General features: G+C 42.7%; 1 protein-coding gene across 3 annotated transcripts; it reads right to left on the bottom strand.

The window, feature by feature from the left end:
* Positions 1-64,107: 64,107 nt before the first annotated feature.
* SMAD2 (SMAD family member 2) lies at positions 64,108-143,167 on the bottom strand. Of its 3 annotated transcripts, none has more exons than XM_059140815.1 (11): positions 142,996-143,164; positions 124,130-124,418; positions 95,871-95,960; positions 94,628-94,821; positions 93,656-93,790; positions 90,760-90,834; positions 80,845-80,898; positions 79,319-79,483; positions 76,523-76,660; positions 76,198-76,342; positions 64,108-72,550 (listed from the first exon to the last, which is right to left on the bottom strand). In XM_059140815.1, exons 1-11 carry the CDS (start codon positions 143,024-143,026, stop codon positions 72,427-72,429), a joined length of 1,440 nt encoding a protein of 479 aa, XP_058996798.1. In that variant the 5' UTR covers positions 143,027-143,164; the 3' UTR covers positions 64,108-72,426. The 3 variants fall into 3 exon arrangements, with proteins under 3 accessions (XP_058996798.1, XP_058996796.1, XP_058996799.1); XM_059140813.1 differs by having other exon boundaries at positions 79,319-79,531; positions 142,996-143,020; XM_059140816.1 differs by lacking the exon at positions 95,871-95,960 and having other exon boundaries at positions 79,319-79,531; positions 142,996-143,167.
* Between the last annotated feature and the right edge of the window lie 1,012 nt (positions 143,168-144,179).

Here is a 144,179-nt window from a genome sequence, read left to right as displayed (position 1 = left end):
TTGTCTCCTGGCACCTAGAACACTGCCTGGCACGTAGTAGGTGCCCATCTAATGGAATGGAATCCAGTGGGTGGAATGGAATGGAATGGAATGGAATGGAATGGAATGGAATGGGTCAGCAGAGCTGGGACTAGGATTTGGCATACAGGCAAAAGAGAACCCCAAATGCCTCTCTCTTGTCCTTCCACCTTTGGGAAGCTCCATGTTTGTCTCCACTTCCCATGTCTCCAGCCAACTAATCTCGCACCCCAGCAAGCGAGGAAAGGGTCTCCAGCATGGGCTGCAGTGCTGGGAACCAGGAGCCAGCCCTTTGTCTTGGGGATGGCGGACAGAGAGCTCAAGTCCACATCCTTTGTGAGAGGAGCTTTGGAAAGTGATTAGTTTATCAGTTGGTTAGCCACAGGTGGAGAGGCAGAAACCATGAGAGACAGAAGGAAGACTCAGGAAGTAGGACTGAGGGCCACTAGGGCCACTCGTGAGCCTGTGTTTCAAAGACTCTGCCACCTCTCCTGTCTGCTAACTTCTCTTCCAAGGTGCACAGCAGGGTCATGGCCAATTTACCAACCCCACAGTATTTACTAGATAGCCTCGAAGAAACTGGATCCTTGGACTTTGAAGGAGTTTGGGTGAGGAGTGGCGACTTTTTCCAGAAATCTTAGTGATAACTCCTAATTCCTTGACTGTGTTAGGGTGGCAAGACACATGTTTCCAGCACTCACATGTTGATCTCCATTCTCCCCGACCCTGGGGTGCTGGCTCTCTGTCCATTTCCGTTTCCTCCTCCATGATGACCAGCCCCTCCTGTGAGTCCCCACTCACAAGCCGTTGACTCTGGCTCCCACCACAGGGCCCAGGCTAACCATGTCCTCAAATTCTCCTTGCTGGCGACAGAATTCAGACAGAGTTTTGGGCACTGAGCAGGACAAGAGCCCATTGTCTAGTCCGCCTGTCAGTGCTATCTCAGCACCTAAATAGCATTTCTGGGACTGCCTGGCTGGTGCTGGAGCCACGTCCTAACTTCAGGAATCTGTACGCCTCCTGGCTTTTTAAGCATGGGCTTCACGTTGTCCTTAAATCTCTGCTCTCTCCATCTCTCCCTGATACTCACTTCCACCAGCACCCACCACAGCCACACCACCCACGAGGAAACCTGTGACCTCCCACTGCTGTATGTTCAGTGACCCTGTCAGCCCCTCTGGGCTTCAGAGTAGCTGCTGGGGTTATGACTGCTTTTCCCAGGTCCTTGTCCCTCTGGGGTTGCTCGCAGCCTTGCCTCGGCTCCACCAGCCCTGACTCTCCATCTGCCCACAAAAGCTTGCCATCCAATATGCCGACCCTCGACCCCCCCAACTCCTCTCCTAACCTGAAAACCGGTGATGGCCATCCACCACTGCCCAGCGAGGGTGGTGGCGTGGAAGGAAAGCGAGTCAGCAGAACAATGGGCTATTGACTATGAATTCCATTCCTCTTCCCACCCCTGGCTGCTTTAAACAGTTGGAAGACGGGCTTTGATCACTATGTGTGTGTACACATAGTAGCCACACCACGGCCTGTCCTACTTATCCTCGGGAATTTGTTGCAAAGCCGCCTTTTGGAAACTCCTAAGTAGGCTGTAATTCGGTGGATTTTATGTTCCGCTCACTGGCTGGCAAAGTCGTTTATTCCACAAACCCCTGGCATATCCGAGAGAAAGAAGATGTATGAGACGCGGGGCTGCCGGAGGCCCGCACACCCGCCATGTCAGGGCTGAGGGGGCCGCCGCCCTGCCTGGACGGAGTCTGAGGGAAGTTTCTTCACGGCGAAACTTCTACATTCTCAACTTCCATAACTTGGGTCGTTGGTAGGAAAGAGAAACAGTCTGTAAATGGCATTTAAAAGCAAATTGGATTGGCTTCCCCCAGCTGACACAGCCCCCGGTGCCGCCTGCCGGAGGACGCCACGCTCACCTCATCTGAAGCCGCCATTTGTCATGTGTCAGAGGATCTGAAATAAGATTCCTTTGTGTGCGACTGGCTAATAAAGAGGTTCTTAGCGTTAATAATTTACTCTAAATGCCATTCCCACATGGCTTCTCTCATACCTTCAATCTCAGGTATCGCGGCCGAGAGGTGGACAAGGATTTCTGGAGATCCTCAGTGTGTGTTCCCGAATAACATTCACATCAGACATCCACCTGCTTGATATGCGAGGCCAGCGGCTCGGCGGGCGGGTGTGAGCCCGCATCGGGAAAGCCACCCGCTTGGCAGGGAGGAAGCTAAGCCCATGGGCCGCCGGAGGGGGAGGATGGGCTTGTGACGCCAAAGGAAGAGAACGGGCCAGCGCGTCTGGATGCCGTTTGACCATATCTGTTGAGGGACTCAGTGCGCCAGGCTCTCTGCTTGGCAGCGGGACCACAGGCGCCAAAGCAAGGGCTTCCTCACCTTCCAGACCTTTCGAGAATGGGGACAGGAGGGGGCCACAAGTCAACAAAATCAACAAATGTAGACAAACCTATTCACCCTTGTAGACAAGGCTTATGTGTTGCCTGCCCTGGCCCTCCCCACCCCAATGATGGCGTGTCCTTCCTGTGGCCTCCTCTCCCTTAGAGCCCTCAGCACGGTCATCGATGTGGGTATCCTAGCCGATCTGGGTGGTTACAACAGAGTAGCCTGGACAGGGTAGGCAGCTTAGACAACAGACACTTAATCCTCCTAGGTATAGAGGCTGGGAAGTCCAAGATCAATGAGCCAGCAGACCTGGAGTCTGGTGAAGGCCAGCTTCCTGGTTCGTGGACGGCTGTCTTCACACTGTGTCTTCCCAGGGCGAGAGCAGAGAGATAAAGAGCAAGCTCCGAGGTCTCTCCTCAGAAGATCGGCAATCCCATTCCTGAGGGCTCCTCCCTCATGACCCGATCACCTACCCACGTCCTTACCTCCTGACACCATCACTCTCGGGGTGAGATTGGATTTCAACATGCACATGTGGAGATGGGGTGGAGGGGGACACCGCATTCAGTCCATAACAAAATGGACAATGCCAGCTCAAGGACTAATCTTTCTGTCTCTGCATCCCCAGGGGTCTAGCACGGAGCCTGTCACACAGAGAGCACTGAATGACTGGCTGCTGGACAAAAGAAAGGCCCATCCCTGCCCCGACGTCTGGTGCAGGAGGCAGAGCCTCACCGAGGCTGCAGCGTGGAGGTCGCGGGCCACGGTCACCTCAGGCTAACAATGCTGCAGGGTCCATGAGCCCAGACCGCAGTGGCTTCCAACAGCAATTTACTTCTTACCCATGTCCACGAGTATCACAGGCGGCCCTCCTCCTGCCCTCTCCCCTCCTGTGACCCTCTGCTCCACACCCTCTTCATTGTAGCACCAAAGTGGGAGGGGCAGCCACCGTTGCAAGCCTGCAAGTCCTGAGGCGGCAGGGGGGGGGGGGGGGGGGGTAGAGAAAGAATAGAGAAACATGAAGGTTCTGGGACCATCTGCCCCGAAGAGGCACATGTCACTTCCACCCACATTTCATCGTCCAAAGCGCGCTGCATGGCCCGGTGCTGTCAGAGCGCCCGGAAATGTTCTCCTCCCACCGGATGGCTTGGTCGGGAGGCGCAGCAAACATGGAACCGCAGTACAGACGACTCCAAAGACCGTGCTCGCCGGCCCCCGTAGGCCTCAGTGATCAGTCAGGGACACGGCACTCGGCTCAGTGTGTCTCGGGGCTGGACTGATTCCAGAGAAGCGAGGTCCTCGGTGACAGCTGCCTGTCCCGGGTCCTCACCACAGGGAGGTGTCCCCGGCAGCCGTGTGGAAGCCTGCACATTTTTCACATTTCCAAGGATGGAAGAACCAGCAGCTATATCCAGAGCTCCTGGCAATTCTCCCCGAAGGCCAGGGAGATGCTGAGGGGTCGTCGGCTTCAGGCCAACCCAAGGATGTGCGGTCTCAGGGGACATGGCAGGATTTGGGGCACCCCCACTGCCCCCTGACATGGTACTCCCATTCTGAGAGGGTCAGAGCTCACCCTCACACTCGCAGGGGTCAGTAGGGGACAGTCATGGCTGGGAGCATGAGTTGCAGAAGCTCTGAATGGCCCCTTGGTCACACTCGGAGGCAAGTGCCTCACCGTGTCCTAGAGAGGTCAAGTCCTGTCCAGACGCGCCCACGCCCCCTCTGAGGGGAAACGGCCTACACCGGCTGCCCACTCTGTGTGTCTGGACCAGATGTGGGCACCCAGTCCAAGGGCAGCCACACCATGGGAGGGACAGGGACCTGTAAAGTCCTGGTGTAAAGAGATGAGCAGATCCCTCGCTCATGACTGTCAACCAGAGGCTAGTGAGAGAGCCTGTGGAAGGAAAGTAGAACTTGTTAGCGCCACCCTAACCGGCATGATAGGGGCCACCTAGGACGAGGAAGGCCGCCGGCAGAGGGAGAAGACTAGAGAGGGCCTGCAGAGAGAAGCAGATGTTGGGAGAGAGGGAATTGCTTCTGTCGCCATGCAAATACCATTCCCAATCGTGTCCAAAAGAGGCTGGACAAAGGTCTTCTGCTCCAGAGTCAGCTCTCGGTCCTTGGTAAAGACCAACAGATCAGCCTGAATCCACTACCAAATGAACAGCCACGGTATGAGGCCCTTGAGCGGTGACCCAGAGCAGGAGAGGCCCAACCTGACAGGTCCAAGGTGACATGGGACATTTCCAGGAAGGATGGAAGCTTTTTTTAGAAAAAGAATGAAAACTTTGAAATAAGTACAAAATAAATGGTGTCCTTTAGAAACCTAAAGATGCACAAGGGTAGGAACATTAAAGTGGACAATTCAATGTTACTGATGAAGTAACTACTTTATTCGTGTGTTTACAGCATGCTTGTTGACACAGAAAACTGAAGTATAAGTGAAAATTTTGAGATGAATATTTTCTCCAAAGTCAACACTTGTTCTTCCATTTCCCTCTTGTTGTAGCTGGGGTGCATTTTTAGTTCCTGCCTTTGTTTATTTATATCCACCTTTGCTGGTTTTCATCAACGTTGGCAAAGGATTTTCTATTATAGTGGCCTTTAAAAAAGAAAAGAAAAGGCTTTTGGCTTTATGAATTTATTCTGTTTTTTTGTTTTCTGTTAAATTCATTTGAACTTTTAACTTTGTTAATTCTGCTTATTGCCTTTGGTTTTGTATTGTTGCTCTTTATCTAATTTCTTGAGTTGAAATCTTAGGGCATTTATTTTCAGACTTGGTGTCTTGGCAATAATGGACTTAAGGCTTTAAATTATCTTCTGAATACCCATACTCCATATGTTTTAATATGCTCCCTTCTTGGATTTATTCTAATAATGTAATTTCCTTTGTGATTGACTCTTTACTCCAATAATTATTTAGAGGACTAAGTTATTTAAATGACAGGTGCACAGATTTTATTCTTGCCATCATTCTGTTGATGATTTCTCATTTTGCTGCATTATGGTTACCAAATGTGACATTTAGGTATGATAGTGATCCTTAGAAAGGTACTGATAGTTTATCTGTGACCTAACACATAGGTAAGTATATGAACGTTCCAGATACATTTGACAGGGATTTGGGTTCTCTATTTGCTTAACATGTAGCGCACATTCTGATGTCATTACCCTTGTGAATCATGTTGTTTCCTTTATAGCCTTACCGGGTTGTCTTGTTGCTCTGTTGAGATCTAAGTTAAAGCCTCTGATCTGATGCTGTCTTTATCTGTTTCTCCCAAGAATGCTATCAATTTTTGCTTTATGTATTTTCAAGTTTTTTTAGCATGTGCATAACGGTTTATGATTGTTATATATCATTTTAACAGGAAGTTCCTTTCATCAACATAAACTATTCCTCTTTATTTTATTTGCTATGAATATTGCTATTCCTGTGTTTTGTTTTATTAGTTTTCCCTGATATATTATCTTTTCACTTTTCCTTGGGTTTTCAGCTTCTCTATTACCTGTATATATGTATCTTGCTAGAAACTTAGGATTTTTTAAAAATACAGTTTGAGAAGAACTTAACTCATTCACAAGAATTGTAATTGCTGATATGCTTAATTATTCTAACAATGCCATGCATATGTATCTCTGTGTATCCTATTTGCCATGATTACTGGTTTGGTTTTTACCCATTTTTTTTGCCTTTCACTAGTTTGCTTGAGCTGTTTTCATTTGATTCTGTTTTTCTGCTATATAGAGACTATACCATAGATTCCTACTTTTCTAGTGTTTACCCTTAAAATTTTGTGAGTAATCCCTTTTATTTCTTATTTTTTCTTTAATTTATTTAGTCAGAGAGAGAGAGCGAGAGCGAGCACAGGCAGACAGAGTGGCAGGCAGAGTCAGAGGGAGAAACAGGCTCCCCGTGGAGCAAGGAGCCCGATGTGGGACTCGATCCCAGGACGCCGGGATCATGACCTGAGCCGAAGGCAGCTGCTCAACCAACTGAGCCACCCAGGCGTCCCAATCCCTTGTATTTCTATAACAATATCTACACTAGTCAGTATTGAGAGTCACCCCAGCTCAAAATGAAAACAAACTGCCTGCCTATCATGCCTTCCCTCACCACTTCCACCTGTTATCTCTCATGCTAATCATACCTAAAATGTTTATCTAGCTTTTGCTTTTAAAATATTTTTACAACAAATAACAGGTTTTACTAATTTCTCTTCACTTCATTGTGTCTTCCTTATAGATTCATTATTTGGTATATTGTTACATGTGAGACACTCAGTTGTATAAAACCCATCTCAACTTTATTCAGATATATTTGGGGGGGTAAGAATTACATGGCTTTATCCTATAAGCTTTGGAAGTTATTTGGAAGTGTTTTAACGTTTTTTTGTGAAGGGAATATAGTATTTTGTTCATATTAATTTTAGGAAGTCCACAGAATAACAGCTTAAAAACCCTGAAGTGCATTTTTCTCTCAAGTAAAAGAAAGTCCAGAGGGAATCAGTGCAGGTCTAGTGTAGTCACTGCATGATGTCAAGCACTTGGGTTTCACTCTTGTTGTTCCATAGAACATGGCCCAAAGCCACCTCATGGTTCAATACGGCTGCTGGGCCTCCAGCCATTACATCAAAAATAGCAGGAAGGAAGAAGGCAGAAAAAGAAGGGCACCCTATCCTTTTAAGGAGACTTCCCAGAACACAATAATTCTACTTATATTTATATGCTATACCTAGCTATCACAGAGGCTAAGAAATGAGTTTTTTTTTTTTTTTAATTGGACAGAGGTGTGCCTACATTAGGGCACATTACCGTGAAATTTAAGAATAGCAGGAATCAATAGAAGATCCTAAAAGCTTCTGAAGAATAGAAAAAAAAAAAAGTCACATTAAAAATAAAAGTTCACAGGGTGCCTGGGTGGCTCAGTTGAGGGTCTGACTTTGGCTCAGGTCATGATCTTAGGGTTCTGGGATCAAGCCACGCATCAGGATCCCTGGTCAGTGGGAAGTCTGCTTCTCTCTTTCCCCCTGCGATTCCCCTTATTCATGCTCTCTCTCTCAAATAAATAAATAAAATCTTTTTAAAAAGGGGGGTCCCGTTCCCATGTTTTAGAATCAGAACATCCATAGCAAGAATGGAAGCTAAAAAGCGAGAGACCAATACCTTCAAAAGTCCGTGGGAAAAGCATCTCCAAATTGAAACTCTATCTCCAACCAAACCCTCCAGTGGGAGAGTTTTCATCTTTCACAGGGAGGCCCTGAATGCGCTTCATCAAAATGAGGAAGTGAACCAAGAAAAAGGAAAACAACAGATCCAGAAAACAAGAGCCCAACCAAGAGAAGAGGTAAGGGAAAAACCCAGGAAAACAGCCAACAGAATAGTCAACACATCTGAACACGAGAAGAGATCTTCAGGTCTGTGGGAGACTTGGGGAACACACTCACAATCATGTGCTAACAAATAATATAAACTAAGCAAATAAAAATGAAAACAAGTCTTAATCCAGAGGGGAGGGGGGAAAAAAGACATAATCCTAACACACTGCACAGCCAAGCCTGGATAGGATCTCTACGTTCACACGAACAGGTGATTTCCCCCAAAAGTCTGGCTGGGGCTCAACGGGTTGCAGGCAGGACAGATAAGTGTATTTGGTGGGGAGGAAATGGACATGTGAGCACATACGCAAAGGAAAATCTGATTTTCCACAGTTGCGAGTCAACTGATAGTTCTTAAGACGGAGAAATCAAGAAATGGCTACATCTACCAGAAATGGAGAAACGCAGAAGTAAACGGCAGGAGAACTAGCTCAAAGAATGGACAGTGCTTGCTCTGGGGAATCTGGATTTACGATGCAGAGAGAGGGCAGCCCGCTGCTCTTTCCCATTTGAGCCCTGGCAATACTTTTTATTCTGTATAAATGGCACAAGTTGCTGAACAACAGAAATCACATATACTTAAGGAAAGAGATGAATGCCGGGCAATCTGGGGGTGGCAGGGGAGGTGATGGGGAAAGAAGGCATCTTTCACACTAGCCAAATACATTAATTCTTCCAGAGGCGAATGGGAAGGCTGGTAAATGTTCTGAGTCCGTACTCGTCTGATAGGGCTTCATTTTGCCCTCACACTTGACTGATAATTTATGTTCAAAGCCATTTCCCCTCGGAGCTTTGAAAATATGCTTCATTATTTTTTGGTATCTAGTTTTGCTGATGAGGAGCATGACGTCAATCCAGTCCTGGTTCCCATGCACAGAGGGCTGAATCGTGCCCCCGCCCCCCAAAAGATGTCTCCAAGTCCGAACTCCAGCAATGGTTTCGAGTGTGACCTTCTTTGGAAAGATGATAGGTGCAGATATAATTAAGTGAAGCATCTCCAGACGAGACCCTGTAGGGTGGTCCCTAACTCTGACAGTTGGTGTCCTTATACCAAGAGAGGACACAGGGAGACCTAGAGAAAGGCATGGGAAGGCGGAGACAGAGGTGGTAAGCCAATGAGGGGACAGGACTGGCGGGAGCCGCCAGAGCCAGGGGACAGGAACCCAAGCGACACTCCCTCTGAGCCTCCAAAAGGGACCAGTGCTGACAACATTTTGTCCAAACAGTGTTAATTACATTTCTGTTGTTTGAAGCCACCCAGTGTGTGATCCTTTGTTATAGGAAACTGATAGACATGCATATAATTATTTTCCTCTTTGAAGGTTTTTAGGAGTCTCCCTGAATCTTTGATGTTTTAGAATCTCACTGCGACACATTTATGTTGGTGGGTTTTTAAAATTTTGCTGGCCATCCTGGGACCCTTTAAGTTTGAGGATTTTTATCTTTCTTCAGTTCTGGAAAATTCCCTTCTATGAATTTGTTAAGTATTGCCTCTCCTCCATCATTTTTATTTTCTTCTTTTGGTACTCTTCATTCACCTATGTTTGGTGTTGATTCATCTTTCTCTCCTATTTTCTATTTCCTTCTCTTTGGCATTGTATTTCTGAAGAAAGTCTTGTCTTGATTTTTCAGGAATCAAGGGTCATTTCCTTCATCCACACTCATTTTCTAACTCAGTACATCAATTCTGAAATTTTGTTTTAATGTCAACTAACAAAATTTTCATTTCCATCATCTCTAGTTGATTGGGATTATAGGAATCTAAAAGCCTCCCTATCTTTTAGGAGACGCCTTGTGACTGGAAAAAATTGTAGTGTGTCCTCAGAACGCCATCATCTAGTACCTTCTTCGGACCTACCAATTTTCCATTAGTACTTGTCTCTGATTCTGACATTCAGTGCTGTTAACTGCACCCTTGTGAGGCACCAATTTGCTGAGCACTTAATGTGCACCACCTTATTTAGTGCTTTTTATTTAAGGATGGTAATATTCATATTCCCATTAATAGATGGGCAAGCTAAGGCAGAGTAGAGTTTCCTCACCACTGATCACAGTAGAGCAAGTCAGCAGTAGAGATGAAATACGATCGTTAGTATGGCTGATTCTAGAACCTGAGCATGTGGCCATTCCATTATTTCGCCCTGAAGGATGTTTGCTTATGATGCCGCCCATCTCTAGATAGCGGTCAGTGCAGTTTTTAATTGTTAAAGAATAGCGTAGAGCAGCGGTTCTCGATTGGGACTGACTTTGTTCCCTAGCGGACAGTCAACAATGTCTGGAGACATTACTGTCTCCACACAATGGGGGAGAGAGGAAGGTCCTCCCAGCCAGGACAGCTGTTAACCTCCTGACAGTGTGCAGGATGGCCCCACAACAAGGATGGCTTCAATGTCAGTAGTGCCGAGGTGGGGACACTGTGCTGTAGAGCATCTAGAACCTCTTCCAGCCCTGCGAGCCCACAGTGACTAGTCCAGAATGTCAGGGCTAAGTGCAGGAGAGCACCCCAGAAAGGCCTGAGTGAGGCCAGGCAGGCCACCGTCATGAGAGAACAGACTGTAAGAGTGAGGGACCGTCCCAGGCCAGGGAGTGGCAGCGTCACAGAAGTCATCGGCCCCTCGAGCCCCAGACTCCACACAAGCCTCTTTGGACCAAGGTAACAGTCACTGTGGAAAGCCCTTGGAGACAGGGCACGTAGCCTATCGGTGTGGAAGTTCCCTCTTTGTTCCTTCTTCTTCTCCATCTCAGAGAGGCAGCCATGCCCTTTTGACCTTCTCAGCCCCAAGGAGTCCTGCAGGGTGGAGAGCAGGAAAAGACCCAGGGACAGACAGGTGGCCATGGCGGCAGCCAGATGTTGGGGGCAGCCGGCTGTGTGGTGCAGCTGCAGAGGCTGTCCCCAGCCTGGGAACCCAGCCTCGCCAAAGCAAAGCACGCTTCAAAGGAAGGGGAGTGTGGCGGAGCAGGGAGGGGGTGCTGGGCTGGGTTCAGGTAAGAGGCAGAGATCAAGGGCATTCTACTGGTCTAAACTCTCATGTGAGGCAGTGCCTTGCTTGGGAAAGAGAGCAGGCAAGGGAGGGAACCTGCAAACAGAGTGGGGAGGGGGTCTCTGAACCTGGCTCCCCGGCACCCCGTTGTCAGAGCCCATGTTGGCCAGCATGATTCCGGAGCCACCCCGCACATGGGGCCAGCCCGGGCCAGAGCTGGCTCCCAGCCATGCTGGACCCTCCGGCACGCACGGATTTCTCTAAAACAACCTGCCTGCCTCCCCTGCCAACCCCACCCAAATGACAGAAACACAGAGGGGTGAATAACAGGGAGGCCCCCCACCTTGGAACATATCCTTGGAACATATCCTTGGAACACATCAGGCACAGAGCAGGAGTGAGGCAAACCAAGCCTCCCACTTGCTCCTCCTTCTCCACTTGCAGGTGAGGAACCAAGGCCAGGAGGAGGAGACCAGCCAGGACTAACACAGTCCCCATCCCGGAACCCCGGGGAGCCCGCCACACCTCCCCACAGCCAGTCACTCTGTGCCGGGACAAATGGAGGAATGAAATCTCGGTTCTCAGTCCCTGTTTTTCAAACTCAAATCCCATTTCCCTATTGACCCACCGGAACATTTTGGAGATCGTTAATCTTCATTTCTGATTGATTTTCTGTCAATATTTCCCTGCCTCCCCCCCCACTCCAGCCTTTCCATCAAGCAGTTAATGAGCCGTAAACAAACACTTGGGTGCAGAGCGGGGTGGTTTTCCAGAAGCCCTGGAACACTGAATCAACATTGGGCAGCACAAACGGCCCCTCTGGTTCTGGTGTGGGGGTGTGTGCGCAAGTTTTTCTCACTTGGGGTCCCCACCACTGATGAGGTGAGGATAACCTCTCCCCTCTCCAAGAAATAACTAGCAACTTCCCAACACGAAGGCAGGGCATTGAGTAAACCCCAGATCTCTTTCCTCCCACCACCCTTTCACTGCTACTCCGGGTCAAGGGCTCCACCAGAGGCGGTGAACTCAGGAGCACGGTGCCGGAATCAGCTCGCCTCCTGGCAAGTGCTGGGGATCTAGCTGGGTGGGATCCAGCCTGGAAAAAATGAGGGGAGGCCTGGGTGGGGCCCCTAAGGAATGTCCCAGAGCGCCAGAGGGACGGAGAGTTTGGAAGCTCCCAAGAATGACAGTGGGCTGGAGAAGCCGCCCAGGACCCCTCACCCTGGAGGAGGGGGAGGGGGTCTCAGTTTTCTCATCCATCAGATGGGGTCAAGAATTCCTTTCTTATCTAGCACCCAGGATTCCTCAAAGGACGTGGGGACATGGAGCTTGGGAAAAGCCTAGAGGAATTATAGATGTCAGCGAGGTGACCATCCCCCCCTCCCCAGGCCCTCCGGCCCCAATGCTGGCCCCCCCCGGGAGGGGGGGCCCATCTGTCCTCCCCACCCGCCAAGGCCCTGGGAGTTTTTCTGCAACCCGCCTGAATGTTAACACGCAGGGAAAACTTCAAGGAAAACATACAGCTGATAAAAATTTAATGCTATATGTAACAAAGCAGAATGAATATTTAATCCGTGCTTTTATGCGAAACCACATAACCAACCGGCCCCACGCGGCGGGGAGGACCGCGCGCACCTCCCCGCTCGCGGCGCCCCGCGCCCGGCAGCGAAGCAGTTAAGCTGCTGGCAACAAGCAGCTCCTAATAAACACTCGGCTAATTCTGTAGGAAAAGCACTAATTAGAAAAGCAATAATAATCGGTGTAATTGCTCTAAATTACCCTCCTAACAGAGAACGGCGCTAGGAGCCGGGAACGCAGCTGCCGCCGCCCAGCCCCGCGCCCCGCGCCCCGCGCCAGCGGCCCCGCGCTCTGCTGCCCCCTGGCGGCCCCCGCGCGCCGCGCCCGCCTGGCCACCAAAGCTGCCGCGCGAACCCCGGCGCTCGCGCGCCCCCTGGTGGCCACACCGGCGCACCGACCTGCCGACGGGCTGGCACTCCGGAGCAGGAGAGGACAGATACTTGGACTTTCTCCCCTGCCCTCAGCCTTTCCCCCAGGGGACTACTGACAAGGAACCAATGTCACACTGGCTGGACTCAAGGAAGAGAGAACGAGGTCAAAATCATAATGGAGTGAATGGACCTCTAAAGAGTCCTCGGCATTCAGGATGGTGTGGATTGGGGGGACTGCTTTAGGAATGGGGTTGAAACAGACAATCTCAAAGAATCGGAGCCTTCCTCAAACGTGGGAGCTCAGTATTACAAGACAGATGGAAGGTCCTGGGAAGACCTTCTCAGAGCCCTACCTGGCATGAGCACTGGAATCCCCTGGGGGGGGGGGGGGACTGCTTTTGATCTGACCTGCAGTGCACGAGGGGGCAAGGGGCGGTGTCACTCTGGCAGGTAGAGAGCACTCACTATGTCTCAGCACACCATGCCCACCCCTGCCTCCTAGGGTCAGAGTGAGCTGGGCCCCTCAGCCTACGTGCCTCCCCAGGCGAAGCCCCAGGCACTATCCTGGACAACTGTCTTTCTGCTTTGCTTTGATCCCTGCTTCACACCCACTGGCAGCTGCTTAAGTGCAGGGGTACAAGGTCCTGTGAGCCTGGAGTCACCCCCCAGCACATGCTGGGTGCCAACACGGAGGGGAAGGGTGCACCCTCTGGGTGGGAAAGGAGAGCTGAAACCAAAGGTGCTGGCAAGAAGCAGAGGAGTGTCCTCTTATGTGCATGGACACAGACCCTACTGGCTGGGTAGTCAGGGAAGCCCTCTGGAGGAGGCGTGGTCTCAGCTAGCCCCAGGAAGCTAACGCTAGTTGTTTAGAATAAGGACCTGGGGAGTCTGGATGGATTCTGGTACAGCTTACCCCTCGGCAAAGGGAACAGGGAAGGATGTGCACCAAAGAAAACCCAAATACTGCCCCCCTGTCCCCCACCCTCCCATGACCATACCCGCTTCCTGACACCAGCGCCAGCCACCCTCCTCTTCACCCCCAAGCCAAGGCAGTAGGGAGTGTGCATAGTTAGGGGACCAGACTGCCTGGGTTGAATCTTGCTTGACTTCTCCATTGACTCGCTGTGTGACCATGGACAAGTTTCTTAACTTCTCTGTGCCTCATCTTACTCCTCTGTACAATGAGGATACTAATCATAGGAGCCTAGCTCATGGAATTATTGGGAAAACTAACTGAATCACCCCGGGTCAAGAGGAGTACAGCACACACTCAGTGCAGAAGAACCATTCATAGTGTCTGATCTGTGTAACAGAACAGGACACACCATGATGAAATAAAGCCATGTCTGAAAACCTCTGAAGTTAACAATCTCCAAGGTCTCTTCCAGCTTTAAAATTCTATGATTTTAAAATGATTTCTTTTCTTTTACTCACTTCCCCACCTCTGAGCCTTTGCTGCTGCTGTTCTCTGCCCACCACCGCCCCACCCCCACACCTCCTACCTGCCTAGTGTCTCCTTGTAGGGGCCTTCCCTGAGCAGCTTCTCTCCCCGCCAGGCAGAGGTGGTCTGCCCCTCCTCCCCCAGGCTCCTGGCGTTCCCCCTCCTCATCATTGTTTGTCCCCCTCCTCTGTTTCCTCATCTCTCCTACAGGAGCCCCGGGAACCTGGAGAGCTCAGGGCGTCCCTCACCTCCTGCACACCTGGCCTAGACTAGATTGTTCCATGGATGCTACATTAATGCTACAGATGAGGAAACTGAGGCACAGAGGCACAGAGCAAATTGCTGGAAACACCCAATCAGTCATAGTCGGGGGAGAAACCAGGGCCCTGCCTCTCGGGCTGGCTCTGCGGCTTCTCTTGGGGGGGTGGGGGGATGTGGCTCACCAGCTCAATTCCCCGGGCAAGCTTGGGCACAGCCGGGCAGCAGACTTCTCCCCTCTGGGAATGCAGACAGGGGCCAAGATGAGGGACCCGTGCACGCTCACACACGCATGCACACGCACGCGCACGCACACACCCACGCACGCACGCCCACACACGCACACAGAGGCAGTATCATTTCCAATAGGGTCTGTGGAGATCATCTCACATTGGGACCATTGCAGAAGCTTCCAGTCAGTCTCCCTGCTTCAGCGGGTGTACCCCCCCCTCCAGCCCATCCTCCGCAGAGCAGCCAGTGACCTGTTAAAATCAAGTCACTCCCTGTGCAAGAAGTCAGTTCACTCAGAGTTAAAGCCAAGTCCTTCCAGCTCCCAGGGTCCTGCATGCTCAGACCCCAAGCCCATCCTCCCCCTGCACAATCCCTCTTTGTTCCAGCCGTATTGTCCCATTTGATATTCTCAGACACCAAGCACAGCCCTACCCAGGCTCTTCCATCTGCCTGCAATGCCTTTCCCCAGACGGCCACATGGCTAACTCCTTCCCACCCTTCTGATTGCTGTTCAGATCCCCCTCCTCAGAGAAGCCTGTCCTGGCCACCATATTTGAAAGAACATCCAATCATGCTTTATCCCCCACCTATCTTGGTTTCACAGAACTTCTTCATTTGGCATAAAATATGTGTGTGTGTGTGTATACATGTATATACACATATATATATATACACAAAGCATCTCTGCATATATATATATATATATATATATATATATATCATTATCTTTTTCTACCCCACTAGACTGAAAGCCTATAAAAGCAGGCATTTTGCCTTTTGTTCACTCACATATCCCCATACCTGAAATAATATTTGCCGCACAGTGTGAGTTCAGTAAATGTTTGATAAATGTTAAGTTAATCGCACAGTTGTGAAGTCACGAAGAAATGAATTTCTAATGGTGGGATCCTACGCACTGCTACTGAATGGGGCAGAGCAGGTCCCAGGAAAGATCTGTAGAATCAAGTGACTTCTTGATGTCTCTGTACACATTCTTTGTCTCCCATTGTAAGGCAAGTGGTTGATGTGCTCCTTCATTTGAAAAGCTGTCAAAATACAATCGCCATTTTGTTAGCGTTGGGCGGTCGGTTTGGTTGTCTGTTTGACTGGTTTTATGGGGCTGAGTACCGGTAGGGCACTCCCGGTCTTCTCCATGAGGTGAAGTTTACCGAAGCACACAGAGTAGACACCATCTCTCCCCCAGTGGTCTCTCCTGACTCTAGGTCCCCACCCCCAATTGTTTCCTGCCCAGCCAAATGGAAAATTTAATTTCCAACTAATTAGCCCTGAATTTGGTGGCACCTTATCAAGTTACAGGACTACCCCTTTTCCAAGGGAGGCGGGCTCTCCACCCACATGTGGCCAACATTTGACACTGCTTCTGTAGGGAGGGAGACAAAGGCCACCAGCCCTGCCATTGTCCCTGCTCAGGAGGTCATGGGCAGGCAGACACAAAAGCCTGATGAATTCTTCATTACCCTCTGAAAGGGTGGCTCCGCCAGGCCCCTCTATCATTGGTCACAGGTGGGCCCTTGAATAGAGGAGAAGGACTTTATCTTCTCAACCAACCTGTTTCCTTTCTTGAGTCTTTGAACAGGGCTCCCTCCACCTCCTTCCCACAGCCTCCTCCCCTTGGAGGTGCCAACCATGCAGTTCAGCTGAAACCAGAATCCCCACCGCCAGGTCAAGGCTAGGTCGGTCAAGGCAAGGTTGCCCCAGCATCCAGAGAAACTCCCATTCCTTCCACACCATAGTACTTGCAACCGAGCAAGGCCTCAGGGATCAGTGGGTGAGACCCTGGTTCTTGGGGGAGTTGTCCCCTTCCCTGCTCCAAAAAGGGTCTCCAGGGAGAGATCTGCCCCTCCTTCCACATGGACAGGTTTTAGGAGGAAACGCCCTCCCCCAGCTGCTTCCCCATCCCCCAGGAGTCAGGGGCAGGCCTGAGCCGGAGTCTGGAAGGGAAGGGGCCACAGTGCCACAGCGCCCTCTGCTGGTGGATCCCAGGCCGTGTGAGGACTGGGAAAGATGAGGCCTGGGGGGAGGGGCTGGTTTGAGTTAATGAGCTATGTGCTTTCCTTGCCCTATAATCCTCGGTATTTGATGTAGCAGCCAATTTAACTTAGCTGTGGGATAATTTGTCATGGGGTCGTTAGGATGGGGGAAGCTAGAGTGGTATGAGGAAGGGTGGGCAAGACAGGGCCAGAGAGAACAGGGGACTCTGCCAGCACTTCCTAGAAATCCTCCTAGGGGAGGCACCAGGAGCCCAGAAAGAGAAGCGTGGACAGGCTGAGGACTCCTCGAGGCAGAGCTAGGATGCGATCAGGAAGGGAGGGATGGGCCCAATGACCGCAGGACCGAGCCCCGGGCCAGGCAGAAGGACCTGGCTTCTCCACTGAGGACAGGGCTGTGTCTGTGTGACTCTCCAGGGCCTGGGACCCTTCATACCTATTTACTGGATCCATGTAATCGGGGGACCAGGAGAAGGATTGATTGATTGGGTCCAAGGACCAATGAGTGAGCTCCACACAAAGCATCTCTGCATCCCAGAATGTGTCAGAACCAGGACATTCTGGCCTCGTTTCTGTGTCCCTGCCTCGGGCTTCCCCTAGAGTCAAAAATCAGAGGATGTCAGAGTTAGATGGTCCTTAGAAGGTAACTCATTTTACAGAGAACCTGGGTGGCCAAAGGTCCCGGCTTGCCAAGATAGCTGCCCCAGGTTCCACCTATGTCCCAGGGTAATTATTAGCAACCCTCCCTTCCACTCACAAGAGCATCCTTGCAATGTGGACAGTTAACCCTATGTTCCCCTGCAGAAGAAGAGACGGGTGGTCATGCTCCGGCCCCCTGATGGCCTGTGCTCTTTTGGCTCTGCTGACCCACTGCCAAGAGCCAAGGCCCCAGCACTTAAGTCCACAAAGCTGGAGGCCCCCTGCCCACTGGAACCCGTGTCCTGCAGGCAGCCCCGCCCCCCACACGACACCCCCCCACCCTGTGACTGCAGCCTGGGATCAATCACTACACATTTCTCTCCTGGGGCCTGAAACTCAACCATGGCTAAAGGCCCGACCAGAGATGAAGAAGTCACCCATCTAGAAAGGACTAGAATTACAAGACGGATTTGACCATTTTCATCCTATGGTCCTGAGCAGAGGGGGTCGGACAGCCTCTCTCTAGTAAGACCCTAATGCTGCCTTTCTGAAAGCCCATGGCCCTGATGTGTGTCCATTGCGCCACGGCACCCTGCAGACCTCACTCACTGGTCCACCCAATTTTCAGCTGGCCTGCTTTCTGGGAGGCAGCGCCAGCCAGGCATCAACTAGAGGGCTGGATTCTCACTCCTCCCTTCTCTTTTCAGGAGGTGTGCAGTCCTCCTCCTCCAGGCATTCCAGCCTTCCTACTTCTGGATACACCAGGCTCCTTTCCCAGGATCAGGGCTGCCTGAAGCCTGCCTCTAGCGCTCCGTGCCTTCCACTCTCTGGAATGTAGCACCACCTAGTGGCAGCCTGCAGCCTAACAGTGAGACTGGTGAGTGAGTCAACAGATTTTTTAAACATCAGCCAACTACCAGGCATTATGCCAGCCTGTGAGGGATGGGCAGGAGACCAAGAAGAAAAACCAAGGCAAGCAACAAACAAAAAGCCTAAGATGTGGTCCCGGCATCGGAAGTCAGCTACTTTTGAGCATAAGCATGAGTCAGACCGTCAAGGGTTTAAATCCTGCCTACAGCGCTTACGAGCTGTGTTATCCTGGGCATGCTATTTAACCTCTCTGTGCCTCTTTTGTAACATGGTAATAATAAAAGTATCTCTCTCAAAAAAGATGTTGTAAAGATGAACTGAGTTGAAGGATTAAAACCCTTAGCATAGGGCTCAGCAGCAGTAAAGGAGTTTTTAAATGGATGTTATACTTACTGAGATGATAAAATGCTTAATTCAGGCTAAATGTTGTAAGAATTCCAAGAAAGGTCCACCCAGTTATTAATTGGAATCATGACAGAGAGCTTAACAGAATCATGACAAAGAGATTAACAGAACTGAGTAGGGCCCTGCAGAAAATGTAGGGCCTGGAAGCAGGTCAGTAAACCTCTTTAGGCCTTGTCTTTAAAGGAAGACAAGACAAAATACTTGAAGGTAGGGAACTCAAGCAGATCATCCTTAAAGTAGCACCTTTCAGTGATTAAGGGGTAACACACCTACCATGTGCCAGGCTTTGAGGCTTCAGAGAGAAGGAGATATGGTCACAGACCTCAAAATCACAATTTACATCACAGAGAGAAGAAATGGTGGGCCTTCCCCACACCAATCCCTACACCAAATGCTGAAGATAAAAGTCTGTATCCACAGCAGGTAGAATCTCCAGGATGGCACCCCCTCTGGAAAGGGCCATCAGGGCTCGGTGGGGCTGTGGTCTCATCAGATACTTAACTGGGGAAACATCCCCTTCTGGGCTCCCTTGGATCAGCCACAGAATTCATCTTCTCTCAACTTATGGCTGAGGGCCCAGTGTTTCTGTGGTCTCTCAGCATTCAGAAATTTCTTTTAAAAATATATATTTTTTATATATTTTATTTTATATACATATATATACATATATACATATATGTATTTATATATATATAAATATATATATATGTGTATATATATATATATATATATATATATATATATATATTTCTTTGAGACAGAGAGAGCAAGTAGAGAAGCAGGAGGAGGGGAAGAGGAAGAGAGAGATCCTGAAATGGACTCCCCACTGAGTGTGGAGCCCAACACAGGGCTTGATCCCACAACCCTGAGATCATGATCTGAGCCAAAACCAAGAGGCAGCCTCTCACCCTCCTGCAGCACCCAGACACCCTGCTATTTAGACATTTCTCCCACCTCCCTGCCACGTGGCCCTCTCCATGGAATGCTCACACATATGCTTTTGCATCTTCCAGACTAGCAGAGAAGTCTTTCTCTTATGGTAGCACAGAGTCCTCTATAAAGAAACATTATCATGGCAGTGACTTCCCATCACCTCGGCCATATTGGAATTCTGGATGAGAAGCCAGTCACGGGTCCCACCCACACTCCACGAGAGAGGACTGTGCCGGAGTATGGATCCGTGCGTGTGTCTGCCACCATAAGCCAGATCAATGACTGCACTTAAATCAATGAGCTTTGAACAGGAGAGTCAAGATACCAATTAGCTTTTGATTTGATTAGATTAAACATGCTTATTAAAGCTAACTACTTAGAGGATGAGCCAAGATATATAACTCCAAACTAATGGAGAGGGGAGTGGATGAGAGTCCTCAGTACAAAAGACAACAAAGAGGGCAGGGGAGGAAAAAGAAATGAAGAAAACTGAGCAAGTAGAAAATGCATCTGAATAGAAATAAATATGCATTTTATCAGTAGTCACAAGTGTAAGTGGATTAATTAACTCACCAGTGAAAAGCTAAAGTTCGTATTACTCAATTTTTAAATCATTTAGCTACAAGCTATCTGCAAGAGACATTCTGAAAACACAAAGATGCTGAAAGTAAGAGGATGGAAAAAGTCAATATAGTGTCCGAAAGAATAAACACACTGGATAAACACACTGAGATTTGGTCGAGTGGAATATCGTCCAGCAATGAAAATGAGTAACTCACAGCAATACTGACCCATGTGGACAAAAACTACAAGAATGCTGATTATTTTTCAAAAGCAAATAAATAAATAACTACAAATTGGTTAATTAATTAAATAAAAAAGCAAGTCATAAAAGAATGCATGCCATATGATTCCACTCAAATTTCAAAAGCATTCAAAACTAAAGAATATATTGTTTGTAATATACGCTTATGTGGTAAATTATAAAGAAAAAAGAAATACACAAAATTTTCTCCAGACATGGGGAAGACATTTGGAAAGGTTACAAGGAGGTTGAGAAGTGACTGCAATGGAAACTTGGTAATATTTTGAACTGAATAATAATACAACAGTACATGAAAACAATGTAAGCTTAATGCACAATAGATGCATATTCCTCTTATTTGTATTTTAATATCTTTCATAAGTTCATGTGTGTAATATCCTTTCTGATGTGTTTGTAATTCAATAACTAATGACACCCCGGTGGCTCAGTTGGTTAAGTGTCTGCCTTTGGCTCTGGTCATGATCCCAGGGTCCTGGGATCAAGCCCCACATAGGGCTCTCTGCTCAGTGGGGAGCCTGCTTCTCCCACTCCCTCTGCAACCCCTGCTCGTGCTCTCTCTCGCTCACTCACTCTTGCTCTATCTCAAATAAACAAATAAAATCTTTTTGAAAAATTCAAAAACTATTTAAGATTTTTTTGAAATCCTGATACTTTATTGTATTCTTGATCCAGACGAAAAGTACAGCAATGGCACCTCAAGGAGAGAGGCGTTCCCCTGGGATTGTGGCAGATGTCACAAACACCTACTTGGAGCATACTCCAAGGTAAAGTCTCCACCCACATAGCCCAATAAAGACTCAGCACTGCTCATGGCCCTGGCAGCCAAAAGACCCTCTCATGCCAGGGATTTGAGGCTGGACCAAGGGATCCTTTTTCCTTTTTGTTTTTCGAGTGAACCTGATCGATGTCCACTCCATTCTCGGCATCTCAGAATTCCTGTCCGGGTGAGAAACTTCCCCACCATGCTACATGATACTATGTGCTTGGGTCCCTTTCTCATTTCATACCATTTTTGGTAACAGCTGCCACAGGCCAGACCACGGGCTGACTGCCAGGGGAACCAAAATGAAATATGGCAAACGCTTTCCCACTCCCAGATGCTCAGAGCCCGGGAGTGCTGCAGACAAGCAAACGGGCCAATGCAATAGGGAATGTTCAATGGAGTAAGGACCTGAGCTGTGTGCACAAGGGGAAAAGACAGGGAAGGTTTCCAAACTCAGAGCGGAGATAGGGAACCTAGCTGGACAAAGTGGCATCCCATCTGAGAAGGCAGAGGGCCGACAGTGCCATCTTCCCAGCATCAACCAGACTTAGACCTGGAAACAACGGTTCATGGATCTATGCCCCAGGGGCCAAAACTTTCCTGGCTCCTACTGTATAGTCCTCCAATGACCCACTGGGGCGATGAGCCCCACTGTTTGACTCTATGATTCTCACACTGGGGCCCTCCTTTAGGTTGTCCTGCAGTGTGGGGGAGCGTCCTGCTGAGATGGTGGCCGCAGGTGCCCAGTCTGTCCTACCCCAAGCCCCTGACAGGGGGTTTGGCCTGTTGGCCCGCCGCATGATGAGCAGAACTGGAGAAACTGGAACACAAGACTCCTGCCTTCCCCCACTGAAGTCCCTCCACCAGGAGCATGCAAAACCAGTCCAAACTTTTGAGCCCGGGGAAGCTCAACTTGGGGGCACCCCGAGAGGAGGCAAGGAGGCTGGGAAAGCTGGAGGTGTTCATCTGTAGTGGGGAGACCCGTTCCACAACTGTCTAGCCGTGTGGCTTGGGCAAGTCACATCGCATCTCTGGCCTCAGTTTCCTCCTCTGTGAATTGGACATAAACTATGCCACCCTCTTGGGATGGAAATGGGGGAAGGAGCTGACCCAAGGAAGCCCACCGAGAGACACAAAGCTCAGTTTTCGTTCTCAAGTCTGGCCAGAGATGTGAGACTCCATAGGTCAGAGACGCCTCCCTCTCCACCCAAGGATACTCTTGGCACAACCTCCACCCAGATCAGGCCCAGGCTCACTGGGTTCCCTCCTCTGGACTCCCATGTGGGTTCCCAGGGGGGCTTAGACAAAGCCCAGTGCAGAGTGATGGAGAGGAGGAAATCAGACCTTTTCCTACAACTTGTCCAGACAGGAAGTTGGCTGGGGGGTGGGGGTGGGAGAGTTCTTCTATTGCCCAAAGGATGCTATGCACCCCAGCACCACCAGGTGGCCCCAAGGAGTCAGCCACTGCTTGGATCTCCACTCCAGGGGCTCCCAAGACAACACATGATTTTAAAAGAAGAAGAAGAAGCCTGAAGCAGAGGGACCTCCACAGAGAAAATCCAGGCCAGCTTCCTTACCTTTTTGGAGGCCACAGACTTCTTGAAGAATCAGATGAAAACTACTGATCCTCTCCCTCGAAAAATGCCCCAGCCCATATACTCAGCGTAGGACATAGGAAAAGTTTTCCCCCTTGTTGGTACCCTGGGGGCCACTCTGTCTTCTAAAGGGAGGGCACTGACAGAGATAAGACTTTTCTCCATATTACTGGGTCACATTACTGGGTCACGGCCATGTATATGTCAGGCACTGTTTTAGGCACTGGGGATACAATAGTGACTATCAAGATGGGCAGGGTCCCTGTCTTACAGCCTAGTGAGAAAGACACTCTAGGAAATAACTGCTTTCATAATTAATCACAATTGGGACACAGGGATCAAAAAATACCATGCTATGAGAATATAAAAGGCGGGGGGGGGGGATCCAAAGGAGAGGAAGGAAGAAAAGCTTCTCTGAGGAAGTGGTGTGCAAGCTGAGATGGGAGTTGGATAGGAGGGAGTCAGGTGGAGAAAAGGAGGAACAGCATTCAGTCAGAGGGAACAGCAAGGGTGAAGTAGTGTAGCTGGTGGAAACCAGTGTGGCTGGAGCAGCACTGATCTGCTCTCAGAAGAGATGAACGGATCTCCCCTGTCGAACCACAGAGAAACACCAGCTACTTGGGGGCTGATGTCTTTTGTGGGTATTTGTGACTAAACTCTATTGGGTCCTGCTGGTCAGAACTCTATTGGGTCCTGCTGCTGAAACCATAGATTCATAGACCTGGAAACCCCCAAAGAGGGTTTCCAGCAGCCTTATGATCCTGATGCACGAGGAAATCACCCGAGACACTTGGAAAAATATTTATGATCAGACCCTACCTATTCCAGGCCAACTAAATCAGAGTACCTGGGCACAAGACTCTGTCGTGGGTACTTTGTAAAACTCCTAGATGATCCCATTGAGCATCCAGGGAAGAGAATCACTATCTTTTTTTTTTTCTTTTAGTAGCTGGGATGACTGAGGCTCAATTAATTAAATAACAATTTAATTAATGAATGAATAATATAAATAATAATAAATGAATTGCTAATTAATAAATTAATAAAATAACATTTCTAAGTTATCTTAGAAATGTACCCATATTCACCTTATACAAGAATTATGAAAGTGAAGAAAGAGAAAGTTATAGAAATCTCAGTGTTTAAAATACAGTTGAGGGTACCTGAGTGGCTCAGTCAGTTAAATGCCTGCCTTCGGCTCAGGTCATGATTCCAGGGTCATGGGATCAAGTACCGCATCAGGCTCCCAGCTCAGTTGGGAGCCTGGTTCTCCCTCCGCCTCTCTTTCTCTCTCTTATGAATAAATAAATAAAAGCTTTAAAATATATATAATGTGGTTGAACTTTGGGAAAAGTGGATCTCACTTTCTCTTGCTTCATCCAGAAAAGCAGTATTAATAAGGTGGGTGTCTAAGTGTAACGGAGAGCTGCACGCAAAAGAATGAAGTTGGACCCCTTCCTCACCCAAGCACGAAAATTGATTCAAAATGGATCAGATTCCTAAATGCAAGAGCTAAAATAATAAAAATCGTAAAGGAAAACATGTCCTTCATGCCCCTGGGTTAAGCAGAATTTTCTTAGGTAGGAAACCAGAAGCAGAAGTAACCAAAGGAAAAAATAAAACAAATGGACTTCATCACAGTTACAAGCTTCTGTGAAACAGAACATCATCAGCCAACAGGGAAATGCAAATCAAAACCACAATGAAATGCCTCTTCACACCCCCTAGAAGGGCTGTCTCCCAAAAGACAGAGGATGTGGCAAAGATGTGGAGATGGTGGAACTTTTATACTGTGCTGCTGTCACTTTGGAAAACAAATAATCATCTCCTCAAAATGTCAAGCGTAGAGTTATCGTGTGTTGTAACAGTTCTGCTCCAAGGTGTATAGCCAGGAGAGATGAAGACACGTGTCCACCCCCTGTGCGTGAAATATTCGCATCACCACTGGTCAGAATGGCCAGACAAGGGGAACAGCCCCAATGCCCATCAGTCGATGAATGGGTAAATAAAATGTGGCGTCTGAACACAATGCAACACTCGTCAGTGATAGAAAGGAAGGAAGTATTGATATACGCTACAACGTGAATGAATCTTGGTATCATTCTTCTAATTGGAAGAAGCCAGTCACAGAAGACCACATATTGTATCATTTTATTTGTATGAAATGTCGACAACAGACAAATCTACAGAAAGTAGATTAGTGGTTGCCTGGGGCTGGGAGGATGGATGGAGATAGAGAGGGAGTGCCAGGGGTACGCGATTTCTTTGGGGGTGATAAAATGTTCTGAAATTGATTGTGATGATACTTGCACAACTCTGTGAATGTATTAAAGCCACTGAATTGCACAATTTAAGTGAGTGAATTGTGCAGTATGTGAGTTATATTTCAATAAAGCTGTTTCTAAAAAACAGTGTCATACCCACTTCCTTATTCTGCGTAGGATTGGGCCATTGCTTTCTTACATTTCACGCTTTCCATGCTTTTTTCCTCTCTCCATATTTGTAATCCCACTCATCTACCTGGATTTGTTTTTTATGTCTGATCTGGTGATCTCTGTCTCTGTCTCTGTCTCTGTCTCTCTTTCTCTTTTCCTTTCTCTCTTTGATCTCTGAGCTCTCCCTTCATTTCTTTCTCTCACCAAGAAGTGCTGCCTTTGCAGATTTGTTCACATAGAGAGCTGGTAAGTCATCAAGCAAGTGGATTTTCAGTGAGTCAGTGACCTTCCGAGTTTCCTCTTGTCACAGGTACAGGTTACCCAAGTATATCTGGCACATCACATCGATTGTGTCTTCAAAGAAGAACAAAGTGGGGATACTCCTAAGACTGATAGAGCATATGGCCAAGTTGATTCCTTGGCAGATGGAGCCACTTAGGAAAAAGACTTTTCTGACATCTTCTCTTACTTGGGTACCCTACCCTCTAAAGGGGGCCAACCCAAGCAAGCAGTGATGACTGAGAGGACCCTGGATGAAAGCAGGAACACTGAGTGACCCAAATGTGGCACATAGCATTTCCCAAAGGGGGGACACTAATATTTCTGATCCCACATGCTCTTCCAAATTCTTGGACAATCTTCTTTAAAAAGTAGAATCTAATGTCCCTCCCTTTGAGGACAGCTCAACCTTGGGGTCTTTCTTCTAATGAAGAGAATGAAGCAGAAGGGATGTTGTACCTCCTGATGCTAGATAGAAAAGGTGCTATGGCTTCCATTTGGTGCTCTTGCTCTCTCTCCCACTCTCTCTCTTTCGCTCTCTATCTTTCCTTCTCTCTCTCCCTCTCTCTATCCCTGTCTCTTCCTCTCTCTCTCCCTCTCTTCCTTTCTTATATATGATCTTGTGATCTCTCTCCCTCCCTCTCTCCCTAGAGATCCAGCCTCCTTGTTATGAGGAAACCCAAGACCCAAGGAGAAACCACACTCGTGCATTCCGGCCAACAATGACCTAAGGTCTCAGCCCACAGCCAGAATTAACCTCCAGACAAGTGCAGGAGGGAAAGAGGGCAGGAAAGAAGGAAGGAAGGAGGGAGCTTTCACATGATCTCGGTTTCCAGCTTCCCCATGCACCCAGCTGACAAGTAAAAGAGACACCCTGTCCCTGCTGAGTCCTCTCCATATTGCAGATTCCCAAGATATTAGTTACCTATTACTACATAACAAATCACCCCATAACTTTGTGGCTTGAAACAACATTTATGTTCCCACAGCTTCTGTAGACCCAGCAACTGGACATGGCTTTGCTGGGTCCTCTGCATCAGGGTCTTTCAAGGGCTGCAATCAGGGTGTTGGCTGGGGCTTTAATCATCTCCAGAAGCCACTGGGGAAGGCTCCGCTCACTCCTGTGGTTGCTGGCAGGATCATCTTCGGTTCTGTCATCTGGGCCTCAAATCACACGGCAGATTACTTCCTGCAAGCCACACAATTAGAGCAAAAACGGTTGCAAGATGGAAGCCCTCATGGAAGTGACACCCCCATCATTTTGCCATATCCACTCATTGGGAGAAAGTTGCTATGTCCAGCCACACATAAGGGCAGAGGATCAGACAAGAGTGAGAATACCAAGAGCCATAATCCGAAGCTTCTTTAGCACTTTGCAAAAGCAATGTCTCGTCCATTTAATCAACTAGGGTTGGGGACAGTTTGTCATTAAGTAACTAGAAAACACCAAAACACAGGGAGATGGATGACCTGAGCAGGAAAATTGTATAAGTTGGATAGTTACTAGGTGCTGGGATCATTTTACAGATGGGAAAACTGAGGCTTAGAGTTTAGTAACTTGCCACTGTTATTCATGGCAGAATGGGGGGGGGGCAGTTCTACTGGATGCCATAGCCCATGACCTTTTCACTTTTTCTCTTTCCTATCTTCTGAAGAGAAACAATTCCAAGCCATCTGAATATCAAATAGTATTTTACCAATGATTTTTCTAATCCCTGAATGTAACCAGCTGAGATTATTTCAAACTTCACTCCCATCCATACTTGTTCAACCTCAGTTATGAAGGACTTTCCTCTTAATGCAAATTCTATATTTTATAAAGCTGGCAGAACCAGCCCACTATGCTTAGCTGGATTTTCCTCCATAAAAACAAGCTTTCTGGAATACTATTACTGGTTACCCATGGTGAGGACATAGATTACAGGAAGCTGGTTTCAAAAGCTAAAAAAAGAACATGAGGCAGACATCTGCTTGAGTAGAGAAGAATGTAAAACTCAGCTGCTCCTGTTGCTGGTGTGACCAGCCCCTCCCCACCCCCTGCCAGTAGTCCCTCAGGAGGGGGTTCAGGCTGAACCCATAACAAACTCTGTGTTTGGTGATTTATAGTTTCAGAATAGGAGGGAGGCTGACTTTTAACTGCAAAACTTGTTGCACTGCTTTTAAACCTATAATGTGCATGTTGATTACCTTTAAAAAAATCTGTTCAAAAACTAATCTCAGATGAGAGATTTCTATAAAGGGAAACTGAGACATTTGCCAGGTTGGATTCCATAATTGTTGTATCCTCATGGATGCTGATTCTGGGATGCCCTGCATGAGATCAGGACCAGTTCCTTCCTCAGGCCTGGGAACTCAGCAGGGCCTTACAGAGCAGAGAGATGGTCCGTTCAGGAGCACCCTGCCTGGTGTGAAGACAAGAAGGTTTTTCCAGAAGCAGCAGATAACCCAAATCCAAACCTCGATGCTCAAGATTGTATGATATTCCAAAAGATTAACCAGATCAAAAGGATGACCTCACTCTTCTGCAATCCACATTGATAAATTGTAATCCTAATGTGAATTAATTATGTATTAATTAGAGTGCTTAGTCCATTAATATTTAGTTATTGACATTATTGGAATTAAGTCTGACATTTTATTATTTGCTATCTCTTTGTCTCCTCTGTTTTTGTTTGTTTATTCCCCCTTTCCTTCCCATGTTGGGCCATGGAAATATATTTTAGAATTCCATTTTAATATATCTAGTGGCCTTTTAAATATAAATATTTACATTTTTTAAAGACCACACTAGGGATTACAGCATACACCCTTGGTTTTTCAGTGACTATTACACTATTTCACATAAGATGTAGAAACTTTACAACTGCATTGTTCCATCATTTATCCCTTAAACTAGCCACCCCCAGCATTATTTATGCTGTACTTGTCATGTGTATTACATCTATGTATACACTATTCTAATTTCTTTTTTAAATAATCCTACGTATCTTAAAGAAGTAGAAAGGAAAAAATAATTTTATACATTTACCCAGATATTTACCTTTACTGATATTCTTTATCCCTTCCTGGAGGTCCCAAGCCTCCCTCTGGTATAATTTCCCTTCATCTTGAAGGGCTTGCTTTGCCTTTCTTCCAGTGAGGATCTGCTGGCATTGTAAAAGAATGTCTGCTTCGCTTTCTTTTTCGAGGGATATACTTGCTGAGTATAGAATTCTAGGTTGACAATTTTTCCCTTTGGCACTTTGAAGATGTTGTTCCACTATTTTCTGACTTTCATGTGATTTCATAAGAAGTCAGTGGATATCTAAATTACTGCTGCCCACTATCTTAGGGTGTTATTTTTCCCTAGCTGTTTTCAAATATTCTCTTTCTCTCTAGTTTTCAGTATTCTGACTATAATGCATCCAAATATGGTTTTCTTTACATTTATCCTTCTTGGGGTTCCCTGGAATTCTTGAATCTATAAATTTATATCTTTCACCAGATTTGGGCAATTTTCAGTCATTATTTCTTCAAATATCTTTTCTGCCCCATTCTTTTTCTCCTCTCCTTCTGAGACTTCAGTTTTGTGTATATGAGACCTGTGATAGTGTCCTACAGATCCTGGAGGCTTTGTTCATTTTTTCCCATATTTCTCTTTCTTCTTCAGATTGGATGATTTCTATTGATGTACCTTTACAGTCACTGATTCTTTTTTCTGTCATCTCTTTTCTGCTATTAGTCCTGAGAGTAAGGTTTTTCACTACTGGAGAAAGAAGTTACAAATATGTGAGAGAGAGAAGGGAAGGCTAGAATAAACTCAGTTGTGTTAGATTAGTGTCGGAGATATCAGTAGAAACTCATTTGTGATGATGATGATGAGAGAGAGAGAGATGGGTTCTCATCAGTTAGTATATATACATACATTCCTAAATCTACTCACTGAAAGGATTTAGAAACAATAATGCCCCAATGCCCCAATGAGAACACCTAGTGCTCAGATCTTGCTTTCTAAATACCTTTCTCCAAGGAAAAGAACCAGTATTCCTTGGAGAAATGTTTGGTTTTAGGGCTGGGGCAGGGACAGTCAAGATGAACTCTGAGCATCCTGCAGTACCTGAATGTAAGAAAGTCCTCAAAAAATTATGGGAACATGTCAAAGGACACAGGTCATTCTGAAAAGGCTCCCAGTACATTAGTATTTAATTATAGCCCCCCAAAATAAAATAAATATCTCTTGGTCCACACTTATATAAACAAATAATTGAACAAATAAATGAATGGGGGCATGAATGAGACACCTTCTCCTTCTTAAAAATTCCAACTAATAAATGGAGAATGAAATGGAGAAATAGAAAATACCATTAGAACATCCAAGTAACAATGGCTACAGGCAAGAGCCACCAATGAATGCTCAAATTAGAGGGTGAAAATTTAAGGAAAAACCAGGAAATAGCTTCAAAATATCTTCTCCAAAATATTTCTTAATTACAGTGGTGGACAATATTCACAAATTCTTTGATACTCCTCCCTTCAGGAGGTGGACCTTAATTTCTCTCCCCATGAGTTTAGGTTCTCCTTTAACAAATAGAATAAATACTAATTCTGTAGTAGAGAAACCTGGCAGACACCACCTTAACCAAGGACTCAAGATTAATGTCACCAGGGGGCACCTGGGTGGCTCAGTAGGTTAAAGCCTCTACCTTCAGCTCAGGTCATAATCCCAGGGTCCTGGGATCAAGCCCTGCATCGGGCTCTCTGCTCAGCAGGGAGCCTGCTTCCCCCTCTCTCTGTCTCTGCCTGCCTCTCTGCCCATTTGTGATCTGTCTGTCAAATAAATAAATAAAATCTTTTTTAAAAAAAAAGATTAGGGGCGCCTGGGTGGCTCAGTGGGTTAAAGCCTCTGCCTTCGGCTCAGGTCATGATCCCGGGGTCATGGGATCGAGCCCCGCATCGGGCTCTCTGCTCAGCGGGTAGCCTGCTTCCTCATCTCTCTCTGCCTGCTTCTCTGCCTACTTGTGATCTCTGTCTGTCAAATAAATAAATAAAATCTTAAAAAATAAATAAATAAATAAATAAATAAATAAAAGATTAATGTCACCAGTAATAAGACCTACTTATGATATGATGTCACAGTAATAAGATGCAGTGAGAAAGATATGTCACCTGTGATTATTCTTCTCCCAAATCTATAGTAGCAGCCTGCTTATGTGAAGACATTTTACTAAACCAACTTCAGGAAATTCTATAAAATACCAGACCAATAGTCCTAAAAGTGGCAAAGTCTTTAAAGAGAAGGACAGACTTGGGAAACTGTCACAGATTAAAGGTAACTAAGGTAAATGTGAAGATTAATGCAATGTGGCATCCTGGATTAGAACTGGAACAGAAAAGGAAATTTGGTAGAAAAACTGAGAACAATCTGCCTTTAAGATGTAAAACTTCTTGGGCGCCTGGGTGGCTCAGTGGGTTGAGCCGCTGGCTTCGGCTCGGGTCATGATCTCAGGGTCCTGGAATCGAGTCCCACATCGAGGTCTCTGCTCAGCAGGGAGCCTGCTTCCTCCTCTCTCTCTCTGCCTGCCTCTCTGCCTACTTGTGGTCTCTGTCTGTCAAATAAAATAAATAAAATCTTAAAAAAAAAAAAAGATGTAAAACTTCTTGAGAATCGAGCAGATTTATTTTACATGCAAGGGCTTAGTATAAAGCTTTCAACCCTAGCTTCTGGATGCGTTCAAGCCAGACATCACCATAGTAATAACATCAGCCATTTATTGCATATTTTTAGTGTATGTCAGATACTCTGTTCAGTGTCTTACAAACAATTGGCCATTTAATCCTCTCCACAACATCATCAACTCCACCATAGCAAGATGTGGAGCACAGAGACAGTCATTTCCCAAAGTCACACAGCTAGTCATTTCAGGAGCCAAGAATTGAACACAGAAAGTTCGGCTTCAGTTCTCAGGCTTCTTAACTACCATGCCTGGTCTTGGGGGAGAGTTTATCAAATTATTGCCTTCGGGAATTAGGGAGCTTAGCTCTGCCACTAGAATACTTTGAATCATCAAATACAAGAACCACAAAATACTGAAGGAAGAAATAGTTAGATAATTCTTTCCAAAGTGGCATAGTCTATATCCTAATTTCCCGGCTGTAATCAGTCTCCCGCCACCTCCTTGATTCCGTCCTCACTGCCATAACCTGTGCTCTTAGTCACTTAATATCTTTTAAATCAATTCAATTGTTTTGCTTAAGTAAATTATTTTAAAAGGAAAGTAACCTCATGTCACTATTGTAAATGGAAAAGAGTATCATTTACCTTAAGTAAATGGTAACCTAAAAATAAAGACCATAGAAACAAAACAATGTCGATAAAATACAGTTAGATGCTAGCACCTGCCAAAGGCTCTGAGCCTCAATGAGCGATGTTCTCTTGGCTGAAACAGGGGAGATTTAAGTGTTAGAGAGGTGGTCAGGACAGACCAGCATCAGAAGTAATCAGAAGAATTACCAAAAAACTGGAAAAAAAAAAAAAGTATAGTTTCCTCTGTAATTTGGGATAAGGTGACAGAAACCCCAAAGGAGGAGAGCCTGGGTAGCTCAGGGGTTTAAGCCTCTACCTTCAGCTCAGGTCCTGATCTCAGGGTTCTGGGATCGAGCCCCGCATCAGGCTCTCCACTCAGCAAAGAGCTTGCTTCCCTCTCTCTCTCTGCCTGCCTCTCTGCCTACTTGTGATCTCTCTGTCAAATAAATAAATAAAATCGTTAAAAAAAAAAAAAAAAGAGAGAGAGAGAGAGAAAGAAACCCCAAAGGAACAGTGGCTTAAGCAAAATGGAAATGTATTTCTGTCTCACAGAGAAGTCCAGAGGTAGTAGGACTGGGACTGGTGTGACACCCTACAGTGTTGTAAAGAGATGCTTCTATTTTGTGGTCCCATCAGGTGTGGCTTACAAGGTCACTTCAAGGCCAAGGTTGTTGCTCCAACACCAGGCATCGCATCTGCCTTCCAGAGAGCAGCAAGAAGTAAAGAGGAAGAAAAAGGAATACTTCTTCTCTTTAAGAAAACCTCCTCACGGCTGCGTGTATCCCGTTGGCTAGGACTCAGTCATATAGGCAGGGAGCCAGGGAAAAGTAGGTTTTGTGAGGGGCAGTTAAGAGCTAATTAGAAAAAAAAGCGGGGGAGGGAATTCTATCATTAGAGAAAAAGAGGAAAATGGATGGACAATAGCAACATCTGTAATGTCATGGCCTTCCATGCTGTACCGGTCAGCCTAGCCCAAGCCCCACCCAAGCTTGGGAAAGCACTTCTCTCTCCCCACAAAGTTTGTATTTTCTTACCAGGCCCCTTCAAGCCAGCCCTGAACTCTGAGTCCACCTCCTCCAGGTGTGGCCTGGTGCCCTCCCAGAGAAGGGAGCACTGCTTACAACATCAGTCAGACACAGGTCTGCTTTCCGACTGTGCCCCTCACTAGCTGTGCCGGGCGTCACCGACTCTCACAGACTCGCCCTCACTGCCGGTGACGCTGCAGTGCCAAAGGCAGAGGTCCTGGCCACGGGCCGTAAGAATCCACGGCCCCAGGTCTAGTAGCAGACTGTCAATAATTCTGCCCCCATGCTCAAGGAGTCACCCTTCTCACGCAGAAGGTGTGCCACGTGTGACACAAAGACCTATTCAATAGTCATTCTCCACATGAAGATATAAACAGAAGTTGCCAAGGATGATCTTAGCACTTGGCAACAAACAGGAGATGGAAACCCTCTCATAGCAGATGACCTTCAATTACAACCAGAAGAGGGAGGACCAGGGTAGGGAGGGAGGTTATGGGACACAGCAGTTGACAAAGATGGGTCACCGATGCTGGGCACAAATCCAGGGTAGGGCTGGGATCATGGGCTTGTAGATCAGGCAGCCATGGTGGGGCAGGGGGAGGTGGGAGGGGCTCAACTCAGTCGTTCTCCACCTTTTTAGAATCAAATGTGCCTTTTAGTAAGGCCACCCCAAAAGACTTCTATTTGAAGAGATGCTTGCCAATTAAATAGTATAAATCCGAATTAATTCAGTTTCCTGGCTTTTTCACCAAAGACAGTCCGGTGGTCAGGGGCCAAATTGCAAGACCAAGCCGGGCTGAGGGATGCCTGACAGGCGGGTGTCCTACTGGGGCTCAGGTTGGAGGAAATCTCACCATTTTATGAGGAAGTTTTCAACACTGAAACGAGCTTCTCACCCAGCCCCACTGTCGGCCTCTTTCACCTTCTTCGTGGATCTCCCACCTCCTCCCAGTTTGGAAAGAGCTAATCTTCCCATCCAAGCCCCTCAAGTTACTGGTGGGAAAATGAGGACCCGGAAGGGGAAATGGCTTGGCCAAGGCCACACAGCTCTGGATGGACAGCTGGCCTTGGAACATGCGTTGCAGACCTGCCGGCGGCTCTGTCCTTCCCACCTCGACACGCTCCAGAGCTCAGCAGCACAGCGTGGGAACCAGCTCGGCAGAGTCGCGGGAGGAGGGGGCTTGCTCCCAAGGCAAGAGGTTGAGACTCATCCACACCCAAGGATATAAAGCAGAGAGGACGCCTGGATCAGAAGGCCAAGGCTGCACCAAAATGCCAAAGGTGCCATAAATTAAGCCGCCAAACGTGCCAGACTCGTTCTAATTACCCAGCACGCTGACAGCGTGTCTGAAGGCTGCCGTCTTTATGACGAGTCCCATGACATTAATCTGGCTTGTTATATGATCTTGTACAGGTGATAAGGGAAAGTATTGTTTTCCCCAAAAACCATCTAGATCAAGCTCAGACCAGACCACCCAGAAGGCAGTTGTCACCGGTCATGGTTAATGGAAGAATAAATTGCAGTATGCTGTTCCTCCCAGCTCCCGAAGAGCTCCCTGACTTCCTCATGTAAAGCGTCAAACATCCTATGACAGTGTCAGGAAAACCAAGCGTTCGTTGGGTTTTCTGAGCCCCTGTGTGACCTTGAGCAGGTCACGGTTCTCAAGGGTCCGCAGGTCCTCCATCATAAAGGGGGAGTACTAGCCCCCGGATTAGTTTGCTGCGGCTGCCAGAAAGAAGACCCAGAGCAGGGACAGCATCAGCAGCAGACGTGTGCTGCCTCCCAGTGTGGAAGCCCGAGATCCAGGGGTCCGAGGGCAGGTTCCTCCCCAGAGGTGGTGGGGGCATCTGTTCCACAACCCTGCGGTAGCTTCCAGCACAGTCCTGGGTCTTCCTTGGCTTGCCAACCCATCGCTCCCACCTGTGACTTCATCTTCACATGGCGCTCTCTGCGTGTGCACCTGTCTCCATGTCTTCACTTTTCATAAGGACTCCGGTCACCTCGGAGAAGGTCCCACCCATCTTAACCCGTTCCATCCACAAGGATTCCATTCCCAAATTGGGTCATATTCAGAGGTTCTGGGGGTTAGGACTTTAACATATGAATGGGGACTCCCACTCCAACCCATAACTGTCCTCTTTCCCATCTCAGCAAGGCCCACGAGCATCACAGAAGGCCGTGCATGTGACAGCATGTAGGGGTAGATAAAGCAGGCAGGACGGAAGAATTCATGGGGTCTCTTCAAACCATGGGTGCCACTGGGAAGTGGCCATGGCACCCCCAAGAGGCAGGAGCCTGGAGATGCCAGAGATTCGTGGTCATTCTGGAACCTTCCACAGAGGGCCCGGGGAAGGGGAGGTGGGGGGCAGGGTATCCTTGCTTACCTGAAACTCTTGGTGTAAAAAGGGAAACCCGTGAAAGTGTTTTCAGAGGCAAGGCCTGTCCGGTGGTCTCCAAATGACTGGGGAGACTTTGCTTTCTCTCCTGTCCCAGCCCAGGGTCTGCTGCAAGCTCCAGCAAATTCACTTTACCTAGACGTTGTTGGTGTCCCCAGAGAGTGTGACACACACACTAGGACTGAAACGGAAGGGACTGCCGCTTAAATAACTTACCCACCATGTGGAGAGAGGGATGCCCTTTCCTGTCACCATAGAGAAATACGATCTGGTCGGCCTGTACCGCATAGCCCAGTTCGGGGGTGATAAGGGTCACCTGCCCCCTGAGCTGCCCCTGCTCCCCTGTCCTGCCGCCTGGACCACCCTCTCGGCCTGTGCTCCACTCCCTCCTGGGACACAGAGAGTCAAAGGAACTTGTCCCAGGCCCCGCAGACAAGAGGCGGAGCCCGCATTCGGACCCAGCCAGTGTGGTGCCTAAACAGCCTACTTCCATCAGGCTGACAGGGCGACCCTCTGCAGACCAAAGAGCTTGGTGGACGATTAAAAGGTCCCCACAGAGGGGCTTAGCCTGGGAGAAGTGTGGAGGTTCTTACTCTGCGCTTTGGATTTTTCCAACGAAGCTCCTCGAAGAAGTCAGGGCAAGTCCCATGGAGCAAGGACTGACCTTGGGACAGGTGAGTCGTTTGGAGTGGAGTGGAGTTCATTAATCGATTGATTTTTTTTGGAATCATCAAGCATACGGACAAGGACAGACAATAAAATCCCTCCCACCACCTGGCTTTATCAAATTCAGCACTAAACTGTATTTACATCATATTCTTGCTTCTAAGAAATGGCGCAAGAGCGGAGCGCAGGGGCCCTATGGACCCCTCCGGCCATCCTTCCCTCCCAGAGGAAGCCACCATCATGCTGTGTTCACCATTCCCAGGAATGTTTGTGCACGCTTATGCATCCATATGCATTTCATAGTTCTGACCTGTGGGTCCTCAAGCCTCGCCCCCATGGCCATACCGGACATTCCGTGTGTGACTTGTTTTTCCTCTCTGCCTTAGGTCTCTGTTTGTAACCATGTTGATACGGAGGGCTGGGGTTCATTCATTGTCACTGTCATATAAATAGGCCACAATGTCCAAATTTTATTTTCTGGTTGTTTCCCTTTTTTCTTTTTTTTTTCTGTTACACATGATCTTAGAAGAAGATTGTCCTCCTGACACAGCTCCCCTGCTCCCCTGTGGCAGAGACCGGGAAGCGGGGACGCCCAGGGCAACGAGGCAGGGGCACCTTCAGTTCTACTGACGATTGCCAAGTGCTCGGAAAAGTGTTTCTTCAATGTAGCCTCCCACTTGCAAACGTGTGAACTCACCACATCCTTGTCTACACTTAGGATTATCAGACTCGAACGTCTTCACCAAGCTCAGGGGCATGAAACAGCCACTCACTGGGATTTCCATTTGTATTTCCCCTTATTAGCAGTGAGATTGGGTAGCTTTTCATGGTTTTACTTTAAGGGCCTGAATCTTTAGGTATCTCCCTCTGTGAGGTTCAAGGGGAAGTGCAGAAGAGCCTGAACCTAAATCTTTGTCTGGGCCCTAAGTAACCCCAGAAACTCTCCCAGCCCCCAGGTAAGATATTCCCCATTGCCTGGATAGCCTGGAGTCCCTGGTCTTGCAGAGGCTGAGCTGGGGGAGTGAGAGAGGAGAGGCCTGTTCCAGCCCATCCCTCCACGGAGGCTGGGGCTCCAGTACGGCACCTGTGGTGTTGTCCCACGGGTGTTGGGAGGACAGACCACAGCAAGGCTTCTCAGTGATGGCCCAGGAACACCATGACAGCACAGGAAACTTCTGGAGAGAATGTAAACAAGGGAAGCAGTCAGATCAAGAGACTGCTCCCCCCTTGAGCAGAAACCACAGGGAAATTCTGGGTGATATGTTCTAAATAAACTCTAAGGAAATATAACAGATGATAGAAAAGTACACAATTGTAGGTACTCGGCCCTATCGATTTGCATGAAGTGAATGTATTTGTGAAATCACCACTGTGATCTAGAAGAGAATGTCATCAGCACCCCAAAAGTTCTTCTCGTCTCCCCTCCCATCACAACTCCCTCTCCCTCCAAGGTAGGGAGATATAGATAGATAGATAGATAGATAGATAGATAGTTGGATGATATAAAATTCTGGCCACTGTAGGGTAAGAGAATACAAGTTTTCTGGATCTTCCCTTGAATTGCACTAGGGAAGGTACTGAAAGTCTAAGGTCATCATAAAACATATGAATTTTAAAGTATTTGAGCACATAGCCTCCAAGGACAGCCAGGTGTCTGGGGTCCCTTGCTGGGGCCTACGGGAGGGAGGGCGGGAGGTTGGTTGTTAGGGTGGGGATGGAGTCCTGGGCTGCGAGGTGGCTCGGGGCAGCGATAATTTACTAACTGGCAGGACAGTGCATTCTTCTGATGCGTTAGTACCCAGCATGGACGCGCTGTGTGTGTAGCAGAGGCTCCACAGAGGGTACAAGTGAGAGAAACGAAGCCATTTAGAGCCTCCGCAGTGCAGGTGAGGGAGAGCAGTGGCTTGGCGTGACTGTGGAGAGGGAGAGAGAGATGAACAGCTCGTCAGGATATATGTTGGTGGAAGCATTCACAGGACCTGCTGATGGACTGGAGGCGGGGGTGAAGGTGAAGGAAGGTGTGTGAAAGATGGCACCCAGGGTTCTGGTACATTTGCCAAGACAGGGTTGGGGCCCAGAGGAGGAGCAGAGTGACGGTGAAAGTCGTGGGCGCTGTCTGGGACACATTACATCTGAGATGCCTCCAAGCCCAGCCTGGGGAAATGTCGGATAGAGAATGCAAAATAGGGTTGGGGAGCCGAAAGAAAGATCCAGATTGAAGATTTAAGCCTGGGAGTTACTGGCTCATGAAGGCTGCTTAAAACCATGAATGGCTATGAGATTCCTAAGGAAAGAAGCCAAGGACCTAACCGGTTACTGTTAAATAGCCTTGAAGTGTGTTAATGATATGAAGGCTATGTTTTTAAGAGTCCTTATCTTTTAGAAACATACCAAACGTTTGCATGTAAAATAGTAGGTATTATGGGATTTACCGCAAAGTAAACCAGGGAGAGAAGGACTATTATGAATATGTAGGCCTTCAGTTGGTGATTGTTGGAGATGGGTGATGAGTCCATGAGGGTTCGTTATGCTATTCTTTCTGTTTTTATCTATGTTCGAAGTTTTCTATACAGAAAGGATTGGAGGAAAAACAAGGGTACAACATAGAGTCCTGACGTCCTCCAGCATTTGGCAGCCCGTTGAGGGAACGTGGGAAAGGCTTTTTTCCAACCAGTAGAACGGGGTCCCTGAAGTTAGTAAGAGGGAGGCACCAAAGAAGGAACAAGATGGCAACTGGCCTAGGAGGGACTGAGGACAAGTCGGGCAGATGTTTGGTTGTGCCTGCTAGGTTCAACAACGTGAAAGCCACTGGTGAGCCCCGTGCCAAGAAAGCAGGTTCAGGGCCAGGACTCCACCCGCAGTGAACTGAGGTCCAGGAGGCGTGAGACAGGGCAGGAAGATGTGTGGAAAGCTCTGACTGGGAAGCCTGATTGGGAATGAGAGCAGAAGGCAGGCAGCTGGGAGTAAGGTTACTTCTGCAACGGAAGAGACAGAGCGTTTTGATCCAAGAGAAAAGGGGAAATCAAGACACAGGGCAGGGTCAGTGAACCCATGGAGTGAGCCTCCAAGGGTCCCCTCGTCTCTTGCTGCAAGAGGGCAGGGGAGAAGCCGGTGTGGACAAGCCTGGCTGGAAGGTTCGCGGGCCAGTGTCCAGCTGGCGGTTGCTCTTCCCTTTTCCGGGAGCAGGACACGTGGTCCTCGGATGCCTGGGATGGGAGGGCATAGGACAGCTGGGGAGAGTGAGGTGTGCTTGAAACGGTCGTGCAGGATGGGGGGTGGTCCTGTTAAAAGAATCCTGCCAGACCGTCCCCCCCGCCCAGTCACCACTTTGGGAATGCAGCTTTTAATTCTTGTTTCAAACTCGGAGGCATGCCTGCTCACCGATGCTGCCGGAGGACCAGGACGCGGGAGCATCATCGCACTCGGGTGGGAAGTCACGGCGACGCCGAAGAGAGGGGACCCATGCCCTGAGAGCTGGAGGCCACCTCTGAACAAGAGATAGGGTCAGAACTGACTCAAGACAGGGCTCCAGGAGGGACAGACAGCCCCCACACTTGGCAATGATGTGTGAAAACACTGTAACTCCAAACGGGACATCCTGAAGAGCAAAGTAGCCACCATGATTGGCTTAATTCCCTCTTTTCACAACTTGCCTTCTTCTGTTTATTTCACAAATAAACATTTTACCTTTTCTCTTTTTTCCATAAACTGTGTTTTTATATAATCTGGCAGAAGGAAAAGAGATGGGTACAGTTTCTGGTTAACGACTAGCACTTATTTCTCACTTTTTCTTTATTGCTTCAGAAAATTGATTTTTTTTTTTTTTTTTTTTTTTTTGCTTTTGGAAATCTTTTTCTTTTTTTCTTTTTTCTTTTTTATTAGCATATAATGTATTATTAGCCCCAGGGGTACGGGTCTGTGAATTGCCAGGTTTACACACTTCACAGCACTCACCATAGCACAAACCCTCCCCAATGTAGAAAATTGATCTTGACTTAAATATTTTTCAGTGCCACCCCCTTTCAAAGGCTGACGGGTCCCCCAGCTGGCTGTCTCCCCGCCGCTGGCGGTGCATTTATTAAACAATAAAAGAAGCCACAAACCTGTACCGTGCATAGTGCCTGGAACTTTCTAAGCTGTGCCCTCAGCCCCAGCTATCTGGGGCTGAGGGCAGGCTCCCGCTCCATGCGGTTGGCAAGACAGGATGGTGGTTCTTTTCATTTTTCTCTTAAATCTCCACTTGCCAGTTGAAGAATATGCGGGTCCAGGAGGGGACGAGATTTGCAAAGACTCCCTGGCTTGTTAAAGGCAGTGTCCACTAAAGCCCATCATCGGGCTCCCTAGTCAGGGCTCCAGGAGTCAAGGGTTGGGTTCCGAGGGACGGAGAGGCTGGGGGGCCGAGGGCGGGGTGACCGGAGGGACCCAGGATGAGAGCTCTGGCCGGTCCTCGGGCGCCCTCTCCTGGTGTCGCATGGTTAACCCGCCACAGTGGGTTTGAGCAGGAAGTCTTGTCCTCAAAGACAGCAGCCCTCCCAGGGCGGAAAGCTGTGAAAAGCTCCTTCCCTGCCAGAGAAAACTAGCGGCCTGCCAGGCTTGGGCCATCACTTAGACGTGCTCCAAGTTAGAACAGAACTCTGATTTTCTTGAGCCACGAGGAAAGGGCCAAAGGAAACACCAGTGGGACCCCCCCGCCCCCCGCCCCGCACCGCCAGTCTCCAGAAGCAAGGCCCCTGCCCCCAGCCCTTCACCGATGCCTACCCCTCTACAGAGGGACAGTGACGGACCTCGTGACTCACTCCTCCCCAAGGAGCAGCCTGTGGAGGAAATGGCCCCGGGAGTGCATGGGAGTAGCTCCATATGGACGGACCTCAGGAAGGTCCTGGTCTCCAGGAAGGAAAAACAGAAGGACTGAAGTCACCATAGTTGGCAACAGTGTTATCCTCATGGGGTGCTGGTGCCTGGTGAGCGGCCGGCGGAAGGACGGTGAGGGGCTCAGTTGCCCTGGGAGCCAGCTTTCCTGGCCGCGCCAGGACGCCTCCCCTAGCTTGGTGGTGGGGATAATGACAGACCTCAAGGCGCCTGCCTGCTTCTCCAGGTACAAGATCATGGGACCGACCACCCAGTCAGGGGTGATTCGCTGATCACATCTGTATCACCACCTGTGGACAGAATCATTGAAATTTCTCTTGCCCCAAGGCTAACATTTCTAAGGATTTTCATTTTGAACTTCTTACTAAAAGAAAAGTCTGACTCCCGACTCTCCTCTGTCTCAAACCCCATCTCTGTGGAAAATAACGCAGAAAGTAAAAATACTAACAAGGAAACAGTGCAGACATTCAAAGCCGTGCTCCCTTATTGCCAGAGCCCCAGTCTCCGTCCCAGACCCTCGCAGACACAGCGGTGTTGGCTCTCGGTGTCGGCCGGACAGGACAGAAGAGAGCCAGCCGGCTGCATGGGGCTCCCGAGACGCTCTGGGTGGTCAGCTTCTCATCTGAGAAAGGAAAGTTCCAGGATGGAGCTCCTGGCAGGGGAGCACTCCCGTCACCTTTCCTGGGGCATGAGAATGTGAGTGGACATGGGGAGACGGACTCTACAGTGCCCGGCACGTGTCCAGAAAGGCACTCGCCTCTTCCTGTGTTCACACAACCGTTCCCGCGGCCACCTGCGGACAGGTGCCGGTTGCCCTCTGGTGCCCAACGCCAGGCTGGGCTCCGGGCTAGATCCAGAGGGCAAGGAGATGGTCCTTGCCCAAGAGGGGCTCTAGAAGCCAGAGGGAGAAGAAGCTTGAACAACTACCGCTCTGGCAACATGATGCATGACAGGCCTCAGAGCTGTTGCAGTCCCTGGGCCGCGCCCTGGGAACCGCCCGCATCTCCCATGCTGCTGGGGTATCGGCTCCCCCACTTCCTTCAAGGGGCTGCTCCGACTCGTCCATGCTGGGTGCCCTCCCTAGCCGCACCCCGTCAGCCCTGTCTTGTTCCCTGAGCCCGCTTTATGTTCCTTCAAGGCATGTATTACCCCCTCCTGGGCTCCCGCTGATGGATCATCTGGCCCAGAATGCCAGTTCCAGGAGGGAAGAGACAAGTCCTGCTCACCCGGGAGCTTGCAGCACCTGTGGCCGGGCTTAGCACAGAAGCTGCTCAGGGCCTATTTGTTAGAAAGAAGGAAGGAAGGGAGGGAGGGAGGATGGGGGCAGGGAAGGTGGGCAGGTGCCGGGATTCTTCAACCCTGGCAGATCTGAGAAGGGCTTCCCGGAGGAGGTGGCGTAGGGCCGGGTCCTAGAGCAGGAATAGGATTTCCCTGGGCGGAGAAGAGAGGATGGGCCGTTAGGCAAAGGGAGCGGCGCCTGCAGTTAGGGAGACTGGAAGGAGCCATAGGCCAAGCGCTAAGAGCTTGGAGCAGAGCAGCAGGAGAGGAAGCTCCAGACTAGAGGGGACAGCTCCTAAAGGCCTGAGCGGCAGGGCCGTGGCCTTGGGCTGTAAGGAATTGTCTAAGGCAGTTAAGCAGAAGACAAGGAAGGGTGGGGTGTGCTGGAACAGAGGGATGGAGCCCAGGAGCAGGGCTTGTTGGCAAAGAACTTCTTGATTTAGCAGCTGTCAGACATGCCAGCAGAGCGGGAGGAAATTCAGGGCGCCGGAGGGTCCCAAGCACAGAGGTATAGCCCAGGCAGAGCTGGGGAGGCTTCCCGGAGGAGACATGCTCTGTGCAGACTTCTGGAGACCCCCAGCCGACACCAGAAGGAAGGTGAGCTCTGGCTCGGGTGGGTCTCAGGGCCACTCGATCAGCAGGGTGAGAGGAAGAACGAAAGGGCTGGAAGGAAGGCACCAGGGAAGCTCTCAGCAGCCTCTCAGAGGGGCACTCTCACCCCGCCCTGCCACGAGGGCTAACTCTTGCCAGAAAACCCCTGTGTAGACAGGCCCACATCCCCAGCAAGCCTCCCCCTCCCTCTGCCCGGGCTGGCCTTGAGTAGCCTCTGCCCAGCCCTTGCCTGGTGCCATCTCAAGGCTGGAGACTTGCCCCAGACACAACTCAGCCACCCACCCTGCTCCCGGGACCTCCTTGGCTCTGTCCCAGGCCAGACCCTGCTCCCCAGCTATTTGGAGGGGGCTGCTCTCTGGGTGTCCCCGGCCAGGGCAGAGGCTGGGGGACAGGAGGCCGGGGGCGGGGTCTCCTCTTGTCTCCTTAGCCCCCTTGGCTGTGCTGCTTCTCCATCCCCTCCTTCTCCCCCCACACAGGAGGAGGGGGCAAGATGCTCCCCAACACAGACACCTCGCCCTCAAGACCCACCCACAGCCGACAGCAGGCTCTGGAAGCCTCGCAGAACGACACAAACACTGACAATTAGCAAGTCCACAGCCGTCACCCCACCCAGCTTTGGGAAGAAGGGGAGACACATTATCTTATATTTAGCACCGCTCCTTATAGCTCTAAAGTCACTTTTTGGTGCAAAAACATAAAAAAAAAATGTATTATGTATGACTTGATATCACATTTGATATATTTAGATAATTTTTCAGAAAAGAAAACCAACAAAACCTCTCTGGGAAAAAGAAATTCCCTTTTCCCCAAAATTTCCAGGTTATTTTCGGTGCCTTCCAGGCTCTCCTCTGGCAAGCCAAAGGGTCGGGGGGCCCCCCACTCCCAGCCCCAGGGGCCCGGCTCCGGGGAGAGGCGAGCAAGCAGCTCTTCCTCGGGCGCACACACCCCACGGACGGGTGTCAGATTGATTAACTTCTTGATGGTAGAGAGCTCCCTAATGTTTTTCTTTGCAATGTCTCGGCTCTAAACGATCGTGACCCAAGGCAATTTACAGTTACTTCCATTTTTTTTAATGAAGTCTGATTTAATAGTCGGAATGGTTAATGGCCTCGTCTGTCACACATAATAAAACAGAGCCTAATTGTATTTTAAAAAGGCCCTTTTGGTATGAACAGAAGCAACAACTTGATTGCATTCGGAGAGAGGGTTTTGGTGTGTGCTAAGATGGCTTCCCAAGGGCACCAGACAGGTCTCCGTGGGTTGTCTTTCCCCTCCCGCCACACACACCCATAGGCCTTGCTTCTAAAGGAATTTCTCAATTCCCCCAGCCAGTTAAAGCCTGTGGCCCTCCTGCCAGCCTCCTTAGGACGCCCGTCCTGGCCTCCCAGGGCTTTCCACACCCCACTGTAATTACAGCCTTGCAGGCCCTCCCACGGAAGAAAATGGCCTGATACCCATTTTATACCTGGGAAAACTGAGGCTGGCTTGCCCGACTGGCCCGGAGCCCCAGGGCAGTGAGTCAGTGCCTCTGGTAGGTTCTGCTGTCAGCTCCAACCACCTGACACTCTCCACCCAGCCAGGCAGCCCCGAGCGCTCCTCCTGCGGCAGCAGGGGGCCCCTGGGAAGCTGGGGGGGGGGGGGGGGCCTGTCCGCTCAGCATCACTGTGGCTGACCCCCGAATGCAGAAGCCACGAGGATGCTAAGGCAAAGAGAAGCAATTCACCCAGGAACACACAGTTTGTTCAAGGGGACCTGAGATGAAGGGCCTTTAAGCAAATACCCACTTGCCTTTATAAAATAAAAAGAGGCTCCCTCCTTTCCAGGAGCCTGGAGCCTGGGGTGCACACACCAGCCCGCTGAATCCAGCGTTACAGGCAAGGGCTTGAGGATCCAGGGGGCCTGGCCGAGGCCTCTAGCTGGCACCACGCTGGGTGCACAGTGACCCTCGCCCCAGGCACCGGACCTGTCGTCATGAGGCCATGGGCTGGTTTGTCCCCAACCTTGGGTTCCCTCCCTGAGAGCCAGCTTTCCCTCTGGAACACACAACCTTGCTCTTCATGCCTGCCCTTCCCTCCGGCCCTGCTGCGGGGTCGTCCCCTCCAGGCCCCTGCCTTCAGTGGGAGCTTGGCTGAGGGCGGATGAAGGTGCCAGGCAGGTCCACAGAGTCTGCCTGGAGGGAGACCGGATTCCTGTGCAAGAAATGCCTGGCCAAGGGGGCTGCTTGGCCTTGCCGGGGCATGCGCCCTGCGATGCTGGGAAATGGGGCCTGTCTGGACATTCCTATCCTTCGTCTTGTGGCCTCTTTTAAGCGCTGGTGCCCAAGCGGAGGCTGAGGAGGAGGATAGAACATGTGGGCTCTTGTCCAGTGTCCTTGGCCAGAAGGGTGGGTGGCTAGGAGAATTATCCAGGCAAGACGAATGCTGCTCCCCGGAGTTGGCAGGGCAGAGGGCCTGCGGGCTGGTGCCTGGACTTCCAGAGGCGTCTGCGGGCACAGCCAGGGCTGCAGGCTCCCCTGACTTCTCTAACAAGGGGAAGGGGTCATGAGTCTGGGGATCCTTCTAGCCCCTTGCCGCTACTAGGTCCAGAGAGGAGAAATGGGCTTGGGGTCGGCCGGACTGGGTTCCCAGCTGCCCACCTTCCAACAGGTGTGCCTGAAGAGCCAGACTCAGGTGGTGGAGGGGATGAGCAGACCACACAGGGCCATGCTCACCCAAGCAGAAAGCCCTACGGCTTAGGGGCAGGTAGCAAACACTTGGGGAAAATGGAGAGGGAGCATGTGCTCTCTCTCCCTCTCTCTCTCTTTCTCTCCATCTCTAATCTTCAAGCTGAAAAGGACAAAACAAAAGTGAGTGGCAGAAATGGCTGCAGCAGAGGCTCTCCTGGAAGGAAAATTAAAATGAGCCCTTGCAAAGAGAAGGCTTGATGACTCTCCGTGTTGCCAGAAGTTCCAACTGGGCACGGGGACAATTCTCCTCAGGGACACGAGAAGGCAAGATTTCCTCCCGATTGTCTCTGCCAGCCCTCCGGCAACTATAAGTAGAGTAAGGAACCTTGGGCTGAATCTGGCATCTCCCTTCCCTTCTCACCCAGCCCCAGCCTCACGAAACACAGCCGCTGCGTGCTGTCCTTGCCTCTTCTCTCATTCTTCTCTAGCAAAGTCCCAGTGCTGGATAAATCCAGTGTCCATTCTCTCTGCTCCCGCCCTCAGACAGGGAACGGAGCTGGAGAGAAGCCCATGACCAGCTGTATCAGTCAGCATTGGCCGCACTCTGGTAACGAACAACCCCCAGACCTCAGAGGACACAGGCCACAAAGGCTCATTCTTCACTAGGAGAGAACAGGTGCACCCCGGGCGGCTCTCCCCTGTTGCCCCTGCTCCGGCATCCGGATTGTCTGGGCGGCCTCTGTCTGGGATGGGGCCAGGCTGGAGGCAGAGAGAAAAGAGAACATGGTGGAGACACCTGATGGCTCAAAGCTCCTGCTTTCCCTCCCACTGATGAGTGCAAGTGTCCTGGCCAAGTCTGATGTCATTAGGGCAGAAATAAGAGTTCTCCCCCAGGAAGCGCTTGCGACTCTTTTTACAAAATAATAGAGGCTAGCCAATGTGGGAGTACAGTCTCACTTGCACTACTGGGGCCTCCAACAGGCCTCCATCTGTCCTGTCCATTCTTCCCCCACAACCTGAAATCTTTATTTGACGCCTTTCGCACCCTTCTCCAATGCCGGGGCCAACCCACCCCCTACTTGCACTCTAGCTGATGCTGTCCTTCAATCACAGAAGAGACAGAGGCAACCAGAAGAAACCTTTCACTGCTGTCAGCACCAAAGCGACCAACTTCAAGGCCCAGTCGCGTGCTCCCTGCCCTCTCTCCCTTCCGTAGTTCCTGAGCTCTCTGTGCCTCTCTCCTCTTCTGGGCCCCAGCCTTCATCCCCTCCTTATCCCTCCACCTCCTCCTGAACACCCCTCTGTCTCCCTGACACGCCCCTGTTCCCTTCTTGGCTGCATCCTTCTTCTCAGACTTCAACCTGCTGCTTCAGCCCCATCTAAAAACACTCTCTTGACCCCACCCCCCACTCCAGCTCCCAGCTCGCAGCTGCTCCTTTGTATGGCAAAATTCCCACAAAACGCTGCTCTGCTCTGCCTCCACTTCCTCAGTGGCCCTTCTCTCTAGGCCCACTCCACCGCCGACAGAAACGGGTCTCCCCGGGCCCCCAGCTCACTCCACATTGTTTATCCCATGGTCCTTCAGTCTGTCCTCCCTTTTCGCAGTCACCAGCAGCCTTTGACATAAACAGTCCTCTGTCCTCCAGGAACCCTGGTCTCAGGGGCAATGCTATCCCTTGGTTGTCCTAGTCCCCTGGTCACTTCCACTCGACCCAACACTTACTAGTTGCCACTCATATTTCTGACCCTTAAACTTCAGAGAATCCAGGGCTTAATTCTCACACCTCCTTTCCATCCTCAGTGGGCTCACAGACAAGGCGTGGAGCACCACCTGCATCCTGATCAGGTCTCTGCGGACACCCTGGCCCCATCAACTTGCCCCTGACCTTCAGATTCATCTAGGCAGCTGCCTGATCAACAGCTCTATTTAGACACAGTGAAACAAGGCCAAAACCCAACTCTTGACTTTTAACCCTAAATCCTCTGTTCCCACCCCTGTTGTTGACTTAACGGTTGTCTTGGTTACTGGCACCCACATACTTACCCACCCCAGTGCTCTTCCTCCCTTTCTACATGATATCATTTCCGTTCTGGTATCATTTCCTCTCAGCCTGAAGGACTTCCTTGACTGTCTTTCCTTGTGTGGGTCTTGCTGGCAAGAAATTCTGTCAGCCTTTGCTTATTGGAAAATGCCTTTATTTCATATTCATTTTTGAGATATATTTTTGCAGGATATAGAATTTTATGTTGACAGGGTTTTTCCTTTCAAGACAGTCAAGATTCATTCATTGTCTAGTAATTATTTTTCTGATGAGGAGTCAGCCATCATTCCTATTGTGGTGCATCTTTTATTCTCCTGCTATTTTTAGGATTTCCCCCCACCCCCACCCGCCACTGCCATCTTTGGTACACTGGGTTAGCAGTTTAACATGTGTATCTAGTACTCTTTAATCTTTTTTTGAAATTTAAATCAATTTTATTTTCAGTGTTCCAAAATTCTTGCATAGGATTCATTGCTCTTCATGGATTTGTGGGTTGCTGATTTTGAGGAAACTTGGAAAATGTTGGCTACTATTTCTTCAAGTATTTTTCTGTCCTATTGTCTCTTCTCCTTCTGGAATTCCAACTACTTGAAAGGCACACTTTTTGATACAGGTTTTTGAAGCTCTATTTTTTCTTTCCTTCAGTATCTTTTTCTCTGGGTACTTCATTTGGCTATTGACTGGTCTTCAAGGACATGGTTGAATCTAATCTTCTAAATTTTTTCTTGTATAGATTGTATTATGCAGTTCCAGGATTTCCATTTGGTTCTTTTTTAGAGTTTTCATATTCTTCCTGAATATTTCCCATCTCATTACCAATTAGTCCATTATTCCTATTGGTTCTTAAAAAAAACTTTTCACATTTATTTTAGAGTCCTTGTCCTTGATTCCAACATCTATGTTATATCTGTCTCTACTTGTGTTGACTGATTTTTCTTTGACTATGGGTTACATATTTCTGTTTTTAGAAATTCCTTGTAATCCTGGATTGTATGTTGGACATTATGAATGATTTGTTGTAAGGGTCTAGATTTGGTTATCTTCCTTTGAAGAGTGTTGTGTGCTATTATTCTAACAAGCTGTTAAATTACCAGCAGATCATCTTAATCCTGAGATGGCTTAATTTTAGGATCTGTTTTGGTAGGTTTATTTCTGTTTTTTCCTTAGTTATGGAGTGAATCCCTTAGTCCTGGGATATATCTTTACTTCCGAAATGTGGGCTTCCTGGAGTTTCTATGGAAAGTCTGAATCCAAAGCCCCACTAACTTGAGTGTGGTAGGAAGTTGAAATTTCTGCTCAGCTCTTTTAGTCTTGCAGTTGTTGACTTCATTGAGGCACCCTGGAATTTTGAGCCCACAAGGACAAATAAGGAGTCAGGCAAGGATTTGAAAAGAGTTTATATACAGATTATAAAAAGAGGCTCTCTGCCCTATGACTCCCACTTTTCTCCTCAATTTCCAGCTTCTCTAAAAGCCTTAGCTCAGTAAGAACTCTGCTTGAGTTCTTTCACTGTGCATTGTGTGGGCCAGTGAGTACCCTCAGCAAAACACTTGTATAAATGTGGGTCCCATTCAGTGTGTTTCCCTTCTCTCAAGGATTGAATCTCCTCTAGTAGGTGGTTGCGTTAGGTCATTCTCCCACGCCTCCAGAGTTATCATTATTATCAGTACAAGAGTTAGTCTGCTACAGGCTGCTCTGTGATAACCAGAGACTGGAGGTTCAACCTTTTGGATTTAGATACCAGCTATTATCTGGCAACTCTCAAATTTATATCTATACCCCAATGTCTCCTTGATATCCAGACCTGTATATTCAACAGCTTCTATACTGTCAAATAGGAATTTCAAACTATACATGAACATAAGTAATCCCCTGATCATTTCCCTCACAAAATTGCTCCATGGCAGTAGCTGAGCCTGGGTGGCAATGTGAAAAGTAATGTGTCCTTCATGGCCACTTGAACCCCTTGTGCTCCAGAACCTCTGTGTGCTACTTTGTCTCAAGAATGTGTCTGAAAAACAAACCATGAAACCGTCCCAGTAAAAATACCTTTGTCAGGCCCAGAGAAGACAAGGGTCTTGTCAAGACCAAATAGCTATTGGTGACAAGTGGGTGTAAGACCTTAGATATCCGGGGCTCCAGCCCAGCACTGATTCATTTCTTGTTATTAGGGTCTTAAAACTAATCACACCTGTCTCTTATCCCAGTCTCCAGGACTTCACCTTCCCACAGGCCGCACCTGTTCACCCACAGGTGGCGGCAACACAGGTTCCATGACCTCTAGGGTCTTTTCTTTCTTTAGACTTCCTTCTTGTCTGCTTCCCACCACTACTATGAAACTCAACTGTCTCACCCCCCCCTTCTCTGAGGTCCCCCTACACATATGCACACACACACATGCACATACACACACACACACACACACATCACTAAGCTCTCTCAAGGACCACCACCACAGTGTCTCCACCCATAGGACCTCCCAGGGTGACCTATTAGACTCCTAGGCTCTCTTATACACTCACCTACATCTTTTTTCCACCCATCAGACTCAAAAGTTGCTCATCCTATATCCCCATTACTGTGAGTCCTCTTTCCTAAGGGATCTAATTAATAACAACTCCAGATTGCCTTGGGAATAGGGTGTTTGTTTCATAGCTGTCCTGGGTGAGAAGCATTAGGGGCAGGATTTTCAATTTAATTTGTTTTCTTGCAGACCCTCTGAGCACAGGTGCTAGGACACTCCCTAATCCATCACCACTGCCCTCTAAGACTCCCCGAATGGGACCCAGGTCTCCAGACCCTAGGTAGTTTGATTCTCCTTATTCTACTCATTCTTTCTCTAATATCAAACTAAGAAGTCAGTGGCTGAATCCTATCCTGACCCTTAAATTTCTGCATGTGAACCAGAGACTTTGGGAGCCACTAATAAGAATGACTAATTATGAGAATGACGGTCACTTGGCAGGCAAACAGTAGTGTTTTTTCTGGGACAGGCTTTCACCTAATTCCAAGGATATCAAATACATCCCTCTCTACTCTTCTCCTGGAATGTTGGTAGCTAGAGGGGCCGGGGGGCTTAGGTAAGATTTTGTACTCTGGGAACCATCTTGTATAGACTCCATCTTGCTCATGCATGGACCACCTTTTGATCCCATGACACCAGGTACTTTGACCTCATGACACCAGGAAGAAAAGTAGAATGAACAGACCTCAGTGCAGGCAAATAAGAAGCCACAGACCTCAAGGTGGAAATTACTCGCTGTGGGCTCACAGGGGATTGGGCTCTGAGCTCTAAAGCCACCTTCCTTTGTTCAGTCTGTTATATGGGGTGGCCACAGAGTAACACATAACTAAATGCCTTATTGATCCTTCAACACATGATGTGTTCAATGACATTCCATGACATGTCTAATGTGCTGTCCTTCACTAGCCATGCAAAGTTCAATGTGCTGTGCAAAATCACTACCAACACATTGCTCTAAAGCAACACTTCCATCTATCCGTCTCAATGTGTTCATGATGTATTGCCTCCAATAAATTGTATCTCTGATTTTTCTGGATCTGTAGCTATAGCATACCCCAAAAGAGGTAGTCTCAAGAGGGCTCAATTTGGAAAAATGAATGAATGAATGAATGAACAAATAAATAAATGACATTATCTACATGTTCAAACTTGATGGCCCCTTTCTGGTCTCTAAAGCACTTATGCAATCATTATTTGTCATTCTTGGTGTTCTTCTTCCACCAGCTATAGCCCAAGTCTCATATAGAGAGTGCCCTGAATACAACAGCCCAAAGAGCTGTTCTGTCCAAAAGGAGTAGAAACCATGCAGATATTGCCTCTTCCTCCTCTCTACAAGGCCTTGTCTATGCTCCACCCTGAACTTGAGGCTGTTCTGATCACCAGCTAGCCCCACCTCCCTGAGGGAGATGAAACTATAGAGCAGGGAAGCCTAGTAGAGCAGTGGGATGGACTAAGGAGATGGGGAAGGGGTTGCTACAGGCGGACAGCTGGGAAAACACACCTTTTGATCCTCCTTCCTTCCCATGGAAATAGGATCCAGATCCCCGAGATGGTAGTGAAGGGGCTGTGCAGAGCCAGGAAGTTTCTAGTTCAAATCCTAGGTCTTCCACTTAAAACCAGGTGACTTTGGGGGAGCTACTTGGCCTGGCTGAGCATCTGTTTCCACATAGCCCTGTAGAGATCCAAATTAGAGGACAGCCTCTGCCCTCGTGGAGCACAGGAATTGTGACTTGAGTAAAGGTTCTTAAATCAATAGATCCATTATTTTCCAATGAGAGATACCCTTCAACATAGAGACAGGCAAGGCAGTGTCAGGATCGAGAGATCAAGCTCTGACATCAAAAAGTCCTGGATTCAAATCTCCCCTCCACCATTTGTCTCCTTGGATTCAAATCCAAGTCCTGGATTCAAATCTCCCCCTCCACCATTTAGCAGCTCAGTGGCTCTGGGCAGGATGCTTGATTGGTGTGTGACTCAGTTTCCCCTTCTGTGAAATGGAGCCATTACTAGGAGTGTGTAAGGATTATGATCCTTATATCAGGAAATGATGTATGCCAAGCCGTTAGTACAGTGCTTGGTACCCTCGGTACATGTTAAGACTATCTACGTATCTCAGTGAGCCTTGCTCTCAGGACTTCTCTTTACAAAATGGATACGAGAATCAATTTACAAACCACAGGAAAAACAATTTCATTGTCTCAGTTCCTTCCACCTTTCCTGCTATCACCAAACAGCACCTTATACAGTCATCAACCCAGTCATTTGTGGCTGCTTCCAGCAGTCTGCTGCTGGCCCAGGCCGTGTAAACAACAACTAAAGGTATCAACGACAAGGCTCAAGGGAAAGTTCTCAGTAACGTCCTCAATGCTAGCATCACATCACGGGAGCAGGTACCATGCTCTGTCCCCTCTGTGGCAGATGGTGGTCAGCGGGGTGGAGAGGCTCTGCACAGCTATGGAAGTAGGCAGTGTCTACACTGTGGGCTCACGATCTAGTTTCGATAGTTGTCTGACCCCCCCGACCCCCACCCTCCCCTGAAGCGTATGATAGATGTCAGTTTGGTGGTAAAGGGATGTTGCAGTGTTCCAGGCCGGAGGCCGCCAGGGTCTGTGGGGGTTGGGGGGAGCCCTGCGTTATCCCTCCGGCATGGAAACTCAGCCAGGCAGAAGGTGAGGAAAGCCACAGGGGACTGTAAGTGAGCCTAGCCCGTCTAGCTTTGTGTACTCATAAAGAACAGCCCACCCCTGGCCCCCCTTCCCAGGTTGCTAAAGAGGATCCAGAACCAGAAAGACAATTAAGCACTCTTGCCTCTGTGCCAGGTCTCCCAGACTCCTCTTCCCTCCAGGTCAGAGCTCAAGAACAGGGCAGTGACTCCAGTCTTTTAAGAGCTTTGTTGGAAGGTGTCCAATGTTCAGCCTTGTCTGGCTGTAATTCTCTTTAAATCTTCTGAGGTTTCCCCATTACTGAGCACTTCCCTAGCCCTCTCCTTGCCTGATGATTAAGCATGGAGGGAGATGTTAGTTTTTTTTCCCACCACCTACCTGTTATTTGGGTGGAGATGTCTTCTTAATTCTTTAGCCCAAGAGAACAAGCTACCTACTTCCTTTGACTCATGGTCTGAGACATACTTGGACATGGAGTGGAGAGGCCTTGCTACAGAAAACCTTTTAAAGAGAAGACCGAGTATAATTTAAATGCATAATAGATTTCTATCCCACTTGCCAAAAGCCATCCTAAAAGGGCTGATACAGTCTGTTAAATGCTGCTAATTATATAGTAGAAACACGTACCCTTGCAGACTTGAAGCCAGAGGGCTCCTGCCATCCTGGCCTCCCTAGACCAGTTTTTCTGAGCAGAGTCACAGAGGAGCCCCTGGAAAATACCCAGGCCAGGGAAACAGGGCCTGTGGGATGGACTCTCATCCTAGAAGAAGTTACCTGACCTGGGAACACTGGGAATCAAGCATATTCCAAACTGCACACACATGAAAAGAAACCAAGTGGTCACCATTCAAGACCCGTCCCTGTTCATTCCAGAAGCTCTTGAACTTTCTCCTTTTCCCCTCTTCCCTCTTCTCTACCACTCACCCCTGCACCCACCTTCCTCCATGCTCACATGCCCACCACGCATCTATGTTTTCAAACAAACCACTATGTTTTCAGAGTCAACTGGCAGAGTCAACCAATTTCATTGCTCTTGTTGGGACCCCTGGCACTTTGTGTCACAGACTCTGCTTTTGATCTTCTGATTCCACACAGCTTTATAACCCAAGTGGTCATACCCATGAGAGCATATCTAAGGTCTTCCTAAGTAGGTAGTGCCTTTCTCTCACAGCACCCAGAGAGCTAGACACGAAAGCAGTGTTTAAAAAGAGTGGTTGATCCTCCAATATATTTGATTCAAAAGTGCAAATCATAGGGGCACCCAGCTGGCTCAGTCAGTTGAGCGTCCGACTCTTGGTTTCGCTTAGGTCATGATCTCAGGGTCGTGAGATCAAGCCCCACATTGGGTACGTGCTCAGCATGTACTGTTGGAGTCTGCTTGAGATTCTCTGCCTCTCCCTCTTCCTCTGACCCTCCTCCCACTCACATGCATGTTGTCTCCGCCCCCGCTAAAATAAATAAATAAATAAATAAATAAATAAAATTTTAAAAGAAAAAAGGAGAAACGGAAATAATGTAACCGCACACAACAGCAGGAGCAGCCATGGGCTAGACCCTGAGATGCTCACAGTCATCTGTGCTCAATATCTTCTTCCTTGCACACGACTTGGGGGAGGCAAACCGGGGTTTCCCGACACCAAAACAACTTCTGTGCCTGCCTTGTTCCCTAAGGACAGTAACTCTTGACTGAGAGGTTTTTCTGTCAGGATGAGCTCCACCAGCCCCCAAGGAAGGGGGTGATCGTTAGGAGCCCCCTGCAGTGCCTACAGTTCAACAGAGACCAATCTAACCTCTCGTTCCCAGACCCAGATGTATGATAAAGAAAGTAAGAACAGGGTGAGATCCACAGAGTTTATGGCCTCCCAAGTCGGAAAGCCGACATTGCTCTGAAAGGAGCTGTGTCTGAAATCCACAGGGATGCTTTTGCTCCCTGCAGAGGCCATTTTCCTTCTGGGCACTAACTTAGGTTGGTCCCCAATCCTGCCTCTCCCCACAGCTCCCACCTCAAATGCACATACTAAGGCTTGCCGAAAGATCCCAAAGGAGAGGATGAGAGCATCTTGTCAAGACGGGAGCCTGTGGAAGGTAAAAAGAAGGTGGTGTGGGGGTAAGCACATCGAACATTTCAAGGAAAACAACTTAAAAATTAATGGACTCTCAGGAAAGGAAAGCATCGCAAGATAATCAATCAGGCTAGGTTTTCTGAGCACCTGTCAGTCGATCAAAAACATTCACTGGCTGCCTGCTAAGCATGAGGCCCGCCGGAAATGCTGAAGTGGCCACAGAGATGTAGCATATATAAAAAAGAAATGTTTGGGAAAAACTGGTTTTAGCCTCTGCCCTTTGGGAGGTTTAACGCAAGCGGAGCAAACAAATCTAATCTAAACCTCTCTTCCTGAAGGCCCCTGTGCTTACCCACGCGCTGTCCAGGTTCCTTTCTCAGATGCCCACGTCAGGGTCTCCTAGCGCCCCCAGTCTCCCAGTCCTCCTAGTCTCCCAGTGCCCCTGGTCTCCCGGGGCTCCCATACAAGTTTCCACCCATGCGTCTTATAAGCATCCAAGTGCACCACCAGTGACGGCTCTGGGGGCAGTGGTTAGGGAAGACTTCACAGAGGAGATCAAATTTAAACTGGGTCTTGAAGAATGGATAAATTTGGAAGGCTGAGAGCTTTCCAAGGCAGAAAGGAGCTCACCATGTCGTTAAATGTTAGGTGCAGACGGACCTAATTCGAATGTGATGGATGCTCTCTCACTGGGAAAAACAGATTCTGAAGGGAGTGCTGAGAAGGGGCCTCGAAATGAGGGAAGAATGGCCAAAGGCCAGAGGTGGGGGGGTGACAGTGTCCCAGCAAGCTGTCAAGGGAAGGACATTCAAGGTACTAAGAGCGGAACAGGCAAAGACAGAGGCTGGAAAGAGCAAGTCTGGGGCAAGAGTATCTACGTGGGGCCAAGACTTTAATAATATTAAAGACCCCGTGTTCCTCGTCAATGTCTCTATCCCCCATCCCAGTCTGTGTCCTCCAGCTAGGCCATGGAGATTAATAATGGCACAAAAGGAAAGGAGGTACAGTAGGGTAACGACAGTCACTATAAAGCTGTGACCCTCAAGAGTCTTTTAGTATTTTATTTTTCTTTGGCCTCTCTAGGAAGACAATAAAGGGTCTTGAAAGTCAGGTTTTTACTGAGAATGCAAAGGGAGTTTTACATTTTTAAGAGCCCCATTCACATACTAGAAGCAAGCTTGGATGGCTGAATGTGTAGTTTGTCTCTAAGCTGCAGACAGAGGGAACTTAGTAGAGCTCCTTTGTGAGGGAGAGAGTGGAATGACTCCCAAGACAGGGAGAGGTGCTCAAGGAGAGTAGGTTGTAAAGAAGTTAGGCCACCTGTGACTGCTCCTGCTTTCTTGAGGCCAAACCTTGGGTATGGATGGGGTCGGGGGTGGGAGGCATGGGTAGAGATGGAGAATAAGACAGAAGCTGCACGGTGGGGTCATGGACGGCTTTCCTAGGCACAGCCAGTATGGCACGGAGTCACTGGCTCACCACTGGTAGAGGGAATTGTCTAATTAAGCCTGAGAAAATACTGTTGGCTTCCCCAAGCTTGAGCTAGATGTTCAGGGCATTCCAAAGTTCCAGCTTTCTTCCCACCTCTGTCCCCAAGGTCCAAGGTCTCCCTCAAGGCCAAGCATTGGAGAACTGACTTCCCATAAGCCGTACCTCCCATCTGTCAGATGCCATCTCAGGGAAGAGAAGAGAAAGAGGCTCTGAGAAGCTGAGCATCTCTTCCAAAGAGGCAGTCCGAAGCCTAAGACAGACTAAGAGAGTGAGTTATCTTTGCTTTGCAAGTTTAAGGCCATCCACCTCTTCCCACCCCCTTCCGAAGCTTGATGGAGCTCATGAGGGAGTCTAAGTTGGTGGTATGAAATGAAGAAACTGCAACTTTGTTTGCACAGTCTGAGTCTTAAAGTGTGGGAGGTGGGAAGAGGAGCAAGGTCTGCAAATGCACAGGGAACACGGTCTCACGCAGTGGTTTGCTGGCTGACAATCGCTTGGGGCTTTCTAGAAATGCAGATTCCATTGTCTCAATTCCAGACGTGCACAGTCAGAACGCTGGAGGGGAGGCCAGAGAGGCTGCATTTGAACAGCTTTCCTTGTGACCTCGTGACTCCAATATGGAAAGCACAGTGAAGCCAGGGGTTAGGAACCAGCCTGGGACAGAGCATCCCTTCCTCGGACTCTGAGGGAAAAAATGAGGGCGGTGCCCAAGGGCAACCACAGCAAGCAGAGGTGAGTGGAGGTGGAGGGGTGGGGTGGTTGGGGGGGAGGGGGCGGGGAAGGGAGCCTGTTGGAATAAACTGGTCTCAATCCACTGCACTGGGTACAGAAGAGACAGGAAGTAGTTATGCAGGTTGCAAAGGAACTTTGTCTTCATTTTCCTGGTTTTTTTTGTTTGTTTGTTTGTTTGTTTGTTTGAAGTGAGAGTCGGGGAGGCTGTGTAGGCTGTGGGGACAGGCAGGTGCCGCGGAGAATGAAAATCTGAGAAGGAATGTCTGATTGGTAGTGCTCTAGAAAAGCCTTGCAGAACTAACTAGGGCTCTGAGCACCTGGCTTAGTGCCCACCTAAAACACACTTTTTCTCTGCCACCAGGCTGAGTAGGGAGGTGAGCAGGAAATGGTGGTGAGCAGAATGGGTTTGGAGAGTCACTCTGGGAAAAGCAGGGAGTCCACCAAGGGGATGGTAAAGACCCAGGTCACGGGGGCTTCTCTGAACCTGGAGACAAGTTCAACTTCCTTGGAAAAAGTTAGCTTCCGTTCCACATTTAGTACCAGGACAAAAATACCAAAAGGCATTCTTCAGGGAGAGCAGTAGTGATGGGCTGGAATGAAAGGAAATGTAATTTCTTCTTTAACTGTACCTATGGATTATTCAGAAGTTTTGGGTTTTATGAAAAAATGTTCTTATGTGACCATGTGGCTTAAAAAAAAATACCCAAAGCATATCATTACATTTTTGGATTATATGTGATATGTATAATACTTCTTGGCAATACAGTTTATAAGTTGGAAAAAAGGGGAAAAAAACAGATCTTGACTTAATAAGTGGCTAGTAATTTATCAAAACATTACAAGGAAGTAATCACAAATGTTTTAATGTAGTATTACTAACTGACCATCTTGGCATCTTGAATACTCCATAAGTCCAATATACTTTCTATACTCACTATAACTGAACATCTAATGCTAGCTGATCAATAAATTCTTTGGTTCTATTGCACACTTTTATTTTAGAATACTTAGGCAAGACAAAGGAATGTTTGCTTCCAAATACACTGATTAAAGTATACACTCCACTGAGGTGCATTTTTAAAAAAAAAAGCATGCATGAAAAGGATGTCTTAAATTTTCATACTTAATTTCAAACTCCAAACTTTTTTTTCAGGGCGCCTGGGTGGCTCAGTCAGGTGGGCATCTGACTCTTGATTTTGGCTCACGTCAGGATCTCAGGGTCGTGAGATCAAGCCCAGCCTCGAGTGGTGAGTCGGGTTGGGGAGTCTGCTTAAGACCTTCTCTCCCTCTCCCTCTACTCCTCCCCACATGCTCGCTTTTTCTAATGGATAAATAAATCTTTAAAACAACAACAAAAAGCCAACAAAAAAAACAAGCTCCAATTATTTGTAAAGGTTTATTCACTTGAGAGAAAGCGTGTGTGCTTGTGGGGCAGGAGGAGGCAATCTTCAAGCAGACTCCTCGCGGAGCTCAGAGCCCCATGCAGAGCTCCATCTCACAATCCATGAGATCATGACCTGAGCCAAAACCATGAGGCGGATGCTTAATCTACTGAGCCACCCAGGCGCCCCACAAACTCTGAATTTTAAGTGGACCACATGGAACTTTTGTGTTCCTCAAAGCCAGTTAAAAGAAACTATATTACGTGTCCATTATGACCTGCTGAATGGATTAATATGTTTCAGAAATCTTTTCTTATGGTTTCTAATAGCTTTCTCAACTGAATGTGCTGTTAGAGAAGCTTGAAACGTTTCCGATTAAGTATGTATGTACATCCGAAGAGTGGAAAAAACATACATCAGTGTTTTTCTCTGATTGTTATAATCTGGATTATTATTATTATTTTGGTGGTGTTTTTGTATTTCACAAAAATAGGGGGTCTATTAGGAAAAAAAAAAGTTAAAAAAGCCCCATTTGCTGCCGGCCAGACTACAAAATACCTTTGTGTCTTTACATGAATATGATAATCAAAAAGGATTTGTGTGACCATTAAAGAGGAATGAGAAGGGGAGCCCCTTTAAACATATATTCACGGAGAAATACTCAGTGCTCTGAAAAATGGGGCAAACAAATGCTGGACGTAATTGCTGAAGGCGGAGGTCAACTCTGCTGTCTAGGGCTACCACGCCAGCCAAACCACCAGAGATGCTCGCCTCCTAACTTCCTCCATGGCAGAAACTGACTCTCTGGACAAGTTTGGATTCTAATATAGAAATATAAGCTGTGGGGCACCTGGGTGGCTCAGTGGGTTAAAGCCTCTGCCTTCGGCTCAGGTCATGGTCCCAGGGTCTTGGGATCGAGCCCCGCATCAGGCTCTCTGCTTGACAGGGAGCCTGCTTCCTCCTCTCTCTCTCTGCCTGCCTCTCTGCCTACTGTGACCTCTGTCTGTCAAATAAATAAATAAAATCTTAAAAAAAAAAAAGAAATATAATCTAGAAACGGGACACAGATAACTGGTGTTTCCTTCCTAGAAATCTGTGTCAGAGTTACAGCATACTGTGATCGTGGCTAGAGCAGGATCAACAGGCTATAGGTAACATCGTTGCACCTAAGAAGCCCCAGAAATGTTTCGGAAGTGGTACTAATGAATGTAAGTGCTTATCATTAAAGGTTTCTCTGATGTGAAGAACTCTTCTAGCTTGTACAAGCCAGGCTGGTTCTAGTCACAGGACAGTGGCAGGGGCAACCCTGGTGAAGGACTTCCCGAGCAGGCCGCAAACATGCTCTTCGGTTCTAACTCACCTTCATGGCGTAAGTCAAAATAGGCTTCTACTAAAGGCTCCCGGAATTTAAAAAAGCACTTGAACCAGAGCCCCTGCCTTGGCATCTGTTCAGTGTCTCCACACTCCCCACTCTGGACAACCCCAGGCCCGGGGGTGGTGGGTGGAGGGCACGGAGAGCCCCCATTCCTCCTTGTTCTGTGTGGCCAGTCCCTGGCCACTCGGCTGGGCAGGGCCTCTCCGCCTGCGCCTGGGCCTGTGGCTTGGCTCCAGGGAGCGCCCGTCAGCAGGCAGCAGGCAGCAGGGACAGGGGCCATGGGCTAGCCGGGGGAGGACGAAGGGGACGTGGGAGAGGACTGAGTCACACCAGGCCAGGCCAGCACTGCGGTGAGCCTGGCGAGACTAGAAGGTCTGCCCTGAGCCACGCAGCCTAAACCCCGGACCGGACTCCTGAATGACATGAACTTCTACAGCTGCACAGCAGTGGTCTTCGGGCTTGCCCCATGTTACTTTCGGGGCCACAGAGAATTTGCTACAATAGGTCTTCCTTGGACACCTCGGAGGGTGACATCTGTCGCCACTTTTCTGCGAGGGGGAGGAGGTGGCGGGGAAGGCCACACACGGTTCCCCGCACATTCCGGCATCTGCTCCCGCACACCGGCCTTGTGCTGAGGGCTCCCGTTCAGTCCTCACAGCTGAACCTCAAAAGTCACTTCCTCATTTCGGGGCATCTGAGGAAGTGAGGAACCAGAGGCAGTCTGATGGCATGGTTTATCTAGTCACCATCCGTGGGCAGAATCGGGGCCCGAATCTGAGACCTCGGATTCCGAGTGGAATTGCACTTTCCATGACATCAGAAATGATAACCAAGGCTTCAGACCAATAGAATGGTATTCTGTCCAGTCATTAAAGACAGAAAAAGTTTGTTTAAAGAACGCAACGGAGTTTTTATTCCATCATCCGAGATAACGGAAGTATTTGACCATGACGGGGCGGTCTCCTTCAAGCATTCTACCCTTCCTGAGCATTCCTGTGGTTTAAATGGCCCTAAGAATACTGCGATTCCCAGCTGAGAAACACTGAGATCGCCTGCCTTGTACAGCTCTTCTCTATTTCCCAGTGTTACCTTTAAGGATTTTATGTTCAACAGCCCTCTTCAGCCAATCACTACATCTGTAAATTGTAAATCTGAAGATCAGGTGTTCCTTGGGGATAGTACTGACTAGGAAAAAAGCACATCCAGGCAAATATAAATGAGGGAATAGTGGGCACAAAATGTGGACGGATTCTCACAGGTCATTTGAACAACCAGATTCTTAGACATCTCTCCCATAATGACTTCAGTTCTTACAGAAACAAATCAATGAAATATTCTAAGATAAGGCCGTTTTCTCAGGGTTTATGTGCAGGGGATCATAAGGGGTAGGGCAGAAAAGGGGGAAACAGGACACAGAGGAGAGAATGAAGCTGACATTTGGCAGATGAAGATCACACCATCGGAGGTTATACAGACATTGCTAGAAACTCCAAATTGAGTTCGCCAAATCTCACTTCATTTTATTAACACATTTGATTTTTATATTTATGTAAAATTTAAGCACCTGGATACTGAAATGATAAGACAAGAAAATAATGCTTTAGTTAATAAAATAGTTAAGCTTTTAGAATATAACAGTTTGTCAGTGGTTGTCATTTGAGAGTTTGAAAACTGAATTTCCTCTGCCTCATACTTCCTTTATACAAGTTAGCTGCAGTGGAAAAGTCCCCTTTGACAACTTCGGAGCACAGGAAGAAACCAGAGCAGTTTGCAGGCCACTAATTCTGTTACAGATGAAAGCATTCAATTATCTCTATAAAATTCAATTCCTTAGAAAATGTGTTTGTGATTGACTAAAGATGTTTCTAAAATGTGGTGCTACCACACACTATTATTCAAGATCTTGATTTAAAAGTTGGAATGATGTAGCTTGTGGTTCTTGGGTAAAACAAAGACAACAAATCTGGTTTTTTTCAAGATAGAAATATTTTCAATATAAAATGGCAACCTAGAATGCTTTTTATTCCAGATGTTAAGCTAGGTTCATTTAAATCTTACTTTTTCCTGCTGCAGCCCAAACATAAAAGCTTGTCATTGCAAAGGGGGTCATTATTGGCATTAAAATCTTTATATGGCATAAAAGTGGGATCAAGAATGGTTTAGAGGTAAGGTATCTCATGAATAAAACTTGGTCAAGATTTAAAATCTGAGTCAGTTGTAGCTGAAGTTCAAGATACATGGTCTCAATGGAGTATATCAGTCAGGCAGTGGGTAAGGCCTCTGATGTTTGCTACTTATCGTCAGAAAAATCTACATATACACAAAATCCTGCATAAAATCCCGAAGAGTTCTCTAGATTAATAATCTCCAGCTCAAAGTGACCGGAAAATTGTTTCAGTCAATACACACACATACACATGTATGTGTTTCAACTCCCCACACCCAATGAGCAGCCCCTCCTTGGCTGTGGCCATGGCTAGGACTCTCCTATCCTTTGCTCCAGACTCCTTGCAAGGTGGCACAATCTCATTGTCAATGATGAAACTCAAGGTCCTGCACAGCTTCCTCTGGTTTTTACCTCCTGGAGACCCAGGCTCTATCAGTAGGTGTGGGCTAGCATCTACCTAGCTTGTGGTGGTCCATTGTCTGCTCACCGTACATGGCAGTAGCTCAGTGGTGTTGACCGTGCAAGTGTGGCTCCAATACCTAATTTTGGACAGCTTCTCGAGTCCTCTCCATCCATCCACGTTCAATGCATTCTTGAATGCCTTGCTTCAATGGTATTTTGTCCATCCTCTTACTGCCCATTATTCAAAAGGAGAAAACCAACTTCTCCTTTCTCGAGGATCATCATCTTTCCTAAACTACTTGAAACACTTTCAAGCAATCTTACTACGTCTTAGCTGTAAGGTAGGTGCAGAAGCAGCCGACAAAATTACTGAAGACAGAAGGTAAAACGGTGGTCAGTCCCTATCTCACACCCCATTTACTCCATAAACAACTGTAAGGTCACATAGCTTGCCGCCAAGCATAGGACCATGTTCTGTGGATTAGAGCTTCTGCAAAGGCAGGTTTAGTTTGTTGTGGCTTATCCCTGAACTTGTTACCCATATGTGACTCAATGTTCTTGCCTTCTAGTAATGTGGTTGATTTTAAAAATGTAATTGTCCTCCTCTGTGCAAACCAGCATGACATTTGCTTTTTTACAAAATAATCGCTAGTTAAGCCATTTCTACAAACACTTCCCTATCTATTCATCATGGCAGAAAATAGCTTTTAGGTATGCCTTTGATTTCTTTCGGATTCCTACAGTTGTGAACTTTAAATTTCCACTTTAGGCTCATCTTTACATTTTGATGGAAAGGAGGAGTTTGTTAACAAGGAAGCTGGACAGCTGCATGCTGCAAATAGGCTCTTGAGGAGCAAATGAACATGGTCTTCACCTTGGATATATCAGGTGCTTAATATGACCACGCCAGAATAATGGTAACAGACCTGCTTCCAAACCAAAGGGCTTTCAATCTGTTTTGAAGCAAGGGGGAAGAAAGGGTTTGCCGAATAGGGATAAAGACCCAAACATACCACATACTTGTCTCCTAGCCTTCAGCCCCTTGATGACCATGTATAATTATGGACACTGGTTCTAGATGAGAATCTCCCAGGGCAGAAAACTAGCGTCACTAACAGGTTAATGAGCAGGCATGTTCCCAGGGTGAGGTGACAGTGGGAGAGGATCTCTTCCAGCCATCTGTCAAGTGCAGGGATGCTGCAGTCAATGCTGGAAGGTTCCTTCTAGACTGTTCATAGAGTTCTATGGGGTGGCAATTAAGTTGCACTTGTTTACATAAGTTTCCACCAACACACCATGGTTGCTGAAGCCATGCCAGTCCCCGGGCCGTTCGAGGCCAAGCAGGGGCATGGAGTTCAGCTTCTGAGGCCCCTTGTTTTGCATCCTAAAGTGTGTCTGTTTTCAGTGCTTTGAAGAAAGCACTCTGCTAACCAGAAAAGTACTGATTCATCCCAGGAGCTGAGCTCTTACAAGGCACAAAGGAACAGGCTGATATAAAAAGTTATTTTAGAGTTTTCAATTACTTCATGACACTATAACTAATTATGAGTAAGCTGTGCCTTACTTGAGGTTTTTCAATGGAATCTTAAAAAAAGTTTGTTTTGTTTTGTTTGCTAACAGTCTATTTGGAGAGTAAATGTGAATTTCACCTTCTAGTGTGTTTTTGTTTGCAGCACAGATGATGTGTACCAGAGACCATTAATTTGGGACAAGCAGGCTCTGAAACAGACTAAAACGTGTAACTTACCAGCATGCGGGGTAGGCATATGTGTGTGTGTGTGTGTGTGTGTGTGTGTGTTGTGGGGGTAGTATCAAGCAGTGTTATCCGTCTGCCAGGGGAGGGGAGTAACTTTTTATATAAAACAAAACTTAAAAAAGATGAACTCTTAACCACATCATACTGCCAGGACGTGAAATACATACATGTCTTTGTTTCCGTATCATTTAGGGCACGGACAGCAAAATAGAACCCCCTCTTAAAAAAGATCTGTTTAAATTAAAATCAATTAAAAACAATGAAAACTTAGTCCCATAATAACATGGTAAACAACTCAAATGGCTTTTTCTTTTTAATGCTAGGAAAAATGTTCACCTTTCAATGGTGAAAGTACTGTTAACACAGGTAGAGAGCAAACAAGGTAAAAAGTGAAAGCACATACAGACACACACAAATATATATAAAAATTGACCAGAAATCACAGGACATTTAAGCAATGTTTTCTCTTAAGTAGAACTATTTTTTTTTTTTTTTGGTACTTTAAATAGACTAAAATATTTGGTGTGGGCGGGGGAAGGAAATCAGTATTTCACAATTTTAACTTGAAAACCAGCTGCAATAAAGCCTCAGCTCATCATTTTAAAAAACGGAAAAAAAATGTGGAACCATGTCGTACTTCTGACAATCATAGGATTAAAGCTGACAAAGAACGCATCTACCGTCTACGTCACAGTGCACAGAGGATGCAGCCTCTGAGGACCACCACAGGCAAACGACAACAGGCTCTGCATCCGGCATGTTGCATTACAAAATTAATGCTGTATTAGAAAAATCTCACCTCCCGGGGTTGGTGTTCTAGCTGGTAAGCACCTGAGGGGTCGGGGGTCAGCCACACTGAGGGCACAGCTCAGTCTGGATCAGGACACCCAATGCCTCCACCTGCCATTGGCTGATGCATTCGGTAGCCTCAACAGAACATTCGCTGAGAATAAACACTATTCTGGCTTCCTGAGCAGGACAGTCTGGGGAATGTAGCAGAGGACAGAGCATCAAAGGCCGATTTTCCCTCAAGCGAAAAGAAATCCACAATACCACAGTTTTCTCTTACTGCTTAAAAGGTAAACTTCAGATCAGCTTGAACCCCATCAAGACAGGATTTGTACTTCCATACACACAGGTTCTGAAGAACTTTGCTATCTAGTTGTGTCTTCTCTGTTTCGTTAACACCCCACCCCCCCCCCCGGTTATCTTCCCTGGATTCCTAAGTGTTCGTCTCACCACCGCGCTGGGTCTTGCTGGTTACGAATCTCACATTCCACCCACAGCAAGAAGGGACTGGAGGACACCTAACCAAGTATCCCAAATGTTGGCAGCCCGAAGACTGTGAATGTAACGGCAATGATTACAACGTTTCAGGGAGTAAGGGTCAGTCACAAGAACACCTAGGGTGACCCCCTCCTCCCGGTGTGCCCAGGACTTCTCCTGGTTTGAAACGTCAAGTCCTGGAGCCAGGGAATGCCTCAGTCCCAAGGCCTCTGGGGGCTGTCGGGTCACCCTGAGCACACCACTAACTCTTCCCTTAGGATCACAAGGGAAAAGATAAGAATTTTCAAGAGCAGAAAGCTACCTATGAGGGCATCAGCTCAAAAAAATTTTTGAGGACACTTGCTAATGGCTAGCTCCTAGGAAGTCCACACATACCTTATTTAATGGTGTTGATTTTAATAGTCGGTAGTACCCTAAGCAAATTAGTGATCAGTGTATATAAACGATCACTCTTGAAACTTGTTTTCAGACAAGTCCTCTAAAGGTCCTTCTGGTTTTGTCCCAGTTATACAGTATTTCACTGAATCTTTTTTGAGATTTTCAGAGCTAAATGAATTTTTTTAAAAGATTTTATTTAATTGAGAGAGAATGAGAGAGAGTGTGAGCATGAGAGGGAGGAGGCTCAGAGGGAGCAGCAGACTCCCCACCAAGCAGGGAGCCCAATGTGGGGCTCGATCCTGGGACTCCAGGATCATGACCTGAGCCGAAGGCAGTTGCTTAATCAACTGGGCCACCCAGGTCCCCAATAATGCAGTTTTATATGTCTTTCCATCTTCTTTTTTAGGTGAAAACACTCTCTGCCAAGTATTTCCCACATTCTTGCTTCATATATTGAAGAGACTGCCAACCGGAGATACTCCCCTCAGATTACAAAGGCCCTGAATTGTTACTTCTAACAGCATTCTGCCAGAAGGCCTGGCCTTGGAAAGAGATGGCAGAGTATTCTCAGATATGAACATTTTTATTTTGCCTACAACGCTGTGATCTAGTTCAGCACTGCTTTCATCTTACTCTTTAGTTCTGCTGGTTTTGCCCTCTTGTATAAAAACAAAAAACGGTTGGTGTCACAGCTTCACTATCACTAATAAAAAGATACAAATGTTTATGCCTTAACGGTCAGGGTCAGAAAAGCAAAAATGAAGCCTGAGGTAAAGTTGGTCTAAAAAGGGACCAATTTGGGTTCTGCGTTTTGCCACTGAATAGGATTTGGAGGGGAAAAAAAAAAAAATCATACCCATGCAAGTTACCTACTTGCTACATGTGATTATTTCCCCCAATTTTCACTAATCTGTATGTTTATTAGTTACACGAACCAACAAATGACTACATTCTTAAAGCCGGTACATATATTCACCGGAAAAGCTCCCTACTCTTATTCACCAATGTATTTTTTTGTTTGAACAATCCAAGAAAGTGAATAATGAGATTGACAAACATACTTCTCAAGGGACTTACTGAAAAAAAAGAAAAGCTCTTTGGGAGAAGAGACTTTAGTAAGACTTTTATCCCTACAGACAGATGCTAAGAATCAACTTTCTGCTACGGCATTGTAAAGGGTAGAACTTAATATAGAACCAGAAATATGGCAAGCTATCTAGTGACTAACAGTGTAAAATAGCCAAAAGCTTTAAAGCCACAGAGAGAAAGAAAAGTGGAGTATGAGATAGAAAATACATAATGAAGTATTTTTAGAATTCTAAAACTTCACTTTCATCCTTTTATCAATAGATATGGATTTCATGGTTCAATAAATTATCATCCTTAATTAGAAATTGAAAGTAAATGCCTAACCCCTCACCCAAAAGAGCAAACTGAAAATTCCGGAGCAACTAAGAGCTTTTTTTTTTTCTCTCTCTCTTTCTTTTGGAGGGTAGGAGAACATCACTTTCCAGGAACTGTTCCGAAGAGAAATCTAAAAGTCCTTTGTCTAGCATGCATGGATCCTTCTCACTGCCATCAGCAGCGGCATTCTTCTTCCAAGGGTCCTTATATTTCAACCAGTGGCTGAAATTTGGGGTCTATTATGGATCTTACAGCAGGAAACCAATCAATACTGAAGTTAACTTGGGCTAACACACTCTGGTCAGATCCTCTGTGAATCAGAGAGGACCCAGAGAACTTTGGGAAATCCATTTCTATTGAGCACAGCCAAGAAAGTTAGGTCTGAATCACCTTCGGCTGCCCATAACTACACGAGAACTTGACTTGGTGGTGCTACTTCCCACGGTATCTTAAGCAGCTTAGCAATCTTTAACCAAGAGGAAAAGAATGGGAAGAGGCAATCTAACATTGAAAAAAAAAAAAAATCCTAAACTGGTACCTTCCAGAGACCACTGGCTAGATAATGATTTAATGAATGGGTGTCTACTGCAGTTCTGATGCTCATGAGTTCCAGTTATGATTCTTAATTATCAAGCTGTCTAAAAATGGCATTCTAACTGAACCACCAAATCACGACTTGGCTGAATAAATAAATTACCCTGAAGATCTGAAAAGAAAATGTCTGTAAGCCAATTAGGGAACTTTTACAGAGATCTGAGATTTAAACAACAGATTCATTCAACGGTGTTAAAATGTGAGCAGATAAATGACCCCCACTGTTCAGGTATCTCGAGGAGTGTGTATATATACATAAATCCATACATACACGTTATATAATTTATTTCCTACTAAAAAGATTTAAGGCAGTTATGCTATATATAAAGTTACCTAAAATATCCAAGAAAAAACAGTTCCTACTCAAGAAATTACATGAACACTTAGACAAGTTCTTATCATAAAGGCTATTATGAAGCTGTCTACATCTAGCATAGCTGACATTTCCTGGTTGAGGCTCCAAACACAGGAATTCCACTCCAAGAGATGATTTGTCCTGCAGTCCCCACTCATAAAAGGTAGTCTGAACAGATAAAATGTTTGTGAGAACTTGAAAAGAAGATATTAAAGGAACTCAACAGTAGGGTTCTGACTACCTCTAGAGACCATAAACCACCATTGTTACTCTTGATTGTACTAAATACAATCCAAAATGCTCCGTGGTGGAAATGGGCTAGTATTATAAGAAAATCACTGGCTGCAACTGCTGGAGAAGTTCCTAATCCTAAACATAACTTGAAATAGAATTCATGCTATTTGTCCGTCACAAAGACATTTAACTGGAGAGAAGTTCTGAGCCATTTGTAAGATGTGAAATGACGGACCAAGTAGGAACAACATGAGTCTTCCCGGTGAAGAAATTAGGACCCTGGGTAGGAAAAGCACCGTCCTTTTTGGTCTTCCATAAAGATCAATGGAGGGAAACATTCTGATGTCTGCAGATAAAACATGGTTGGCAAGGAAGAGGGCGACCAGCAAGACCACAAGAGGTACATTCTGTTGGGGGTTGGGGGGAGAATACAATTCAGTTGACGAGTATCAAGAATTTAGCAAAGCTCATGAAGCAAAGGAGCTGGGCAATAATTTGCCATGTCGCAACATCGAGGAGTTAGATCAAAGTAAGAGAAAAGATCACGTGTCGCTTATGGCCACAGACTATTTAGTTATTTCAAGAGATATGGGGAGATGGTGTGGAAGGGCACAGTCTGTGTAGTTCTAATATACACCTACTAAAGTAACTGATCAGAAAGACAGATTTTGAGTAAGGTGAACATCTTCTGTGTTACTTTATCATTCACCATCAACCAGACCAGTTGAGTACTGAGTTCTGAATAAATGCTCCAAGTGTTTAATTATTTAAAAAAAAAAAAAAAAAAAAAAAAAAAGACAGATCTTAAAGGTATATTTGGACAGCTTTTGGAAGAGGTAGAGAAACCAACTGAGCATGTATAATCTTTACTTGATTTCAATTAGCAAGAGACCAGACTGATTGTTTTTCACCTTCAAAGTCTTAGTCTTGATTGAAACCGACCTAAAAGGCACAAATAAATTGAAATTAAAATAATTTTGACAAAGGAGAAAATTCGTTAAGTTTAAAGGCAGATGAATCAAGCAAAGCTGATCTGGTTTAAGGTTAAGAAAAATGCTAGATATTAAATAATTTGCAATTACGTAATTAGAATACAGAATAAGAGTATTGAATAAGCATATTTAGCTGTCAAGAAAAATTAGGGAGATTTCCTTCTGGCAAAGTGGCAGGTCCTGAGAGAGGCGTAAACCCATAGCTTGAGGGCCAGGACTAAATCCTAGCTATCTTTTTATTACTCAGCACCTAGCACCTAGCACCGCATCAATAAATGTTGACTGAATGAATGGCTGACATAATGTATAATTAGTGTAACTGGTGTAGTTTGAACCTCATCAGGAAGGTTCCCTGAAGTAGGAGAAAAGAACACAAGCAGACTTGTTTCCAAAGGTGGGCCGAAGTCCACTCATGTATCTTAATCCTAAACAGTGCTTACACAAACTTTTCAAAGTTTTTTTAAATTTTTTTTTAAATCTGTAAAACTCTTTTTTAAAAAGAAATCTATACAGAACTCCATTACAGGATGGAAACAAAGCTGCCACTTGAATTGGGGACGTCAATGGGGACGTCACCAGCCTCCAATTCCCTACGGTGGCTCTGGATGGACTGGACTGCAAATCACCATCCATCTTAGGAATGTAATGGAAAACGCGTTCACTCAGTTTTCACGTGAGACCGAGAAAGTTACCAGCCCTGTGGAGGGGCAGTTCTAAATAATGTTGCTCATTTAAACAGAGACAAAATTCAACATTGAGAACTTATCATTGAGAAGAATGAAAACAACCCCAATAAAGGGGGGAAAAATCAACAAGATTTAAGCCACAGTAGACAAAACAGAATTCAAGAAATAGCATCTTCTAAAAAAGCATGTAAGATTACTGAACACCAGTGGAGTCAATGGCTCGATGGGTGTTAGGCGCTCAGTGTAACAGGCATTGCCAAAGAGCCGAGACCCAGTTGACTATTCTAAGGAAGAGCCCCGACACAGCTGGAGACAGAATCACAGCTGGAACTCTGTCACTGGAAACGGCTCCACGGAACACCTCCATCCAAGACTCATGGCCAGGCCCTTCTGCCTCTTTCAAACCTGTTCTCTGCCCCCAGAACTGTTCCCTGACATCACCACAAGCTCTCAAGGAAGCTAAAACCTTTCAAAGGGCAGAGGCTGCACTGGCTCTCTCCAGCCAGCCTGACAGTGGTCATACCTGGGACAAGGGAAGCTGTCTATCAAGTAAGGCCACTATATAAACTATTGTAAATTAAAGAACCCTTCTGGTCCCCAAGTTTAGATCTGTGAAGAGACTTCTGGGCAAGCATTAATACCTAATGATGAGCTGCCTTCACAATGAACCCTGGCATTTGATGCCGTTCTCCTTGCCAAGAATGCCAGTCTCCTGGGCTCTCCCCATGGCCTGCTCCCTTCTTATGTCGAATGTCAGTTCAAGCACCACTTCCTTAGAAAAGCCTTCCCTGCTATGCTCTACCACAGTCCCCTGTTTACCTCCTTCGTAGACAAATGAGCTAATTAAGGGTTAGAGTAACTGATGTCTCAGCCATGGCCGGGACCGGATCTGACTTGTTCACCTTTACCCAAAGCAAAGAAAGTTCCCGGCACACGTAACAGGTGAACAGTTAACTACTTGCTGAAAGAATAAAAAATTGAGTTTGTATGAACACATACATGTACACACAAATACAGGAAAATGGGGGAATACCCAGTAGAAAACAATCAAATGCTGAGAGTATTGAAAATGATACCGGTAGAGACAGCTGAATATGGTTTCAAAGAACAAGTACCAAAAGTGTCTATCTCCAAAAATCTGAAAATGTACTAGTAGGGGGTCAGGAGTGGCAATTTCCCTCTTGTAAAGAGATGCAAACGAGAACTGTTTAAACTGCAGAGTCAACATTCCATCTAAAGATTATCTGCCACCAAACAGACTACCAGAACGGACTACCAACATAGCGTAGCTTCTGGAATCTCCTCTGGCCACACAGCCTAAAATGTCCTTGGTTGTAATATCAACCACACATTTAGGATTAGTTCAGAAGACCCCAGACTGTAGGTAATTATAAGCTAAAAAACTCGCTAAACAGCTTCTCCCCCAATGTTTAAAATTCTGAATTCATAATTATGTAAAATAACAGATTTTTATAAATTTAATACAACATACTTTAAAAAACAGATGGCCCTTATCTGCTGATCATACCTCAGCATCACTTTTGTAGGTATTTTGCAGAAGCAATTACATTTACAAAAGGTCCATTTCATAATACAACCTGGTAACGAACGCAGAAGAAACTCAGAGAGCACTAGGTCTGCTATTGAAATATTTTAAAAGAGCTTTTAAAAAAGAGTGTTTTTATCTATAGACCGGCTTTAAAAAAAGGATAAATATACTGAAGTCATTGTAGCATATCCCTGAAAATGAATCTACTGCCATTTGTTTTGATGAGGTGTCAGGATAAATCAGCAGACTGCTTGGTTACACGAGTCTATTACTATCCACGGAAATCTGTTTTAAGACAAAGGGACTTATCCATATGAACTCGTACTGTGCTCCAGAACTAACTGGTGCTGGCAGTATTGGAGCCACCATTACTAGTGATGGATGTCATGCTACATGGTTTTGGTATCAGGGCAAAAGTGGGAATGGAAGAGAGGTCTGGAAAGATTTTCTGCAGTTTCCGTATAGTGAGATTTAGCAGTAAATAACACAAAATGAATGTTTAAGACCCACTGAACACATTAAGGTCAAGGATTTCAAAAGTTAATCCACTTTTCTTCCCCCAAGGGTTTATTTTTGGTAAAAGGCAGAAAAATTAGTTTTTCTACAAGGGAAATCTGCTTCTAAATGATAATTTGAAAATCTTGATATATATTATATATTAAAAAAGACACACAAAAATAACGGAGAAGTGGGAATAACAGATTAGGTACTGTAACTTTATAAAGGCTTGCCTAATTCAAGAAGCAGCACACACACACCTAATTTATGCAAACTAAACGTGTATATGAACAGCACAGTACTGTGATGCTGGATCATGACACATTACCTGTACACAGAGCTACTACTGGTATTAACAAACCTGTGGGACACTCGGTTTTATGCCCAACGAGACATCAGTTAAGTCTTTAAAATCTTCTCTTTCTCCTATATGGGAGGGTATTTCTAGACACTAATTTTCCCATCTAATATTCGAATATAGGAAACCGATTCCACAAGGTGCTTTAATGGGTGAGACCTCAAGTGCTGTTTTCTCTCTTGAATTTTTGGACAGTGAACAGTCCATGGGGACCACACACAAATACTATGACAGAAGAGTTGGTACATTGAGTCTTTTGATGGGACTTGAGTGGTGACGAAGCCTTATGACATGCTCGAGCAACGCACTGAAGGAGATCCCATCTGAGTTAATACTTTGTCCAACCACTGTAGAGGTCCATTCAGATGAAGCTCAATCCAGCAAGGAGTGCTCGTTACCGTCTGCCTTCTATTCAAAAGAATACAAGAAAAGAATTATGAAATTAAAAGAACAACATGGCAGTGTTTAGCGACATGCATTAAGAATTTAGATAAATTAAAAGGTTGTATATATGAAAACCTACATTCTTTTGAGCAAGTATTAAGTCAGGATAGCTAGTACTTTGAAAACTATTTAATCCTCAAAGTCTAACAAAATACTTCTAATGATATATATATATATACACACACTTTTTTGCTTCTAAAGAGATTAACAAAAATATTCTTTTCTCCTCAAATTAAAATTAGGAGGGTGACCTGACTACTTACCATCCAAATTGAGGCACCTTTAAGAGTGAAGAGAGTCACTAGTAATAACCAGGCCAGGACAAGAGACACAAACCAGGACCGTCCCAAGCAAACCAAAGACACGTCATCCTAATTTATTAATCAACCACAGAGCAGATGATACTCAAATACCAAGTCAAGTCTAAATAAATGGAACAGGGTTCAAATTTCAAGCATACCGAAACAAAACAGAATTCTGACCAAAGCTTTTCATAGAATGTTGAGAACTCCGAACAGAGTTCGGCTTTCCCTAAGTCAATGAGCAACATCCCCATTAGGAACATCGGGCAGGCTTGTGATAAGAAACACCTCTGGTATTTTGACATGATGGGACTGTGGGAACTACAAATTGTTCAATGACATCCTGTCACTTGCACGTACTGATTTGAGTTCTGTCTTATTTATTATATACAATAAGTTGGGGAGTCTGCTTGGTTCTTCAGTATGACAGCCCTTCAAACATGACAAAAGGCCATTATCAACTCTTCATCTCCAAGTGACACATGCTCAATAAAATTTAAAACTGTATTTCAGAGGATGTGGTTTCCTATAGCAGATGGTGTCAGTGCCCCACTATACTCTTCGAAGTTTCCAGTGTTCTCTAGCCAATTTTCAACGGCGTGTATCTGACTTTCTGTGCTGGAGAGCTCCTCTGCTCCAGCCACATGTGCAGCAGACTACAAGTGTTAGGAAATTCACCTCCCCGGGAGCAGCCCTCAACCAATGACACGGGAACTGCCATTTAAATGCCAGTTTCCTTTCCTTCTGGGTGGGAGAATTCTCTATGTTCGTTACTGTTTCCCACATTTTCCTATGGGAATAGCTCTAATGACCCACCCGACTTGGCATATGGCTTAATGATGGTTTTGGCTGCCTTCCCTCCCCTACCTCACTTCCCTACTTCCTCCTTCCTTACCAGGGCTTCCTCCATTTCCTGAATAAACTCCTTGCATTTGAATCTGTGCCTCAGGGTCTGAGACATACGCAGAGACATGCTTTATGCGATTGTTCCTAAACCACGACACAGAGAACATAATACCACAGTCTCAAATCTGACCCACATAAACCCACTATCTTGTTTTGATTTAATAGCATACTTTGGTTTATGCAGCTTAAAACTGCACTGGCACACTTGACAAGTTAACTCACGTTATCCAGGAGGCAGAGGCAAGATTGCCCTTTCTCCATCTTCCCCTCTGTTCTTCCTGTTGTTCCTCAGAGAAAGTTCCTCCTGCCTTCTAGCTCTCCCTCAGATCAGGCCTTCTGCGGGCTTTTGCCAAGATCTCTTTTAATTCTGATTCTCCCATTTGCTGAATTCTGCATGCTTCTTAGTTTGTTTTCAATCAGATCATTTATTACTAATAAGCTGAACCTTCTGGGATAATTCTTGATCCCGGCCATTGAACGGGGGAGTAGGTTTCAGAAGGCTGTCACTCTTCTTATGTGGCCACAGAAATGTACCCAAGACATTATTTATTCCCTATTTACTCCAATACCAATTCACTTAACTCAGATATTTTTCTCACTTATATATAAATTCTTTGCACATCTGTATTTCCTATTTACTATGCTTTCTGATCTTTATACTGGCAAACATGCTGGTCTTACAGAAAATGAAAAAATAGTTTTAGAAATCTAGCCATTGGCTCTACCTCCTCAGCTCCAGTGTCATTAAGGACAAAAGGTTCCTGGCAACCACTAGAGTTCACAGATACAGAAGTACCTGGCGTTATTCAGATCTGTAAGTGTCAAAGGCAACTAGTTTATTAACTGAAGTAGATGTGTCTCTAACTCTATACCAATAAAAACATACTGTATGTTACTGCTTCTCATAATCACAGGTTTTAAGTTCTCTCTGGGCTGAAGAATGGCAGAGTCCACAGTGCACAGAGGGCAGCACCTCTCTCTGCCAATTACAACTGTCCTTGGTAGGAGAGCCACCAAAAGACATGGAGTTCCCCCCGCCATCTGCAGTTCATGTTTAGTTGCACGAAATTTCTACTACCAGGTCCTGTAATATTCTCATCTCGTGAAGAAAAAAAAGTGTGACCTAAATGCCTGGTTATCAGATGGTACCATTTGAATCTAATTTTTAGTATCAACTCAAGTCCAAGGCAAAAAGCCTTTAAAGGCATCACATCTCAAAAGGGAAATGATTAAATGAATTATTCTACTAATATAACTGGGACAAAATAATGACAAGTCTTCATTCTAGGATATAAATATGTAAAACAATATATATTTTTATAGAAGTATTCAACCAGAAGAGCTAAAGTTTCACCCTCTCAAGAGGCATACACCTCCTAAAATTTGTTGAAGATAGAGAATCAAGTCCAAATGATATGAAATTTATTTTGAAGGGCCCAAACTGCCAGAGAAAGAGAAATACTACTGCTATGCTGTATGAGTATCTTCGGAGTCAGGCACTCAGAGAGTAGCAGTATGAGCCGCAGAAGGACTAAGTATTTTACTTATAGTTCTAACCTTAAAGATGCTAAGGAAGTCTTCCCTTTCTGATGTGGAATCCCATGCACTGTTTAGTGTGGCAAGAACCTGGTCTATCTTATCCCCTGATGACAAATTAGCTTCTGTAGAACTCAATTATGTAATTGTTGCTACTATCCTTGGAGAGGGTGTTAAGAGTCAAGAAGAGCTTTCTTCAAGTCCCAACTCTACCACTCACAAAGTGTCCTTGGGCAAATTATCAAATCTTTTCTAAGTCTACTTCCAAATAAGTATTAGTTTGAACCATTTAACATACCACACGGAAAACACCGCCCAGGGCCGGCCTGACACGGAACAAGTACGCCCTTCTAGCTACCTCTTAACCTTACATTCAACTGGTCTCAACTCAGCCGTCCAGCCATACTCCTCTTGACCTTCTGTACTCCAGTCAAACCAAACTGCATTCTAGGGTCAAGACAGTAGTTTCCCAACCTCTCCTGCCTACCTCAAATGCCATGCATCTTTCAAAACCTAAAGCAGGTGACCCCTCTACCAGAAGCCTTCCCAGAGCCCCAGTGAAAATGTTTCTCCTTGAGTGAACGGACAGACGCCTTCAAATATACTCTTTTAATGCCATCTGCCACCCTGATCACACTTCTGCCAGCATCCAACCAGGTTTTCAATCTGTCTTCTATAATGCCAGCACAGGCATTTGGAGAACTTGTGAATGCCCAGACCTCCAAAGCCCTTTTGTTACTTGGCATGTGCTCTGCTGACTGCATAACCTTAAGGAAAATCGATACATGGGAACTCTAGGAGATGCAAAGAACGGAAGAAAGAAGAATTACATTGTGGAAATTTAAGAGCTGAATATGTATTTCATACCGGTATTCCGCTCCCCACCCTTTCACAAAACTCATTCTTATGGTGCACATTCTAGTTAGCTGATACACGGCTTCAAAACCCTGATTAACGGACTGAGCCAGAAGAGCAGCAAATTCCTGGTTGTTGAAGATCTTCAGATTACAGCCTATGATTGAAAACAGTAAAAACCGTGTAAAACGAGTATCATTGTAAGACAATAATTTCAAAAGGGCTACAGATCTTAAAAAACAAGCATGCAAATTCTCCCCCGAGTCCCAGAATTAACAATAACTATGGCAGCTCAGCAAGTCGATGGGATAGGCTGACTGACACTGGTGCAGCATACCTGGTGGGATTTTACACACGGTTGCAGGGTGCCAGCCGTATCTCTGATTACAGTTGGGGCTCTGCACGAAGATTGCACTATCACTTAGGCACTCGGCAAAAACTTCTCCACCGATGTAATATAAGCGCACTCCTCTTCCTAAAACAAAATACACATGGGATTAGTTTTATAACATTTCCTGTTTTTAGCATAACTTTGGAAGAGTCTCTTCTTGGACGAGTACTAAAATGATGGAAGCTATTTTGATAACCTCTTCCACAGCGATGCTTTTCTGAAGCCTAACTTCGAAACATACCACACTGTATTTTTCCAAGTATTTTTTTTAACATTGTCTTACTGACTTCAAAAAATAAGACATGCTTATCAAAAGTATTGAGGCAATGTAGAAAAATACATGGCTAGTAAAATAAAGAATTTCATACAAATTATATATTATTTTAAAATAAGTAAAAGAAATTGAGGTAATTTTAAAGGAACTAACGCTTCAGATAAATAAGCCTTCACTATAATAATAGTATTTCCTTAACAACCACACTAAAGTTAAGAAAAAAGGAAAAAAAATCAAGAAATTAGAGTCACTTGCCCTTTTTAAAATTACATATGAAGCTGACAACCAAATCCCTAGACAGATAAGCAGAACGAGGGAAGGAAAAATATGCTGGGAGATTTTAACAAGCCAACTGTGAAAGGCAGCGATCTAGACAGCACCAAAGGTTCTCACCCCTGGTGTGTATACATCTCTATTATTCAGTCAGGCATGAATCGAGGTGCTGCTGTTAAGGGAGTTTTTCAAATGTAATTAAGATCTCCAATCAGCTGACCTCAAGGAAAGGAGATTCTCTTTTGGTGGGCCTGACTTAATCAGGTGATATCCCTTAGAAAGGACTGGGCTGTCCCTGGTGATAGTGGGTTCGAAATGTGAGAGAGAGGGTTCCATAGCAGAGATTCTCTGTGCCTCATTGTGAAGACAGTGGGTCCATGGGGAAGGAATGCTGGTGGCCTCTAGCTGCTGAAAGCAGCTCCGAGGTGACCGTCTATAGCAAAAGAGGACCTCGCGGATACAACTTCAGGGAAGTGGACTCTGCAACAATCATGTAAGCTCAGAAGGGGACCTCAAGCTCCAGACGAGAACACGGCCCAGTCAATGCCACGGTCTCCCATTCTGAGACTCGGTGGATACTCCTAACCCTTGCCTGGACTCCTGACCTGCAGCAACTGTGGCCTCACAAATGTGTGTAGTTTCAGGCTGGTTAGGTGTGTGGTAACATGTTCTGTGACACAACCACCTAAAGCCCAGCTTTAACACATAAACACAGAACCGACACCCTGCTCTCACAACCACAGAATGTGGTAAAGCCACCAAACGTGTACCTGACCATCAGGAAAAGATTAAATCCCAAAAGGAGAGATTTCCCAGGCTACAGTCTCTGATCAAAACCACCCGATAAGTTAGAAATCCAAAGTAAAAAGACAATCCAAGAGGCGGCTCGTTGGTCTACTGGGATGATTCTCGCTTTGGGCGCTAAAGACAATCCAAGAATAAGAGCAATCTAAGATTGTGGAGAGAAGTATGTATAGTAGAGAAAACCTCCTGTTATCTGTATGCAGAACCCTAATTAAAACACAGGCAGAAAAAGAACTGCTTTAGTTAAGGGTCAGGTATTCGGAAGCCCTCGTTATCCCCAAGACATCTACAATTATACAAAATTTACACACCAAGCAAGACCTGAGAAATTCCACACAGAGCCAAATCACAGCACTGCGCAGAATCACACCTGTTCAGTGACCAGTGTTTCTCACAAGAAGTGATGGTTAATTCATCAGAAACAGAAGCAAACCATTGCTAAAAGAAGTTCCTTTACAGTAATGAGAACTATGTTCAGTTATATTCGTGACACTCCAATTCTTTTTTTTCCTTACCTCACTGCCAAAAAAATACTGGACACCCCAAAGAGTCACTATTAATGTGGACTACCACCTATGGAAACTTAACACGTTCGGTATTAAAACGGAGATTCAAAAAAGTATACCAGTTCACTGAGAAATCTAAATAATAAAGCCATTACGAATTCACATAAATAACATTGTTATGAAAAATAACAGTTCCCCACCCCCCCCAAAATTAGTGAGAATAGCAATGCTTCATGTTTTTGCAACTCTCTCTACTGTCTGGCTTCATGGAAGAAGGTTGGATTCTCATCAGATCCTACATGTAGTTGCCTGCAAAATCATATGCCTTGTAGTTTCTGGAATGTTTCACTGTACATTCACAAGTGAACAAGAGTAAAAAAAGAAAACAGGATCTTAGTAGCATTATGAAAAGAGTTTTGACCTCATAAACGTGCTAAAAGGATATTGGGACTACTACATTTTGAGATCCTCTGAATTATGTTCTGAACTAGGTATTAAAGAACAGTTTTTGTTGAAAATCTCTTCCTTTAGGTAAGGGTGAGCAGATTTCATTACTTAATATATGAACTCCTGAAAGGGGGAATCCTCGGAGACGTCAACAAACTGAAAAAAGTCATGATTTGTTAAAATTAAAATTCTGAAATCTGAACATGACAATCTTAGGACTGGCAGAGACTCTGCAACGTAATTTTAATGCCAATTTACTGACGGACTGCCCAGTATCAAGGGTGCCCAATAGAGGAGAAGCCAAAGTCAAGGGCATGCGGGTCGGACGCGGCCAGACAAGGCAAGCAGCTGCACACGAGCTCCAGACATGGTAAGCCACGCGGCGGCCCCACTATGAGTACATAGCAGTGGATCCTCACACAAGGGAAAAACACGTACCTATATGTCTTCTTGTCATTTCTACAGTCGCGTTTCGGTTGACGTTGGAGAGCAACCCTAGGCAGAACCTCTCTGAATTGGATGGATCTGTGAAACCGTCGACAGTGAGTGAGGGCTGTGATGCGTGGAAGGTCTCGCCAACCCTCTGGTTTAATTCATAATAGGCTATTGAACACCAAAATGCAGGTTCTGAGTAAGTAACTGGCTGCAAATCTGGGGAAAAAAACCAAACCCATAAAAGCAAGAAATGTTGTGTGAACAGTTCAAGCCAAGAAGAGATCGAGTATCAGCAGCTATCTGCACATGCCCTAGGCCGGCTTCCACTGGCTACCGTTCAGGAAGCTGACTTAACATCTACACTACAAATTCCAGTTTCCATTAGATCATACCAGATTTTCAGTGTCTCAAATTTCCCCCATCTCCTGAAGTCATCTAATCTTCAAACATCTTTCTCAGACTTTATGATGGGTCATGTTCTACCAGTAGTTTTATTCAAGTTCATGTTTGAATATAAAATCATTGCAGGCAAAGTAAATCAACTTGTATAATAACACTAATTTTGGGGTAGGATAAAATGGAATAAAGCTGGAGCAAGGATGGAGTCAAAAGCCACAAGAAGAAAAAATTCTATCATAATAACAGGATACAAAATACAAAATATTTCTGACATTGTCTATTTTGACAGGCGATCCTCCATGAGTTACCCTAGTTACAAAAAGAGAAAACCCACGCACACACAAGGAACAGAAAGTAATAAAACACAAGAAGCATGCAAGTTAAAACAGAATATGGACTCAAAAGAATTTACATATTTTATGGGAAAACTAGGAACCCATGGATTTAACTTCTATAATTTTAATTAGAAGAAGTGAGGAGGGGCACCTGGGTGGCTCAGTGGTTAAGCATCTGCCTTCTCAGAGGGGAGTCTGCTACTCCCTCTGCCCCTCCCACCGCTTGTGTATGCTCTCTCTCTCAAATAAATAAAATCTTTAAAAGAAGACACAAGGAATATCATAAAAAAAAAATTTTGTAGACTGAATTCGTCATGTGTAGAAACTGAAGAGACATTGTGAAATACCGAGGTAAACTGAAGGCCAAGATTTAACTACACAACGCATACACACACACCCCCCGTACCGTTAGACATAGGTTCATGCGTGTATATATACATACATACATATATATGGATATACACCTCATATTAATAACTGCTATCACAAAATATATCCTGAAATAAACATACCTATTTAAATCTAGCCATAATAGGTCATTAAACTTTCCATAAAGAATATAATTTCCATGAATAGACTTATTAGGTTTTTATGCTCATATGTGCCAGTAGAAAACAGTTTTAGTAGTATTAAGGCAAATTATCATTTTTAAAAAGCATGAATTGAAATAATCATTTCATTATTCGTTAGGATCTATTTCTCATATACATGAAAAATAATTACCAGTGAAGACATACAATTTACTGACATAGTGTAAAACAGTGTCAGGGGCAGAGGGTAGTATTTGCAACTTACCCAAACTATGATTAACGGGGGAAAGAGTAGTAGGAGATAGTTCTGCTGGAGATCCTGAAACAAAAGGATTCAATCTTATAATAGATACGCAAGTATTTCTAGAACTTTTGACCAAATAATAAATAAATAAATAAAATTAGGATGCATCTGGTTGTAATTAATGATCATAGATAATACAGATAAGTTTATCCCCTTAGAATTCAAAATACACAAGTGTTATATGGGAATTTAATTTTGAAGGCTTCAGTATATAAAAGGTACAGAAGAATATAAACAGCCCTGGCTTCTAGCCACCCAGTTCTCCATCCCAAAGGCACCCAGTGCTGCCAGTTCTTTGTGTACTCTTCCAGAAATAATCTGTGAACCTCACAAGCAAATATATTGTTCTGTGCTCCCCACCTTGCTTTTTATATACAAATGGTAACAGTACTGAACTTTGCTTTTATACTACTTACTGACTGAGGAATGCTGATGTGTCCTTATGACTCTCTCCCTCTCTGTACTAGCCACAAAAGCTTATATTATGCTGTATAATGATCCTATATTGGTAGATACTCAGACTATTTGCAATCTTCTGCTTTAAGAACCAAGACTGCAATGAGTAATCTTGCACATTTTGCATACTTCCAATCATATTGTTCTCTCAGAGAAAACGCCAGGTCCAAGAGCTATACAACCATGATTTTGATAGATTTTGCCCCAACTGTCGTCTATAGGTTGTACCAGTTTACAGTCCCAGTAGCAAGTGGTGTTATATAAGGATGAATGGTGTTAGCTCATGTGTTAGCACTCATCACTGAAAACAGGATTATAAATGACATGGAGCAAGCAGTTTTATACTTCTTTGTACTGTACTGCCTTTGTGTGAACAGTTTCTTCTTGTGCTCACATTTCTATAATGATGGGGATCACTCCTCTCCCTGATTTCTAATAGGCTATTTATGTACTGGGCTATTAGTCTTTTTATGTTATGGGTTGCAAATATTTGGTCATCTGTCTTATGACTTCATAATTTTGATTAAACAGAATTAAAAAAACCTTGGGGTCTCACACTTGGATAAAACAGTCATGACAGCTAGATATTCTTGATCTACTCTTAACTTTAGGGAGATACTTCTAGTATTTTACCATTAAGTAGGACACGGATTTAGAGATGAGAGATAAAATTTCTTATTTAGCATTTTTGCATCAATAATCTCACCCGGGGGTAGCTGGGTGGCTCAGTGGATTAAGCGTCTGCTTTTGGCTCAGGGGATGATCTCACGGGCTTGGGAAGAAGACCTGGATTGGGTTCCCTACTCAGGAGAGAGTCTGCTTCTCCCTCTGCCCCTCCCCCTGCTCACGCTCTCTCCAATAAATAAACAAAATCCTCAAAAAAAAAAAAAAAAAAAAGATCTCAAACAATACTGGTCTACAGATTCACCCTATAAGTGTAATGTTACATTGCCTGAGGAAGACAATCTAGAAGCTTTATGTCTTTTTTATGTTCTATGATAGCTTAAATGGCACTGTAATAAAGCATTTTTTAATAGTTTGGTGGAATTCCTGTGTGAAATTGTTTGCAGTTAATAATTTTCTAGGGTTTACCCTAGGACATTTCTCTATTTCTTCTATGAAAGTTCACTGCTAAGATAGCTCTATCTTCTGTAGTCAGTGTTGGTAAATAATATTTTCTTAGAAAATTATCCATTTCTTCCAGTTTTAGGTAAACAGGTTAAACTTAATCAAGAAAATAAGGGGAGAAGGCAGAAGTACATAAAATAAGCAATACCACAAACGCAGACCAAAAAAAATGGAATTATTCAGAGACTACTTCAGTCAATTCCATGTAATTAAATTTTAAGACACATATGTTGTGAATGTTGTTAATTAATGTAATTACAGAATACATTTTGTTTTCTGATCATTTTTCCTATACATTTTTCAGAAAGTTATATAAAAAAGCATGACCTACAGCTCCCACACCTCAAATATCATAGCAAGCTGTAGGCTAAGACAGGTTGGACCCCTGACCTCCCACACTGTGACAACCGCAACATAAAATAGCAGGTAACACCCCCAGATAAACAGATGAATCAAAACTAGAGAACGGGTGATAATCAGAACAAACTTCCATAAGAAAATTAAGCTCTTTTTTTGTTCCTGTTTGAAAAATCTGTTGGCAATTCCAACAGGTCCTACTAAGAAAGGTCAAAATATATTTAGAACAGGGGCGCCTGAGTGGCTCAGAGGGTTAAGCCTCTGCCTTCGGCTCGGGTCATGATCTCAGGGTCTTGGGATCGAGCCCCACATCGGGCTCTCTGCTCAGCAGGGAGCCTGCTTCCCCCTCTCTCTCTGCCTCTCTGCCTACTTGTGGTCTCTGTCAGTCAAATAAATAAAATCTGTAAAAAAAAAAATTAAAAAAAAAATATATATTTAGAACAATGAACTAAAACTCACCATTTCCTGAAGCAGATATAAAATAAACAAAGCTACGAGAAATGGAGGAAACTGCCCAATTATTCATATCTCTTAACTACTGATTCCTCTCCTAAATGCTTATCACTTATCAAAGTGACCAGTTAGAATTACAGATTTAGAAGAATGGTTCATTATAATCATACATAAAGTTTTAAGAAGTTGAACAATTTATTAGAAATTTTGTAAAGAGGCAAATTAATTGATAAATTAATCTATTAGTTACTCATATATTCATGCTGCTACTAAAGTCTGCAACTTCCAGTTATAAGAAGTAATAAATACTCTCAGTACTTAGGCAGTGGTTATTAGTAGTCTTGGCAGCTAAAACATTTAGAAGAATCCTTGTATATCTTTGTATACAAGTTTGCATAGAGTTGTAGGATAAGTTTTTCAAAAGGAAACTTTAGATCAAAAGATATGTGTATTAAGTTTTTATAAGTGCCAAAGTACCTCCCCAAAATGCTTAGTCCCAACCCAGAATTTATGAGCTAGAGTTTCTTCACCCTGTGTCACTACCTTTTGACATTTGCCTATTTGACTCAAAGGGTGAAAGAGATTACATTTTAAAAATTTTTTGTTGTTGTAAATAGTACACTCATATACTTTTTGTCCATTTTTCTTTGACTTATTTTCTTTTTCTTCTTAACCTGTAAGTGGTCTTCAATTTTGAAATCTATTAGACTGGTCATTCATTTGCAAACATTTCCCCAAGTTTTTCGTTTCTTTTGATACAGCTTTCAAGGTGACATTAATTTTTTAAATCAGACATTACTTTTTAGAGCAGTTTCTAGGTTCACAGCAAAATAAGCAAAAAGTACCAAGAGCTCCCAGACAGCCACGTACACATACATGTACAGTCTCCCTTGCAATGAGTACCTAGCACTGCAAGGGTTCATTTGTTGCTGTCAAGGAACGGACATTGACACGTCATTATCACCCAAAGCCCACAGTTAATATGACGGTTCATTCTTGGTATTGTACATTCTATGGGCTTTGACAAACACACAATAATACATATTCACCATGTAGTATCTTACAAAATAGTTTCACTACCCTAAAAATCCCCTGTGCTCTCTCTATCCATCTCTTCCTCCTCTCTGACCCCTGGATATCACAGATCTTTTCATCATGTCTATAGTTTTCCCTTTTCCAGAACGTCATATAGTTGGAGTCATAAAGTATGTAGCCTTTAGAAACTGGCTTCTTTCACTTGCAATATGCATTTAAGTTTCCTCCATGTCTCTTCCTGACTCAGTAGCTCATTCCTTTTCAGTGCTGAATAATATTCCATTCTCTGAAAGTACCACTGTTTACTTATCTACTTACCTACTCAGTGCTTCCAAGTTTTGGCAATTATGAATAAAGCTACTGTACATGTCCATATGCACGATTCTGTGTGTCCATATATTTTCAGCTCTTTTGGGGAAACACTATGGAGTGTGATTGCTGGCTCATACAGTAATAGTATATTTAGTTTTGTAAGAAGCTGCCAGTGAGTCTTCCAGAAGAGCTGTACCATTCTGCATCCCCACCAGCGAGGAATGCGAGGTCCTGTTGCTCCACTTCCTCACAAGCATTTGGGCATTGCCAGTGTCTGGATTCTCGCCATTCTAATAGGTGTGTGGTAGTTAACATTTTTTTATATTTTATTTATTCAAATTTGCCAATATTTTCTGATGGTTTTATACTTTACATATTTCTCACTTAGATTATTTTAAGAATTCCTCGTCATGTACTGAAAATTATAGTTTCATTTTTTACTTTTAAGTGTTTGCTCCAAACGGAATTCATTTAGTTTGAGATGAATTACATGTTTAGTATTTAATATTTTTTTGAAGAGTATTAAAATTAATTTGAATTTCTTGAGCAAAGTTAATGGCTAAAAATGTATTAAAAAGTTTGAGTAAATTACCCAACCATAAATTAATAGCATACAAGTGCAATAATAAAAAGTGTAATTCTTTCAAAAGGACTTATGGGTCTTTGTTTTCTTTTCTTTTTTTTTTTTTTTTAAAGATTTTATTTATTTAACAGACAGAGATCACAAGTAGGAGGAGAGGCAGACAGAGTGGAGGAAGCAGGTTCCCTGCTGAGCAGAGAGCCCTATGTGGGGCTCGATCCCAGGACCCTGGGATCATGACCTGAGCCGAAGGCAGAGGCTTTAACCCACTGAGCCACCCAGGTGCCCCCATTCCTTTGTTTTCCTATCACAGAGAAAATCCTGAAAAACTGAAATTATCCACTATTTCACTTTTAGACCAAAAAGGCTTAAAAAGCAAGATTTTAAAAATCTTATTTACTGAGTACAGACCAGTCATTTTCACAGACTCTTCAGAAAACTGGGAGTCATGCTGGGGTACTCCACCAACCTTTGCCGTACCTCATCACCAAGCAATGCATCTCAAAAGCATGCATTTCTCCCTACACCCAGAAACCAGCCAGAGGACGTCTACTGCAGTAGTCATGAATAGGGCATCCAGAATTTCACATCTAGGTGCAGACTTTGGTCACTTTTTAGCTCTTTTTCTATGATGTCCACTGCAGTGTTATATTTTTAGTTTTAGTTTTTGTAAACACTGAACCTTTTAAAATTAAGAGTACAATTACTGCCAGAGGATGGGACTTACACAGAATGCTTATATTTTCTTTTTTATTTTTAAAGATTTTATTTATTTTATTTGACAGAGAGAGATCACAAGTAAGCAGAGAGGCAGGCAGAGACAGAGGGGGAAGCAGGCTCCCTGCTGAGCAGAGAGCCCAATGCGGGGCTCAATCCCAGAACACCGAGATCATGACCCGAGCCAAAGGCAGTGGCTTAATCCATTGAGCCACCCAGGCGCCCCAGAATGCTTGTATTTTCTTGTTTTATCTAACTTTTTTTTATAATGAACATCTACATGGTATAGAATTCAAAATGTTGCAGCATAATTTCATCTGTAAAATACTCTCTTTTCTTTGACATGGAATGGTAGAAATATTAGACAAAGCAAAAAGAAAATGGAAAAAAAGAAAGCCATGTTGTATGTAGTATGTCAATTCCAGCTCAAAAAATATACATTTTCCTCATGTGTCTTTATTATGTGCTATGCATTTTCAAATTTTCAGTGAGCAAGAATTCTATGTATAAGAATAAAGATGCTTTTCTTTTGTTCTTATTAATAACTTCTACAGGGTTCCCCTTATAATTAGAACACAGAAGGCTAAGAAAAACCCTGGCTCCCAAAATAACCATAAGAAAATACTGGAAACACTAAAACAACTTTATTATTCTTTAGGGTAACCAAAAAGCTATAGATCTATTTAAGTCTAAGTGAGCTAGCTTGCGGGGGTTGGGGTGGGGGGGTAAAGTCTCTCTAAGGAAGCAGAGAGAGGGGACCATCTTCATCACTGACAGTGCCTGCCAAGTCAGGACAGACACACAGGACTGGGCTTGTCAAAGGAAAAATAAACCACCATTTTAACAGCCAAGTGCAGGCACATGGAATCTAAGAAGCCCAAGCCAGGACGTAGTCCTCCTCTTGGTCAGCCAATTCTAAACCACACATCTTGAGCTGAGTATGGAGTAGCACAGGAAATTTTGGGAAAGGCTGGAAAGCAGTGAGAGATCTGCAGTCTCGTATCTAAAAACCTGCTGAGGTAGGAGGTTACCCCTACCTTCAAGCCTACGGTGATCTGACATTAATTAAAACATCAAATTGGGGAGCCTGGGAAGCTCAGTGGGTTAAAGCCCCTGCCTTCAGCTCAGGTCATGATCTCAGGGCCTGGGATCCAGCCCTGCATCAGGCTCTCTGCTCAGCAGAGAGCCCGCTCCCACCCCCCCCCCCGCCCTTGCCTATCTCTCTGCCTGCTTGTGATCTCTGTCAAATAAATAAATAAAATCTTAAAAAAAAAAAAAAATCAAATCATCACCCATCCAGCTCAACTCCTAACCATGTGGAAGAGATAAGCTCCTCAACTTAACAACCAGAAAGAGAAAAGGGGAAGGCTTTCCAGGGGAGAATATTATCTATATTACTGTCTAGTATTATTTTAGACAAAATACCCAGCATGCAATTAAAAAACAAACATGAGACGTGCAAAGTAGTAGGAAAAACTGAACCCTTAATTAAAGAGATAAAAGTCAACAGACGCAGACTACGTACGAAGCAGGTACTAGCATTATCAAAAAGACTTCCAAATGTAAACTGTAAAACTAAAAAACAGATAATCTGAAATGAACTCCCTCAACTGGCTCAACAGCAGACCAAAAGTTACACCTGCTTATACACAAAGGAGCCAAGGTAAATCAATGGAGAAAGAAACGTTTCTTCAACAAGTAGTGCCAAAACAAGTGGACACACATCTGCAAGAACGGAAGAAAGAGTAGAAATGGTAAATATGCAGGTCAACACAAAAAGTTAATTTTAACCCTTTAAAAATTAAAACAAAACAGAACAAAACCCTCAAAGGTACTTTGGGGTTTATACACACACGTAATGTAAGACAAATGACAAGGGCAGCACCGAGGCAGGTGGATGGAATTAGTGTTACAAAATTCTTACACTGCACATGAGGCTATAAAATACTACAAATTAACTACCTAAGAAGGTGATAAAATTGGGATATACATTGTAATCGTGATAACACTCACTGAGAGCACTGCTAACTGGTACTGTTAAAAAGTCAAGAGAGTAAACAGAATGGATTCCAACATAAATATATGTGATTAATCTGAGAGAATTCAGGAAAATGAAGAAGAGAGGAACAAAATTCAGATGGGATAAATAGTAAAGAAAACAGTAAAATGGTAACCCAAACCCAATGATACCAACAAAGACACTACATAAAAATAGGCTAAATATTCCAATTAAAAGAGACTGACAAAGACATGCAGTGCTGTCCACAAGAACACATTTCACATATAAAGACAGACTGCAAGTAAATGGATGAAAGCTATACCACACAGCCAATGAAATAAATAAGTTATGGTGATATGAACAGGAGACACACTTTATAACAAGGGTCAATTCATCCGAAGGACATCATCATTCTAAGCGTGTGCCAGTGAAGACAGAGACTCAAAACTCATGAAGCAAAAACTGACAGGACCAAAATCAGAGCTGGAAACACTAACACCACTCTCCATTACTGAGAGGACAAGTAGAAAAAAAATGAGAGGATTAGGAAGATCTAAACACCACCATCAAACGCCCTAAATGACATAGAGAACTCTGCAAGTGCAGAACATTCTTTTCAATTATACAGAGAATTCTTTTCAACACAAATAAGACATGTTGTAGCATAAAATAACTTTCAGTAAATTTCCGAAGACTGACATCATGCATAGTGTATTTTGGACCATAACAGAATTCAGTTAGCAATCAATGAAGTATCTAGAAAATTCCCACAATTCTTAAAAAACCAGAGATTAAAGAGAGTTCAGTTTTGTTCTAAATTGGGGTCCTAAATCTGTCAGAACTTTCTTGCCATAGCACTGAGAAAGGAATGGACAGCAGAGAGAAGACTGGTAGTCAAAGCAACTCTTAGCATCTCATGAATCAAATACGCACAGTTGTCATTACAAGAAATGTTTTACATGCACTGTTTCGAAAAAGTAACAGAATTAGAAATTTGAGGTTAGGTTCAAAGCAATCCCCCAAACACCAAATCCATTTTTAGCTGAGTCCATTTATTCTCTTCTCAAATCTGACCCTTTATCATCATACCCACTGATTACCTCCAAGTTACTGCTCCTCCACTGTGTCAGCTCTATGATCAAACTGGGCTCTGAGCACTAATGGCCTCGTGGCCTTCTGCGTCCGGCTTCTTTCATCTAATACAGTGCTTCTGAGGTTCATCTTTATCATACCACGAATCAGTACATTGCTTTTTCATACAGTTGAATAATATTTTGACATACGAATAACACCTCATTTAATTTGTCCATTCATCATCTGATGGACAATTGTGTCACTTCCAATTCTGGACTAGGATAGATCATACTTCAGTGAACACTTGTGTTCAAGTTTTGTGTGAACGTGTTTTCAATTTTCTTGGGTCTAAACCCAGGAGTGAAATTGCTGGGTCATACTGTTGCTCTCTGTTTAACTTCTGAAGGAACAACTAACTTTTCCAAAGCAACCCAACCATTTCTGCATTCCTGACGGCAACACATGAAGACTCCAACTTGTCCATATTCTCACCAACGCGTGCCACTGTCCTTTTCTGATCATAGACACTGTAGTGGGGGTGAAGTCCTGGAGATGGGCACTGTGGTTTTGATTTGCATTTCCCTGAGAGCTAATGACGTCAAGCATCTTTCTCTTGGCATTCACTTTCAAATGTCACAGTGGCGGTGGTCCATCAAAAAGGAACATGGTTGGTCCAGGAATACCGATCTTTGGCAAATATGGGTGTATGAGGAAGGTGTATTTGGAAAGCCAAATACCATTTGCAATAAGAAATCTACATTAAGAGGTACATGGTATTTCCAGTGATCAATCTAATGATCTATATTTCTGGGTTATCTACTACTCTGAACAGTTAGTTACACGTATGATTAGCTAGAACAGAAGCTTCTTTATCTGGGAGTTTAATAACAGAAAGATTTAAACAAAAGAATTATTGCAAAAGCCAGTTCCCAGTCTCAAATAAAAGCCCCTGCCACCAATGTTAATTCATTTAAAAATAACTTAGATTATCATAACTACAGAATGCTTTAGTATAAACTGTGTAGAAAAGCTGACAATGTAATCTGACAGGCTGTGACATTCAAGGGTCCAGTCCTTAAGACTGCAGACAGCATGGAACGGAGCAAACCAGACAATGACAATGACACCGCAGCTACTTCACTGCTAACCTAATTAGTTCTGGTGGATTATACATTTTATCACGGAACAACTGTTTTAAAGCTTTGACATGTGTAATACTCATTACATGCTAAAACTTTTTCTCCACTGTGTCTGTGGAGTGGATAGCTAAAAATGAGAAATTAATTGAATTAGGTCAGGTACAAGGTATTTTATGTGAACAATCTACTATCACTCAGAACTCACAATCTAGTTAAAGGAGCACTGAAAATCTGATCCTCATTCTCCAAATTTCTCAGAAAATCTGTTAGTGGGCTCATTTTGGTTTTTCATCACAAAGACATTTATTCATTGGGTAACTAAAACTCTGACCAGAAGCACAGAAGACTTAAACAGAAAACTGCGAGACTGCTCTCAAATTTTCATTTAATCTAATGAGAGAAAATTATTATCAATTATTCTGCAGAGTAGCATGTGTAACTTTTTCACTGACAACAGGGCCCTCCTTTGGAAGGTTCGAATACAATTACATCAATACGGAAAGTTCTTTCTGTGATGTATGTCCCAACTTCTCCACACTGACGAGTCACCAATAATTCTCGTGGGTTTTAAGCAGGGCAAAAAATGTGTATCTCATCACTGAGGAATTTTGAAAAATAAGTTTTACCTGTATCCATACTTTGGTTCAACTGCTGATCACTTGTTTCTCCATCCTCACTGATATATCCAGGAGGTGGCGTTTCTACAAAAGTTTAGAACAAATAAGCACAGCTGCAAATGAAATCTCACCACCTTTCTCCTAGCTACCAAAGATAACCAAAGAATCACTCTGAATAATAAATATGAAAATTATGTAACGTTATTATAAAACATAGTATTTGGTATTGAGGACGTATGATTCAGGTTCTGATCCAAATCTTACAGGTGAATCCTTAAAGCCTACTTGTAATATAACCAAGCTCTCTAGGCATATTTTCTTAGCTATTATTTACATATCTGGCTCATTCCCATATGTATATTTTCTGGGGCAAGAGCCAAAAATAGAACTTCCAAGATGCCTCAGTTCTGAATCAGTATGCTTCAAAGACATAAAGACATTAGTACCTACTTTTCTTTTCTTTCTTTCTTTTTTTTTTTTTAAACTAATGGCCATCATGGATAGGTACATCTAAGAGATGATTAAAGAACACACAACACACATGAGATTTCAGATTACATGATAATATGGGCTTACATTAGGTTCTATGGGGCAAAATAAGGTAATACGTTTCAGGACAGGACAGGCTTAAATTCCACCTAAAAAGTACATTTCTCCATGGATTTCTAACCAGTAAATTGTGAGTGTTTGAGACAGAAATTTAAATTCAAACACAGACTACTGCACAAACCTGAAGCAAAATACTCCCTGAAAAGAAGATTCTACTGTGCCATTTCCAACATGTTTAATGAACAAAATGTTTATATTCAAGAGGCATGTGAATAGCTGAGTAAGCTTCATATAAAATAAATACATGTATATAATTTTACCAGTTATAATTTCAAGGAAGAAAATTAAGTTTAAGTGACTATCAATAGTTTAATATTTTCATGGCTGGGCAGTTTGAAGCAATTTGAGGTACTGTAATTACCAAAAGGGAGAGGGAGAAATGTGGGTAAAAGGGCTCATCCACTGAACCCTCACACTCCCCCTTCAATAAGCTAAGTACACATCTAAACTTAAGCAGAGAATTCTTCATTTAGTGCCAGTACCCCAAGATTGTTACGATGAAATTCTAAGAATAAAATACCTTCTACACTCAAACAACAAAGAACACAAAAACAAGATCAGTATACTATCTTAAAGGTTAAAGCTAACAAAATTGAACAGGGCTATATTTTGTCAGTTTAACCACCCATGTCTTAAAGAGGAAGAAATGCTGAACTTCATTTTAAAATAGTTTATCCTGTTTTACTTTTCTCCATTATTACCTTAAAATAATAAATAATAAAGCTATTAAGCATTTTGGAGAAAATACTAAAATTTCTTTTGAAGTGGAACAAAAAGTGAGCCCTTAGCTTTCACTGTCAGCTGGCACCGGGTAAAGCCCCATTGTCCAGAAAAGCAAATAGGTGTGACCAAGCTTTTGATTTTCCACTTTATAAAATAAACCAAATCTAAACAAATAAAGAAAGGAAAATAAACCCAAACATCTCCGTAAGTAAAAGCCACTAGTCACTTTGATTAACATCCTTCCAAATAATTATTGGGGAGGTGTCTTAGAAGACTGTATGCTTACACCTCGGTTTCCTGGTATTGTTGAGTAATACAAATTCCCACATCAAGGACTAAAATGCACCCCCTCCCTACAACATACACACATAACCACCTCCAGCTAAGTCTTCTCCCCAGCAAGGGCCTTTTCCAGTCCTGACCCCACTAGTCCTCATACTCCATCTGCTCTGCACTATCCTCTCCTAACTTCTCAAAAAGGTCGCTTCCAAACAACCTAAAAAGAAGCCTTAAACACTCTTTTGGAATAAAATAATAGTTTAAAAAGTGCATATTAAACCAATCAGGAAACACTTTCTACCTTTAAAATAAGCGATTTTTAAAAAGTCCTTGCTTTTCTTGGGTTTTTTAAATTGTCTTCAATGAACAAGCATTATTTCCGTGAGACACATTAAAGAAATCTTATTTAAATGTACTTGAAACTAAGTTCCTTACATATTTTCTGTTGCATGAAAAAAAAAAAAAAAAAGTCAGAGCAGAGTAGAGAAATATTACAAAAGGAGAAAAAAACTGAGACACTAAAATATCCAATGTATAGCTCAAGCCTCATCGTAGTATTGTATCTTTAGTTTCTGCTAGGGAAAAACCCAAAAAACAAAAAAGGGAAATACAAATAAAGAAAGTAAGAAAGTATTAGTTGTTCTTTTTAAAAAAAAAAAATAGTGAAAACTAAAACTGCATCAGGGAATACTACTAGATTACATAATATAGTAATTAGAGCCATATATAATACAGTAATTCGAGAACCATGTGGTTAAATTCATTTATCTTTCAGCAGAGGTTACTGAAGCCCAGATGAAAAAACTAAATTAGAGGAGTTATGATTTTCAGTACCGCAGTGTTGCTATGTCTTAGAAATCAAATACTGTATCTCCTACAGAAATATTACATTTCTTTCCAACATTATCAAACTATTTATGAAAATTATTATGTCACTTGTTTCAGGAACACTTTTTTCTTCTACGACTTATTTTGCTTACATTCTGTATCTCTCTTAGCTTCAACAACTAAGACAAACTTACTAAGATCTTTTCTGTTCTGCTTCTCACAGTACTTTGATTAAAGCCACTGCAAAAGAAAATGAAATATAACGTAAAACTTTTCTCCAGACAAAAGCGTTTGAAGTACGAGGCTTACACATGTCACAAAATCATCAACCCGCAAAGCAGATTTGTCTATTCAAAATTCAGAAGCCTTTTTTTAAAAGGCAAACAACAATTCATGAACACTTGAATGTTTAGGAACAAAATTTGTATCTATCCCATTTTTTAGGAGATTCAGAAGGCAAAAATACCTGGGATATAATTACTCTGTGGCTCAATTCCCGCTGGGAAATTAGTGTTTTCTGGAATGGAGTGGGTATAATCGTCCAGAGGAGGCAGCTCTGTTAGGATCTCAGTGTGCCGCGGCACCAGTACGGGAGGCAGAACTGGAAGAGGCAGAGGGATCCAGGTTAACAGCAAGGAAGCAAGGACTGGCACTGGGGGAGGGGCACACACCAGACCTTCTTTGAAAAACTTCACACACATACAAAAAGAAGAGAGTAGCCTGCTTAATTTTTAAAATTTAGGGTTCACCAATTTGGCATTATACTAGCTGAGAAACTGACAAATCCGATTGGTTTTAACTTGCCATGTAGTCCAAAATCCAAATTTCCAAGTTCCAATTTATCCTGTACTCTGAGGAACAAGGGCATTCTGGTAATACTATATTACCGTGACAGTTCATAAATTCCCATTGGAAAAGGTGCAGAAAGATCTGTGAAGTCAGATTTAGGCCATTTCTAAAAATACAGCTGTATACACTCTAAAAGTTTCAAATACACAGCTAAGTAAACTAAAAGTCTTGCTATGAACTTCACTAATCTGCTTAGATGTAATCCAAGCCACTAAAGGACTTCAAAAACATGCTCAAAGAACAAAATGACTGAACACAGCTCAGGTAGTAGACAGGTAAAGATGTCTATCAGTTTAGTTCCAAGCAGTCTATGAATGTGGGGATTAGAATTTCTCAGATCTGTAACTCTTAGGTCAAATAGCATACTCTCCCCCAAGAAACTGACATATCTGACCCTCTAAGGGTTTATTTTTCCCTTTTTAAAACATTTTAAAAGTCCTTTAAATTAGTAGCAAATAATGCTGTATTTGAGGTAATTTATCAGAATTTTACACCAAAGTTTCCCAGAGGCAATTACCTAGGAGTACCTAACATACTTAAGTTCAAGTATTTAATTTAAAACAAGGAAAAAGAGCCCCGATTTTTCTACCTGGTGTCTCAACTCTCTGGTAGTGGTAAGGGTTTACACATACTTCATCCTTTTTAAGATTAAAAGCATATTCGCAGTTTTCGATTGCTTTGAGCTCATGGTGACTGTGAAGGTCAGGCCAGCGCCACAATCGGCAATATATCACGTGTGGCAGTCCTTTCCGATGGGACACTTGTAGACGGCCATCCAGAGACCTGTTGAGAAGCAAGGGGAGAGAAAGGTGGGAACTTTAAAAACAAAACAGGCATAGTCGATTGGGCTAAATTCATACAGTAAGAGCATAAAGAAAGGAATGACAGACATTCAGTTAGTTTTAGTGAGTACAAGGAAGAAAAATGTACTGTTTAATGGGTCTGCTATAAAAGTAAACAGCGGCACTAGCAGGTGTTTCTTATAAATATGTTACATATATGACTCGATGTCAGCGAGTGGCCAACCACTTGGGAAGAAACTGAGTTTTAAAAAAGGACCATCTAGTATACTTGAAAAATTTCTGCCAACTTACATCTTGAGTAAATCAAACTCTTAATTAGGGATGCTTTGGAGGGCATTAATACTGTAGGTGACTGAATTATCAAAAAAAGGAACTAGTGTGAAAAATGGTAAGTACCAACAATGATGTAAAGTAACTTACTCAAACTAATGTAGTTCATTACCCAGTTGTGACTATTCTGAGTACCGAGGTGTAGTTCTAGAGCTCACACAGTAATGTAGATGGTGATGAAATACAATGAGATGAAATGGACAAATACCAGTATGTTCCAAAAGAGAATAAGGTGATTTTAAAAAAAAATAGAGAGAACATAAAATGAGTTAGCCTAGCGTTAACTGTGATATAAGGGGGTCGGTAAATAACTATGTATTTATTAGTATAAAGAAGATGAGATTTAGATGATAGCAAGAAATTTAGCAAAAACTGGTTATAGATCTACTTGAAAATTAGGCCAACAACAGATTATAATCTAATCTCAAACTCAAATGAGAATATAGGTATCAAAGTTCCTATTCTTTAGGGGATGCAATAATTTAAAGAAGGTTCAAAACTAAAATTTCATTGATCAAAACATCAGCTGACACATTTAATATATCGTTAATACTGGCAAGCAGGTATTTTAAATGCCATGCCTTATTTACATTAAGGAAGCATCCTAGGCAAAATGATACTGAGCAACCCATAACAGGTTTTCCAAAACAGCCCCCCGCCCCAAGATTGCTAGGATTCCATAGAGGGCAGAATATTCACCTGGTTTGTTCAGAGAAGCTGTAAAGGCCTGTTGTATCCCACTGATCTATCGTATTTGGTGTACTCAGTCCCCAAATTTCAGAGCAAGTGCTGTGCATAAATTGAAAAACAAAAAATTGATGTGAACATGGAAGCATGGTTATTCAAAATACCATGATGTAAAACATGGAAAATGTACAGAATACTTCCTTCACCCAGAAAATATATATGTCGCTTCACTTTTTCACGGGCTTTTCGCGCTGGTTTCTATATTTTCCATATGAAGGAAGCCAATAAAATGGAACATGTGACTCCAGGTAAGTTATGATTATGTTTTTAAAATGTGAACACCAATGCTCTCTAGCTTCATGAAATCATACCTATAATGCCCTTTCCAATTTATTCTACTTACGACAAAGGACTAATACCTATGCCATTAGCCTTACTAAGAGTGATTCATTTTATGATCTAGTTTTTTAAAAAAAACTTATCTAAAAATAGATGTCAACTGGTCTTTTCAATACAGGAAAAATTTCACTTAAGTTAGATACATACCCGCAGTTAAGATTTTCACATTATTTTTTTGAGATACTTCTTTATTCAGTTTTGCAAATACTACACAGGAAAAGGAAGTGCCTTCTGAAGTCACTCAAACATAGCCTAACACCTTAAAAGCTTTAATTGCTGTGAGGACTAAAGATATGTGAAAGCACCAAATTCTTGAAAGATGATAGGAGTGTATGAAAAATCAGCTAGGTCTAGTTTTCAAAAATCAGTACACCTACAGGACAGAGACCAGGAAGACCTCAAGGGTTTTCTTCCACATCTCATTCCAGAACATGGGCAGCCCAGAGAAAATTCTACCTGCTTCCCCACCATGACTTTATTTCACAGTCACTTCTCATGGGGAAAGACACATGGGGAAAGGGAAGAAGGGCTTCAAAGGCCATCTGGACTTCTGCCTGTCAACAGGTCTCTGGTCCTAAGTTGTGCTTCTTATAGTTAGAGTCAAAAGGTAATTTCTGAAACAAACTCAAACTCCATGTCTCATATATTACAGAATCACCAAAATTTCAAAGAGGAAAAACCATTTTAAAACAATTTTTAGAAATAAAATCAAATAATTTATTAACTGCTTAAACAAGGTGATGTACACATTGCTAATAAGCTAACTGAGACAACATTTCAAAGGACACTGGTAGCAAGCGCTGTCTTCCGTGGCCTGGTAACAAGCCTGGCAGGGACTGCGGGGCTGCCGGCCTCTTGCAGAGCCAGCAGAGCCGCTGGACCACATTTCATGCCATGCCCTGGGGGCTAAAGCAGCCACACTGGACGGTTTTTACAAATGCATTTGCAGACACTACCCAGCACCCTTTTAAGGTATTTTATAGATTCTCTTGCTTTTTAAGCTGTAGAAATCTTTCAATTCCCAAACAAACAAAGTTGGAAAAAGTCAAGAAACTGGAAGATAATGTAAACTTTTTCTTTTTTCTCCGAAGATGTACTGTAAAAAATCCATGACAGACAGTTTTCTTTTTTTTTTTTTTTTTTTTTTTTAAAGATTTAATTTATTCATCTGGCAGAGAGAGAGACAGAATATGAGCAGGGGGAGCAGCAGGCAGAGGGAGAGGGAGAAGCAGGCCCACCGCTTCAGGGAGGGAGAAGCAGGGAGCCTGATGTGGTACTTGCTTAACCGACTGAGCCACCTAGGCGCCCACTTGGTTCTTTTATTTTACTTAAGATATTTATCAAATACCTACTGAAGAAAACACAGAGCACCAAGTTGTCTAAATCACAATAAAATCAACTACATTCTAGAGTGTTATGAATCTGAATTTAAACCTCGAAAGGGAAAGTATACAGCTTACTCTTCATCCTTGAAATGATTAAGAAAAGATTAGATTAGAAGCTATTCTGCTCTTTTAAGAGTTTAATGAAGATCTCACCCAAGTGTTTCTGACACAGACACAGAACCAGAATCTAAAAGAAAGCGCAAAGAGCTTAACCTGGGCTTGAATCAAGCCCTGAAATAAATCAGAAAATAATGAACAGTCGTTTTTCAGAACATGCAGTCAATTTGGAGGCAGGCCGACCTAGATCACTGCACCGCACCCCCCAACTCAGCCACATTCCAACTTCCATCATAAGGTATGGATAAGCCTTAGTCCTACTGTTTACTGTAACATCGCTAATTGGAAGGTTTACTTCAAAATATTAAATTTGCTTCTAGCTAGTAAAATTTTTCCTTGTTTATATAAGAAATCAATTCATATAATAATTTATGTAAGAATTAATTTATAACAAAACACACAAAGCACCTGGAATAAAAGTATGTATAAATTTGTCAAAACTACACAAAGAAACATTTTAATTATTACTAAAGGACATAAAGGCAAAGTAACCAAAGAGAAAAGCATCTATCTTCCTATTCAGGAAGGTATCATAGTGATGTCAATTCCGCCAAAGTAAAATCTCAGACAAAATTACTCCAAATATAACATACCAAACTAAGTAAGAATGACAAGAAAAATTCAACAAAGAAGAGTAGAGAATGGCCCTACCAAATTCTGAAACACGTTACAAATTCTCAGTAGAAACAGTATGTAGTTAGCAAGAGGACACAAACAAAACAGAGGTCCTACCTGTAGGGCAGCCTCAATTAAGCAAACCTTCCTTCAGGTAAAAATGACAGCCCCTGAACAAGATATAATAAAATCAACCACGTGAAAACAGTGGAGAGAGACCAAAAGGACAAAAGTCAAAAGGAAGTCAACCTTTGAAAGGGGGCAACTCTACTGGATGAGCTGCATTTAGGTGGCTTTGTAACTAAGCACAGCGCACAGTGTGAGCTAGGCAGGACATCTAGACCTTAAGCAGAGAACGAACTGCAATTTTACCTAAGGGCACAAATAATCAGAGAATGGATATGGGGCTCCAAGAATGGCTGGCAAGAGAAGGGGGAAAATCTGGTAAAGAAGGAACCACAGGGGGATAAATAGCAAAATATGAGTATGAACTCTGCCCAAATCCCTGGCTGACCTCTCAACTACAAATGTGGGAGAGACATACCACCTGCTGAAAACTAGCACTCAGGCATCTAAAAGAACCAAGTCCTGAAATCCCAGCTGTTGTTTACATCAGAGGCAAACCAGAGTTTGAGGCCAACCGAAACAAACTGCTGGAACAAAAATCAACTCTTCAGAGGAAGATAACAGAATTTAGAGTCTCTACAATGTTTCATCCCAAATATCCAAGTACAAAAGCACGAATTACTAAACATTATCAAGAAACAGGAAAATGTTAGCTCCTAGTCAACAGAAAGAACAGCCAGTAGAAACAAATCCCCCCAAGGAACCAACAGACAAGGATTTTAAAGTAACTACTATGAATACGCACATGGACTTAATGAACGATGGCAATCTCAGCTGATTAGTGGAAACTATAAAAATGAATCAAATGTAAATTCTAGAACTGAAAATTAAAAAATCAGAAATTAAAAAGTTGACCTAATGGTTGGGGAAGACAGAAAAGTCAGTCTGAAGATGAGTCAAGAGAAATCACCTAATCAGAAGAAACAAAGTGAAAAAGTGTGAATAACAAAATGAACAATCTCAATAACAACAATGTGCAGTTGGAGAGGAAGCAAGAACAAACCAGAACCAATGTCTGAAACAGTAATGGCTGAAACATTGTCAACCTCAGCTGAAACTAAACTCATACTTCAAAGAAACTCAGTTAATACCAAGCAGTTTAAATACAAAGAAAATCACACTTGGGCATATCATTGTCAAAATAGTAAAGCCAAAAGGTGAAAAGAAAATCTTCAAAGTGGGGAGAACTACAAAAACTCTTGGCACAAAGGACTCCATCTAAACCCAAGACTTGAATAAGCTTTAGCATGGCTTCTTGGAGCCTAAGGTCAAGTCCCTGGTAGGATCCAGACCCTTTTGAGTTCCTGTGGGGGATGGGGGAGAGGTCAAGATGGCCCAAAGAATTTACCATTTGTTCCTGCCAACACCTGTCAATATAGACCCCTGACCTCCTTTTCTTAGAGCATTTATTTTAAAAACTTGTACTTGTAAATCCTTCTCCAGACTCTGTGTCTCCTACAGCCCAAGAGTCTTTCTCAAGAACCTGAAATCTAGGGGCGCCTGGGGGGCTCAGTGCGTTAAGCCTCTGCCTTCGGCTCAGGTCATGATCTCAGGGTCCTGGGATCGAGCCCCACATCGGGCTCTCTGCTCAGCGGGGAGCCTGCTTCCCCCTCTATCTCTGCCTGCTGCTCTGCCCACTTATGACCTCTCTCTCTTTGTCAAATAAATAAATAAAATCTTTTAAAAAAAAAAAAAGAACCTGAAATCTATTCCTTCGAAATGTAATCAGTCATAGAAAGGTCAGATCTGTCTCCCAGACTGCCCTCAGAGGGAGGGTAGAGGCCTAACTTGGAGAAATGCCATTTAGCAGACACATATGGCCCAATCACACTGATACTGACCAATCCTCTTACCCCCTTTCTTTTTTGGCTAATTTTTCACTCTCCTGACTCTGCTCAAGCCTCTACTCATTCCCCCAGCTCCACCCTCACCTTCTCCCAGTTAACCTCTATGCAAACTGAAAATGAGCTCAGCTCTTCTACCACCGTGATTACTGAATAAAGTCTGTTTTTAACCAACTTTATTTTTTTTTAAAGATTTTATTTATTTATTTGATAGAGATTACAAGTAGTCAGAGAGGCAGGCAGAGAGAGAGGAGGAAGCAGGTTCCCTGTTTTTACCAACTTTAATCAATATCTGGCTTTACCTTTCACAGCAGTAAGACAGAACAATCTACATATGTAGAGGAATGAACACATGAGCAACAATGTCTCAACAGAAATAGTACAAGCCAGAAGACAATGGAACACCTTTAAAGAGCTGAAGGGGGGGGGAACAAACTCAACCTAAAATCTATATCCAACAAGAAATATCCTTCACATAAGTCAAAACAAAGCCATGTTCAGGAAAACAAACACTGAGAATTCATTTGTAGCAAACTCTGCCCAAAGAAATGCTGAAGGAAAAGCTCTTCAGGGTAAAAAGAAACAGCAACAGATAAAAACTCTAAAGTCACTGAAAAAGAATTAAGAGAACTAGAAAGTATTAAGTATGCAGGTAAATGTAAAAGACAGTATCTTTTTCTTAATTTCTACAAAAAGAAGATGGCCAATTATAGCTAAAATGATAACTCTAAAAGTATTTAGATACAATTTGTATGACAACAGCCAATAGAAACAAAAGGAGGTGTTAAAAACAGCTACACTGTTGCAAAGTTAAGGATTCATAGAGTCATCTGGCAAGCAACCTCTGCCCAAAAAAAGGAGGGACACAGCAAAAAAAAAGCTTACAGAAAATTAAAATGAAACACTAAAAAATAATTAACCCCAAAGCTAGGAAAGAAAAGGAGGAAGAAAAATCAGATGGCAAAAGAAAACAGAATAAAGTGTAAAGAGTAAAACAAAGGTAAGTTCAACCACGTTAATAATAACATTATACATAAATACACTACATATTCCAGTAAGTGGTAGAGACTTGTCAGAATGAATACAAGATGTAAAACAGTTCCAAAAAAGATGTACTTCAAGCATAATATATTTATTAGCTGAAAATATAAGAATGGAAATACACAGTTCATATAAGCAATAACCTTAATAAAACCCAATACCAGAAACAATAAGGCTTTAAGACTATTACCAGAGATAAAGAGACATTTCCTAAGAAAGTCAATTCATCAGAAAATATTAACCATCCAGTATACATCTAAAAATACAGCTTCAAAAGACATTAAACAAAAACTAACAGAGCTAAAGGAAGAAATGAATACATCAATAATCAGAAACTTCAGTAACTCTTTGAATAGTTAGACTGCAAACAAAACAAAACAAAACCATCTATCACAGAAGAGCTGTACAATACTATTAACCACTCAACCTGACATAAACAGAATCCTTTTCAAGTATACAGGGAACATTAAGAAAAAGAGAAAATATATTGGGGCCATAAAAAAAGGGTCAATAAATTTTAAAACTCTGAATTCTTACAGATTATGTTCCTTGGCCAGAAGACAATTAAATTAGAAACCAATGACTGAAAGATTCTTTAAAAAATCCCAAATATTTAGAAATTAACAACACATTTCTAAGTAACTCATGGGTCAAAGAAGAAATCACAAAATAAATACGGAAACACTTTACATGATAATGAATCTACAGTATAAGAAGCTGGGGAAGGGGTGCTAAATCTAAACCAGTGCTTAAAGGAAAATTTATTGCTTAACAACTATGTCAGAAGAAAGACTTTAATGGCTTGACAATGATATGATTTCTTATTAACATTGTACTGGAGGTCCTAGCCAATGTAATATGGCAAGAAAAAAAAAAAAAAAAACAAAAACAAAAACAAAAAAAACAAAATACTGGTAAGGGAAGAAATGAAATAACTTTTTTTGAAAAAAGCCAAACTCAAAGAAAGAGAGAGTAGAATGTTGTTTAACAGACCCTTGCAGGTAGGAAAAACCGGCATATGCTGGTCAAAGAATACAAACTTTCAGCTATACAATGAATAAATTCTGGGGAGCTAATGTATAACATGGTGACTATAACTAACAATACTATAGTATGTACTGGAAAGTTGTTAAAAGAATAGATCTCAAAAAGTTCTCTCTCCCCACACAGAAAAGGTTATATGACAGGATGGAGATGTTAACTAACTTTACTGTGGTAATCATTTTGCAATATATGCATATCAAATCATCACACTGTACATGTTAAATTTACATATTATATTGGCAATAATCTCAAGAAAGCTGTAACAAAAGCCCTGCTTTTTTGGACAATAATATAATTGTTTATATAGAAAATCACTGAAGCAACTTCTTGAATTCATCAGTATATTTAGCAATGCTCAGGCTATAACAACAACTTATAAGAATCCATTACATTTCTATATACTAGCAATAAACAATTCAAAAATTAAAATTTTAAACTGCATTTACGATAGTGTCAAAAAAACAAAATATTTAGACAAAAGGTTTAAATTAAGATATGTAAGGCCTGTATACACTAACATCTAAAAACTGTGCTGAAAGATATTAAATATACATAAGTATACAAAGAGATACACTGTATCTAAAGATTACACGACTTAAGATTTCCATCTTCCCTAATTCCCTAATAATATTTGGTCTATTTTTTTTTTTCCAAATCCATTGCAATCATGATTTCAGCAAGGTATTTTTGTAACAACTGACAAGCTGATTAGAAATACAAAGGATCCTGAACAATCTTGAAAAAGAAGAATTAACACAGATGAGATGTATTTATCAGAAATACTTAGCTGGCTAAAAGAAGCTGAACATAAAAGACTAGGAACTGAATGATTCCATTCACTTGAAGTTCTAGAAGGGGAAAAAAATTCAAAGCAAAAAAAAAAAAAAAAAATTCAAACAGTGATTGCCTCAAAAACCTTTAAGAAAGAGTAGGTAAGAATGTTCTGGATGATAAAAATGTTCTACTATCTTGATACACTGTAAATGTATTTGTCAAATATCACTGAATAAGATGATATTTGAGCACTCACAATTTAGGTACTTTGCCATTTGGAAACTGTACCTAAAAAAAACTAACAACAACAACAACAACAACAAAACCCAAGGGGAAAAACAAAACAAAAGAACTCAACAATTAAAACTCAGAATGGAAATCAGCAACAAAAAAATATTCATATAGTAATTCAGTATATGATAAGGCTCTCTATGAGCTGATAGGGAAAAATCTCTAAAAATCATATTAAGTGAAAAACGTGAGCACAGTTTTTATAGTAAACTACTCTCTTAAAAAAATAGAAATATCCACGTATATGTGTATGAGTCAGGAAACACACACATACACACACACCATGAACAGAGGTTATTATCTGAGGTGAGGAGGAGGAGGGACAGAAGACTTTTCAATACAAGTCAAGTCATCTTGACATTTCTATAAAAAGATAGGCTTCTAACCTTAGATAACTAAGTATAATAAGTACAGACTGTTATTTCCCATTCTGCGTCATTTCAACTCACTTTGGCCATTACTGTAGGAGACAATAAAGTGCCAGCCAGAGTCCTTCCTGTTCATTCTCTTCTGACACAATGTCTTCTCTCTCTACCACAGGGCTTCGGAACCCATTTTCTTCCACACTCATTTATGTCAACAGTCCCCTCCTAGTCCACCTTTTGACTTAACTTCTAATTCTTTAGGTATGCCTACCAAACCAGGTCAATTTTTAAGACCTAACAATCTAGGGGACTTGAATCAGGAAGTTTTAATCACCCCTTCTTCCTAAAACACTGATTTTCTATAACCACATTTTATTTTGCCCATAAGACCCAGACCTCCCAAAGATGTCTATATACCTACCGACTAGCAACAAGGTACTGATGACTAAGTATTTTTAGAGCATAAAAACTGGATCACAATACTAATCACACTAAAACATCTATTTCAAGTAACAGTGCAGAAAATGGATCTCTCAGGTTTTCAAGTTTGCCAATAAGGAATGGCAAGTTACAATTTCAAGTATGGAGAGTTTCTAAGAAATATTAAAAGAAACAAATGCAGGAAAAATGTTAAAGAAATAGCACTGATTTTAACAACTATATAAAAGATCTTGTGTACATTCCCTAGTCCAATAAATCTAGAATGTCACCTATTTAAAATAAATTATTGTGTTAATATAAAAGAAAAAACTTCTAATTTTATTTACAAGATGCATCCCAAAGTGAATATATGCTCTTAGAATCAGTGAAATATATAGTAACAATTACATTCATGTGTTACCTACTACATGTCAGGTACTGTGTGTGACTTTTTATATCATGGACCTTTATAATAACCTGCAAGCTATGTATTATTATTTCATTTTAAATTTAGGAAAACTCAGTCTCAGAGGGAAAATAAAATAATCTTACCAAGCAAGGTCATACACCTAACAAGTGCAGGGCCAGGATCCGAATCCACTTCTTATCAAACAATGCTTTCTACTCTGCCAAGAGCTTTCTGAGCTTTTACTTCAACACCAACTACACCTGCATTTTTATGACTAACGCCTAGGGATCCATGGGCACCTCAAATATAGTACTTTCAAGGGTCTGTCTGGCTCCTACAATAACTTTTTAAGTTACATTTTTATTGTGAGAAAACAGTAACTTACATAACCACATATCTTGGGTCACTGGGTAAGCGCCAGTCTTTACTGCTTCCTCACAGTGGTGTCTGGGCTTGTGTCTGTTACAAACACCTCAGCACCAAGGGTAAGTGCAGAGACTGACTTAACGTGGATATGATGACATCACACCAGAAATGCCAAATGATATCAGGCCCAATATATCTTTTTAAGATTTTATTTATTTTTTTGTCAGAGAGAGAGAGTGCACAAGCAGGGTGAGTGGCAGGCAGAAGGAGAAGCAGGTTCCCCTTTGGGCAAGGAGCCTCACGTGAGACTCGATCCCGGAACTCTGATCATGACTTGAGCTGAAGGCAGATGCTCAACGGACAGAGCCACGCAGGCACCCCAGGGTGTGTGCTATTTAAATTATGTTTCATAGTAGTTGTAGAGAAAAGAAGTAGGAGAATTTAGCAAGACAGGACACAGAAAATCATTATTAATAAAGAAAAACAGCATTTGTTAAATTGACATTAGAATTTTCTTGGTTACAGGGCTCAGTATAAATTAGCCTTTTTTGATAAGCTTAAAATTTACACTAAATTAGGTTTGTTTTTTTATTTATCTGAGAGAGAGAGAGAGAGAACGCACAAGAGAATACAAGCAGAGGGAATGGCAGAGGGAGAGGGACAAGCAGGGTCCTCACTGAGCAGGGAGCCTGGCCCAGACAATGGGCTTGATCCCAGGACCCTGAGATCATGACCTGAGTCAAAGGCAGACGTTTAACTGACTGAACCACCCAGATGCCTCACTAAATTATGTTTCTACATATTTAAACACTATTAAGGGAAGCCACAAGAAATGTCTGTTCATTACTTAAATGTGAAAAGCATCTACCTGTGCAACATCCAACTGTTTACAAGTAGTAATAACAGAGGATAGGTCTGAGAAGGCTAAACTTGGTGAAATCAACAATATTTCCCAAAGAAAGTACTGAATTTTATTATTATTATTAATATTATGACAGCACTATTCCAAACACTAAGCTCCACAGTTCAATTTATTTGACCATCTGATTTCAGGACATTCTAAAAACTCCTGAGTACTAAAAAATATCATGTTAATGGTTGAAAACATGAACCTGTCTCATAAATTCTGCCCGATCAAAGCTTGATACTGTTCACTAATGCAATTAACACAGAATATTGCAAACATATGTTGAAACAGAATGTAACAGACCATAAATCATCTGCAATGCTGTCCCTGCATCGACACGCAGACAGTTGAGCAAGCATGTCCATGCGAGAATCTGGTGCCAAGTCCTGCAGGTCTTTGTAGGGAACACAATTTCTTATTTTTTTTTTTTAAGATTTTATTTATTTATTTGACAGATAGAGACCAGAAGTGGGCAGAGAGGCAGGCAGGGAGAGAGAGAGGGGGAAGCAGGCTCCGAGAGGGAAGCAGGCTCCTGTGAGCAGAGAGCCTGATGTGGGGCTTGATCCCAGGACCCTGAGATCATGGACCTGAACCGAAGGCAGGGGAACACAATTTCTTACAGGCAGATTACCCCCTATCAACTGTGTAACCTTCTTGCTTATACTGATTGAATTGTTAAAAAAAAAAAAAAAAAAAAAAAAATGGGGGGAAAGAGGTTAAAACAGCTATTAAAATCAGGATATTAAAGTGCTGAAAAATTTGTGTGGCATACAATGTATTGGTGATCACTGGACTAGCCAGATGATTAGCTAGTAAACCTAGTAGAAATTCTTGTAGAATTTCCCTAGTCATCACTGTTATTATTAATATCAATAAAATTAACGCATCAAAGCTTTTCTTCATCTAAGAATAAGCTGACCTTTGAAAACTGAAGTTAAAATTTTAAGTCTAGTATACAATTTACCAACTCTATACACACAGAGGTTATTTTCTACATGCACCTACATTAACATTTTGTACATTTTTCAAAATGACACTATGTTTGTTAATACACTGTCTGCATTAAGGACATGTATATTTATTCCTATACTTGGTATCAGAACACAAAAGAGAAGCGATGAAAACTAACTTCAAGATTTTGATGGCTCATACTACAGATTCCTATAAACTATTAAGTGAGTTTTACTGTTCTTGCCATATCTGCATGATTTACCACAGTTCAACTACTACTGTCAAGTAATAAACCTTACGCTGTTTTACCAATTTATTATTTTTCAATACCTTTTGTCTAAAGAGTGTATTTCTTCTACTAGACAAAAGGAGTAAGAATCCAGCTTGTCACGGTGAAAAAGGTTATAAGGCATGCTGAATACTGAGTAAAATTAAAGGGGTTAACAAATTAGCAGAATGGTATCAACAAAGGAAACTTCACTCGAGGTTCCAGCTCTTGATTACAGATGTACTCAAGAAACATGGCCCTCCACGGAACAACCTGTAACTACCCATCTATAATTACCTCTCCTTAGAACACAACACCCCTTTCATTTCATATACGACTAGCAAGGACTAACATTTATATTCTAAACAGCTCAGAAATCAAGAACTGATCATTGCAATAAAAAAAAAAAAAAAGACCACGTGTCTCTATCATTACGCATACTGTATCGGTCTGTGTACTTCATCACCACTATATAGCTAAGGGGTGGGAAGTAGAAAAAAAAAGAAAATGCCCACCCCCAGATTAAGTTTTTTCATTTTTGTTTTTGTTTTTTGTTTTTTTGTCTTCCTTCTATCAGAAGCTTTAGGAACAACCTTGTCCTTAACAAATTAGCAAAGGGCCCAAATGAACAATTAAGAAATTTTCATTGGCTACAGAAAACTTTAAAAATTGGCAACACTTAGGGGTGCCTTAATTAAGCATCTGACTCTTAATTTCAGCTCAGGTCATGATCTCAGGGATGGAGAAATTGAGCCCTGCATCTGGGTCCGCACTCATCGCAGACAGAGTCTGCTTGAAGATTCTCTCCCTATGCTCTTCCCCACCATGCGCGTGCGCACGTTCTCTCTCAAATAAACCTTTAAAAAAAAAGAAGAAGAAGAAAAAAATCGGCATTTATTTTAAGCATTTGCTATGTACCTGGCCTATTCATTGTGCTTCCCATATACTACCTGATTTATACTCTTACCAACCCTATTAAGTGACTTAACATTACTAGTACTTTCAAACAAAGAAATAAATGTGAGCAGTTAAATAACTCAAAAGGTCACAGAGCTACTGAAGTAAGAGCCAGGACTTACCCCATTTCTGGCTGGCTTAAGAGCCTAAGATACTACTTTTCAGAATGATGGTGTAAATGAATGGTTTCAGACTTTTATATGAGTACTTACTGACTTTATTTTCTCTTCTGTATTCTTAATACTCTGGCATTTGGGACCCTGATGGGGAGGTTGTCCCTCCCAGGGCGAATTCCTAGAGATAGCAAGAGGCTCCCCGGGGAGTGCACCTTTCTCACATAAAAACCAACCACTCTAGAACCCATACCTTTAACTAAACATCATGCCAATATTCCTCCTGCCATAAATCACCCTAGAGTTAGGTACTCAACAACTAGCAATGACCCCTAGTCCAGAGCCTGCTGAAATTAAACTACCCAATCCAATCTCTCAGCATTATCTACCTGGCATGGCCTGTTCCTTCCCTGGAAAATTCCAATAAAGGTTCTGCGCTGTGCTTGGTCTTGCCCCTCTATTTATTGACCCATCTTATTTTTTGATACATTAAAATTTAAGTTGCAGATTCTTCAGATCTATAGGCACTTAAACATGCATGTATTAACTAGAATTCATTGGTCACTTTTGGGTTTTGTTTTTAAGGTAAAATCTACATAACATGAAGCAAACTTTAATAGGGCCATCTTGTTTTAGGATAACATTGCATTAATGTGGTTGTCAACTCCCAACCCTGTCAAGAAATCCACCCAGAAAACCCATGATGCCCTTTTATCAGTCAATTCCGGCCGGCCCTCCTCCCATCCTCAGAGGCAATCATGGATCTGGTTTTTTTTTCACCATGTTTAATCTCTTTTAGAACTTCATATAAATAGAACCATACACTATATTCTCCTTGGGATCTGGCTTTTTTGACTCAGCATAATGATCCTGAGAGTCACCCATGTGAGAGTGGGCCATTCTTTTTGGTGCTAAATTTTCCATTACACAAACAGACCACAATTTGTTTAGTCATTTTTTCACCAGTGGACACCTGACCTGTTGCCAGATCTGGGGTATGATGAATAAAGCTGCTGTGAGCATTCAAGTAAGTGCATGCCTTTTTGTGGACACATGTTCTGTCTTGGGTAAATACCTAGAAGTGAAATTCTTAGAGGTTATTGGGTAGATGCATGTTTAGTTTTAGACAGACCTTTTCTCCCAAGTGGAAAGCCCCATTTTATATTCCCTCCTTCAATATATTAAAGCTTTTGGTTGTTCCACAGCCTCCCCAACATTTGGTGTGGTCAGTTTCCTTAATTATAGCCATTCTGGTGGCTGTGCAGTGGTATTTCATAGTGGTTTCAATTTGCATTTTCATGATGACTAACAATATTGCACACTTTCCATTTGTTTACTGGCCCTTGGTGTATCTTCTTTTGTGAAGTATCTAAATGTTTTCCCCATTTTTAAAATTAGATTTTTACTACTGAGTTCCAGAGATTCTTAAAAAAAAAAAAAAAAAAGATTTTATTTATTCATCAGAGAGAGAGGGAGCACAAGCAGAGGGAGTGGCAGGCAGAGGGAGAAGCAGGCTCCCCACTGAGCAGAGAGTCCAATGTAGGACTCAACCCCAGGACCCCCGGGATCATGACCACAGCCAAAGGCAACCACTCAACCAACTGAGCCATCCCGGCACCTCCAGAAATTCTTTATAAATTCTGGATACAATCCTTCTGTCAGAAATGTTATACAAATATTTTCTTCTATTTTGTGATTTGCTTATTCATTTCTTAATAATGTTTTTTGAGGAGATCCTTTTACTATTAATGAAGTCTAACTTACCAAATTCTTCTTATTGCTTTCTATATAAAAACCACAATAACCTTTGCCTATCCCCAACTCACAAATATATTCTCCTATACAGGCTTTTAGATGAGAACTATGATCCATCTGGAACTGATTTTTTCTGAGTGGTGGAAGGTGGCATCAAAGTTCATTCTTCTACATGGATATCCAGTTCTTTCAGCATTATATGTTGAAAAGACTTTCCTGTCCCTATTGGATTACATTGGCATCGCTGTCAAAAACTAAGTAACCTTATCTCTGGGGTTATCTATTCTATCCCATTTATCTGTTTTTTGGGTTTTTTTTTTTTTAATAGTTTCTGCTTTTTGTATTTACTGAATGACTGAAATTCTTTTTTTTTTTTTAATTTTTAAAAAATACTTTATTTATTTGTGTGTGAGAGAGAGAGAGAGAGATCGAGCGCGTTCGTGCGCACAAGCAGGCAGAGTGGCAGGCAGAGGCAGAGAGAGAAGCAGGCTCCCCACTGAGCAAGGAGCCCAATGTGGGACTCGATTCCAAAACTCTGGGATAATGACCTGAGCCGAAGGCAGGTCATGAGGCACCCAGGAGTCCCGGTCTATCGGTTTGTTTTTATGCCAGAACCACACGGTACTGTGGCTTCATGGAAAGTCTTGAAGTCAGGTAATTTAAGTCCTCTTTGTTTTTCCTTCTCAAGACTGCTTTAGATATTCTAGGCCCTGTGCATTTCCATGTAAATTTTAGGGTAAGTCTGCACCCTTTCACAAAATAAATAAAGTTTTTAAGGAGATTCATTTGGATCAGACTAAATTATAAGAAACTAACTTAATATTACTGGGTGTTCCAACTCATAAACATATCTGTCAATTTATTGCACAGGAGTTCCAATACGTAGGTCATCTCAGGGCTGGTCTCTGTCAGTCTCCTTTTCAGACAGGGTCACATTTTCTTTATTCTTCATGTTGAGTAATTTGGGGCTGTATGCTAGACATTGTGAATGGGATGTGACAGAGATGCTAGATTCTGTTTTGTTTCTCCAGTAAGAGTTACTGTTTTTGTTTTGGCAGGCAATTAATTTGTTTGCACTTAAACTGCTAATTCTGTCTTTGAACAATTCTAATCCATTTTTTACCTTTAGCTAGGCGGCACTAAGTCTACCCAACATATGTGTGGGTTCAGGGGTCAGTCTAGTGATTTTGGTGAAGGTCTTAAGCAGAATCTGGAACTTGCACTCTGTTCTGTAGCTCTTTCCTTGCTAGGATTTTCCCCTCATTCTTCAGCCACTATGGTTGTCCCAAACTCAAATCTGTGGTTTTTTAGGACAGAAAAAGTGGATTTTGGAATGAAATTTTAGCTACCTCGCACATTCTGCATGGATAAAGAAGTTTATTAAAAACATAAAATTCACCTTTTCTTCTAAGAGTCAAATCTCCTCCAAAAGAGGTCTACTTTTGTTTATTCTCTAGCTCCCTGTTTTTCTTTTTATCTTGTGCAGTTTATAACTATTATCGAGGGAGTGTCATTCTGGTAAAAGCGTATCTGTCTATATAAGAATTCTCTCTCCATTCACCTTTAATTTCCCTCATCAGGGTTTTGAAATTTCAGTGTAGAAATCTTGTCTTTAAAAAAAAAAAAAGTATTTTAAATTTTTAATAGTTTTTTTATTTAATTATTTTAATTAACATATAATGTATTACTTGCCCCAGGGGTACAGGTCTGTGAATCATCAGGCTTACACACTTCACAGCACTCACCATAACACATACCCTCCCCAACGTCCATAACCCAATCATCCTCTCCCCACCCTCTAATCCCCCCAACAACCCTCAGTTAGTTTTGTGAGATTGAGTCTCTTGTTGTTTGTCTTCCTCCCGATCCCATCACTACTTCTAAGTTTGATACTATTCACAGCACGTTTCTCTTAATATCACTTCCCTATTTATGAAAAAAAGGACTTTTAGACACTGGACCTATAAAGTGCAATCTTGCTAATAAATTTAATCATTTGCTTTAGATGGTTTTGTAGATTGCTTTTAAAAGGTCTCTTACACAATGCTATCTACAAAAAGCAAGAGTTTTGACCCAATCTTTCAGATATTTATGCTTTTACATTTCATATTCCACTGGCTAGGTCCTCCACTAAAATAATGAAGACACAAGAGTGGACATCCTTGTCCTCTACTGATCTCAGGAAAAAACACTATTTTATGATTGTCTTAGCTGTTAATTTTTCTTAAATGTCTTTTATTAGACTGAGAAAATCTCTTTACATTTCTAGTTTGCTGCACTGTTTATCATGAATGGATGAATTCTGTCAATTACTTTTGGCCAAATGAGGTGATCTTATGGTTTTTCTCCTTTGTTAGTACAGTAAATTACACTAATTTTTGAAATTTGTAAATTAACCTTGCATTTTTGAGATAAATCTCACCTGTGATGTATCCTTGTATATATTTAATATACTGCTGGAGTTTATTTTATTAGCAATTTTTTTCATCTATGTTCATGACAAATATTAATCTCTAAATTATGTGTGCCATCTTTGCCAGGTTTGGGCATTGGGTTTATGTTGGCCTCATAAAAGAACGTTTTTCCTGAATTTCTGTAAGACTGATGTTATTTCTTGCTCAAATGCTTGAAATTACCAGAAAAGCTACCTGGACCAGTAGTTTTCTTTGTGGTAAAGCTTTTAATTATGAATTCAGTTTCCTTTTTTTGAAGATTTTATTTATTCTTCTGAGAGGGAGTGAGCATGAGTAGGGGGGAAGTGGGGGCTGAGGGAAAAGCAGACTTTCTGCTGAGCAGGGAGCTGGACATGGGGCTTGATCCTAGGATCCTGGGATCACGAGCAGAGCCTAAGGCAGACACTCAACCAACTGAGTCACCCAGGCACCCCTAAATTCAGTTTATTTAATTGATAAAGAGCTATCCTAATTTACCACTTCTAGCATCAGCTAGGATAACATATTTTTTAAGAAAGCAATTGCATGAAGTTATTTAAAATATTGCATGAAGTTATTTAAAATATATGCATATGATGCTTTTAATGTCTGTAGGACCTAGGACATTACATTTCTTTCTTTCTTTCTTTCTTTTTTTTTTTTAAGATTTATTCATTAGAGAGGGAAAGAGAGCGCACACAAGCAGGGGGAAGAGGGAGAGGGGGAAGCAGACTCCCCGTTGAGCTGGGAGCCCGACATGGGGCTCAACCCCAGGATCTGGCCAAAGGCAGACATCGAACTATCTGAGCCACTCAGGAGCCCCAGACAATTTCATTTCTAACAGAGGTAATTTATGCTTATGGTCTCTATCATGTTCTTTCTCACCATTAGTCTAAGAGAGGTGTACCAACTTATCGATCTTTCTAAGAACCAGCTTTTGGCATTGATAATTATCTCTATTGTTTCTCTTCTTCCCTTCCACTTACTTTCCATTTTCTTTGGCTTTTGTTTCTACTTTCCTACATGAAGTCTTAGGTAAGTTTTCTGATACAGTTAAAGCTATAAATTTCCCTTCAAGCACTGTTTCAGCTACATCCCACATATCTGATAAGCTGTAATTTCATTATCACTTAGTTTGAATTATATTCTAATTTCTCTCATGGCTTTCTTCGAAGTAACCCATGGGTCAAAGAATTGTGTTAATCTTCAATTTTTAATAGATGTTTTATTGGTATTGATTTCTAATTTTGTTCTGTTTTTGGGGGGAGAACATACTCTGTTGATTTCAATCTTTTAAAATTTATTGAGACTTGTGCCCTGCAAATAATCTTTCCTGGTGTTCTTACCATGAGTACTTGAAAAGACTGTATTATACGGATATTAGATTTAGTAATCTATAAATATCAAGTCAGTGGATAACAGCGTAATCTAGATCGTCTACGCTGTAACTGACTTCTTGGGCCTAGCCTAACCCAACTCTTCAAATCCGTGGATTTGTGATTTTGATCCATTAATTCTTCCAAGTTTTACTACACCTATTTTAAAGCTTTTTTTTTAAGCAAGTACACATTTATGACGTTTTGAGGTCAGCACTTCAGAGATGTCATTTTACAATGTACGTACCAGCACTAAGCCCTTACACATATTACATCACTTAACCTTCCAACAAACCACAAATCAGGCATTGCCCTCCCCACCAGACAAATGAGGTAGTGGAAGCAGAGAGGCAAATGCAGCCGACAAGTGGCCTGGAGAGGCTGCATTCTTAGTTACCAATGCTATTCTGCTTCTTACCCATTTATTAAAAAGAAACAATAAAAACATAGTAAGTCAAAACTAAAACAGTAACTTTGGTATAATATCCCAGATAAGTAAAACCTTCATAGCATGTGCTTAATTATAAAAATTAGTGATTTTGTGATATGAGTTCATTTTCTCAGGAAAAAAATTTTTTTTAAAGGATTCATTCATTCATTTGTCAGAGATAGAGAGAGAGAAGAAGCAGGGGGAGCAGCAAGCAGAGGGAGAAGCAAGCTCTCCGCTGAGCAAAGAGCCCAATGTGGGACTGACCCCAGGACCCTGGGATCATGACCCAATCTGAAGACAGCTGCTTAACCAAGAGCCACTCAAGTATCCCGGGGGGGGGGGGGGGGGGGAGGGAATTCTTAAGTAAACCACCACGCCATTCCCATAGAAAAATAGGAGGAGACAACAGAATCCCTATGGTCAGAGTCCTATAAGGATAAAACTGATACTCTTAATTCTTCTTTGGTTTGGTTTAGCTTTTCTTAGAAGCAGAATGACCAAGTAAGAACTGAAAAAATACTTCACCTTTACCTCTATTTTATACTGAAAACACTACCTTGTGACCTTGCTAGATGTTCCAACTGCCTTTAAAAAACATCTCTCACACAAATAAAGTAGTTCCTACCATTGAAGTCCCCTACAATTGATTTTAAATATCAATTCTAGGGTTGCCTGGGTGGCTCTGTCAGTTAAGGTTCAGACTCTTAATTTTTGGCTCAGGTCATGATTTCAGGGTTGTGTGACTGAGCCCTGCATCTGGGTCTGTGATCAGCGGGAAGTCTGCTTGAGATTCTCCCTCTCCTTCTGCCCCTCCCCAAAGCCCCTCATACTCACTCACTCCTACTCTCAACTATATAAATAAATCCTTAAAAATTTGAAAAAATAAAATCAATTCTAAAAATAGTTGCTCAAAATATTTCAAGTCCACCCAAAAACAAACTTTTCACTTGCCAAAAAAAAGCCTAATAATAAAAGAGGCTCAGAATATTTTAATAATGTAGCTAATGGGTTTTCTACATTTATTTTAATATTTTGTTTTTAACAATTAAAAGTGTATCCTAAATGACAAAAAAAGATCCTAATGGAAAAATCTAACTAGGGATGCCTGGGTGGCTCAGTCAGTTAAGCGTCTGCCTTCGGCTCAGGTCATGATCCCAGGGTCCTGGGATCGCGCCCCATGTTGGGCTCTCTGCTCAGCAGGGAGTCTGCTTCTCCCTCTCCCTCTGCTCTTCCACCTGCTTGTGCTCACTCTCATTCTCTCTCTTTCAAATAAATAAATAATATTTTTTTAAAAAATCTATCATTCCAATCTTTTAAATTAAATAAAATAAGAAGAGCAATACAGAATAGAATTCTGTAAAAACTCAACTTTCTAAGTCATACATTTTTGTGGTGCTTGTTTTTGGTTGTAAAGAAAGAATTTTAATCTGATAATTTTAAAAATTAGCATCCTATAAAATAAAAATCAACTCACATTTGTGTAACACTTTAAAGCTGACAATGTTTTTACATGAAGTTATAATGTATAGGTAATATACATAGACAAATGTATTTTTATAACTTAATGCAAATTATACACAGCATTACATAAAAACAATGAGGAAAAAATTCCCTCAATTTCTTAAATTACTTTTCATTTTAAGTTTTTGTTCAGTATCAAACTCTGAACTTTCACACTGTCCTTAGGACAAACCTAGCCTTCCTTCACCTGCTCTCCTGCACTGGCCTAGCAAACTTGGAAGTAAACCAAGTCAGGGAGAAATTATATCTTCCTACAAGCATATAAAGTCCTACAAATAAAGCAAAGTTCATAAAAGAAAAAAGTGTGGGAGGAGGGAGTTAACCAAAGTCTTACATAGTTCTTTTTTTTAATTATTAAGATTTTATTTATGCATTTGGCAGGCAGAGAGAGAGGAAGGGAAGCAGGCTCCCTGCTGAGCAAAGCCCGCATGGGGCTAGAAGTAGGGGTTGGGTTTATCACAGCCATAGCTGTCTTGTGGAATCCCATCTGCAAGTTCTGCATCTGAACGGTCCACTGCTCCTCAGTTCTGAATGCAGGTTACTTGCAATCTACTGATCTCAGGTTTGGGGGTCTCTGAATAAACACTGTGTAAGTTCCCATTTGAACCTTCTGTTAGAATTCTACTTCCAGGTAAGATACAAGAAGGTCATAGCAGGCTACTGTTACTGTTGCAACAACTAGAGGAAAAAAAGATATCCCCACCACCACCACCAAAAAAAAAAAAAAAAAAAAAAAAAGCAAAATGACAGAATAGCTGCTGAAGTAACCAGATCAGGATGAATCAAAGTTGTAACTAGGAATGGGGCACCTGGGTGACTCAGTCAGTTAAGCCTCTGCCTTGGGCTCAGGTCATGATCCCAGGATCCCAGGATGCAGACCCATGTCTGCCCCTCCCCCTGCGTATGTTCTCCCTCAAATAAATAAAATCACTCACAAGGAGGATGAGGAATATATTCTCGGTGAACTGAGGACTGCCTGTCATTCCCTTTCCAGGGCTCATATGCAGATTCAAGGAACAGGATGTGGGTCGGGCTTGGTCTGGGAAGAGAAACTCTACTGAAGAAAATAACAGAAGTTTGAACAATCACAGGAGTCTCCTTCCTCAAAGATGGTTGCCAGGTTGTAAAGCTGCAATCCATAGGAGGCTCAAGAGTCAAATTCAAACCATGGAAAGGACAGAAGTGAATCTCCCACCGTGTTTGGGGCAGTAAGTGATAAAGGCCTACCAGGGGGCCTCTCACAATCCCAGGGGAGCCCTATTCGAGAAGGTATGAGACAGTGGTACACTGAAGCCCAAGAAATGGCAACTGAGCCCCAGTCCTGCTCAATCCCCACTGAGATTCAGAGGATCAGCCCCTCTATCCACCAGACAGAGGAAAGGTCAAACACTTTTTGGGGGAAAGCATCATCTGCAGCACTTGTCATTCCCTCATACACAATATATGCCATACCATCAAAATTACACAGCACATGAAAGGCAGAGAAATGTGATCATTAAAAGACTGAACAGACCATGATAGAAGCAGGCCGACAGATACTAGAGTTGGCAGATGGACTTTAAAATAACTATTATAAATATACTAAAGAAAATTCAGGAAAACAGAAATGGAGGAAGAATTTCAAATGAGAGCTGGAACCTACAATATCAAAGGAGCATGCTAAAACAGAAAAACACAGGATTTTAAATTAAGAACTCACTGAATGTGTTTAACAGCAGACTAAACACAGCATAAAAGAGGATCCGTAAATGCAAAGTTAAGTCAAAAGAAAATATCCAAACTGAACAAGGAAGGAAAAATAAAAGAATGAAAAGAACAGAAGATAAGAAACATGTGGTATCCAGTCATTTTAGCCTAAGTACCGGGGAGGAGTTAAAACCAGACTTCAGGGTAGCCTAACCCAGTGTTTTACTATTACTTTCCATCTCTGCGGTCCATGTGGGGTGCTTTCTATTTCAGGCCCTTAGATGGTGGTACATTTACTTGTGAATCACTAGTGGGGACCACAGAGGCCCAGAAACACTCTACCGCAAGACAGGAAAGAGAAGGAGTAAACAGTATGGTTAAATGTTGTCCCCAATAATTACAATCCTCCCAGAATGTGGTTAGTAACACAGAAACGGTCTGGGCAAGCTGGAATGGATCCAGATAAAACTGGAAACAGACCAAAGATGCTAGCAAAACAAAAGATGGCTGTAATTTCTTAAATGCCTATTAGATTAGCTAGGTTGAGGAATGTATTCTTTAAGCCAAGACAGTACATTAATGGGGCAAGAGAAGTGGAGAGGATGCTTAGCGCCTCAGGTGTGAAACACCACATTTACAAAGATTAATGAATTTGGATTCAATTCAGTAATTCTATGAAGAGACAGAAGTCCTACAGCAGGCTGTCTTTGCTGATAAGGTAAATGATTAAAAATGTCCTATGTAAGAATATGTCCTCTACACAGAAGGGCTCTCAATCCCAGCATCCTGCAGCAGAAGTGTCCTCAAAACACCTGACAGTAAATGTAGGTACCAGATAAAGGTTAAGGGTCTGGCAAAGCACCTTTCAAACTGGTTTCACGGGGCCCTACAGCGCACCGGAAGTGCTTTCACAACTGACACAGGGAATGCACAGAAAATGACAAGTTGGAGCCTGAGGCTGATAGAAGGGAGCTGTGACCATGATTTCAACGTTCTCATTTGCAGCTATAAAATGTTTCCAGTTTGGATTTTATGAATAAATGCTGTACATCTGAATAAACCACGTTCTACCTAATGCAATGTCGCCTGGCAGAAACTCTTCCCAAGCATAGACAATACAATTTAATGCCTACAATTTAAGTCCTCCTAGAGAAACTGGAAGGGGAACGAACACACGGAGTATCTGTAACTATTTCAAATAAATCACATTCTCGATTACAGTGCTTCACAATTCACACACCAAATTTACATTATTTCAAAGGACCCAAAAGTAGTACTGAGAAAATCCTGAGGCGGTACCTACCACCCCTTTTCACAGATTACGAAATAGTAAAATGCAGTCACATGTCTCAGGATCCACATTCACCCAAGACTGAAGCAGACTCAAAAACAGGTGACCAAACTGCAAATTCAGAGTTCTCTCACATTCTTTCTTTCATGCTCACAAGCGCTCTCTCTCTCTCTCTCTCTCACACTCACACACACACACACACACACACACACAGATAGATACTGGTAAATTTTATATATCCATCTATGAACGAGGGACAGAGGATTATTCTTACTCCCTTCTGAAAAATGAAAAGGAACTAGTTTAAGAAGAATTGAAGGATACCACTGCTTGAGTTTAAAAAGACTTCTCTTTAATTCTTCCTGCATTATACAGAAAAGTAAAAGGGGAAGAATATGAACTTAGAAATAAAAGTTGACAATCCACATTTACTTTAAGTACTCTTATGTTTAAAACTTTAGAAGATGGAAAACAAAACCAAAAATCAGTAACAGCATTAAAAAGAAACATATTATCCTGAAAGGATACGTAAGAAGCAGATAACACAATGACTTCTGACGAAAGAAAGTGGGCAAGGAGACTGGGCACACTACGGGAGGGGAGACATTTGTCACGTATCACATGTGGGTGAATTCTCAACATGTATACATGCTACTTTTTGTTTTTAAGGAATATACTTTTTGAGGGAAAATACAGATATAAATGTATATGTTTCTAAAAGAATGTTAATAGAATGAAAACATAACTGTCCTTTAACAGAAAAATTGACTTCAAAGGGTAAAAAAAGTAAAAAGAATAGTTCAAGTATTGCCCAAAAGTCCAATTTAAACGTTTAAATTAAATGTGCTAGCTATAAAAGTAAAAAACACTTTCATATATATGTACACATATTAAGAAAACCTATAGGACATTCCTGATAATTCATAAATAATTACTATTAACAATTTGGTGTATTCTCTCTAAAGATTCACGATTCATGGTTAAGTGTTAACATTTTTAGAAGTATGCTTTATCAAGTTAAGAAAATTCCTATTTCTAATTTGTTTAACATGAATAAATATGGAATTTTATAATAATCTCCTTCTAGAGGGCATGGGGATGGCTCTGTCAGTTAAGATTTGGACTCCTGGTTTCATCTCAGGTCAAGATCTCAGGATCCTGCTCAGCACAAAGTCCGCTGGAGATTCTCTCTCCCTCTGTCCCTCCCCGACCCCACCCATGTGCAAGCACTCTCTCTCCTGCTCAAATAAAAACAATCTTAAATTTTTTTTTTTTAAAAAACTTCTTTCTAGATCCATCAAGATGATCAGAGTTCTTCTTAAATAGGACTATGAAGTATCTTGTATTAATAGATGTCTGTAGTTGAATTACACTTGCATTTCTGCAATAAAATTTCCTAGTCATGGTTCTATCACTTCGTTTTTAGTAACTCTAGTTTCTGGTTATTTGTTTATAATTTTTTAATCTATTTTTATAAGTAACACTGGTATAAACTTTTCCTTTACTATACATGTTCAATTCTGGTAAAAAAAAAAAAAAAAGAGTTGATAAGTTTCCTTTATTATTAGAGTTAAGAAAATTAAGGGTCAGGATTGGGATTTTTCTAATTCTTCACTATTACAAACAACAGAAATGAACACCAGCCACCTTTGACCATATTCCTTAGGATGAAACATCAAAAATCTGATTTCATGATCAAAGCACCACCCATGTTTATGTTTATGAAAATGAATTCATTATCCCTACACATTCACATATAATGGATATTATAAAATTGCCATATTAGACCTCGCTTTTAACTTTAGAGTCTCCAACCCTATAGCAGTTTGGATTTTGGTTTATTGTAGATAATACACACTAAAAGCTTTTTTCTTCTTCTGATCGATTCGTTACCCAAATATCAATGTCATTCTCATTTTATGACTTAGTTGTGTTCCATTCCCTGGTCTCAAAAATGTTGGAGATATAAAAGCCTCATGAAGCTTTATTTATACTAGTCAGCTCACTGCAGCTTGACAGTTGAAGTTCTACCAATGAACCACTTTGTGTCACCACATTCAACAACAGGGAAGAAGCAGTGACATACGTGTGTAACTATAGCTTCTATCCCTTCAGAGACAAAACTATGAAGCCTGAGTAATTATATGAGGGGCATGGAGCCAGGACTAGTACTGCCCTAAATTTAGTCCCACTTTAAGATGAGAAGAAAGGGGGTTATGGGGGAAGAAATAGTTAACAGTCGATACAACAGGTATTTTAACAGAAAATATTTGCCATTTTTAAATACTAGGTAATTTACGTTTCACGTTTTTCATCCAATGAACTTCTTTGTATTTTTAGGTTTGTAAAACCTTAAGATTTTTTTATAAACAACTTTCTTGCAAATTTAAGTACATAAACTCAAACAGTAAATCCATTCTGGACCAAATATTAAATAATTTGGCCTAAACTATAGTTCGGATTTATCCATAATGGACCTTTCCTGCCCCCATTCCCCAACCATTACAGTCGACATATTTAAACAGTTGACTGAACGTTTAAGACCATTTAGTAGTTAAGAAATAACCTATAATCTAACACAACAGTAACTGCTCTGTACTAAAAACAAAGCAAACTCTATAAACGTATGGGACCAAACCATAGCAAAAGAAGCCTAAACTTCTTGATCGACAACAATCAGGCTTAAGAAATCTACATTACTTACCCAAAAACCACCCACTAAATTAGACACACCAAGTTTCTAAGCTTTAAAGAACTTCTGACTGTAAAACACGGTAATGTTCAACCACCACTCCACTTTCACTGTTAGGTAAAAGAGCAAAAAAGAATTTGTTTTAGCGATCAGAAAGCCCTAGAATACACAAAGTCTTTAAAATCGGCTTTAAGTAGAAGAATGGAAAATAGGAAAAGCATGATGACCACTGTGACCTGTACACATTTTCCTCATCGGCTGCTTCCTACCATCCCTGGGTCTCCCTACAGGAAGGGCCCGCCCAGCTCCCCTCTCAGCTTGGCCAGAACCGCCCCGCAAGGCCATCTCAGTGGAGCACTTGAGGCGCAGAGACGCGGCGCCCGGTCTCCGGTACACACAGTTCTTCTGAGGAGGAAGAGAACCCACCAACCAGTCTCCCCGCGCCCACTCTCTCCAGTCTCACAATCATTCTCCTCCCTGCAGCCAGAAGCCGTGCTCAGACTCTTCAGAGACTCAACCTTCATCACCACTCAGGTTCAGGCTCACCTTGCAGTTCCTTAACCACCTACACAGCCTTCCAGGACACCAGCCGGCTGGCTCAGTGCCCTTCACCAGTGCCCCTCTGGAGTCACTCTCAACAGAACAAGGCCACTCTGGGAGAACCCGGCCTCTCCTGACTAAATCCCTCCTTCACACCCATCAAGATTCAGCTCTGGCACCAATCCAATCCTTGTGGAGAGAAGGAAACTCTCCACAAGCTGTAGGGTAGGCAGAATTCTTCTCCTCCGGACACAGCTACAGGAGCACGCACCTTTCTTAACACCTACACTACTTATGAGATGATTTGTGAAGTTTATCTCCCTTACTAAAAAGCAACTCAAGAGCAAAGACCGTACTTTAACTCCTGTGAGGAAGAGCATATCACCCACACGTAGTGGGTGTTTAATAAAGTGTTTGCTGAACTGAAATTCCAGGCACTACACAATGAAAAATCAGCAAATGTAGCTTGACTTATTCTTGGCCAATTCATTACCAAGTTCTTTCAGTCCTACTTCATCCTGCTCTGTCCACCTCACATGTCCGCCCAGCCGCCATTGCCTGTCCACCCTCCAGCATCTCCCAGTTAGATGACTTTACTAGCCTCCCGATCGCCCTCCTTCTAGACCTACTATCCAGTCTGCTACACACACATACCCACAAACACACCACTACTTAAATTTTTTTAAATCTGTTTAAAAAGCCTTGTTTGCTTTCTCTTCTATTTAGACTAAAATTCAAACTCCCACTGTGCCTTACAATGCTGTATTACCTGACTCCTTCCAAGTTTTATACTTGTATTGCATTCCTTCATCTCTACTAGGCTTCTTTTAAAATCCTCCAACATGATAAGCTATTTCTCACCTGGTGTCTTTACACTGGCTCCTTCCTCTCCTAGAAGACTCTCCCTTCAGCTAGCTGCTATTTCTCAAAGATCAGTTTAAGTTTCACAATCCAATCCGAAGCAGCTTTTTTATCCCTCAGTCATGGTCTTCTCTGCACTGACTGCCATCTCAACTTATCAATCTGTCCACTTGCTTACTGTGTAGATTTAGGCCTAAGAGGAGGATCTTTGTTTTGGTCAGACCATACCCCAGGGCCTGAAATAGTGCCCTGCATTCAGCAGGCCCTCATAAGCATTTGTAAAACAAAAGCATAAACCAAAAAAGTGACTCTAAGATATATGTGAAAACAAGTAAAATCAAAGAAATGGATAATTAACCTACCAAATAAGGCAGGAAACATTCTATTGTTAGTATTTGCAAGTAGATAGGCTGGTGTTACTGGGATCTAGTTCAACAATCCAGCATCCAGACTGGATTTCCCAAAGCTCACTGGAAACCTGTCAATCAAGGAGCATGGTTTCATGTGCTATATGCTAGCACACATCTAACACTACCAGAAGCCATTTTAGAAAATTCTATACGCTGCCACTCCCCAAACCCCTATAATATCTACCAACAGTAGTCAAACACTGAAAAGCCACTTGCTACTTAAAGAAAGTGTTAAAGAAACAGCATTTCTGATAGTGGTACTTATCCACAAATAATTAAATTTATACTAATAAAACTTCAACCTCTTAAGTAACAGGTCCTTCCAAGACAAGAGGTAGGTAGGTCTCTGTGCCAGGTTCTGACTCCCTGGACATCTAAGAAGCTGCCCCCTAAACCGTTCTAAGAAGTAATGCTACAACTCAAAACAAAAATTATATAAATAAAATTCACCACAGTATCAGCTGCCTCTGTTAACCCTCTTACTGACAAGACTTTTGACCAAGGCAGGAACAAACTGTCAGGTTGCACTAGGAGAGGAAAAGCCTTGACTCTTTATTCAAATGTCATTCAGTCACAGAAATGAGGATAAGCTACAATGCAGCATTTAGGCAATGAAGGTAAATGAACGCAGTGAAGATAAAACAATACAACTAAGTATTTTATTTTGCTCGATTAAACTTCATTGGTCAAGAAAATGACTTGTAAAACAAGTCTTAACTGGTCAAATAAAACTGAAACGCCAAGTTAAAAAGAGTGGTCATATGTTTTAATAATCACTATTTACAGGTGACTTGACAGTAACAAAATTTCAGTGACCTTCCTTTGGCTTCCTTTAAGCAATTTTCAACAGTATGATCATAGAAGTTCTGCTCTAGCGACACTTACCTTGGTATGGTGACACATTTAGTATTACAATTTTGAGTGGTGATGGCTTTCTCAAGCTCATCTAATCGTCCTGTTTTCTTTAGTTTCTTCACCAAACTTTTAACTGCTTTCTCACACCACTTTTCTTCTTGTCCATTCTGCTCTCCTCCGCCTGCTCCTCCAGATCCACCAGCTGATTTCTTCCATCCCAGCAGCCTTTTCACAACTGGTGGAGTGAATGGCAAGATGGACGACATGCTCGCACCAAAGGCCGCAATCCGCACGGAGAGAAGACACTCCTCTACCTGACCTAGAAAAGATACGGAAGGGATCGTTCAGAGGCTAACTTTAAAATCCAGTCATAACTTCAACATTGTCTCTAAAGCAAATCTGAAAATGAGACAGAAATTCAGATCATCACCGCAGACTTTCAGAAGTCATCTTCTTCTCCAATAACAATGTCTTTACTACTTTAAAGCAACTGTGGAAACAAATTCTAAAAAACAAAACCATGTTATAAGTGGACAAATACAACAATTTTGCAGGTAAGATCTGTACCAGCACTGGTGAAATTTATTACTACCAATACTACTTCATTTTTAACTTTTAATAGTGTCAATAACTAAGATATTTTCACTGATGAGTGAAAACCAATTCACCAAATGTTTTTCTCAATTCACCAAATATTTTAGGACACTTAACAAAAGTATTTTTTAAATGTATTAAGTCTACTTTCCCTGAAGTTTTACATTTTCATAACAAAGTATCATAAAGTAAAATCTAAAGCTGTAAAAAGGGAAAAGGCATCATGTGTGAAGGAAACAACAAAAATTTTAAAAAATAAAGGTAAAACGGTGTGTGAAGAAAAGGTGTGCTTCACTTTTATGATTCCCTGAGAAGGCTTCAAGTTAGGCCTCTTTTCAAAAACTTTTTCATTTTTATCTAAGTAACAAACAGTATGCGTCATAACTAAAGTCAAATATATTTCCTCTTTTCACACTGAGGTACAATTCCTTAAAATCTTTTAACTTTGTTTCTGGCTATTTATACTTCGAGGAAAAGGCTCATGATGGTACCCCTTGAAACATCAAGTTTAGGTATCATCTACTGTTTCTGGAAAGTGAAGATTTATACCACAACTATTCACTTTCCTCCAACCTTAATAATTATCTCCCAAAGGTAGTTTTGTGTCTGATGAGATCGTTAGTAAACTACTATATAATCATGTTTCCCTTTTTGTACAACTCTTTCTTTTCCCCAGTTAATGATCTCAGTTTGTCATGTGCTTACTTTTCTATGTGCCTACCATGAATTCTCCCCACACTCTTCACAAGCCCCATAATTAAATTTTAAGGTGGATGACTTTAGTCTCAAAATAAGAGATAAGATCATTTACCACTTGAGGATGGAACTGGAGAGCTGAGACTTGAGAAGAGTGAAGATTTAGAAATGCAGCTCTAAGAAATAGCTACAGGGGCGCCTGGGTGGCCCAGTCAGTTAAGTATCTGCCTTTGGCTCAGGTCATAATCCTAGGGTCCTGGGATCAAGCCCTGCGATGGGTTACCTGTTCAGCAGGGAGTCTGCCTCTCCCTCTCCCTTTACCCCTCCCCCTCTGCTCCTGTTCTTTCTCTTTCTTTCAAATAAATAAATAAAATCTTAAAGACAAAAAAAAATCTATTAAAAAATCAGCTAGAATGAAACAGGTATTTCCAGGCTATGAAGTAAAAGGTGTAGAAGAGCTCCCACTTCTAACTGGGATGTAGAAATGACAACAGACCATCATTTCACCCTCACAGTCACATAAAGACAGATAAGGCTACAAAGACAGGTAAGACTACAAAAACAAGACAGATAAGGCTACAAAATCAAGTGTTTTCTGAACCCATCAGAGCTCAGGATGCAAAGTAACCGAAACCGAACTAAATTCCAGACAGTGCTGAGACAGGAAATCGAGGCCCATGAACGGTTTCTTACCTGGTGGAGTGGCTAAGGGAGAAGAATCCTAACCTAGAGGAGGCTAAGAAGAAAGCACCCTACTCTTTAGTAAATTTTAAAAGCAACATGTCTGCTGACAAGACATACTAAAATTCTGAGGATTTCAAAGAGCAAACCTATACTATCCAACCACTCATTCGCACAGGGCTCCACTGCATGTTTGCCAAAGTATGCCGAAGATCGGGAGACAGGCCTAGAAGGCTGAGAGATGCCCTAAGAAGCTTATGGTCTCAGACCCTCAAATGCAAGTAATCTGTCCTCTGACAAGGAAGGGAAAGAATGGGCAGGACGAGTCAGAGAAGTCAACCTTAGAGACCTCAGACATTCAGCTGTCAAGGGCTGAGGTGGGACAGGAGAGCTAAGAGAAAAACTTCCACCCAGATACTCTGGACCTCTGAATACCTAAGAGCAAACATCTACTGGGTTTAACTGCAGTTTAACTGGAGTCCCAAAAGGAGAGGAAAGAGAGACTTGGCAGAAAAAAATACATGAAAAGATACCAGCCAAGAACTTATCAAAAATGGTAACAGGTATCAACCCACAGATACAAAGGAAGCACAGTCATAGTCAATGGGCTCAATGTTGAAGACAGACGTAAAGATAAAGGCTGAGTGTCCGCTAGGATGATAGTTAAGAGTATGTGTAAGATCCGGACAGAAGAAACCTGCACTCATCACAAACTCTTCTCCATGGGCTTCAGCTGAGATCGCCTGAAAGACTGGCATGGGGCAAGAAATGAGAGACAACTCTTCGCTCTTAGGGGCAGGTCCTATAAAATAAAAGCCTTTAGCTAGGAGGGAGAATAGGAAAGCCTCCCACACGGAGAGCCCAAGGGAAAGAGCAGAGGAAAAGCTATGGTACTGTTGGGGGAGGAGGAAAGAGAGGGCGCAAACCTACTTGCCCACCTACCACACACCAACAAGCCTTTCACCGCGTAACAATAACCACAGTCTACTCTGCTAGCAGAGGGGAGGAAACACAGCCACCACCAGTCCCAGACAAAGACACACTGATGCTGAGGAACGAGTAGAGGAAAAAGCTATCTGACCCTGGCACAGGAGCAAGAAACTGGCTTGGACCCAAGATCCTGCACTAACACAAAGCAAAGGTCTGCTACTCCTAGATGGAAAAGTCCTTAACAAATATTAGCAAGTCACATTCGTAATGTATATAGAAAAGGTAGTATCCTCACCCAGCGGGGGTTTATCCCAGGGAGCAAAACTGTCTTGACATAGAAAAAGAAACAAAAACAAAAACAAAAACCCCAAGCACCTCATGTATAGTATAAAGAGGAAAATCTTTATGATTTTCTTAACTGATGCATAAAAAAAGCATTTGACAATGTTAATTTGATATCCATATAAGATTTAAAAGTCTCAGCAAACTGGAAATAGAAAAACAGAAAAGAGGAGTAAGTTCTTTATTCTGAAAAAGAACATCTATGAAAAACCTAGAGCTAGAAAAACATGTAATGGGTAAAACATTAAATCCCCTGTCCTTGTAACTGGAAATAAGCCAAGGATGTCCATTGTTGCCCCTTCTATTTAATAACGCACTGGATGTTCTAGCCGGCACAGTAAGATGAGAAAGAGAAGAAAGAAAGACAGACAGACTGACTGACTGGAAAGAAAGAGGTATGTTCTCTAGTGATATAACCGTCTCCATGGAAAACTGCAGTAGTAAAGTTGTTGTAATAAAGCTATACATTTTCTAAAAAAAAAAAAAAAGAAAGAAAGAAAGAAACAGAAGTGTAATGCTCAAAAAAAGACTTTGGATTCTCAAAAGACCATTCTCAAAATGGTCTCCCCGCTAAAGACACTTAAGCCTTGGTATACTTTGCTAGGAAAAAAAATGGTCACAACCTAATAAACAATCCTATCCATTCCCTCAAAAGAGAAGAACGAGTAATGAGATTAAGGTTCCCATCCTCAATTCAGGAGACTGTCCCGAGGATCTCCCAGAAGAGGCACTACAGCCAGCCAAATTTCGTATATTTGGCCACGGATACACTTTTTAAGGGACATCTCCTGGAGCTCCACAACACAATGCCGCCCTGGCACTCTGGAGAGCCCAGCTCTGGTTTAGATACTACAAATGTAAAAGGAGCCAATAAGCAGGATTATGTGACTCAGGCTCAGAGCAATACAAAAGTTCGCGCAGAGCTAGAGATCTGCAGGGTAGGTAAAGAACAGAGAGAGGGGGAGAGCAGCACTGTTCAGCTGTCTACGGTGGTGGACTCTGCCGTAACACACGCAAGTAAGCACTCCACTCCATAAAACTACAACTTGACAAATAAAGCAAACACACCGAATTCTATCAAACACATGTAGTAATCCACCAGAGCTGCCGATCGGGACCACCCGGCAGCAGAAGGCAGAGCGGGCACCCTTGGACTTCTGTGGAACGCCTACGCTGCCGCCACGCGTGCCAACGGAGCTGGCCACATGCACCTCAGTGCTGCGTGACAGTCCTACCCGAGCACACACAACACGCTTACGACTCAACCTTTAGAAGGGAGAGGTACCCCAAAAGGGACACCAGAGCAGAAGCCTGGAAAGAGGACAGAACATCAGGCAGGACGTTTGGCACGGGTTTTCTAGAAGCCGACAACACTTTAGGAGTTACCAAAAACTCCACTGCTACAGTGTGGGTCCAAGGAAGCACCGCGGTAGCCCCCAGGGAGGGGAAGGCGTGCCAGGAGCACAGAGCCAAAGCCAGATATTTGAGCTAAGGCCAGCAGTATTCCTTCAGTTCCTTTAGAGAGGATTCACGCGTCACCGGCCGAGTGGATGTGGACACTGTAGGGAAAAGGAGTCACCAAGACCACTGCCACGAACGCACACAAGTGAAGGCGTGGAGTGGTGGAAAAACCACTAACCGAAAGCAAATCGGAAAGCTGCCCCAGCATCAGCCTTTACAGGCCTGTAGGTAAGTCCCCGTGCTCATCACAGGCCCAGAAGACCACAGAGGCTCGGGAGAGGGTAGTCAGCCCACAAGCGAGAGTGCACCCAAGCACAGCAGGGACACCCAGTCCTGCCACAGAGCAGAGGCAGCCAGTCTCCGGCTTGGCTTCTAAGGACTCCCCAGGTCCAGCTCCGGGCCCACCCCGACTTCAGCCTTAGAACAAAGCTCTGCGTGAGCTCCGCACGGGATCCGAGCTCCTCGTGAAAAACGGACAGAACAAGCAAAATATAACGAGAATTTGTCCAAATGCATCTATATGCACCTTTGGTTCAATTAGTCCATGTATGAGAACTCAACCTATGTACGAATAAAAATTAAACTTCTGTATGAATTTGCAACACTGAAAGGATTCTAAGCAGTAGGAAGAATCTGAGTAACAGGTTCTCTGTCACACTTTTATTAGAGGAGAAATGTTTCCTAGGAGTTCAGATGTATTCTTAGGGATCTAAAAGTTTTCTATGAAACCTTTTTAGTTGTTTTTTTTTTTTGCTTCATGGAAATGAACACATGAGAAGTTTAAGTCTGCTCTGGGTCATCTGAGTGACCTCATGGCCTAGTACAACCACATGATCTCAGTGTCCCATGTCCTAGAAGAGCACTTCTGACCACTCTGGAAGATGTAATTACCAGCGTCAACTTGTCATGTCTCTGTAACCATGGCTGGCTGACACCTGGCTAATTATCTCTGGAGAATTATGATATTCGGTAAAATATTTTTCAGTAATGCTGGTAATACAATTCAACCAGTTGAGCATTTTAAATAGCTAAGATATATTTAGCCAACAGTCTTGAAATGTTAATAGACTGAATTTAGGTTTTTTCAAGGAATCCATGTCAATATGCTCTAAGCTGAAGACAAAATGAAATAAGAAAACTAGACTTATGATCAAGTTATTGAAATATGAATGAGTCATTTGCAGAAAATACAGATTTCCTTCCACAGTGTGGCAGCAAGCACTTTAGTGAAGTTAGATTATTTTTTCCAGCATCTGCAAGAACTGAAAAACAAGCTCAGATACTAACTGTGTACTAATTTCAGCAATAAATGAGACATACAAGGCAGGATTCATTAGAGTAGGAAGACTTTATCTGTACAGCTCAGTAAGAAAGCTTATCAAGTGATAGATCAGTAAAATTGGGATTCAAAGATTACTCACTGGAAAGTTTCAGTTAAGTAAGAGGTCTGATTATCCTAAATTCACAAATAAAGCCTGCAAGTTATTAATCATTGTATAACACAGTTTTACAAATTAGATTCTCTACATATTTCCTTAAACTACAGCTCATGTTATTTGTAGTCTTCAACTCCCTTCTTTGCTTCTTGTTCTTATTTTGATATAAACCCTATTACTGCATATGTATTTAAAAAAAAAAAAAAAAACCTCCAAAGCCTCAGAACATCTTCTCATTTTCTTATACCTTTAGCGTACACAGATTTCATGTTACAGTCTTATGGTCCACTTTGCTTCTAACAAAATCCCTTTCTGCCGGCAAACACAGTAGGCAACGCTGCCTGAGAGCCGGAGCTATGACACAACAGGTTGGGCTCAGCCACCGGGTAAGCATTAACTCATCTCTCACAAGCATCCAGTGGGGTAGATACCCTTATTTACAAATGAGGAATGTGAAGCGTGAAGGAGCCAGATGGTACAAAGACACTCCTCCCTAGATATTCTTCCCTAGACATTCTGGGGGACAGTTTGCTTTTCACATTTTCACATTTTTCTAACATAGGAGGAATGTGGTTTTGGTTAAGGGCTGAGATAGTGACCTAAACACCTACTGGCAGGATAGCCCACTTTGTCAGGGCAATGTACTACATAGTTATCTTTTCTCTGGTAATTCACACCTCTCCATATGAAACAACATCTGATTGTGGGCTTTGTACTTTGTTCATTGTAACTGTTCAAACCTACACCAGTATCACAGGATTTTACTTACACCTGCTTTCTAGTAAGCTGATTATCTGCAGGGTGAGCCCCTCTTATTTTTCAAATCGATGTTAGGGATATTAAGTTTAGTCTAAGCTCCACCAAAACTCCATAGGACTTTGATTACAAGTGCAATGAACTTACATTAATTTGTGAAGAACTAACATATTTATAATACTGAGTATCCCTGTTTATTAAAATGATATGTTTCTCTTTATTTTGGATTTACTATCCAGCAATAAGTTGTATAATTTTCTCTGGAAAGGTCTCACACATCTTGTTGAACTTATTTATTCTTCCAAATACCTTGGGTTTTACTTACAGTGTTTATCTTATAAAGTTAAATATTTCAGTCATACAAAAAAAAAAAAAAAAAAAAAAAAAAAGGAAACATCCTTGGGCCTCACACCTAGCTCTGTCAATTCTTAACATTCTGTGGTACTTGTAAGAAATAAGACATGATAGACGGATACAGCTCAAGCCCCAATAAATACGTTTCGATTTCCATTCCCCTCCTCCTCGATTCTCAGATCATCACCACCCTGATTTTCCCCCATCGTCACTTAATGGTTTTGCTACATATTGTATTCGTACATCTTTGCATTTTATAAATTTCTATATGAAACTTTAATACTGTTCATGTCACATTGTTTTTTTCACTATTATTATCCATGCTGATAATACATGTAATCTTGTACTCTGGCTCATTCATTTCAGGTCATATAGCACTGCACTGTCTGACCATTAGAGCTCACTGTCCTTTCTCCTTCTGATTCCTATTCAGGCTGTTTCCAATTCTCCACTCCTACAAGCTGCCATGAGTGGCCTGATGTATATCTTCTTACAGGTGTTGTGAGACAGGTTCAAGGGAAGAAACTTTCAAACTTGAACAAAAAGAAGAGCCACCATAAGAAACACACTGTACACTGCAACCTAATTTTTTTGGTCTCTCCCAGTTAAAACAGACATTTTATCGTATGTTATTCTTTGCTATTTCTCTAAATTCAGGGTCATGAACCACTGCTGAACATGATATCCATTTAGTTAATTCTGAAAAATATCTTTCAAAAAGCAAAAGAAAAAACATACAAAAATTATAAAACTCATAGAGAAAATTAGCCAGAACACAGTAGAAAGCAGAGTACACTTATTTTAAAATTTTTAATTGTTTCTGTCACATGTAAAATATTGTTTTCTACCTGGGTCTATAAAGAACAGATGAAACCCACTGCCTTAAGACATGTGCCCAGGAGCAGAAAGGCTGCATAGGAGGACATGCACATATCCTTTACCAAATCTGGTCAACCTGGTGATAGCAACAGTCATTCCCACCACGGAAGTAGGAGCTCCTACTTAGTCCAACATTTGACACTATTTGGTACCTCTATTGTTAAAGGAATGGGTGTGACACGGAGTGTTGCTGATGTTTTGCACTTCCCTCACTTAGGAGTTTGAGAATATTTTCATGTTTATTGACTTTTCAGGATTTCTCTCCTTTGACTCATCTGCTCATATTCACCATCTTTCCCTTAATTCAAAAGGTTTATTTACATATTCTGGATGATAATCTTTTGTTAATCACACATGCCACATATCTTTACCCAGCAAGTGACTTTTGATGGTTTTTTATACTGAAGATTTCACTTTAATGAGCTCATATTTCATCAATATTTTAAATACTGTATTATGTATACATTGGGATCTTTTTAAAAATCCTTCCATCTGTTGTCATCTTTGAAAAGTCATAAAGTCTAAAGTTTTGCTTTTCATCTTTATAACTTACTTTTGTGTATGTTGTGAAGTAGAGATCTTCTCCCCATCAAAGATAACCAAGTATCCCAGCACCATATACTGAATCTTCCCTAGCAATTACAAAGCTACTTGCTTTTCCATGATCTCCTTTTTTCCTCCCATTAATCTATAGCTGAGGTGGTATGATCACACTGTATCTACTAAAGTAAAAGAATGTGTCCTGGCATCTGATGAGGTGGCTCCTCTTTCATGTCCTGGAATTTTAACTGGAATGACACCAAATATATAAACAAGTGGAGGAAAACTGACACATTAATGATACAATTTTCCATTTATAAACACAGTATATCTGCTTATAATTTGAATTACAGGGGTGTTAAAATTTTCTCCATTAAGGTCTCACACATTTTTTTGTTTTATTTTTTCCTGGATACTTGGTAGTTTGTGTTGTCATTTTAAATAGTAGCTTTTGAAAATCCTGTCTTGTTGGCATATAGAAATACCCGGTTTTTACATACTGTTTAAAAATCAACTTTATTGAGGCACAGTTTACATGCAATAAAATGCTGAGATGTTAAATGTGTAGTTCGATCAGTTCCAGAGGAATGCACACCTCCACATAGCCGCCACCCCAGAGCGCTTCCTGGTGTCCCTTTTCAATCCACCCGCCTCACCCCAGGCAGTTACTAATCGGATTTCTATCAAAGTAATTTCACCTGTTCTAGAAACTCATATAATTGGAATCATGCCTTCTGTACACTTCTGGGTCTGTTTTTTTTAACCAACACCATTCAAATTAAGCAAGTCCTCTTATACTCCTAAGTTTTCTAAGAATGAGTACAGAATTTAGTCATACGCCGTTTTCCCCTTTAACCATGAAGATCATATGGCTTTTCTCCTTTGATGTGCTGATTTCGTTTACGGGTTTTCTAATGTTTAATCATCTTTATGTTCCTGAGACACACTCGTTTATTAGTCATGGTATTTTTTTAAGCAAATATTAACATTTTACCTAAAATTTCTATTGCCACATTTATTACTGAGACGTGGTCTAGCCATCTCCTTTGCATACTACACTTGTCCCACACAGGGTATCAAGATTACGGTAGCCTAACAAAATAATTTTGTGTTATTTTCTGTAACATTTTGTATAAAACTGGATTACTGAGTCTTCATTTTTTAAAAAATTTTATTTATTTGAAAGAGAGAGAGAGAGAGCACACACAAGCAGGCAGACGGGCAGAGGAAGAGGGAGAAAGAGACTCCCAGCTGAGCAGGAAGGCCAAAGTGGAGCTTAATCCCAGAACCCTGGAATCTCACAACCTGAGCCAAAGGTAGATGCTTAACAACTGAGCCACCTAGGTGCCGCTCTTCATATGTTTTATACAATTCGTCCATCTGGGGTTTTCACTTGGGGTTTGGGTTTTTGGCTTTGGGTTTTTATTTAATCTTATTTTGCTGCAGGTAGATGTCTAGCTTAAGTCTTTAAATTTTCTTTAAATTATAAATCTTGTCAGTATCCCTGGGTGGCTTAGTCAGTTACACATCTACCTTCTGCTCAGGTCATGATCCCGGGGTCCTAAGATCAAGCTCCACATCAGGCTCTTTGCTCAGCACCTCTGCCTGCTGCCTCCCCTGCTTGTGAGTGCGCGCTCTCTCTCAGAAATAAAATATTTTAAAAATAAATAAATAAGTAAATAAAATAAATAATCCTGTCAAGTTTCTTATTCTTAAGCCAATTTTGGTCATTTACTTCACAAGAAACTATGGATCCTGTTTTCAAATTTAAAGGCAAAAAGCTCTTCACAGTGTTCTCAGTTTTTTTTAAATCTCGATTTGTAGTCCTATCCTTTTTGATTTCTAATACATTTGTGCCCTTTTTTCTTCCTCTACCAAACTTAGCAAATGTAGTTTTTTCAACTTAGCACCTTCCATTTAATTGATCTGATTACTTTTTTCATTAACGTTTCTCAACTTTATTTCCCTCCTTTTTCTAATTCATTACATTTTATACTTAGCTCATTAATTTTTAGTTCTTTACTAACAAATATCTCCTCATGAGTGGGATTAGTGTCCTTATAAAAGAGACCCTAGGGAATTCCCTTGCCTCCTCCCACTATACACGTTGACAGCAAAGGAGGAAGCAGGTCCTCCACCAGATACCAACTCTGCTGGTGCCCTGAACTTGGACTTCCCAGCCTCCAGAACTATGAGAAATAAAAACTTGTTTTCCATTAAGTGCCCTGAGTCTATGGAATCCTGTTACAGCAGCCCAAGATGGATTAAGACATAGATTACACCCAGTGTCTATTTTTTTTATTCCTTTACCTTGAAATTATGTCATCATAGTTTTAGGTATGTCTACTAATAAAAAGCATTTAGTTGAGTTTTTTTGTTTTTTTAATGTTTCATTCTCTTCTAATCAGTAAGCTTTTCCTGAAACTATGTATTGGGTTCATGAAAATACTTCAGCTAATTTTCTATCATCTTACTTTGTATTTTCTAATTCCCAAGCATCTTCTTTGCTTTCCCCCCTTCTACCTTCTGTAGGAATGATCAAATTTATTTCCACTCCCTCATCCTGATTTGAAGTTATACGTTCTAATTCTTATTCATTCAGAGAATTATCCTTAATAATATTTTTAATGGAAAACTTTAATCAGTAAGTTGCAGGTGAAAACAGCAGCCTATTAAAAGTCATAATAAAAGAATTAGAAAAAAGACAATCTCATCATAGAGAGAAGAGTAAAAAAAGAAAACAAGCAAAATTTTGATAACTGGAAAATGAATGGATGAGTAATCACTGTTGAACAGATCAGAGAACTACTAACTCTATGCGAGGTGTGGGGAAACATCCTGATTTTCACAGAAAAATTCTCAAAGGGTTAAGTAAAAGACAGCACCAGTCATTGAGGGCTGAGAGAGGAGAAAATGAAATGGGCAGGATTCCGTGAGAGATATCTGAGAAGCAATGACATCCTCAGACCTGCTCCCCCACTCTGTCACTGGGTACTTGTTCCTCTCCCTCTATGGAAGATTAGATGTTTATTCTCAGCAGAGAGTGAAACAGTCTCACTGGACTAGGAGAATACCCAGGGACCACTAGGAAAAGAAGGGGAGTAAAGGAACAGGAGTACACGGTATGCTAAATGCAGACTCCTGACCCCTTCCTCCCTTCCTCCACTGGGTTCTGGCTCCCAAAATACTAGCAGCCAGACCTTTACCCATTTAGTCAGATCAAGACTCTTTCAGGGTACCTGACCAAACCCACGAAGGAAGACATACAGATACTAATACTGAGAGTTTACCAACAAACAGCCCACACAGACCACTCTACGACGAAACCGAAAGGAGACAAGAATCACCCACCTGCTCAGTTTCCAAGCAGCTTTTTGGACCCCTACCCTTGTAATAAAAAAAGCCTCTCATTACCTAAGGGAAAAATAGCTAAAAACAGAAAAATGCAACTCAAGAAATCTGAGAGCATACAGAAAAAGAAAACACTGTAAAAATCATCAACACAGCTATAGAAAGAGGAGGGAGCAATCCTGAAGCGAGAAGAGCTTGCTTTACAAAAGACACATTCACAGAATAAAAGAGTTCTTGGATAGCTTGATAGTTTTTGATTTTTGATAGCAGAAGTGGGGGGCATCAATAGAAGGGTTGGAAAGTAAGGTAGAGGAAATCTTCCAGTAGGACGGAAAAATAGGGAGAAAAAAAAAAAAAAACAGGAGGGAAAATAGCAGATAAAGTGAAGAAAACTGGAGGACCAATTCAGAAGGTCCAATATCCAAACAGGACTTCAAAAAGACATCAGAGGTTGGGGGTTTGGGGCGGGGGGTGGGGGGGGAGCGGTCAAAGAAATCTAGAAATAACTAAAAGATAGGAGTTTCCAGATCTAAAGGGCCAACCAAGGATCAAGACCTCAGGACAAAAGAAAACATACCCACATCCAGGCTGGTGAGGGTAAAACTTCAGAATGCCAAAGACAAAGAAAAAGCCTCAAGTCTTCTGGGAGAAAGAGCAGGTTACTTAGAGAAGAATCAGAAGAGCTTTGGTTTTCTTAAGAGTAATACTGTAAGTGAGGTCAACAGACCAATGCCTTCATAATCTGAAGGAAAAAAAAAATACTTCCAACCTAGAATTCTATTAACCAACAAGGGCAAAATAAAAGTATTTTCAGGCATATTAAATCTCCAGATTATCTACCCACCACATTCCCTCCCAAAAAAGGTCTTGAAGGATATGTTCTATCAAAGGAGGGAGAGCCAAAAGAATAAGATATCCAACAAAGAAGAAAGTGAAGAACGCCACAGGAGGACCATGAAGGAGAATCCCAGGATGACAGCTGTGTCCTAGGTGTAGAGGCAATCACTGCAAATTAGAGTAGGTTCAAAAACATAGACAAGAATAATGTCTGGCTTCTCTCCAAAGTGCACAAACATCATAAAAGTCAATGGAAGCATGTGTTTCATTGATGAGACCCATGAGTGATCATGGTGAACGGGTAAGAATAAATGAGACCGTGAAGAACTAACTGCCTGATATGTCTCTTTTAACTATCATCTTCGCGAGAGACTTCTGCTTCCACAGACTATAATGCAAAAGAAAAAAACACCTGCCTGAGAAAAGAAATCCTCATATATTCCTACATGTTTGTATCCACATGGAATTTCTTTAGGCCCATGCTGCCCAACAGAAACAGGATGCCATCCACATACTCAACTGTAAATCTTCTATTAGCCACAGTAGTAGCTGTGGCTAGTAGAAAAAACTAAAGTAAAACTAAAAAATTAAAGTAAAAGTATTAATCAGTTAAATAATTTAATTTATGCCAGTATATCCAAAATATTCTTTCAGTGTGCAATCAGCACTAAAAATTAAAATACATTCTATTTTTTGTACTGTTGTAAATCGCCTGTGTATTTTATACTCACAGGCCATCTCGGCTTTGACTAGCTACATTTCAAGTATTCAATGGCCACAAGTGGCTACTGGCCACATTAGACAGAGCAGATCTAGAAAAAGATACACAGGAAAGAGGCTCACTAATGGTGGTTCCATTTCTGGAAACTGGAATGGGGAAGCAGGAGGTAGATCTAAGGGAGACTTACTTTTCATTATTTACTATTTTGTTCCTTTTGAATTTTGCACCATGTGCACGCACTACCTCCTTAAAAAAAAAGTACATTCCCTAAAGTAAACATGTATTTATTAATAAATGTACAAACAAAACATAAATAAAATGTTTATTAACCTACTTATAGAAATCTACCTCATGCATGTATAGAATGATGAATAAACAAAGTTTACTTGTTGCGACACTTTTTAATACCACGAGACTGGAAATAACCTAACTGTCCACCAATGGACAACCATTCAAATATATTACAGGCACCCACAGAGAGAATAAACCAAAGTAAAAAGGTACTTATTATATACTGATGTGGACTAATCTACAAGATTCACTGTTACATAAAACATACGACCATTTGTACTAAAAGGTACTATATGCACAAAGTTGCTCATATATCCACAGAGCTTCGGGAGCATTACACAAAAACCTACTAATGCTACTAGCCTTTGGATAGGCAACTGGGTGGGCCAAGGGACAGGCTGGCCAAGAATTTTCACCATATGTCCTTTTGTAGCTTTTGAATTTTGACAACTGTGTGTTACCTATTTTAAAAGCCCATCATTCTACATATAGCCGCTATCTGCTTTTTATCCAATCATGCTTGGCCTTCATGGGATATTTAGGTCCATCTACAAAGACTAGTGTTTTTCCAGTTCCTTCATGGAGAGGTTTGATTGAGTCTTGTTTTTCCCAGAGGCCACAGATGTTTCAATATTGGAATAGTTCCTACACACACACTCTCTCTCTTAACATATAGTTCCCTGCGTCCTAGCATTACAACTCCAACCCTAGCTACTAGATTCTTCTCTAGTAAATTCCCCCAAAGCCAGTTTTTCCTTAACACAGACTGATTTCCAGGTTTCTGGTACATTTCTCTCTCTCTCCTCTTTTCCTTTCCTCTCCTCCTCCCTCTCTAGATCAACTATATACATAAGAGAAATAAAGTCCTTCATTTTATCCAATATTTGTAGCAGGTGGAATGGGCCTAATCTGGGTCTGTTTCAGCAGGTCTGTGAGATTTTAAGAAACCTAGGTAAAGAGTCTAGTCAGTAATGGTAAACACTGAAAACAGTATAACTGAAAAACACTGCTAAACTTGGCTATTCAGAATTCACTGGTGACTTCTGAAAGGGAGGTAGGAAATGGAATATGAAGAGTGGCAAAAAAACATTTCACGAGGTTCAAGTGTAGAACAAAGGAAGTGATTAAATACAGAAAGCAAATGTAGGTTTCAAATGTATTCAAACTGAAAATACAAAATATTCCCCAAATACCTTTATCAAATTTTTATTTCAAATGAAAATCAAGTCAGATATTTCAACATAAAACACTTGAAATGTGATGGTACTATCTCAAAGATCACCTAAAGATCCTTCCAGTAGTAGTATAAAATCACTTTAAGATTTTTGGCAATCTATGTTCAAACGAATATCACAAGGGTAGAGAAAAAAGCAAATACTAATGATGTGGATTTTTACAATGGTTTTGTCAAAGAAATGAGGCTCACGGAAAGCATTAAAAAAAAAAAAAAAGACACTGAAAAACAGATTACTCAATTCTCACTGTTACTATGTTTTTTTCCAAAATTGCAAGCCAGTAAGGAAGGACATTGCCACTGGAAACCTAAGGTGGCCCCACAGGATGAGAATGATGGGTGCCTTTAAACTAAAGCAAAGAGAAAACATTCACATATTCAGTTTTATGGACTTTCAAAACCCAACGTGACAACTTGAATTTAACCCTGAAAGTAGGTCGTCAGTTCAGTGAAAGTCCACATTACACAGGGACTGCTGTGTAAAGAGACTACCTGTTCTTGGGAGTTCTATTCCTTTCACCTTGAATGAGTTGTATGGAATCTGTACGTCTATAATCAGTTTATAAACATAAAATTACATACTGATTTATCATTCCCAGATTTTTTTAAAAAAGGAGGGGGCATCCAATTATTAGGAGACCACACAAGGCCCAGGCCCAGACTTAACTCAGCAAGAATATTCAGTACTCAAACTGCCCTTCAAACTCCTGAAGTCTGTCTTGACCTTCTGCTGAAGCAGCCACTCAAAGCCACATCAAGTGGGTACAGTCCTCAGGCAGTCAAAGCCAAGTCCGGAACAGGGCTGTTCCACAGAACTTTCTATTAAATTAAGCTTAACATTTATTTCCTCAGTTACTGTAGTCTCAATTCAAGTGCTAAATGGCCACATGCAGCTAGTGTCTACCCTGTTAGTTTGGGTCTGCAGCCAAGGTTTTTCTTCACAATCTATTATTCTTCAGTGGAGCTCCAAAGGCTTCCCCAGGAAGAAGAAAAGGAGGCAGGGCTTCAGCAACTGCTCATTCCCCTTACATTTTGAGATTCTGCAGAATGTTTTATTTTGTTGTTGTTTAGATTTTTTTGCAAAAGGCTTCCGGTTGTTGTGTGCACAGGTGTTTGTGTGCTTTCAGTCTGATAACTATGGGGTTAGCAGAAATCACCAGCGTACAAACTTCAGGCCAAAGTAGGACCCTCCTGATACTTAAAACATTTTATAAATAAAGTTTAATTGGCCAGTTTACAAGAACTACACCCTAACCACCTGTCTAGGAAGTAAAAGGTTGGTCTAAACACGGAAAATTTGCATTCACTGCCACAGATAGAACAGCTCTACTCAACAAAAAAGTTTCCATAGTTCATTCAAATCAAGAGAGAAAGCCCATGGGCCCAACTCCCATTGTAGCATTTACCAGGAGTTTTATTCTGTGAACTTTGCAAATCAGATTCACTGCCCCACATTTTGTTATGAAGGATGGGATTAAGATAGAACATTTCCCTCGTATTTACAAAACACCTTAGCCATTATCTCTTTATAGAATTGTTGGAAGAGCTGAAGCAGCATATGAAAATGTACTTTACCTTAAACATGGGCAAATTACAAGATCACAGATTTCCCATGTTACTTCCTCAGATCCAGTCTTCTTTGAATTAAAAGACTCAAGATAATGAACTTGATGGACTTCCAGTGGCTCCCCTCCATGATTATTCTTCCTTACTAACTGAATACATTAAGCCTGAAACTTTGCCCTCTCCCTAAAAGGTTAGGAGTAGGGACACCAGATTAAAGGAACTGCAGGTCTTCAGCTGCAAACTGGACCTGTGGACTGAACAGATAAAAACGAAGGTCTACACTCACTTTCCATTGCTTTTGTCTTGAGGCCAAAATAATTCCAAATCTACAGAACTACCCAGAAGAATTAGTGACCTTTTCATAATAAACTCACAAATTTTAATGGGATTAAAATCAATGACTTTAGGATTTCTGTTTTCTTGTGAGCACCAACTAAAGACAGATCTAAATTACCAGGCACCAGTTCCACTGCTGGTTCAGATGCATTAAGAGGAACCCGTCCACTCTAGAATGTAAGACAACTATGTAAATCAGAGAATTACCCTAATGTTTCTGGCTATGTGGCCAAATCAGAGGCAGTGTCTAAATTCAACTAGCTTGGCAAAATTATATTCTCCTCACATGAAATTACTGAAATTGAAGCTGAAAACTACCCTAGATATATGTCTATCTAGAATAAGCACCGAAATATGTCCTAATTGAATATATTACAATTTTAACAATCTGGAATAATGATCAAAATTGATCAGAAACCAGCAAGAAGCCTCAAACTGCATTTTTAAATGAGTGAGACTGAATTACTTTTGTAATACTTGTGGAAAAAAAACCAACTTTAAAAAATAGCAAAGGCTATGTATAGGTCACCAATGAGTATTTAATAGAGTAGATGATTTAGAGAGTAACTCAGATGTAGGAGGGAAAATAATCCAAAAAAAAAAATTTTTAAGGCTAATACTGGATCAAAGTCACACAAGAGGCTTCAAGAAGCCTCAGCAGACAGACTAGCCAACCATCCACACATGTTTTGTCCTTGAAATCTAGCACACTGCCTTTTTTTTTTTTTTTTTAAAGTTTATTTATTTATTTGTCAGAGAGAGAGCGAGAGAGAGCGAGCACAGGCAGACAGAGTGGCAGGCAGGATCAGAGGGAGAAGCAGGCTCCCTGCGGAGCAAGGAGCCGGATGTGGGACTCCATCCCAGGACGCTGGGATCATGACCTGAGCTGAAGGAAGCTGCTTAACCAACTGAGCCACCCAGGCGTCCCTAGCACACTCTGTCTTAAAGCTGGAGTAAAACATTTTAGATGACACTCCTGCAGACTGACAAAGAATGACTTACTCTGAAGAAAAGGCGGGGGGCATAGAATGCCCCATTAGATCACCTTTCTTTACTACTGACCTAAAAGGAAGGCCTTCTCAGTCAGGAATCATGGTGCTGCTCTAAACGGCAGAACAAATGAAAACCATGTTGGTCATAGTAGATACTGTGGATCTTTCCCAAAATAAGTCATTTGATAGCGCATGACGTTCTACCCCTTTAGGAACATTTGCTAATCATCCTGAATGACAATCTAAAGTATATTATGTAGATTACTGCGCTCTTAAAAAGATTTTCCCAAACATGGTTTAAGCTAATTCATGAACATTCATTACTCCGCTTTCAGGTCTGGTCCTGCACTGAATGGTCCCAGACATGCTAGTTAGGCTCTGAATATTTGTTTTGTGTCTTGTAGATTATCTCTATTATCCTCACCAGGCTGTTATCTGTTTTTTCTTACAACAGTAGGCTAACAGTTCCCCATCCTCCTACCCCACCCCCCACTACACTCCCCTTAATCTCCCACATTACCCACAATCTACTTCTTTTTAATCTACTGTGGGCTTAGAAGCTAGATAACTTTGTTAGAAACATGTGAAATATATACCAACAGGTTCTACTGATGGGTCTCAATGGTTCTCCTGTGATTAGAACTTCAGGTGTGGACGAAGGACCACTGACAGCTATCCCAATCCTTTTTGCTTAGTGTCTGGTTCTCAAATGCATTTTATAATAGGTCAAGAATAAGAGTGTAGGTAAATCATTTGGATTAGAAAGAAAACCACTGAAAGCTACAAAGAGAAGAGAGCAAGAGATCATCTGGGAGGACCCTAGGTCTGAGGAACTGTTCAATGTATTTCAATCACAATCATTTAATCCTTATAATAATGGAAGAGGCAGTTGTCATTACCTCTGTTTTCCGTCAGAAAACCAAGGCTCATGAGTTAAGCAATTTGCCCAACACTGTAACTGAGAAACCAACCACCAGTCTAGGTTGTTCAGACTCCATAACCCAAGACGGTTCCACTATATGAGATTGTAGCCCAATCCTTTTCCTCGATGTAGCTCAGTGTCTTTGCACTTTATTTCCAATTCTTTCAATGGAACCTGTCTGATGCAGATTTGCTTTCTCTCTCCAGCCAGTTTCTAGAAGTAAAAGGCAAAGGATAATCAAACTGAGGCAAGTTAAGCTTAGAGCTCTACATGTGTTCATCTGTTCAGCAACAAGTATGTTTCTGTAACACTGGCCATATCCTCAGTTTGTACAGATTGTGCAAAGATGGTGACAAGTTCCCCTCAACCCCCACCCCCCAAATACAGACTGTTCCCAGTGACACTATGAGTTAACACATCTTCCCTGGTGATGTCCTCTACATGTGACAGAAAGCAATGTAAGCATACTTTAGGAACTGGCTCAGTAATACATCACAAGCTCCCTCAATTTGTACAATAACATGATTTTTCTTACTCGAAAGACTGGAGGATAGGCAGGAGATAGGAGGAGTTTCCACTTCTCTACTTCCATTAAGGAACAGGGGCATACTTGTTTCTTGTTAGATCCTTTATTGCTGAGTCCAGGGCCTGACACAGCAAAGACTATTTTATTTGTTGAGTAAATGAATAAATGCTACTTGTTCAATAAATACAAGTTATTTTGTTGAATAAATGTATAACCTCTCCTGAATTGCTCTTGAAATCTTTGGATTTCTCATTCCTGACATACCCTTGCAATACTTGATGGAAAACAGCTTTCATCTTACAAAAATTAAAAGCTTAAAAACCATTCTTCTCCCCTCATCAGAAGACAAAGTATCTAAGACATGTCCCTCTCCATCCTCTAAAAATGACTCTTGTCCCAAGAACATGAATAAGTCCCCATCTGCCAAACTGCACTAAATACAGCTTTTATATGCATTACAAAAACACCTGTATAAAAAGCTGCTACAAAACAAGGCCTTTGGAGTCCTAAAGCACAAAGCTAACAGAATAAAAACCAAGTAAGAATAAAGAGATCTTTCATTTATAAAAGCCAATACAGAAAATATTTGCTAAATGTAAAAATGTAATGGGTCTTTGATCAGATGATGCAGCTCA

Source organism: Mustela lutreola, chromosome 11 (genome assembly GCF_030435805.1).
Source record: "Mustela lutreola isolate mMusLut2 chromosome 11, mMusLut2.pri, whole genome shotgun sequence".
Classification (NCBI taxonomy): Eukaryota; Metazoa; Chordata; class Mammalia; order Carnivora; family Mustelidae; genus Mustela; species Mustela lutreola.
This window is presented reverse-complemented; position numbering and strand designations above follow the sequence as displayed.

Excerpts from the sequence above, each read along its gene's own strand:
- SMAD2 (XM_059140815.1), bottom strand. The coding sequence starts at position 143,026 with ATGAGCCTTGGTTTTCTGACGGAAAACAGAG. Across the intron at positions 124,419-142,995 it reads TTTTCTGACGGAAAACAGAG|GTCAGGTAGAGGAGTGTCTT; the intron begins GTAATGACAACT and ends TATCTTTTCTAG. Across the intron at positions 90,835-93,655 it reads ACAGAGTAATTATATCCCAG|AAACGCCACCTCCTGGATAT; the intron begins GTATTTTTGCCT and ends AAACTTTTGTAG.